General features: G+C 47.4%; 3 protein-coding genes across 3 annotated transcripts; all 3 read right to left on the bottom strand.

Moving 5' to 3' along the window:
* Positions 1-3082: 3082 nt before the first annotated feature.
* LOC306957842 (sodium- and chloride-dependent GABA transporter 1-like) lies at positions 3083-22985 on the bottom strand (the record flags this gene model as incomplete). The annotated part of the gene is made up of 14 exons (XM_079549180.1): positions 3083-3187; positions 5314-5481; positions 6237-6337; positions 6750-6852; positions 7560-7691; positions 12193-12305; positions 13411-13535; positions 13846-13949; positions 14396-14530; positions 15728-15860; positions 16215-16324; positions 17889-17989; positions 18487-18618; positions 22751-22985. The coding sequence occupies 14 exons, from the start codon at positions 22983-22985 to the stop codon at positions 3083-3085; spliced, it is 1797 nt and encodes a 598-aa protein (XP_079405306.1).
* A 22726-nt stretch (positions 22986-45711) lies between these two features.
* On the bottom strand, positions 45712-82024 carry LOC306945663 (sodium- and chloride-dependent betaine transporter-like; the record flags this gene model as incomplete). Its single annotated transcript, XM_079534432.1, has 15 exons — positions 45712-45855; positions 48066-48236; positions 49331-49431; positions 55420-55522; positions 56509-56646; positions 57251-57363; positions 57986-58110; positions 59110-59213; positions 60735-60869; positions 63385-63517; positions 64931-65018; positions 66862-67002; positions 70000-70134; positions 73408-73604; positions 81990-82024. 15 exons carry the CDS (start codon positions 82022-82024, stop codon positions 45712-45714), a joined length of 1863 nt encoding a protein of 620 aa, XP_079390558.1.
* Positions 82025-85654: 3630 nt separating this feature from the next.
* LOC306945674 (sodium- and chloride-dependent GABA transporter 2) lies at positions 85655-110577 on the bottom strand (the record flags this gene model as incomplete). The annotated part of the gene is made up of 14 exons (XM_079534443.1): positions 110352-110577; positions 107514-107648; positions 106292-106432; positions 105736-105820; positions 102985-103117; positions 99941-100075; positions 92057-92160; positions 89308-89432; positions 88670-88782; positions 88392-88529; positions 87377-87479; positions 86629-86729; positions 86264-86434; positions 85655-85774 (listed from the first exon to the last, which is right to left on the bottom strand). Exons 1-14 carry the CDS (start codon positions 110557-110559, stop codon positions 85655-85657), a joined length of 1812 nt encoding a protein of 603 aa, XP_079390569.1. The 5' UTR covers positions 110560-110577.
* Positions 110578-112935: the final 2358 nt, after the last annotated feature.

Below are 112935 nucleotides of genomic sequence, written 5' to 3'. Positions count from 1 at the left end.
AGGGCAGGCAGGGTGGAAGATGATGTGTCCACCTCCCACCAAGAGCACTCATCCCTCTCCTTCTTTTGTCCCATCCCTACTGAGATGCAGTCTCCAGGGGCATGGCAGGGACTGAAACCAGTGCCAGAGTTGCTCTGAGTGGGAGCCAGGGATGGTGATGCTTGTGCCACAGTGACAATGTGAATGTCACAGTCTGCCTGCACCTCTGACCACGAGCATCACTTGAATGTGCCATTAGAGATGCAGAAAGAGGAGGAAAGTTGTTAAAATGCGTATACTTCTCCCTGAAGGGAGAAGGTGAGACAGGAGATTGAGAGGATGCCAAACAGAGAAGAGGAAGGGGAAAAGAGGGCAGGAAGGAGTGGCAGGGACTGACCCAGGGGCTGCTGCACAAGCCAAGGAGGCAGAGGGGTGCTGGCAGCTAGCCCCCATGGGAGCCCTCATTTTTCAGCCATCAATCAAAGTCTCCCATCTTCCCTTTCCCAAAGGCCTGAAAGGTGTGTTAGGAGTGGAACAGACCTTGCATCACTTTCATGGCAGCGTCCAATGCATCATTTAATAGAAAAGTGAAGAGACTACGAGCAGCGATCACCTGGACAAAACGTGGCGGTGCCACTCAGTGTCTGTGTGGTATTGCACATCTTACACACACGTTCACACATTCATGACCAGCTGCTGGAGCACACTGGGGCGGCAGGAGGATGAACTCCCCTGTCCTGGGGAGGATCGACCCTGCATCTCCAGGGTTGTGGTGCTTGAGCAGCATCAAAGCCATCCTAAGGCCTTCTACATCACCCACAGCTCCTGCTGCTGCTGCACAGGGCATGGGGGTAAAGACATTCATTTTTTTGCAGCCCTCAGGAAAAAGAGGATTTTGAAGGGATTTGAGCACAGCTCCCTAAATAGCTCCTTAGAATTAAGAGGTTTCGGGTGGATTATGCCAAGCGCCAGCAGGTGTTGGGTGCCGTGGGGAAGCAGGAGGACAGGAGACCTGAGGCTATGGGAGTCACAAGCTCTTCAGCTGGTGTCCGAAATCTACAGCCAAGAAGTCACCAAGTGCATGTGGCTACTTCACCGTGTCTGCACATGCATAGCATTCTGGGACGTGGGTTGAGCTAACGGATCCAGCCCCATCCCTGCATTGCCATTGAGCAGGAAGGCTGACTGCAATGGAGGTGAGAGAGCTGAAGTGCTAGAGAAGGGAATTGGCTGCTAGGGCAGAGCTGGCAAAGGGCGAGATCCTCCCTGCACAGCCACAGACACCAGGCTTGGCAGATCCAAATATCTGGTGGTGGATGTGGGATAGTGCAAAATCAGGAAATGCTGCAAAGTCTTTCAGAGCAGGCACAACTCTGCAGAAACTGTAATATTGCTTGGCACAGCTCACTCTGATCTAAGGAGGGAAAAGACAGCTGGAACAGGTTATAATTGTGATATTGGGATGGGTGTAGGACTTTAGGGATTGGGCAGCCGGGGGTAGAGGGCTGAGTGAGCTCACAGCTGAGCCACAGACAGGCAGGGAAAAGTGACAAGGGTGGTAGGAGGAGATGTGAGAGGAGGAGAGAAATTAGGCTGGAAACACAGATAGAAATAGAAGGAAGAGAAGGGAGAGCTGCAATCTGTGGTAGTACCAGCAAAAAAGGAGGACAAAGCTCACTGAAGTAGTTCATTTCCACTGGGTGGATGGGAGTTGGGAAGAAACGTGGCAAGAGAATGAAAGGAAGCAAGACAAAAGAAAGAGACAAAGAGAAAATGATGGGGAGGAAGCTGAGTGGATGGCTATTTCTCACTGAATATTGTTACCCTGAGAACACTAGCGTAGGGTAACACTGTTGCTGCCCCAGGAGTGAAGCCCTGCATGTGCAAGGGAGCTCTTGGCCAAGAGTTTCCAAAAGGACTGCTGACTCCAGCTTCCTCTACCTGAGGCTGGGGTTGTCCCAATACCCTTAGAAAATCAAGATCTTTCACAGTTTTAGGGCCTCATTCAAGCACTGACTTTTTTGCCCATTACCCACTTCTGAAGTTCTTGGCCTTTAAGGGGAGGGAGGAGATGTGACTGGGAATCACAGGTGAAAGCAGGATTTGTAGTAAAGGTCATTCATGCAAAGACCAAAGATGAACAGCAATGATTCTATGATTCTATGAAGTGCCCTCAGCAGAGATGTCCTCTCAAAGGATATGAGAAGAGTGGGCTCCTTTATTGCCCAGTTTATAAACATGGGTGAAAGTGGAATACAAATTTTCAGATACACTATAGTGCATAAAATTACAGGATAAGGAAGAACGATACTTCTGTAACTAGCTGAGATTAATTGTGATGAACTGTGATTGCAGCTCTCAGTGTTTGGCTTTCAGCTTTACAAGATCCAGCCTGTACATTCAGATCTTCAGGTCAAGGTGTGGCTGCTGCACAGAGCTGCAAAGGGCAAGGCTCTCCAGAAGAGACGGGCTGTCTTCTGCACCTGACTGTGGCTCATGGGCCAACCTGCTGGGTGGGTGGTAATGGTTGGAGATGTGCAGGGCTGAAACATGGTACCTAAGAGTGTTGCATCCTCTCCTGATGCCTTTCTTCAGTTTGAGCTATGTTCTATTGCTACCAACATGCAGGGCTCCTCACTGGAATTGCTTGATCTGCCACATCCCTTCCAGAGTTGCATTTGCTAGCACTGTTTTATGCTACATCATTTGATCACCATCTGAGATTTGAACCTGGTGGCACGTGGCTCTCTGGGGTGAAGCAAGGCTGTGTACTATGGGGCATGCTGTGTAGGATCACATGGAAATGCAAGATGAAGAGAGAAACAGTGAACCGTCAGTATTAAGCTCTCTAGAAATACCACCTCTGGTCGAGAGGCTACAGGCTGCTCCTCTCTGAGAGCCTGGGCCAGAGTGTTGTACAATGGAGACAGTCAATGATGTGACACGGGGTCTGCTGAGGGAACAGAGGTGCTGGAGTTCCTCTGCTGGGTCCTCTCATGCAAAGCCATTGCAGAGCCGGGGACAGCGGGCTGTGCCAGAGGGACTGGAGGGATGGTATGGTGTGGGCAGCTATAGGGCAGGGCGAGGAGCTCCGGCTCTGCTCCTAGACGGCAGCGTCTGATCCCCTGCCATTCAGAGACGTCTTCGGCTGGAGGCCATTCTTCTGCGCCTGCACATCTGGCTGGGGCTGCGTCATCTGCTGGAAACGCTGCTCGGGAACAAGGGGAGAGAGGGTGTCAGCTGAAGACTGGGATCCCCAGCCCCCAACCTTGGGGTGGCCCTATTGCCAGCGCGAGGGGATAGTAACGCGGCAGGGGATGCCCTTGCAGCACCACTCTATCTATCTCTGTTGCCAGGCCATGTGAGCCCCCTGCTTTGGTTCTGTGCAGAGCACTTCTACTTGAAGTGCAGGGATCACCTTTATAACATGGGGAAACAGCCACCAGGCAGTGCCTGCTGCTAAGGGGAGCAAGGGAGAGCTGTAATGGCACAGACTTCAGAGCAAAGCCATTTTCCAAGCTTCCCCATTTTTGCAGCTAGGGTTTCCTGTGAAATGTCATTAACCAACTGCAGCATGCTGACAGGTCATGGTCTGTGACTCTAATGTGGATCAGACCAGTCCAGCTGCACAAACCTTTGCACCAGCAGTGATTCCCACCGCCATAAACTGATCAAATGAAAACTGTAAAGAGCAATAAAATGAAGCCAGAACCCAGGAAGATACAGAGGGGCAAGTCATTACTGGAAGCGTGCAGACTGAGCATCGGGAGTGATGAATGCTTATGAGTCACTTTGTCTGCCAGAGTGGGATTGGTGCTGCAAAAGAGAAGGCAGAGGAAAATAGAGCCCGACCTGAATAGGCATCACTAAGCCAGGAAGAAGCTCTTTGCAGCAAAGGGAAACAAGCTCCAACTCTCCAGCTCAGCTGAAGTGGCTGTTGCTGGGTGAATTCCCTGAAACGATCACTGAGCTGCTTCTGCCATTCATGGTCTTTTCTTTTCCCCTCACATTCATGCTCAGTAGGATCAAAATGACTTGTAATCTTCCCTGTCTGTCAAAACCACTTTATTCAGCATTGGCATCTAATTTCCCTCCAGCTTCAGCTCTATTACAAACTAATCCAGGATCTGTGCATATAAGAGGCCAAAAATTCTCTCCATCTCTCTGGAACACGCACACACACACAAAAAAACCTGCCTCCCTCCTGCTGCCATCTGCTGCTTCTCTTTGGATCTATGAGCACCAGGAGCAGAAGCCCTCAGCCAGCAGTGCAGCTACTCCAGGAGAGCCACAGGCTGGCTTGGCTCCCCCAGATGCCAAGATGTGTTGTCACATCCCTAATGGGAACAGGATTGAAAGCATATCTGTTTGTTTGCCAGAATTCCCTTTTCCCCCTTTTCCAGCTCCTATTATGAGGGGTTAAGAAGCCCTCTAGAAATCTGAGTAAGACTTTCCTAGTGGAACCGCAGCTGGCCCTCAACCCAGCATCATCCTATTGGCTTGGCATTACATAGGTCTGAGTGCTGCAGAACCTCAAAGCTGCTCCCAATACAAACAGTAAGAATCAGAAACTGAACTCAAATGAGAGACCAGAAACTGAAAGCTCATCTGAGACATGAGAACCAGGCAGATCCTGTAGCAGATCTCATCTAAATAGAGAGCTGGGAGGAAGGAAAGTCAAATCCACCTGCAACCTGACCTCAGAAGCAGAGGGCCTGAAGCTGATCTCAACCCAGCAGCTCTAGCCAAAGCATTTGGACTTAAACATTACTCAAAATATGACAGCAACGAACTAAACTGGCGGGGTTTAGATGGCGCCAGCTGGCTGTTGAAGGCAGGCTGGGAAAGTCATAAATCAGCAGCACCCCTGCAGTGACTGCTCGCACCTGTAGCTCACAGCAGACAGCATCGAGACGGGGACTTTGTGCACAGCACTCTCAAGATTGAACAACACTGTAAATAAGATCTCAACAGCAATTACCATGTATGAGATTCGTGATTCACTGCTGCATATAACCTTGCTCAAATCAAGAATTAAAAAAATATATTTTAAGCAAGATCAAAGAGTTGCAGGTATTTGGGGTTCTGCACAGATTTCCGCCTTGCTTCTTATCCCTCTCATACACTGACTGCTGTTTGCAAAGCTGTCTCCATCACTAGCAGGTCTTAGCCCTGAGTTATCTCAAGCTTCATGCTTGGAGGATGCTGATGTCTCTGCTGAAAAGTGCCAGGTAACTGCTCACAGCCAGGGACCGCTGGGAATGGGATTTCTCTGTGTTACAAAATCTTAAGGATTTCTTCTTCACAGAAGAGGAGTGGCAAAGTCATGCATACCTGCCGGAGAGTCCCTGTTGAGGTGAAGAAGCTGTACAGCATGTATCCTGGGATCAGTACCATGGAGGACAGCGCCATGAGCCAACCAATACCTTGTCCCCATGCAGGATAGATGTATTTGCCCAGCGTCAGAGGGGTCATTTCCACCACACTGAATAAGAACACACCCTGGGAAAAGAACACCAGCCATCGCAAGTGAGGGTGTGCAAGATCAGAGAAACATCCATTAATTTCTCCCTTCATCACTCTCTTAGTGCCAAACAGTCTTACGGCAATCCAACAGCTCCTTAAATTATTATAGAAGCTTTCAGCCCATCGTCTCTTAATTTTCTATCATTTCCCCCCTGACTACCCTATGCTGAAAGCTAGAACTAGAATAACCCTGATTTCCTTCTTCACCAGACTGCTCACATAAGCAGTGCCCTTGCAAGCAGTTCCTAACCAAGTTGACAGCATCTTTACAGCTGGCCTCAGAAGCCTTTAACTTCCTATCATTGGCCTTCTCACACCATTCTTTGTTCTACCACTGCTGGAAATGTGAGAACCAGCAAAAGCAAAATTGCTCCACCATCAGCTGTACTGTATTTGCTGGCGTCTTTTGCTCTGACAAGCCTATTAGGCACCAGTGCAGGAGCCGCAGTGGCTGAGAACCTTCTCTTCTACCAATAACAGCTTTTAAATACAGTAAATTATTTGCTTGTCTCTTGACGTCTCAGAAGAACTGAGAGCATCTTTTAGATTAAGTAATTAACTCTGAAGACTTTCTTACTCGCTATTTCCAGCTGTACTTTGCCTATCCCAGGTACGTTGCAGTTATGGACAGACTGTTAGTGGAATTAAAATGTAGTGTATCCCCTACAGCCCTTCCAAACTAAGAGGCCCTTCTGGATTCACTCCTGCAGATATGACCCTTCTGTTCTTACCAGGCAGACAAGAGGAGTGAAAAATGCCCAACAGATTTTCCACCAGATGCAAGGTTTGTAGCCGATCATTTCTTCGATGTTTCTGTAAAATCTGTTCACACCTAAAAGAAAAGGCTGTTGAGAAAAGCATCCCATCTCTGTGCCCCATAGGCTTCACTTCTTCTCATGAGAGAGCAAAGGTCAGCCACAGCAAGAAGGTGACAACACTGTGGTGTAAGAGCCATTATCTGAGGGGCCCAAGGATGGGGACACAAACACAGGGTCATCTTGCACACTGCAGGTGTCTTAGGAGGAGCTGAAGGCAGGACCATAGGCATCTGCCAGTTAGTGCACAAGTCTTTGTGGTGGTCTGTGGAAGAGAGATGATAGCCTCCTGCTCCTGATTTTCTGGAATTATCAGCCTCAGCTATTTTCAGTTGCAAATCTTTTATTGCCTTCACTGTTGGATGCTTTTGAAAAAAATCACCCTTTGCCCGTAGAGACAAGAAAGAAACAAGGTCTTTTTTTGCTTACCGTAACACCAAGAAATTGAGATGGTCTCAAAGAAGACAAGAAAGAGAAGACACATGCCACTGGCTGAGTAGTAATCAAACAGCTTGAAAACATAAATGCCACCCTGAGGAGACAAAGCCAGGGTCAAGGAGTTTAGTTATGGATTATGTTTGACAATATCAGCCAGCTGCTTCAATTGCTACTAACTACATCTGCTGGCTTTAATGTTAATTACTCCAGACAGGAGAGTAGGCGCTGAAATGTTTCCACTGGAATCAGGTTCCCAGCAGAAAAACGGGTGTGCTCTTGAAGGCAATTAGCCAGCTTGTTCAGGTATGGCCAACGGCAAGTAGAAAAAATGGGGATTCGTGAGGCTTTCTTACTTATCCCTGTTTTAGTTGGAGTCACCTAATTAGTTCACTCTGCCCCTCCCAGGAGTTTTGTTGCTTTGCACCTCGCAAATCTACAGACCACTCAGTTCTATATTCACACACATAAACCTTGGCTTCAGCCCCAGAGGTTTCAGGGCTCCAAGAGACGGGTCTTTATGTTATCTTAACCCTCTGCACCAAGTGTTCCTTCAGCATGGGCTTTGCTGGCCTGAGCCCTTATTGCAAATAGCAAGAGAACACACTAGGCTGACTACAGGATGGCCGCAGCAATTATGGAGGCATCACTTGAGATGTGACAGCAATGATAAGCCCATATGTCCAGAATTGGGATGGCTCCTACAGATGCTGTCACTTCTCCTAAAGCTTTTGGTGCTCCTGTGAAATCTGTGGGTGACTGGGCAGGTGCCAGGAATGGACGTACAAGTATGGCTGTCTGTACCTGGGTGATATTGGAGAATCCAACAAGATAAGAGATGAAACAGACTATTGCTATGAAGATCTTCTTCCTGGCTCTTAGGATATGAGGATATTCATCCATCAGGGCAGTAACGAACCCCTCCACAGTGCAGAACTGCAGCAAAAGACAACACCAAGGAAACATTCGTAAGTATCTTAGCCTGACATCACCCCCACCTACATTTAACCCCAGTGTTGACAGCCTCATTACTTTAAGTGTCATCTGCAGACAGTAGAAAAGAAGGCTCTGCACAGAGCTGCCCTGAATCATGTCCTGAAAGTACCTCTCTCTGTTCACTGATTATATAGGGAATTAAAAACACTGAGCTTAGATGTCTAAAATTAGCTGAGATGCATCTCCACCTTTGCCTCCCCTCAAACTCTCGAGGGCCACCCCACTGCTGTCCTGCTCCACAGCTCTGCCAGTCTCTCCATCACAGCAACAGCTCTGCTGCTGGCACATGTGCTCGTCCTTTCCCTGGTGTGCTCTTCTCAGCATATTGCAGCAGTGCTTGTGCTGTTTAGTGATCTAAAGCACTCATTATGTTGCTGGACTCACTGTCCAGTCCCACATGCAAGTATTAACAACAACATCTCTGACTACCTGTTCCTTGAGTTTATTTAGCTTTTTTCAAGCACAGCATTAAAATGCATTAATACATTCAAAGGCCATCCTCACAGCATGTGGTCTTTCTAGAGCTGTGCTGTACTAGACACAGTGAGTTAATGCTGTCTGTACAATGATCTGCCCTATAGCAAGTTGTGTATGTGTGAAGCACGTCCTTCTCTCCTATTTCCTCTTAAATTATGAGATTCACTTTCAGGTCTCGCTCCTAGGAACCACAGGTAACATACAGCTCTCAGAGAGCACATCTTGCCCATTGCAAAACCACTGGGAAGTTGATGAGGGCAGCAAGCTCCTGGTTTCCCCGGTCACCCTCAGTGAACATACAAACCAGTGCAGTGGCAGTGACAGATGGATATCAGAGACTTCTCTGTCCCCCAGGAGAGTGCTGTAGAAAGTGGGGGCATTTTTAGGTTCAGATTTGAGACAAGAAAGAAAACAATCAATAGAGATGGAGGTAGAAATACAGACAAAAAGAGCAGCAGAACACTGGAAAAATCTATGGAAGCAAAGCCAGACATCTGAGTAACTCCTACTGCTGTGCAGGGATGGTAGAGGAGCTGACATCCCATGGGCTTCTGGGACACAGAGAGAGGCAAAGAGCAATATTCCTGCCTGGGGTTTTATCTCCACATGCTGCAGTACGGAAAGCTGCATCCCAGAGAGCCCAAGCTCAATTGCTTTGTTTGGAATTTGTAATGAGCTCAGCCTTTTATGTTGGACTTCTGTCCAACATAAAGCATCCCTTTAAATGTCCATTAAAGCATCCCTTGCCATTAGAGCATGGGTTAATCTGTCTATATACTCATTGTCAGCGAGCTCTTCACCCTATCCCACCCGCTCACTGTCTACAAGAGTCAGGACAGAGCTGGCACCACAGTGTGAAGCCTCAGCATGACGAAACCAACCCTGTCGAAAGCTATTCCTTCCGCATGGATGCATGGCCAGAACCTGGCACTGGGCAAGGCAGGGAGGGGCGAGGGCTGGGAGGGACTGGGGGAGAGAGTGGGCATGAGGGGATTCCAGCATGTAATAGGTAAAATGGGGAACCAAGCAGTGCCATGCTGGTTTTTCTAGCCCTAAAACAGAACTTCTTACCGTTCATTGGAAATGACCTTCTGTCAGCCTCAGACTGCAGAGAGCTACAGGAGCTGGAGGGACTCTACTTACAGCCTTGAGACTGCAGGTCCATGTGTGGCCTAGGGTCTTACTTTCCCAGCCCACAAACCTAACCTTATCCCCAGGATAAGCAGGCAGCTGGGGGAAAGTGTGCTGCTTTCAAGAGTGAGGAGAGTCTGCTGATTTGGGGGCCACGATAACATTTTTCACCTAAAGGTTTTATTTCCAGTCACTTCTCTCTTTTTCCCATTTTGGTGCATGATCACCATCACGAGCCGCTGGGTTGAATGACCTGGACTTGGCAGTCTCTCCCCCATCCTCACAGTGCTGAGGATGTGCTATTCCTCTTCAGCAATAACCAGAAGGAGAATTGTGGCCTGAGCAGGACTGGGACTGGGACCAGGACCTGTGAGAAGGTTAACCACAGCTGCCAGATGTGCAGCATGGGTTTTACTATTCTCAGCCATAAATCCTCATGAATAACCTGCAAGAGGCAGGTCTCGCAAAGGGCAGATGCAGGCTTGCAGTCACAAGGCTTGTCAGCTCCCTTGGGGAGTAAAACGCCTGACCTGGAAACTGGTAGGTTAAAAGAAAGCATTAGCATGTTATGCAAGAGGGTCTAGACGCAAGAGAGCTAAAGCCGGAGTGGATCAGAGGCAGAGCAAACATTAAGGACCACAAGCAGCAAGTGGGGGCATAGGAGGGAGGTGCACACATCAATGTAGGTCACTGCTTGCATTCAAGGCACTGTGGAGGAGATGAGCATGATGGCAGAGAGGCAGATGGAGCTGCACTGCTGAGCTATTTGCTGAGCCTCAAGGACACAAGCAGACCACCTTGCAGCACTGCTGAGGGGATGGGTCTCATCGCTGCATCACACAGACCTCAGCCTGACCTTCCCTTGCTGGCCAGGCTCCCATACCTCTCTGGCCCCATGCCTGGAGGGTGGTGAGGGTCCCTGCTGTGCCCTAATGAAAGCAGCTGCTCCTCATCTGCAAGTACCACAAACACTATTTAAAACAAGCACATATCAAAACTGCCATTTTTGAAATGGATACTTCAAAATGCATGTGTAATTGCAGCCTGTGCTGTTTTATACGGCTAAGCTGCCGTTCTGTAAATCGTGTGATTGACTCAGAGTGCCACCATGCATGCAGAAAGCTCCTTCCCATCTATTTATCTGCCCTTCTTTAAAAACTTGTTTTCCATTTGGTGCCTCCTTTCCCCGCTCCTCCTCCAGGCACTGATAGCCTCCCACAGATCGCCTGCCCTCCAAGACCGGCTGACGGAGGGACCTGGAGAATTTCAAGTGGTATTTGAGAAGCAAATGCAGCAAATAAATTCCACACAGTACTTTGAGGGCTTATTGTCATGTCTGAAACTATTTACTGGAGCTGAGTGAATAATCCATGGAGAGCGGTGGTTTTTGTTTTTGTTTTTTTTTCTGTAAATGGAGCTTTTTTCGAAACGTTTAGTCATTATTTGAAATTATTTGCCAAATAATGTCTGTGGTAATGCAGCTGAGAGCTCCAGGATGTGTTTTTGTGGGAGCGTGCTGTAACTGAGAAGCAGGTATGGTTGATTGTATTTTTCGTGGAAACAAAGTATGACAGGTCAGGGAGTCTGATCAGGAATTAGATTTGGTTTTATGAAGGCTATGTGTAACCCAGGAGAGAGTCCATTTTGTTCTAAGGCTTTGCACAGCAAGGAAAGACCATGCTGTTACAGGGAAGGATGTGACAGACCCAGGCGGGCACATACTTTTGAAGGCTTCAGTTGCACCCTCTCCTCCAGAGGGACTGCCTCACCAGATAGCTACATTTATGCAAAATTATCAGATTAAAAATGTATCATTACTTGTTAAAAAAAAATACAGAGCCCATACTATTTTGTTTTGCAATATTTTCCCAAGGCATGGCTTCTTTCCACCTGCTCGTTACAAAGCCAGCCTGGGAGCTCAAGCAGCAGAGCACTTCACCTCTGCTCAGGACTATGCTAGTTATTAAAAACAGTGCCAAAACACTGCACCAAACCACTATTCCCACTGCTTCAGATGCTGCATCGCTGCTTTTCTCAGTGCAACCTGCCAATGCCATGGCAGAGAGATATGGTCTAGTGGGAGACTGGTATGTGCTGGGGACGTTCTACTCCACTCTGCAACAGTAAGCCAAAGTAATGGCATTCTCTTACTGTGCCTCACAGGAAATCCAGGTTGGTGAAGGTGCTCCATGACACCTTAGAAAATCCAAAGCATCCCAAATTAGCTTGTCACAAAATACCAAGGACTACAGTGGCCGCAAACTCTTATTATGTAGACACAAAATGTAACAGTTAATATTGATTTTCCTTATTTCACATTCCTATTTCAAGGAAAACAGATAATATCTTACTGGGAAAAAAAAAGAGAAAAAAAAAAAAAACAGCAATTGCTTGAAATGTATATATTTTTTCCTTTCTCTCATTTTCCCTGCCCCAAAGCATTTTGGCAGGGCTAGTTTCCCACTAGTTCCATTTAGAGCTTGTGAGCTACTGGGCAGCTCAATTGCCAGGGCCATCCAGCAAGACCAGGCCACACTGCGTCCATGAAGCAGCACCAACACTTCTCTGGGGCCCAAAACTGTCCTGAACGGAGAACAGCTTTCCAAAGATCCTCCTGCAGGGAAGTGGTGAACTTCTCATAAGGCTGACTGGTCAGATACCACCCCACTTGCAGCATATGAGAAGAGTGCAGGGGTGATGACCACAAAAGAGAGTTTTTTTCATGTGAAAGAATCTGTGAAAAAACACTGACTCAAGGTGCAGAAGGGAAAACCACCATGAGGTCCAAAAATATCTTTGTATTTTACCCCACTTTGTCTCTGGGCTGCCTCACCTGACTATCCAGGCCCAGCATCATCAGCATAGAGAAGAAGAGGATCGACCAGAGTGGGGACAGGGGCAGTTGGGTGACAACCTGCGGATAGGCGAGGAAAGCCAGTCCAGGGCCTGCAGAAGTGAAATGAGAGATGAGTTCACATTTATAAAGTGTTTGATGGAAAGTCATAGTGATGAGCAACAGTGAAGAGAAACAGTGATGACAGGCAGAAACTGCGGGAAGTTACTACAAGAGATGTTACCCATGACACACCAACCATGTTGGGTGCACAGGGGTGGGATGGGAGGCAGCAATGACTGGGGAGATGCTTTGCCTTTTCTTCTCCTGCCAGTGAGAGTCATCAAATCACTGCTACCAAATGGAGCTGGAGCACTTTGCTAGAAAAAAAAAAAATGAAATTTGGAGCTGGTGTCTTTTTTTTCCCCCCGTCACATAATGCTGTTACTTGAGATAAAAGCTTTTTCTGGAAAGACAGTAATTTCAAAATACATCTTTGGGCAAAAAGACACAGTCTCATCTACATTTTTAAAAAATTATTCAGAGATCACGATTTCAAAATCTTGCATGGAAAAAGGACACCAAGCTTTGATCACATCTACTGAGAACATAGGCAGTATGTGAGGAAGCAAATGTTCTCCAAGAAAGGTTTCAGAAAGCAAACAGACAAAATATTTCACTGCAGCCAAAGCTCACAAAACCTCACCACTGAAAGCAGGTGGACATTAAAAGGAGTCAGGAATGCTCCCTGCAGCAGGAATTGGTGTGCAGTGAATGTCTGGTGATTCAGACTGGTCTTGGGCAGAAAACATACAAAGATGGCTGTGTGCTTGGTCATGGAGAAGAAAGACCTGGGAGCATCCCACATGCATGGACAAATTTCTCTAAAAATGCTGCTGTTGCATTTGTACCTGGGTTTGCTATTTTGGGTGACTTGTGGAAACTTCCCATGGTGGATCTTCAAGTGTGTGAAGTGGTATTGGCTACACCAATACACAAACTATCATTATACCAGTGACAGAGAATCTGGCCCTTTACACATGCACAACATATAAAGGTTTCCCAGGAAAATACTAAGATCTGAGTCCTGCATTTTAACTAAAGGACAACTCCTGAATAACAATGCAGAGAGATACAAACCTTAAGAGGTGATGTTGGGGGGTCAGGGAAGGAAAAGATATTCCGGGTATTATTGGCACTGCTGCCACGTTTGCTCACCTGAGGAGGCCAGTTCTGAAATTGACTTCTTCGTGATGTGCGACATGAAGCCAACGATAGAGAAAATAACAAATCCAGCAAATACACTCGTGGTGGAGTTTATACAGCAAACAATAATGGAGTCTCTGGAAAAGAGAAAGGAAGAAAAGAAGCCATTTTCAGGTCCCTACCAAATAGGTGAGGAACAAAGGGTGGGCAAAGAGAAGACTAAGCCTTCCCCCACTAGGGAGAAGGCAGTGTGCCCCTTAGCTGCTTAGTGACAGAGGGGGACAGCAGAGGCCAGGCACCCAGACTTGCTGTGATGCCTCTATCCCTGCAAGCACTCAGAGCAGTAGCAGAGGGGGGCTCTGCTGGCCATGTGACGACGGTCACAATGCGTGATTCTCTGCTGCTTCCACCACCAAAACCCAGCAGAGCCAGGAAAACCCAACAGACCTGTAGACGTTGTTGTGAAAAGTGTTGTAGCTCCCCAGTGCAATCAGGGACCCCAGCCCCAGGCCATAGGAGAAGAAGATCTGTGTGGCTGCATCCATCCAGACCTGCAGAAAGGGAACAAGCTTTGTGTCTGTCCTCCACCATGCAGTCAACTTGGTGGACTCTGCTCGCCGTTACCCAGTCTCTGGTCCATCTCTCTCTCCCTGCAGAGACTGATGACCTGCTACACAGGGTTAGTGTGGGCTGCAGGCTATCCAGCACTGGGCCAGTCAGGAAATGAGGCATTCCCAACCCAGAGGGGAGGTTCCTTTGCTGGGGTAATTTCTCATCCCTCGTGGACAATATCACCTGATTACAACAGAGATGCTGCACGGCATTCCACCCATTAACAACCTGAATTTTGTCTCAAACTGTGAGGGTAATAACTACCCAAGTAGGGAGATATTCCTTTTCAGTTTTAGTTCTCTCTTAAAATATTGAAGGAAACACTGATATGAAGATAGCTGGGCATTAGAACTACCAGCAGGACAGTTACAGCCAGGCAACCAACCTCAGAGTCGGAGAGCTTCCTGAAGTCAGGTGTGAGGTAGAAGAGGATGCCCTCCTTGGCCCCGGGCAGAGTGACTCCCCGGAAGAAGAGGATGAACAGCATGAAGTAGGGGTAGGTGGCTGAGAAATACACCACCTACAGGAGATACCATGGGATAGATACTGTCAGTAATTCCTGTCCATGGTGGCACTGCAGTCACTGTGTACCCCCCACCACCTTTGAGGGGGATAAGGTCCCCAAGCACTGCTGTTCAAGGCTGAGCCTGTAATCACGGAGAGAGCAGCCTGCACAGCCCCCAGAGAGAAGAAATTGATTGATATCCTCCTTGTATTTTCCACCTCACACTCCTATGCAAGTAACATTTCTGGCTGTTTCTCTGTGCCAAAGACAAGCAAGGATGCACTAATCGCAAAAGTAGCAGGCAAAATTCTAGATGGATTGCCCAAAGACAAGAGGATTGCAGAAGGATAAATTTAGTCCACAGAAGTAATCCCTTTAAATCATCGCATCCTTATTTTGCAGAGCTGAAGCCAGCATTCCAGTAGTCCAATGCATCAAGAAACATTAGCTCTCTTGACTCCAACTCTTCCGAGAATTGCAAGCATATGCCATCACTCAACAGGTAATGGCAGTCACTGGGCTTTTGCTGTGACTGTGTAGCAAAACCCCATCTGAGAATCCCTAGGGGTGTCAGCGGTTGAGGTGACCTCCCTCTGAAGTGCTTCTTTCTGATCTTCACTGTAGATTATCCCTTTCATAATGCTGTCCCTCTAACATCATGCTGTGCTCTAAACAACACACCTCAGTATCTCAGCATTCCCATTTCAATAAACTAAGCAATTACCTCTCAACTGTCCTGGTCTGAAATGCTACACAGTGAATAATCATATACTTCTGATCCATAGGTATCTCACCAATACCTAAACGGCAGCAGAAAGATTTTCTAAAGAGATGGTGAGTGCTTTTCAGTCCACAGCATTTCAAGAGAAGCTATTATTGTAGGGTGGAACCCAGAATAGACCTCATCATCTTGGAGAACTGTCCTGATGCGGGTTAACAGTAGTCATCTCTGAAAATCTCTTTCCCAAATCTTCAAAGAGACTGAGAACGTTTACCTGCGACTTTGTGGGGAAGAATTATTCTCTACACTTAGATTGAAAGTTACCATGAACATAGCAATTTTTACAGCCGTGCAAGGTAAATGTCAAGAATTTAATAGCATCTACTGCAATTCAGCCTTGAAGCACCGTAACATTAGTTACAGACACTCAGACTAAATTGAGTCTGGAGGACATTTTGACAGCACCGAACCACCCATTCCTCACACCATACCTTGCCCGTCCACTCCACACCCTTCCAGATGGAGAAGTAAACCAGCAGCCAGGCTAGGGCCAGTGTGCCAGCCAGGGGCCAGCGGATGGATCCAGGCTCCCCCAAGCCGCCAGACATCTGGTGCATGTTTCTCCTAGGGTGGGAGAGGCTGTGTTAAGGGAAAGTCTGACCCCTGGGGGTGTGATGATTGGAGATCTCAGTGGTGCCTGGAGAGCGAAGGGCCAGATGCAGACATGCGTGAGAGCCCACAAGACCTAGAGGGACCTGCGGCACATGGTGAGGGGCTAAGAGAAGAAGGATAGATGCAGTGAGGCCATTACTCTCCATTCATCTGACATGCAACCGCACGGTGCTCCCCACCCTGTGCCTGCCCCAGTTAGCAGCCAGTTCTCCAAGGTCTGGAGTTGACAGGGAGGGCAGCAGCCCTGGCAGACAGGTAGGATGGTTGCAGTGGGGAGAAACCTGGTGTAGGCAGGCTGTGACGTACTCCCAGAACTCGGTGACGGCGCTGGTGAGGTTGGTGGTGTCATCCAGGGAGTAGTTGGAGAAGCAGCGGTCGGTGTTCCAGGCATTCCCGCAGCTCTGCCACGGCAGGTCCTGGGGGCACAGCTGTTGTTAGCATCTCCAGCAAGGAGTGAAACCTGTCTTTCTTTAAACTACAGACACAGGTTGTTTTTGCAAAGGGGGTGGGCAGCTCATCTGGATGGGCAGAAGCTTTGCAGCAAAAGGCATTAAACAGTTTTCCAAAATAATAGTTAAGTGTGAAGCAGACTTTTCCAGGAAATTATATCAAGAACATGATTAGGGCAATGTCATAGCTCTAATAAAATGTAGCAATTCCCCGGATAGTAAGCTATTTCCAATTAACTGATGGTAATTAATAGCTATAATTAAAATAGCTATCAAGGGATATTGTGTTTAGAATCAATATGGCTTTTGGCTAGTTTCACAAAACAAGTGGTTGGAGTTTTCTGCACAAAGAACAAACACTGATTCATTCCTTATCTCCCATTCATACCAAGCCCCAACATGTGAAAAGCAATGTAGCATTGCAAATTGGAGGCTAAAAGTCTATCTATATGAACAAATTATTGTAACATAAGCTTGGGAGTAAATATGAAGCACAGTAGCTATTTCACGTCATCTCCTCCCCCGATTTTAAGCATTACAGAGGAGTTCCTGGATATTTTGATGCAGTGGCTAACAGCATGGTAGTAGTGCCTTGCTGCAGATTGAACACGGTCAGCTCTGGAGCTGCAAGCAATGAAGCTGCAGCATCACGGGCTGTATGAGCACACAGGCAGCTCACCCGTGCCCTGTCGTGCCATGCATAAGCAGTTCAGATACATCCCTGCACGCAGCAGTCTTGTTTCCTGAGCACAGAGAAGGCATGACCAAGACGTGTAGATGGATGCAGAAGGGCTATTCTGGATGATTTCCCTTTGTAGATAAAGCCTTGGGCTCCAGCTTGACAAAGTCTTTGAGAATGTTTGCGTCCTTTCTTGACCATACAAGAATACAGCCTCTTTTTAAGATATTTTCTGTGTTTTAAGTGCTTTGTGGCATCAGAGCCTGCAAGGAGCACACTGGTTCTGCACAATGGCTGTGGAGGGACAGATAGGAAAACCCCAGTTCTCCCCCCCCCCCCCCCCCCCCCCCCCCAAGCTATTTGCATCCATCCTGTGATTTTGCTGTGAAGGAAATGCAGTGGCTCAAGCAGAGCTACAGAGCAGCCCTTCAACCAAGTACCCTGCACGTCAGAGATGCAGCACAGCTCTTCTAGGAGGGGAGGGCATGGGGACGTTTTGTTGCTGCTCTATTTCCTCTGGATCTCAGAGGACAGAAGCAGCAGCAGGCAAGCTGGGTTCCCTGTTCAGGTTCAAAATACCCCTATTCAGATTTAGGAGGGGCAAGCAACAGATGTCAGCCAAGCTCTGTGACTGGCACCTTCCAGGAGCTTTCTGGAGAAAGCAAAGGCTGTGAGCCAACACCTGAAGCTGCCTGTGGAGACACAAGCACTGTGACCAGCCAGGTCTGTGACATCTGAACAAACCAAAGCCACATCCTAAGATGCATCTTCATAGGGTGAGAAACTGTTCCCCAGGAAGCAGGGAGTAAGGACTGTACAGCTAATGCCATGCCATAGAAGTCTGTGACTCACTGAAGTGAAAGAGTTGAAGAGATAGTAGAGAGACCAGGCAATGATGACAATATAATAGATGTTCAGCCAGAAGGAGAGAACCACAGCTGCCAGCCCCACTCCTGCAAAAGAAGACAGAGAGCAGCATCAATCCAGGTCTCTGTGCTCAAGTGAGCTCCTGGGCATCACAGAAAGCTCTGTGGCAGAGCCAGAAAAAAACAAGGTGATTTACCCATGTGGCACACAGCACAGATACACTGTGCTCTCAAGAGAGCTTCTCATCCACCCATTTAATAGAATCATAGAATCATAAAATCACAGAATGGCCTGGGTTGAAAAGGACCACAATGATCATCTAGTTTCAACCCCCCTGCTATGTGCAGGGTTGCCAACCACCAGACCAGGCTGCCCAGAGCCACATCCACCAGGTGAAAATTTCAGTATGCTAGATTGCCCCTTATAAACAGGATTTGATTACTTCCCCAGATTTTAAGGGTCAAGGACAGGGAAAAAATGTCCCTGAGTTGCTCCCCACCACAGTCCCCAGGGCTTTGCTTCCCAAACCATTAGAAGATCTTTGTAGGCACATCACCACCTTTACCAACTTATAGCACAGTACCTTTAAACATGGGTGCTAATTTCCAGACTCCCAGTCCTCCCACAGAGGTGTACTGGCCAAGAGCAGTTTCCAGCAGGAAGAGTGGGATCCCAGCAAACACTAGCGTCAGGAAATAGGGAATGAGGAAGGCCCCTGAAAGAAGGAGCAGTGTTACCAGATGCCTCTCTGTTTCTCCATCAGCACCCATGTGACAACGAGCAGATTTGCTTGGAGGTGACAACTTGCAACTGGGCTTGATGTGTTCATAAAGTTTCCTACTGAGATCACCGCTGCCTTCCCCTTCTGTGCTCATACCACTGTGGATATTTATCCCTCATATAATGTAAATACATACACCATAGCTAGTGATACTGCTAAGCCTCACTTATTTGGTAGATACTTGGGTGCTGTTTAAACCAGTATGACAACAAAACCAAACACTCAGGTGCTGACCTTGGTAGCTTGCTCTCATTGAAGTTCTGTTCTGCTTGTAGCAGTGCTTTCACCTTGAGGAAATCGACACAAGAATATCTGGCATTGGCACTGCTTTTTCAGTTCACAGCTGTTTCAGTCCTTCAGGGAATCTGTGACAAAAACCCTATTTGCTCTTAGTGCACCTCCCCACTCTTCCCCTAGTTACCTTGAAGTTACCAGTGAAAACATTATTTCTATGGACCCTATTATTAGCATGGAACCTATGGAAGTCTTATTGTCACTAGAAGTATGGCTATCCAGCAGATGGATTATTTGTACCCCAGTATGAGAAGAAGCAACAAAATAGATGAGCCTCGCCATGTGATTTGAAGGCTGTACGAGTTCAGGTCACTCTGACTTCCAGGACTCATCACAAAGCTCATTTTCCAGCTGTCTGGTACATGTGCTGGAGCCTGTCATTATCCCCGAATAGGACTAAGTCTTGCAGAAGATCCTGGCAGGGGAAAGAGGAATTCTATTTGTGCAGCAACAGCTGGCCAGGTGCAGGGTAGCACTGATGTCTGCACCATCCGGAGGGCCCAGCTGTCAACCCAAGTCTTCTTCTCCGGGTATTAGAGGGAAAGCAAGCACTGAGGCAGCCAGCAGAGCTTCCCTGCAGAGCCCAGCCAAGCTCTCCGAGCTGCTCTCTGTGGGCAGGAAAGCATCAAGGCTGTGGCAGCTGCTGCCTTTGGGGCACCCAGCTGAGGATGCCTGCGTGTCAAGCAGGGAGTGATCCCAGCTGGGAGAGGCAGGTACCAGCACCCAGCATGGGACTCACTGAAAGCTGTTGTGCTGAGGAGCTGGCAGTGGATGGTGGGGAGAAAACATGCTGTGGGCCTGCAGCTCAGTGTCCGTAAGTCTGAATTGCAAGCTGGCATGCAACTCCAGGCTCTCGCCTCTGACAGCAGCTTGGCGAGGGAGAGCTTTGAGGATGGCAGCTGGAGAGACTCTGCCCATGCAGCATCCTGCCCATGGGCTAGGTTCAGCCCCAGGGCCTATGAGAAAGCCAGAGGCCATGGATGCTGCTTTGGTGTACAGCTATGGTAGGCTGAGCTTGGTGAGGACACAGTGGTCGGCTGGCTTCTGTGCTAGCAGCTAATGAAATTTGGCCACTCCCCTGATGGATTAGCATTTTTCATCTACAGCAGGCCAGAAAAGATTTGTGAAAGGTTTTATTAGACTATCAAGAAAAACAAAAAGACAACAAACCCAAAACATGTAAACCCAGGTAATTTATCCTGGCTTAACCAAAAGTCCTCTGGAATAGGAGCAAATCTACCAGCCAGGCTGCAGCCTTGAGCTGAGGGCTATTGGCAGGGGTGGTACTGCTCTGGAAGGCTAGGTCCCTCAGCACGCTCTAAGAACACACCCAAAGCTGCACTGCCAGCTGTGACATCAGTTCAGGAATTTGTACCTAAAATCTGTGTGCCTGGCCTCACACCCCTCTGCAGTTTTCAGCTCTTATGCCATATAGGGAGGTATAGCAGTCTTAAACCAGCAAACACTGCCCACGGATGAGGAGCTGAGCATTACAAGCTGCTATGTGCCTTTTCTTGGCATCTCAAAGTGCAAATGAGAAGTGTGTGATGCTTATTTAAAGAAACGTTTCTCTCAAGTTATTCAAGCTCAGGATCTGATAGACAATTTTTAGCACCTTCTGAGCCACATTTAGAGTCAGACTGGAGTCCAGCAAATTCCTGTTGACATCAGAAGGACAGCACAGGGCTGAGTGTTAGTCATTGCTGGGCACACGCATCCATCGGCACACAGAGCCAGTGGGGAGCCAGGCATCTCTTGGGGTGATGCCTGCTCTGTGCAGCGGATGGGGCTCATGGAAGGCCGCTGTACCCAGGGTGAATATCCCCTAACTACATGCCCGATTACAGCGCAGAGCAAGTGAGCCATGAGCTGATACAATGTGATGGCAGTAAGTAAGCCATGGTATTTCCATTCAGTCCAGTTGGCCTGTGCGTAATGGAAGCAGCCCACAGCCCACGCCCCATGCAGTTCACATGAAGGATGCTAAAATTAGCATCCCACCCTCTGCCTGCTCCGCTGGGGCCGTGCCAGGAGCTGCCATCAGATGCAGCACGACCCTTCCTCGCTGCTCCCCACTGGCAGCCAGTGACGCTTGTGTGCGTCACTTCTGTCCCTTACAGGCATCAGACGTTCACTGCTTCTCATTGCTGGCTGTGGGAACAGCCAGAGCAGGCCAGGGTAAGCAGAACAAGAGGTGCAGGCTGCCACTAGCTTCACAGCCCAGCATGTGAGGTAGGGATGAGAACACGGGTACCAGTTCCCCTATTACACCTGCACAGCACTTTTGCTGGCAGCCAGCTGGTCCCTCGGTGTGCCTGCAGCTGCCAGGTCAGAAATTACCCCCTGTGCCATTACTAATGCTAATTACAGCATTTTACACCTCCGCAGCTCAGTCCCTCTTAGGATCTCAGCTGGTTTTATAAATAGGATTGATTTTATCTCAAATAAATCTCTAATTATAGGTATTACCATCCCCACTTTTATATGTGAGGAGATGGGCAGCCATGTATGCAGTGTGTCTGAGATTGCAGAGCCAACACAGAGCAGAGGATGGGCTAAATCTGAGCAAACATGGGTACTGGTACCAGGTATGGGCGCTGGAAACCCGCATCATAGCCCTGAAAATGGTGGGACAAGGGAGGGACAGCGTGTGTAAGCTGAAGCGATGAGAAACAGTCATGATAGCCACAGAAGAAGTAGGTTTTGAAAACGAAACTTGAGGGAAGGGAAAAAGGCGTGGAGAAACTAAGTGAGAACAGGAGACCCTCAGAGCTGCATGAATGAATATGACCCTCGTGTTGCAAAATTGTTTTTTTTTCCAACATTGGGGAAACATTCATTCATGCTTAATGGTCTTTTCCAACCTTAATGATTCTATGACTCCATGACAGGAACTCTGGGAAGGGGAGAGCTAAGAGGAAAGTAATCACCAGCACAAGAAGGCTGACATGATAATAAAATTATACGTACCGCCTGAAAGGTGAGATGAAGGAATTTGGACTTGTGGGGAACTCTGAGGAATAGCTCAAGGAGGTAAGCAGCACATTAAGGAGGGAGCACATTAAGGAAGGTTAATTTACTAAAAAGCAAAAACACAGAGAGACAGATGTGGGGGAGAAGAGCTGTCTGCTCTGCTGATGTCAGAGTAGCACATATTCCCCTCTACAAAAGCATCTCTGTGATGACGCTGAAGAAACATTACCATTTTACAAAGAAAAGCACAATGGTATGTTTTATGATTTCATCCAATTCATGCAGCTAGTCTGAAACTGGGGAGGGAGCTGACCTTCTAGCTCTCTTGATTTCTGGCCCAGCACTATTTCCATCTGCCCACCAGCCACTTGCACAGACTCACATAACCCAGAGCCTGTTCAGGGAACAGGCTGCTCAAAAGTGAGCAAAGACGTTATATGTTTCTCTTACTGCAATGCTACAACATGATGGAAAACACAGTAATAATGGCGAGGGAGCAAAGTCATAGACTGCAGCAAATGAGGACAAGTCCAAATGCTGTAGCCATGGGCAGAGAAATGAAGGAAGAAAATTTGCTTGTCCTTTTAAGCCTCAAGCAGGCAGGGATCTCCAGCAAGTTACCCTTGTCTCCACTGCCAACCCTTAAATGAGGTCTGTGAAGGGCTTGATCCTCGCTCCACCCCCTTTCAGTCACTCTGGTACACCGCATGCACCTGAGCTCCCCTGGGTTGGCTGTGTCTTCCCACCAGCTGCTCAATCACTGTTTCAAGCCACGACTTAGCATTTCTGCTACACTCACCTCCTCCATTCTTGCCACAGAGATACGGAAAGCGCCAGACATTGCCCAGCCCAATGGCATAGCCCACACAGGACAGTAGGAAGTCAAACCTCCCCTTCCAAGAGCCCCTGTCTGGGATCTTCTTCTTCTTGGTGCTTGGGGCCTCTGGGGCAATGGGCTCTGGCTCTTCCAAGGCTGCTTGTTTCACCTCAGAGGGAGAGCTCAGCTCCACAGAGGTGTTGTCCATCTTGCCCATGGTGACTCAGGTGTATGGCTGCCCTTGCTCAGGGGCTGGAAGAGCTGAAATGGCAGCCTTGGCCCTGGTCAAACTTAGATGAAACTGGAAGTGCTGCGCAAACCTCCTGGCAAGAAAGCAGAGAAAGAAATTACCTTGTGTATGTGTCAGGTTCAGGGTAGAGCCTCACTTAGCTGAAGTAGACTTGCTAGGTAGACTCATGCACACTAAAGCAGCCTCCCTGCTTTCCCTAGAGGTGAAACAGGATAATTCTGCCCTTCAGAAGAGCTACAGTCACTCAGGCTGCTAACAATGGGCATAGAGCTGTTTGTTACCAGCATATAGCAAATGCTTCACCCCTCATCTCCCCCTCATCCCAACACTTGCTCTGTGAAAAGCTCTGGGACCAGTGTTCACGTGTGAGCACAGTAACAGTGAGTTACCCACCGAGCAGTTCAGCAGAGACATTTATCTGGCATGTTGAAGAGACAGTGGAGAAGCGCACATCAGAGGAGATACATCCACCAGATCCAGGCTTGAAACTGAGGGCACTGGCCACAGAGCCATCTGAGAGATGGTGTGGCCCAGCTGCCCATGCATGGCTGGTGTCTATGGCTTTTGCAACAGCACTCGCACTAAGGACATGAGTGGATATAGGCAGCCCGTGAGCCATTGAGATTCCAGTGAAGTCAGGATTCTGTATTTCTTCTGGCTGTATCCTCTCCCCTCAACACCTGCCCTTGGCCAGCACAGAAGATGGGCCCGTGGCCAGTAAAGTATTGTCTCTCTGTCATGTCTCAAGCCATTATCCAGAAATGTGAATTTAAGCCTCCACCAGGGGCCATCACTGTGACCAATGTTGCGGTCTGCCAGAGAAGTCTGTTGACAAATACGTTCCCAGATGCACAAATTAGAAATAAACATAAAGTGGATATATCAGGAAACAAAGCAATGCTATGAGGAGGTGGCATGCCCTAGCAGTTAAAACTGGCCCTACTTGAGCCTCTTATTCTTGCTAGCCTCATTGCCTAACCAAATGCCACCCATTTGCCCTGCAGGATGCTTGTGAGTTTCTAAAATTTTTTTTAACAGAGACATCCTCCCAAGCCCAGGCTAAATGACAGCATCATCTCCTGTTTACTCCATGACTACAGCAAATGGATTTCCTTCCTCTACAGAATTTGCTATGGAGGTAAGAAAAACTATGCCAATTACAAAGAAAATAACTGTAATTCATTCCGCTATAATTCATTCTCTACATCAAGAGAGTACTCCTAACTGTAGGATAAAAGCTGTAACCAAAGCCCTATGAGTTTCAAAGCCAGCCTAGAGATGCATGGCTCCTTTAGCCCAAGGGTGGTTGCAGGTAAGCCCAGCAGTAAGTGACTGCACACAGGCGCCTCATGAGGAGAAGAGACAGTTTCAAATAGCCCATGACGCAGATGCCAGAAGAAAGCATTTCTGGACACCCAGCATAGTGGCTAATGGATCTCCTTTTCCATCTTACACTTCGTAATAGCACTGTCACACCAACTCCCAGCTCCTCAGAAAGGCAAGGAGTAAAAAGATTATACGGAGCATGTAGGAGGAAAGTAAAATAAAGACAATTTATAAATCAAAACAGAAGAAATAGCACCAAAACCCCTGGGAAGAATTCAGAGCTGGGCTAAGTCAGGATAATTAGCTATGCCTGGAGACATAACAAATTAGGCTGAGCAGAAACCATTTTGACTTTTTTTTTTCCTGAGACAAAAACCAGTAGGTAAGCTGTTATCTTAATATATATATCCTGCTCTCTCTGTGCTCTTTTCATCTGTTCTTGCTGCCGCAGCTCAGTACCAATATTGTACATAGGTGATAACACTCTATATTTCATGTGCTAGAGGTTAGGATGATAAAGGAGCAGCAGACCATATTGGCAGTTTCTTCTACCCTGAGAAGTGAGTTCCATCATCTCCAGCTCAAGAAAAACAAATTCTGCCAGTCTTTAACTAGATTTATGTATGTTTTCCTATAGCCAAGGGACATCATGAAAACTGAACCCACTGAAGGTCCTTCCTACATACTGTCCTGTCTCTTACAGTGGTGGATGATTAGACAAAAAATAGAGGACCACAAGAAGTTTAGAGTGATGTCTCTCATAGTATATCCAGCTTCCTGAGCCAGGTTTTGCACCTGCGTTTTGAGGTTTAATCAAGTCTGATGGATTTTTCTTCCATCAGACATCTGTCAGAGATACATCTGTCAGAAAGACATTTAGCCCTGGGGCACATCCTTTTCCACTCTTCCCTCGCCATTGAACACATTACTCAGTGAGGGGTACGAGCAGTGGGACATGTCATCTCTCTTGAGAAAGTTCTGAGTAGCCTCCAGGCTGCAGATGACCATAGGATCATAGAATCATTAAGGTTGGAAAATACTAAGCCCACTAAATCATGTCCTTCAGTACCCCATCCACATATTTCTGGAACATCTCCAGGGTCGGTGGCACCACCACCTCATTGGGCAGCCTGTTCCAATGCCTCACCACTCTTTCTGAGACGAATTTTTTCCTAATACTGATTTGAATCTCCCTGGTGCAACTTAAAACCATTTCCTCTTGTCCTATCACTGTGACCTGGGAAAAGAGGCTGAGAAGAGACCATCTCTGCATTTCCCATGCATCTGCTCTCAAGTGTCTCATTTCAAATAAAGCACAGAAGTCTTAAAAAGCAATTTCAGTTGAGGTGCAGAGTGTGCTGACAAGAGCAGTCTGATGCCTGTAGAGCTGCATTGCCCCTGAGATCTGCCCTACAATCAAGGTGGCAAGGTCCACATGTCCTTTCCCAGGACATACAGATCTGGTCAGGAATAATCCTGGCATCATCTGCTCCCAGGTGCAGTGTTTGACTTCTCTGTTTGGGCACAAGTTCACATACTGGTCGAGCAGTCCTATCAGGACAAAATGTACCAGCTTCTCTGCTTGACCACATGGTCTCTTCCATTCCAAGCACAGGGCTGTGTTGACAGCCTGGAGAAATCAGTGTGGGCACAGCAGCTCTGTCATGTCACATTATTTGTTCTGAAAAGTGCATGGCACTTTGGGCACAGCAAAAAGCCTGAAGGACTGAGAATGATAATCAATAAGAGCAGAGTTACCAGCTGGAGGTGGGCTGTGCTTGGCAAGGCCTTGAAAACAAGGTCAAAGAGTTTAAACATGACACTGCAGCAGGTTTCTTGTTCAGCTTCTTCTAAATGCATCATGAACTGGAGTCAAGACTCTCAAAATAGCCACTAAAACCAGGGGTCACAAATCCCTAGCAGTGAAGCAGTAACTTGAGTTTCACAGTGCCATGCAGAAGGCCTGGTCTTCTGTTGTTCAGGTTGACAGAAACAATTGCATAGTCTCTCTTGGTTGCAAAGCCAGGCTGCAGAGCCTTCTGGAAAATAGTCCTCTGCCTCCTTTTTGAGGAGTTTCTCCGAAAATAAGAAAATAGCCCTGAAAATGTATTACCTCCACTTGAAATGCTGCAGCCTGAAACTGCTAACAATGGTGACCTTTTCACTTTCCCCTGCTTTAGTGTGAAATATTAACAGCCTCCTCAAATCTGACAGAAACAAAAATTTCAATGGCGTAAAATTGCCTGAAATGAAACAGCAAAATTACTTGTGGAAACGTGTGGGGAAAAAAATGCTATCGCACCTCCCCACCTCTTCTTTGTCAGAGCTGTAACAGCCACGCAAATCACTTTTGACCTGTGCAGGTAGAGCCACAATTAGTTTAATTACACGGTGCGGGCTGTTGTTCAGTCAATTAAACTTTTCCTTCTATCCACACCATTTTAATGACAGCCAAGTAGCCCCAAGGCTCTTGCTTCGTGTTTGAAGCCATGACCAGCTGATCAGGCCACAGAAGGCTCTGCGCTGATTTTTGGCTGGCTGCAGCAGCAGCATATGCTTGAGCTTCCTGCATCTCTAAAAGCTGTGGGTGACAGAGCTATTCTGGGGGCAAGAGACAGATCTATAGCTTGGATCTACTGGCCTCTGAGGTCAAATACCAGCTTATGGTTGGGTGAGCACCAAGAGGTAGCACAGCGGGGGCTTTGCAACTGGCCAAAATTCTCAGGGCCAGACTGTTGAGCAGTTTGTGTCATAAGATGCTTGCATGAAAAGTAAAACACTTTCAGCATGCCCCAGTGCCTCCTGCATATGTAATCTGCCCCCAGGGCAGATCACATCCCCTCCTTGCTCTAGGCACCAGTGAGGGACAGAGCAGTTTCTCCTGTTCCTCTTGCCACACAGAAAGTGGCAGGAGAGAGTGCAGGAGAGAAGCCTGAGATGCTGACGGGATGCTGACTATGTTCTCCCAGATTTGAGAAACAGAGATGCTCCAGCTCATCAGAAACCTTCCCCCAAAGAGTTGATTGCTGTTACAGAGAAGTCCGCACTGATGGAGGGCATGATAAGAGAATAAACTAGCTCTACAGGAAGACCAGCAGCTCCTCCACCCTTCTTTCCCACTCTCCTGCACAAAATTTGTGTTGTTGATGTCCAAATCAGACCCATGGCTCTTGCCCACTCTCCCTCCTCTGCCTGCAGCTGCCTGTGACCCAACAACATGGTTGGCAAGGTCTGGTTGTTACCACGCTGTGACCCCGTCCAGCTGAGAGGGGCGGTGGGATCTTGGATCATGTTTCTGAAGCCATGGAACAAGCGGAAGACATTGAGCAAGCAGGATGTCAGTGAAAGACAGAATACATGTCAGATCACTTGGCCCTGGTTCTAGGAGAGCAGTGGGAGCCCCTTACAGCCCTGAAAAGCATCTGAAGAACCACTGGGCTGCCGGCTTTGGCTCCTGCTTGCTGCCTGGTCACTTTGTCAAGCAACACCCACCTTAATTTTTGCATTATGTGAGCAGAAAGAACTGGGTCAGCTGTTCCAGCCTCCTCCCCCACTCTGGATGCCCACTTAAGTCTCCTTGGGCTCCTCTTCCTGCAGGGGAAGCGGGGTCAGATCCTGCTTCCCATCACAGCCCCTACTTCACTGCTCTCACCTCAGATGGCACTTCTAAGCAAAGCGTGGGGTTTTTTTTTGCCTTAGTTTATAAAAGCAGCTGAACAACACAGACAGCGCGCTTTCCCCTATCAGCACAGAGCAGTGTTAGCAATCCTACTTGAGGACCCTTTCACAGCCATGAAGAGAAAATGAGTGCATCTGCCTGAGGCCTGTGCCTTGTGGGGAATCCCACTCCTGCAGCCGTGCGGGCTCAGCCTGGGTCCCACAGTCAGGGCCAGGCCAAGCCATGCTCACTCCGGCAGCAGCCTCCCAGCAGGCAGCAAGCAGCTCTTCCAGCCCCCACAGGCTTCCAGATTGGAAAAGATGAACAGTTGGCTTAAGGGCGTCCCTACCTCCATCCTCCTCAGTGAAACTAGTGCGCTAAAAAGATTAAAGGCCTATTTCTGCCCATTTAAAATGTGCTGATCAAATTAAGCAGCATTTTCCTGTTCTTATACAGTGCAAACTGGCACTCTGGGATGCCACAATACTTCAGACACACAAAGCTTCACAGTACTGGAAGTTTATTCATTTTTGCAACATTTTTCTTTTGCCATGCCTAAAGCAACTCAGACATTCTTAGCTCAGCTTTCTTGCACAAAAGTTCTCAGCTGCCATCACTTTTTGAGCTCACTGTCAATATTCATGTGTACCTGATCATAGAATCATACAGTCATAGAATCCTTAAGGTTGGAAAAGACCACTGAGATCATTTAGGTCAACACCAGCCCATCCACACCCTGCTCACTGACCACATCCCTCAGTGCCACATCCACAAGGTTCTTGAACACCTCCAGGAATGGTGACTCCCCCACCTCCCTGGGCAGCCTGTGCCAATGCTGAACCACTCTTTCTGAAAGAAATGTTTCTCAGTACCTATCCTGAGCCTCCTGGTGCAACTCGAGGCCATTCCCTTTCATCTTATTGTTACCTGAGAGAAGAGGCTGACCCCCACCTCACCACAACCTCCTTTCAGGTCATTGTAGAGAGCAGTGAGGTCTCCCCAAGCTCCTCTTCTCCAGACTGAACAATCTCTGTTCCCTCAGCTGTTTCCCATAAGACCTGCTTTCCAGATCCCTCACAGCTCCATTGCCCTTTTCTGGATATGCTCCAGGGCCTCGGTGCCTTTTTTGTGGTGAGGGACCTCAACATGAACACAGCACTTGAGATGAGGCCCCGCCAGTGCTGAGTACAGAGAGACAATCACTCCCTGCTCCTGCTGGCTGCGCTATTTCTGAAACAAGCCAGGATGCCATGGGCCTTTTTGGCCACCTGGGCACACTGCTGGCTCATGTTCAACCAGCCGACCAATAACATTCCCAGATCCTTTTCCTCTGTAATGAAGGAGCATGATTCCCAAAGACATCAGGTTCCTTGACAATGAGAGACTGGAGGGAGAAAAGAGGCACAAATGAGTGTTTCTATGAGAAAGGGATGCGGATTGAGCCCAGGGGTGCCCAGCTGGGTATCAGGCACCAGCATGAGGACAGAGGGGCAGCTCCCAAGAGTGTGGAAGCAAGGTAGGAGCTCTGAAGAAGAGGCTGGGGAGTGGGGGAACTTGAAATGAAGCAACAGGGAGAGAAGAACCGCAGTGGGACCACAGCCTTCAGAGAAGTGTTTCCTCATCTCATCAGGAGTGTCAAGTATTGTGCAAAAGGCATGGCTATCTTGTGCAGGAGGGGGGAAATAACTTTGTACACATAGATCCGGATTTACTAAATCTCTAGAGACATTTCAAGTAATGCCAGTGGTTATTTGCTGCAGTGGAATTGATATTATTCTTGGTTTTCCTTTCTTTTTATTTTAATGAAGTCATTGAACAGAGATCTGGGTGAAATTGATCTTGCAGGAACTGCTGAGCTTCACTTGAGAAGGTCACCTTGGATTTAATTGTCATAACTTAATGAAAAAAATGAATTAAAAAAATGACAAGGAGTAGAAACATGTGAGGGTGACTAGATGCTGCCTCTCATTTCTAGTGTATCAAGAGAATGGTCTCCCCTCCTATTGTGTGGCCAAGGAATAAAGGTCTGGCCACTACACCTCTAGCTGGGAGGCACCTGCTTCTCCTGAACTAGGGCAAGCAGGTAGAAACCCTGCCCTGCCTCAAAAGCCTCCGCTAATACACTCAGCATATGGAGGGGAGATAGGTGAAGGCAGGAGGAAAACTATAACAGCAGCTGTCAGGAACAGCATCAAGTCTCCGAGAGAGCCATCCAGGCTGCCATTTACTGTACCATCATCTCCACAGCTAGAGACTGCAGGAGCAGGCATGGTGGTCACTTGTTGTTGGCACCATGGGGAGTCCCCATATAAGGTGTTTGTCATTTGTTCCTTACGACCATTAATTTTCTCAAGAAGAAAATAAAAGCCTTTGCTAGCTTGGATTTGATTGTTTTTCTCCTCTGCATTCCAAGCAGTGCCAGAGCTTCTCTTAGAGTGATGGGAACATAGGGAAGAAAACCAAGATAAAATGTACTGGAGATGTCCACCAGAAATTAGCAGAATCACAGCAAGGTCATCAGCCAACAGTGGAGCCCTTGGTGGCCAAGCTGCAGCTTTTTCCTGCCAGTGGAGACCCCACTAAGGAAACTTGCCCAGGATTCCACCTGGCTGCTGTTCCAGAAGCTCACTACATCTCCTCAGTGGGTCAGAGGCCCATTGGAACCGAGGGAGAACCAGTTGGCTCTGTGCGCTAGTGGCTGTGAGGAAGGATGCTGCCTTCCCAGTGACTGCTGCCTTTCCTGACCAGGAGAACATCACAACTGGAATGGCAATTGGCAGAAGAAATATAGGCATAGCAGTGGTGCAGCTGAGGCCATTATACTGGCAACTTCTGCTCCTGCTTTTGGCAGCCTGTCTGCTTCATGCTGCACCAGCAGAGTGCCAGGCGGATGGGACTACCCCTCTTTGTTCACCTTTATAGCCCCTATAGGGAGGCGCACTGCATCTTTCATCCTGCCACGTCCTCAGGGTGCTTTTGTTTCATTTGCCCCACATCCAACTAAGGGGGATGGAGGAGAGCTCAGTGCCTGCAGTCACCCTTTCCCAAGGATGCTCATGCACATTCAGACTCCTTTTTCTGACCCCCAAACTCCCATCCCCACATCCAGGCTCTGCTGTCCCACCTACCTCAGGCTGCCCGCTGGGTGTTCGTGGCTTGCAGAGCTTCTCCCAAAGATCCGATCCAGGGAGGCACGTTCTGACTTGCTCCCTTGCACAAAGGGGAGCTATGAGCTTCACCCCACACAGCTCCTCATCACCCGTATTGATGAGCCCTTAATGAGCTTTGCGCTCACGTCCAGTCAAATCAACACCCAGCATGTCGCGGGCGGGGGGGGGGATATCCAGAACCACTGGAAAAATACACGGTGGTGGGAGAGATGAGGCTCCAAGGGCATGGGCAGGAGTGCTGGCCAAGGGCCTGGTGCCGAAAATTTTTGGGGAGGATGGGCATCCATTTGTGAGCTTCCTCTGCTTTACCACAAGCCTTCCCCAGCACAGCCAAGTTTGCGACAGTGCAGCCCCATGAAGGGGACAGGGCAGGACAGGACTCACCATGCTGTCACCAGCCAGGTGTCTTGCTGATGGTGGGTCAGGATTTAGGTGTTGAAAGGGGGAGGCAGAGGGTGAGGGATATTTATCTATTGGAATATACTCATCACTGGGTGAAGGAAGGAGCCACATGTTTCAGACTAGTTGCATCTGGGAGGAGCTGCTTATCCTGCTAGTATGTCTGCAGCAAAATACGCTTAGTGGCTTTCAGCTGCTGGGAGTTCAGGGAGGCACCCCAGCACCCAGGTGTTTCACTTCTCATTAGCAAACCCCATTTTCTTCAAAGGAGCCCGTGTGCCCCCTTGAAGTAAGCAATCGCTTCATAACCTGTTGCAACTAAACCTACCCCAGTTCATCTGCCAAAGCCCTTAACCTTTACAGACGGGAAGGAAAAGATGCAGCTATGTCTTTACTGAGGCTGCTGCTCATGGTCCTGTCCTATGTCTGAAGGAGATTTCTTAAGTCCTACGCAGAACAACATTTGAATAATGTGTTCAGGTAAGTGGGCACGACAGGAGCATGGGGAAGGTGGTAAAACTCCCCGTGGGATGATGTGGCCCTATTGACCCAGGATGCTCAGCCTTGCAGAGGGCTTCTTCATGAGCCCTGTCTCCCCGTTCCTGGAGATGCTCAAGGTCAGGCTAGAGGTGACTTTGAGCAAACTGATCTACCTATAGGTGTCCCTGTGCATTGCAAGGGAGTTGGGCTAGATGGCCTTTATATGTTCCTTCCAACTCAAATGATTCTATGAATGTGAGGCTCACTGAGAGTAATGAAGATGCATGTCTGGCCAGAAAGCTAAGCTTATGTTTGAGTTTGCTTTACAGTGATCCCCAGTCTCAAGGCTGGAAAAAGGATATTTGAATGCGACACTGTGTTACCAAGTCAGATTTACTGTGACCAAGCAAACCAAATTAAAACATGTACATGTAAATGACAGTTTCAGTGGGAAGCCAGTAGCAAAGTCCCTGGTCTGCATTTGTCAAAAGAAATGGAAATGTGGCTGCAGTGATAGCACAACCTACTCCCATGCCTAGCATTAGCCTGCCCATTGCCATTCCCTCTTGGTCATCAACCTCTCCCCAAGCCCCATTATTGATGTGACACCTCCTTTAAAAAAAAAGAAAAAAAAAAAAAGAGAGAGAGAGAGAATTCATAGCAACTTGCTTGCAGGGTGGGTGCAGAGCTCAGGGAACCAGCCTTCAATATGTGTTTTCACAGTTTTCCATGCAGCCCTGACTGAAAACCACCTGAGCAGCTCAATTGCAAACATGAGGTACCGTAGGCAAAGACATGCAACACTTTCACTGGAAACACAAGAAACCATTTCCACACCTCATACACCACTGCTCAAAGCAGCCATTTCCACTGAAGGGAGAAAAAAATGCATTTGAAAGCAACGCATGTTTTCTGCAAAACATTAGCCATGTGAATTGGAGGCAGAAACAAGCAGTCAGTATCAAAGGCACAGGAGAGCAAGAGTTTCTCTCAGCCTGACACAAGCAAAGCTTTTCTTTCCAGGAGAAAGGGAAGTGGGACCAACAGAAGAGGCCAGGGATATTTTATACTTGATTAGAACTAGTCACGGGCAGGTGAGCTCAAATGAATTTGGGAATGTGCCTTAGAAGAGAAGTAGAATTTGTTTGGAAGGATGGGATTTGGAGTTGTTTTCTTGGTTGTTGTCCATAAACATTCATGAGACTAGATTTTAATTCACCAGCATGTTCACAGAAAATGAGAGCTTGGCAGGTACTCAGACAAATACTCGCTGGCTTGAGTATTTGTGTTTGAAGCATTTGGGCTGCCACCTCCAAAGCTTTTGGAGGCTTTGGGAATTATCCAGCAAAAGAGCCCAACCCCACTGTATAATCTGGGTGAGTAAACACAAGTGCAAAGAGTGTTTTCTGAATAACAGATATTGGATGCGATGACAGCAGGAAAAGCAGCCAAATAATCAGGCTAGCCATCTTTTAGTTTAAAATTCGTTTGCAAAAATCATTAGCACAATCATTGTAAAATAAGCAGAGGTATAATCACTCGAGGATAATTTGCAAAGAGGAAGAGAGCTGTACTCTCTGAAAAGAGCTGCTGCCATCTGTTAGGCTGCCTGGCTCTGACCAAGGCCCCCAGCCCACCAGCTCCAAGGGAAGGAAGGCTAGCAATCACGGCAGATCTGGCAGCCATTGTATTTGGGAGCCCACTTTAAAGCACAGCCTCCACATCTTCAGTGACTGACAGCCAGCACTGGGGCCAGGCTGGTCGGCTTCCTTCTTCCCACCCTGTGGCAGGCTGTGCTCAGTGTCACTCTGACACCTGGTACCCAAGCCATCCTTGCTCAATCAGTGGTCAGCAGGGTACAGATAGGGAAAATATCTAAGACCAGGCTGGATGAAGCTCAGAAATTCCTGCACTGTCTTCTCATCTTCCATTCACAAGTGCTATTGTATATATGAACTCTCAACACAGATGGACAGATTAGAACTCACCTGGTAGGGTCTAGAGCTGCTTCATCAGCTCATCTGTTCACATTTGGCTGTGTGACCTCCCAGTCTTGCTGCCCTCTTCTCTCCAGGAAAGCTATGAGGACTGGGGTTCCCTCTGATCTTGGGCACCCTCTGTGATCTCCCTGTCAAGCTGAGATTGATCAGTCCTATGGCCCAGAGGAAGGTCTTACTACATACATCCACAGTTCCTCACAGGCCATGCTCCTGGGACATATGACCTATTGGAAATGTCCTTCCCACAGAAACATGTCCAGTACTTCCCACTGTTAGTGCTGTTATTTGCAGCTGCTTTCACCCACTGATCTTAAAAGTACATTTATGCCACTTGTCTCTGCAGATGCTAGGAGGCCTTGGGAGTAATTTTGTCTGGAAATAGTTTGTTTCAAAACCAGGCATTTTTAAATCATTTTCATTGCCTGCAGCACAAACAAAGAAGAACATGGTGGAGGAACAACAACAACAAAAAAGCATAGAAGAAATATAGTAAGAACAAAACTGAAAATAAATACAACAAAAGAAGAGGAATTTACACCCAGTGGAGATTAAAAGTGACCCGCAAAATGAAAACATATTAGGTTGGAGCATATTTGTTCTGGACTCACCAATGTATTTTTTTTCCCCTGGAAAGCTATGGGGACGCAGGGAACCAGCAAGATAACGTCAACTGGAAATCTTGTCAGTAAGACTTAGCAGCTGTGAAACAGCCAGGTTCTTTTAAGCTCAGTGTTTTTTCACTTATTTGTCCTGTCCATATCATCTTAATTCATGTAGTCTAGAAAAACAAGGAAGAAAAACTTCCTCCACTAACGACTTGTTGCCACTGAGCTTTCAGATCTCAGGTGAGACCTGGAGGACCAAGTGGCCTCCAACACAAAATGAAGAAGAGCAGTTTAGCAGGTTATGGGAGGGAGGGGATATTAGGTTACTAAAAGAAAATCTATTTATTTGAAAAGGTCACAGTGGCATTTTCCCTGCTCATCCTTTGGATGAATAGTCTTCACCTCCAGTGGGATACGTAGGTATGTGACCAATTTTTCCACATGATAGGAATTAATATCTGTACACAGGGAAGTTCTTGAGAGAAGGTAAACATTGCTTCACAGGGGTCAGACACATTTGGCTTTGTCAACTGCTAAAGCACAGCACCAAGCTCAGACCTCAGCACTGCCATAACGTTTCCTTCCCTGACACAGCCAAGCTGGTGGTGACACATTGAGGATGGCCAGTACAGGAGGGCAGCTCAGCCTGATGGTGCTGATAGCCACACCATCGCACTGTGACACAAGTTTAACTTGCTGCTGGCTGAAGCTGGATCTGCATTGCCTTTCCTACGGCCCTTTGCGGCCACCTGCAGCAAAAGGTTTAATGAGATCCTGAGATGTTTGCTGGTTCATCTCTAAGCAGTGCCAAGGGTATGCCACCTGGCTGTGAGTTTTCAGCTCTCCCCAGAGATGTTCTAAAAGCAGGAGTTCCCAGAGCAGAGCTCCAATGTGCCTGGGGTTCAGGTGAAGATTTTATACCTGGGGAGATTCAGGTTTCTGATATATCTGTGCTGTGCTCTTCTTGGCAAGCAGTGACAAGGGGCACCAGGCTCCAAGAACCTGAAGAAAGCTAAAACAAACACCAGCCATGGGATTTCTGCAGGGAAAAAGGACTTCTGTCAGCACTACAGTACCTATCCATGGGCAGAAGGAGTTAGACTAAATTAAGCAAGAGTAGCCTACTTTGCGAGCAGGTTTATTACAGTTTAAAGACCATTTAGGTGATAGTTGGACACAGTCATGTTGATGCAAGCATGCCTATATATGTAGGCTGTTTTGCTAAATGTAGTTAAAGTACAAAAACATATTTCTACCAGTGAAATTGCTCCCAGAAGGGACAGCAATGATTTAGCTCTAGTCCTTCTAATCCATCCAAAAGTAGTGCGAAATGTAACCTGTGTTCAACTTAGCTTAGACATGATCCTGATGGACTTAATATAAATTAAAATCAGCATGAACAGGACATAAATAGAAGTGTCCACACAACGCTTTATAAGATTTAACTGAAATCACATACTGTGTTAAGCCACCTAACATTAAAGTAAATGCACCCTTAGGTCCAGTTACATCATTGGCATAGCTCTGCCAGGAGTGTGGATGGTTGTTTTTTTTCCCCCCTCTTTATTAAGAGGCTTATGCCGATAAAAGCTCTGAGGTGGATGTTTTAAATCAGCAGAAGTGCAGTTATACTGGTAGAGTTTCTGTCACTTCCTATTACAACCGTACAGCAACCCACTCTGACAGGGAAAAGAAGCTTGTTATGGAATACTTGAGCTGCTGTGGTCAGTGTAGAGAAGAAAGAGGGCAGATTTGGGTATGAGATGCAAGCCAAGGAAAAAGGACAACAAAGGCAGGATAATCAATGCCAACCACAGGTATCCCTGTTGTGATAAGCAGAGGATCCTCAGAAAGAAGAAGAGGAGGAGAGATGAGAGAAGATGAAAAACCATAGCCAGTGTTGGGACATGCACACATCTCCCCTGGAGATGGAGAATCCAGGTCTGTAATATGTGAAGGAGAAGAGGAAGAGCATTCAGGATATTTGGGGAGCATTGTATTCATGGCTCACAAATTGGTCACAAATTCTTTGGCCACAAAGAAGTTTAGTCATCAAAATGCCACAGTATTTTAAGAAAAATGTGTTGAAATGTCTATGGGAGAAGTTCCTGCTTTTCTTTATAGGGTGAGCCCTTCCGGGACTGGTTATCGGAGCAAACTGTCAGTGAATAAGGAGAAGAGAAAATACCAAGAGAGTCTCTAGCATGGGAAAAGCCAAGGCCAGTCTCCTCTGTGAAGTGCTCTGCAGATGTAACCTCATGTACACAGCAAGGGAAGGGTCAACGCACGCACCTATGTGCAAGGCAATGTTGATACGTGTAAGCGGGAGGGACAGAACAGTGCAGGCATGGGTGAGGGAGAGCACTTCCTGCCTTTCTGCTGTGATGCACACACACAAAGCGATCTTTTGTTTGCAGTAATCATATATTTAATCCCCTGGGGGACTTGCTGCTATCAATAGAATTGGATGGTGGGAAATTGCTTTGCCGTCGCTCGATGGGTTGTACATACGTCAGCCTGGCCAAGGGACTCTGGCCAGAACAACTCGAAGGTGCTGCTGACAGCTCTATTTGGGTCAATAAAATGGGATGAACAAGAGGAACTGGAGTGGTGTTTGGAGCAGGCAACCCCTGGCCATTATAAATAAAGCCTTGCCCCTACTGAACAAAGACCTGGGAAGCAGCGGAATGAGACTGAGCTCTCCCACCTCCAATTACAAGGGAAATGCCCCCCATCCCAACCTGGAGAAAAGTCTGGGGTGAGACTCTTTTGGTTCATACAGGAAATTATGTTATGTAAACCATGTAAAACTTCAGGCAGTAAATAACTTTTAAAACCTGTGTCTACTTGGCTGGAGCAGGTAATTCACCAAATGAAATAAATTAAAAATAAAATTCCTGGCATTGTCCTATTTCGTCACTGCATTATCAACATTTTCTCAAAGCATTGCTTAAGCACTCTGCACTCAGAGGCTCTGACAAAAGCTAGACAAGCCTGAAACTGGAGACATGCACTGTCGTGCTTTGGCTCCTGGGTGAGGAGGTTCGTGGGGCACAATGACTGAGGGCTGTCAATGGGCTGCAGTTCCACTTATCTAGTATCTTACACCATTGCTGGCAGCAGGTTTAAAGCTGAGTCCTAGGAGAGCAGCCAGCCCAGTTCTGGCAGCAGGACAGATGCCCATGGGGCAGGGCTGTATGATGAGGGAGAGAGGACTCTATTGCTGTTCCCCATAACAGGAGTGACATCTGCATTGCACCAGTGCCAATGGGAGCCACCATCCTACAGCCCATCTAGGGAACTCGTGCCTCATCCAAAAGTATAACACAGAAAACTAGGACAATATGAGTACATTTTCCCCAAAGTTATTGGCCTCAGCACTGGGCCAGTTCCCATTGCCAGGCTGCATTCTGCCATTGTGGAGAGGTTAACACACTGTCTGCTGTTAGTCAGCATGCCTGCACATTGCTTGTAATGTCCCAGCACAAATCCCTCTGGTCCCAGAGATTGTGGTAGAGAAATACCAAGCTCCAGCTCTCAGGGCATCCTTACTTCAAAGCTAGAGAACTTTGTGGAGAGATGCTTGCATAGGATGAGCTTGTTATGGCCCTTCTCAGGGTGTGGGAAAGTGACAGGTTGCTTTTTGTTTGGGAGAGTGGGTTTATTTCTCCATGTGAAAAGAACCTCGTTTCATCTACTGTTAAATACAAGCTTGAGAGAGGCAGAAGACTGCCTTTTGTTACTCCTCTGTTTCCAGAGATCATTACCCACATCATGGTACAACAACAGCCTCGTACTTGACAAAGCATGTGTTAGGAAAGTCTACCGGCTACTGGCAAATAAGGAATGAGAATGAGTCTATCTCTTATCCAGTACAACCATTCTAAACTGCTATGAGGAGACATTCCCTGCCCTGGCCATAAACCAGGCTGGGATGGAAATTGCTCCACAGAATTATTTCAAAAAAGAAGAAAAAATGAGGAGACTGCATTTCACAGTGTGATCTTGGCAAGTCACCAAAAGCAAGACGAGCTGAGTTGTCCACAGTTGGCTTTGCACAGACACTTAAAGCATTTCTCCCTGGGAATCCTTTCCCTTTCCATGTAGATTTTTATGTGCTGGCTTGACAAACCGGAACAGACAGCTCCAAAAATGTGTGTCCTCCTGTGCAGAGACAGTTGTGGGTCAGGCATGCAAAACAGACCAGGATGATGTCCCAGGAGCAGTCAAGAGGGCAGAGCTTATTCTGGGTTTAAAAGCAAATAGGAAGAAAATAAATTCACCTCCCACCAAGCACAGTTAGAAATATTTCTTTTCCCTTGTCCACACCAAGATGTTCAGTAATTAAGTCTTTTTTATTGTGCTGTGGAGGGAAGTGAATGGCAGCATGCACACATCTCCCCAGTCCCTCAGGCCTCATGTCTTAATCTTCACTTTCTGAAAGCTTATATTATCTTCTCATTTGATTAACATTAATCCCTCCTCATCCTGTTCAAACCCTTTTAGCTAATTAATACGAGGTAAACTATTCGTAAGTGCATGTAGCCTAATAAACCAAAGAACAACAGGCTAATCTGATGCTCCACATCCTTATCTCTAAGTTGCAGCGGTAAGGATTTGAAGATTGGACTATTTTGTGGATAAAGAATTGGTTAGATGGTCATAGCCAGAGGGTTGTTGTCAACAGCTCTGTGAACAAGTAGTCTGGTCATGTTCCCCAGCATTCTGTCTTGGGACTGGTGCTCTTCAACATCTTAATCAAGAACATAGACAGTGGAATTGAGTGTACCCTCAGCAAGTTTGCTGATGACACCAGGCTAAGTGGTGTAGTTGACACAATAGAAGGGAAGGACACCATCCAAAGGGATCTGAACACACTTGGAAAGTGGGCACATGAGAATCTGATGAGGTTTAACAAGGTCAAAAACAAGGTGTTGCACTGGGGTCAAGACAATCCCAGACATGAGTACAGACTGGGAGAAGAACTTACTGTGAGCAGCCCTGCTGAAAAGGACTTGGGGATCTTGATGGACAAGAAGCTGGACATGAGCCAGCAGTAGGTGCTTGTAGTCCAGGCCAACTATATCCTGGGCTGCAACAAAAGAGGAGTAGCCAGCAGGGTGAGGGAAGGGATTGTCCCCCCTATTCTGCTCTCGTGAGGGCCCAACTGGAATACTGTGTCCAAGCCAGGAGTCTCCAGTACCTCAGAAAGGATGTGGAGCTGCTAGAGTGGGTTCAGAGGAGAGCCATGAAGATGCTCAGAGAGCTGGAGCACCTCTCCTGCAAAGAAAGCCTGAGGGAATTGGGCTTGTTTAGCTTGGAGAAAAGAAGGCTCTGGGTAGACCTCATTGTGGCCTTCCAGTATTTCGAGGGAGATTACAAGCAGGAGGGGGACCTGATGGTGATAGGACAAGAGACAAGGCTTTAAACTAAAAGAAGGGATAAAAGAAGGACATATCACGTGCTGCATGATATGGTTTAGTAGCTTGTGGTAGCAATGGTGATGAGGAGATGGTTGGACTAGATGTTCTTGTAGGTCATTTCCAACCTTGTGATTCTATGATTCTATGATTTAGGCTAAATTTTAGGAAGATTTTTACTCATAGCGGTCATAGGGCACAGGCTGCCCACAGAGGTTGTGGATGCCCCATCCCTGGAGGGATGGGAAGTTGTGTCGATCTGCCTGAGGGCAGGGAGGCCCTGCAGAGGGATCTAGATAAGCTGGATCGCTGGGCTGAGATGAACGGGAGGTTTAACAAGGCCAGGTGTCGGGTTCTGCACTTCGGCCACAACAACCCCAGGCAGCGTTACAGGCTTGGGGATGAGTGGTTGGATGATTGTGAAGAGGAAAGGGACCTGGGGGTGTTGGTTGATGCTCAGCTGAACATGAGCCGACAGTGTGCCCAGGTGGCCAAGAGGGCCAACGGCATCCTGGCCTGCATTAGAAATAGTGTGGCCAGCAGGAGTAGGGAGGTGATCATCCCCCTGTACTCAGCACTGGTGAGGCCGCACCTCAAGTACTGTGTTCAGTTTTGGGCCCCTCACTACAAGAAAGACATTGAGGCCCTGGAACGTGTCCAGAGAAGGGCAACGAAACTGGTGAGGGGTCTGGAGCACAAGTCTTACGAGGAACGGCTGAGGGAGCTGGGATTGTTCAGTCTGGAGAAGAGGAGGCTCAGGGGAGACCTCATTGCACTCTACAACTTCCTGAAGGGAGGTTGTGGTGCAAAAGGGTCTGGCCTCTTCTCCCAGGCAAATAGTAGGACCCGAGGAAATGGCAAGAAGTTATACCAGAGGAGGTTTAGGTTGGATATTAGGAGAAACTTCTCCTCTCAAAGGGTGGTCAGGCACTGGAATGGCCTGCCCAGGGAGGTGGTGGAGTCACCGTCCCTGGTAGTGTTCAAGAGGTGCCTGGATGAGGAGCTACGAGAGATGGTTTAGTAGCTTGTGGCACTGATAGGAATGGGAGGGTGGTTGGACTGGATGATCTTGCAGGTCGTTTCCAACCTTGTGATTCTGTGATTCTGTGATTCTGTGGAGGCAGTCAAGGCCTGGTTGGATGGGGCACTGAGCACCTGATCCAACTGATTTAGTGGTTGGCGACCCTGCCCACAGCAGAGGGTTGGAACAAGATGATCTTTCAAGTTCCCTTCACCAAAGTCATTGTATAGTTCAATGGTTTTACAGTCCTCTGACCTCTCCTGGCCCTTAGCAAAGTGCAATACATTCATAGGATCAAGACAAAATCAACAACTTTGCTAAGGAGTGAGATGCAGCTCCAAGTCCTTGGTAGCTAATGAAACTAATCACTGCACTAGGTCTATGGTGGGCACAGCTTCTCTTGAGGGGTGCAGGGAGCAACAGCTGCATCTTCATCTCATCAGGAGCTACAGATCACTGTCCTTTGCCTGGGGGCTACAAAGGTTACCAAGGGCAGGGAGAGGCCTTAGATCCAAGCTTCTCCAGAATTATAGAATAGGCTGAGTTGGAAGGGAACCACAAGGATCATTGAATCCAGCTCCTGTTACTCCAGCAGCTCAGTGCTGCACCCACTGTCCTAGGGAGGCTGTTCCATGCACACTGCCCTCTGGTGAAGAACCTTTCCTTAACACACGAGTGCTTTATGTCCTTTTTGTACTGTGGCACTCCAAACTGTACCCAGTGTGGGAGGTGAGGCTGCACAGCACAGAGCAGAGCAGGACAACTCCTTCCCTTGCCTGGTGGCATAGTGGTGAGAAAGAAGCCTGTAAGAAAGTTGAAGAGATCCTGAAAATGAGAAAGTACGCATTTTACTTCATGCTAGACAAAGGTAAGAATGTGAGAGTTTCTCTCAGAAGCCCTAGAGAGCCTGGCTTGTAGCCTTCCGGGGCCAGGACATAAGGAGTTCCCGTCTGGCTCCTGCTGGCTGCAGTCCTAGGCCTTGTGAGAGGCACCATGGCTTCTCCTTCCTCTCCCAGGAGCTGGAGACTGCAGTCCTGCCAAACCAGGAACCACCTTTGGTTGCATGAGGATCTAAGGAAAGAGGTTCAAGAACAACACAATTTCTCTTTGAGGAAAAACACTTGCCAGATGGACTTGGGAAGGGGCTTGCTTGGAGAATACAAGAGTGGACGCAACCTTTCTGGCTCTTGGGGCTAGATGACAGTGCCCAGCAAATAACACTTAAAAACTCAATTACCCTTTATTTCACCTTTTTTGTTTGTTTTCTCCAGCAAAAATTTTCACCTGCCATGTCCCTTTTTTTTTTTTTTTCCATCTGCCGTTGTTGAAGAAAAGAAAGGCTGGAAAGGGTGGGAGGGAGGGAGGAAGGAGAACAGGAGAAAAAAAAAGAGGAGAAAGAAAGAAACAAAAAAAGACAAAAGGAAGAAGAAAATTTAAGACATTTTGTCTTCTTTTATTTAAAAAAAAATGTTTTTCCTGGTTTTCCTTGCTGGAGAGGGTTGGCAGGGGGAATGAACTTTTAATGAAAAGTAAAACAACTGCCCCCCCCAGAAAGGTAAAAAAAACTGGCAATTGGTGCTTTATAGATGTCTTTCTTCACTTCTGTACAGTATTCTTCCTCTGACTGGGAGGAGCAGCTGAGAATTACCATTTGGTAACTTCCCTTGGATTTCAGCTTCAAATACATTATGTTTTGATGTCTTATCAACAACTACATGAAAATAAAATCCTTCTTTCCATCCTACCCCTTCTGATGGTACATATGCACCATGGTGGCTTTTCTTCAGACAGACACCCAACTCTGACCACAGTGTGGGCATCTTCTAGAGGCTGATAAAGACTTCTCAGATGCTTAGTGTGTGTGCAGCAATGCCTGAGATGTTTGTGTGATCACACATCATTCATTAGTTGATCTCTAACTATGTCTGCATGCAGGGGGGATTATAGCAGCAAATAATCATTGGTGGTATTTTCCCTTTCTACCCCAGCTTGGGTCACAAGATGACAAGGATTTTTCCTTTAAGCTTCCTGCAATTCTCTCAGTCCCATCCAGAGTGTCTGGATGAGCTTCCTGATCCTGGAAAATCTGTAATTTCTTTCAGTGATGACAGCAATTCCTCCTCCGACTGTTAAAATATGCTGCTTCCTGACAGGTCTGGGACACTGCTATCAGATTATACATAAGCAACAGATAAACCAGTTCATATCGTGTTTATTTGCAGTAACACAGCTCCACACCTGTGTTCAAAAGTGCAAGGTGATTTGTTTCTATCTAGGATTACTGCAGTGCCTTCAGACTACCTCAGAAAAAGGAGTGGCCACACCTCCACCACTTCCCTGGCAGCAAGACGCTGTCTTACACCTTAGAGACACAGCAAAAGGAGCCAAGGGGTTGAACATCCTACCAAGGTTCACACAAGAAACCCTTGTGAACTGAATCTGGATGCCATGACACAGTCCTGCTACTGAACTTGTGTTGACTGGAGAAAGGAAATTCCCTCCTCAAAACCAATGCCACCATTCTGATGGTGGCTGCCACCAAAACAGTCTGCCTGTGTACAGCTCTCCTTTGGGGCTGATGGAAAGCAAGCACTCATGGACACCTGGGGCTGGTGGCTTTACCAGATGACCAGGCTGTGCCACCACTGCATTGTCACATGCCTTGGCCTTGCAGTGCTGCCCATCAGGAGCTGTTGTTCTAGCATGGATAAGGACCTGCTGTAGAGGATGGCTCACCCCAACAAATTGTGAGCAGTACTGCTAGTCAGGAAGGGAAAAATACCAAAATGTTTACTGTGTGGCAGGGCTGCAAGAGTCTGGATTTTAAGCTCTTCTAAAGACCATTGCAGCAACACAACGTTTAGCTCCTTAATAAATAAAATAAAATAAATGATGCCTTCTGTGGTGCTGCACTCCTTCATAGTGAAGAATAACAAGGCTTGCCAGCTGTCTCTACCTTCTACAGCAAATCATCTCCAATTAAATGAAAATATCCCAGAGAGGTACAAATTCTGATGTTTGACTTTCAGCATTCATTTCACCAACAATTTTTAGATGTTAGAGGAAAGGCAATTAAATGGGGAAAAAATTCCCCTATGCTAATTCACCAGTTAAACTCACATAAGACTGCAAAAGATAAGGTTCCCATAGCAATTGGAAAAGGTACTGCACTGCACAGATGAGACCTGATTTCCCCACTTTCTTTCAGCTCTGGCAGTTTATCTCCACACAGCACGGGGATGAGCAATTACTTGGAAGGAGGAACAAGGGAAAGGAGCCTGTGGCACCTGCGATTCTCTTTAATGGTAAGTCTCCTGCATGCTGCGATATGGCACTATTGCAAGGCAGACCCAAAGCCAGTGTGCGTTCCCTGGACCGTGGTAAATGGTCTGGGGAGATATTGATGCTGGCTTTTGTGAAATCTCAATAGGCATTCAGGTAGGCTTTGTCACTGAGTGCTCGGGCCACACGTGACATAACAGCCTCTGCAAGACAGAGCTGTGTGGCTCCAAACGTCACATCCCCATGACATCCCTCCCAGCCATTGCACTGCAGTCACGACCACCCTGGCACAGGGAATATTTAATTTGACACAGTCTGCTGCCAATGAAGTCATCTTAGCTATTAATTATCCCTTTATCACTTCTGAGCTTATGATTATTGTGCCTGATTGTGCCTGCCATGTCCCATGAGCAGTTACTGGTGGCAGAGCAGAGGCAGCACAATCCTTCTCCCACTCTTGCCCCAAAGCTACTCTGCAGCACAGAAACAGACCCATCAACTCCTTCATTAATTCCTCCATAAAATGCCCCAGCAGTGCAGTTAAATTTGTGGGCGTGCAGTCTCCAGGGTTCCATTTCTCTTTGCTGTGCTGCAGCTCATTTTAACCAACCTGCTCTGGGTCTTCGCCTTCACTCCATGACTTCTCTGAGAGAATCACCAAAGATTCAGCTGTTTCACTCTTGGATATATGTTCACTGGCCAGTTTGTGTCTGACTGGGAGCACACCTCTGGGATAGTTAGCCCTCACCCCCTTTCTACCAGAGCCTGCTGTGAGATCCAGCATCAATAACTGTGTTTGCACCCAGTGCTCTGTCACTCTTCCTGTTCTGAAGCCATCACCACTAACACTGCAGCCAGTGATACCTTATTCGCACCCTCTCCTTTGGATAGAGGTGATGTAGCAATACATTTCCCTTTGTCATCCTCATGCTTCTTATTTACTTCTGAACCAACTTGCTTATTTCCTGTGCTAACACCCCAAATTTGTGTTTTTGCATCCCTAACTTTTCTACTGCACACCTTTATTCTCTGCTCTCTCTTAACTCTGTGGTTTCCTTTCCTCCTCCCAGCACAACTGATGTTTTTTTTTATGTGAGTGTGTGTGAGGTGGGGGGGGGGAGGGGGAGGTTCAGCTCTTTTTTTGTTATTGTACTTCATTTTTTGCATTTCTTTCCCTCTCCATCAGTGTCAGTTCTGAGGACCCCTCTGACAGCCGGCAGGAGTCAGGGGTGTCTCATGTGAAGGAGAGAAGGGAAGAGTCCAGGAAAAGAAACCACTTCAGGAAGGAGAGAGCAAATCAACTCAGAGTACGAAAGTGATATCTTCAGTGCCTTAGAAATGAGTTTCCCTCTCTGTGATGCTGAGCATCTCCTGGACAGGAAGGGACTGCTCCTTGAGCTTCTGTTCAGACAGAGCCACTATGTGCTTCTTGGGCTGTGGCAGATCCTCTGCTGGGGAAATCAGCTGTGCGAGCCGCTGTGGAGAGGAAGTCTTTGTTAATTAAGCTGATAAACAAACCGGCACCCAATAGTGATCTACAACCATTGCTGGGGGCAAAGGCATCTGTAGAGCTGATGCTTACAGCTTCATGCTCCCCTCTTGCTGGATGGCTGTGGAAGGGGGTGAAGCAGGGCAGGCTCACTTCAGCTGCTCACAGTTACTGCATCCCTAGGCTCAGATTTCTGCTGTGGACTGACAACCTGACATACACGGCTCCCCACAGATATATTTCTGGGTGGAAAGATGCCACAGATTCACCCCATAGGCACTTTGTGTGGCCACAGAAAAAACAGGGTAAAGTCCAATTACTCTTTTCCTTATGCCAAGTAGCCATGCTTCCTGAAAAGTCTGATGGGGGCTGTGCAGCCTTCTGTATGTCGTGACTGTCAGGTACTGGGCACCTTCTGTCCTGGTAGGAGGCAGATGACACCTCCCTCGTCGACATTCTCAGTCCCTCACATGAGTGACACAGGATCAGGGGGTTCCTGCCACATCTGCCCTCTTCTGTGCCATCCCAGTTCAGTCACAGCTGTTGTTCTTTCATGGGCTGTTCGGGCCACGGCACGCTCCTCCCTTACACAGCATACCACAGCAGAACAGACAACTCATCCATGACTCGTTTGATTAATTTTAGTGCTTCTGCTCACTGTGAAATTCCTGCCAGGATGCAGGATTTCACTCATTTATTCAAAAGCATTTGCCCCGTGATTTGTGAAACCAGCCTTGGCCTGAAGCTTCTCTGTGAGCAACTCACTGCAGGTTTTCAATGCTTGGGACTTGAGCTGTCTTAATCAGACACATTAAGCAACAACATTTGTGTTTCTTGATCAGTCAAGTGGAGCAAGAGGAATCAGTTTGTTGCAGCAACTGATCATAATTGCCAATTAAAAGCTCACTTTCAGTGAATGGCTTGCAATATTCAGTTAAAAGGCACTGTACCTGGAAGCAGCTGTGTCATGAAACTAATTCATTACAATTATGGGGCGTGACTGGAAAAATGGAACAGGTATATTTTGAGAAAACTTGTTTACAAAACAGAAGCAAATATTCCAGGAGATTTCATGAGGTTGGCTTTGATTCTCCCCTGAATCAGCCCAGGCTTGGCAGCTGGCTCCTTCCTGCATGCCACAAGCATCCATTTGGAGATTTCTTCATAATAATATAACTGAGAGGTTCTTGAAAATTACAGATAATATAACCTAAACCAGGGCAAATAGAAAATGCTACAGTCTGAAACTGGCTGAAGCAATTTCTTGGATGTGCTGTAAAATAAGCATTAGCACCACTTACAGCAGCATTCTAGTCCGAGGACTCAAAGAACTTGGCAACAAGTGAGGCATCTTGCCTGTTCAGCAAGCAGGACATTTAGGCAATCGCTTCACAGAAAGCCCTGAGTCCTCATAAAGGCATATGAAGCCTCTGAGCTATCAGGAGTCAGATGCAGTGTCAGCCATCAAGACCATCTTCAAACTGGCTGTGGGATAGGAAAGGTGCAGGGCTGCCAAGTGGTCTGAAGCGCAAGATAGGGCTAGGAGAGTTAGGATTCCAGATCTGAACTTGGAGCAAACCATATCACGACAACTTGCCACAAGATTGACTTATATTGTCTTGCATTGGGAGGGATACATTTCCAAATTGAAATAACTAGGGAAGTTAAAAGATTGAAAGGTTGAGGTGCCTTTCCTTAAATCTGTGTTCAGTGGCGAAGAGAAATTACAATTTATCTTCCACTAAGCCATTTTATCAAGAGATATACCAGGCAGCTGCCTCCCGACCTCATCACCTCTTCATGGCCACCAATAGCAATCAAATCTTGTTTTTGTACTTGATTTGCACTGGCACGAGTCAGTAAAGGAAGAGAAGTAAAAGATGGTGTTATGCCATCTTTACTAACATCATCAGCATGTTAAAACCAGCCAGCATGTGGCCTCAGATAGCACACACTGGGAGGCCCTCTGTCATCCAGGGAAAACCCTGGAGAACTGATGATCAAACTGAAAGCTGTGCTCCCTCCAAGCCCTACATGTTGTCAATAATAGTTGTCAGGCATTCTGGGGAAAAGGCACTCACACTTCTCCTTGCCTTCTCAGAGGAAAAATGCGCAATGTGTATCCTCCCCGGGGCCCTTCCCATGAGCTGTCATAGGGAGGCAGCAGCAATTCACCCAGTGACCACGATCTCAGTACCTGTTTCAGGGATCCCTTGGTCCTCAGGAGGATGAAGATGATGTAGAGAGGAATGCAGACCATGGAGGAGAGTGCCATCAGCCAGCCCAGCACGTAGCCCCAGGGTGGGTACACGTAAGAATTGTTGTACTTCAAGGGTGTGTACTTAATTAGGGAGAACAAGAAGACAGCCTGGGGAACACAGAACACAAACATAGCCAGGGCATAGGGAGTAGAGGAAGTCAGGCAGTCCAGCCCTGCACATGCCAGCTAGGTGGCAGAGTGTGCTGTTGTGCATGAGCTAGCATGGCCATTGCTCACTGCAACAAGCCAGAGCCTGATGTATGCTGACTGCATGCACAGTTTTCTCAGCTAAGTCCAGGCTTCTCTGCAGGCTCCATGGGGGTTCAACCTAAGCAAAATTGGCAGCAGATTTGAGGGTCTGGGAACACAGAGACTGAAATTTAGTCATGTTGAGGTTAGAAACTGTTGCTGTCCTTTTCAGAAGCATTTCAGAAGTACCAGGCACAGATTCATCCATCTTAGGAGTCTCTAGCCACAGAACACTCAAATAATTTGGGCTGAATCAGATTTAGTTTGAAAATTCCCCCAATATTCAATTCCTAGTGGACTCCAAGGACAGAGGAACAGAATTCTTGCGTAAACTGTAGCTATATCCTGTCTCTGTTCCCACTGATGACAAAGAAAACAATCCACAAGATCAGACGTGGAATCAGAATTTGGCACAGAAAACTTGTAAATGTCAGCGAAGTAAAACTGGACATGAACTTGAAAGAGGCAGGAACTTATCTTTGAAGATTTTTTGTTGTTTTGTTTTGTTTTTTAATACAGTTGTCTGAAAAGTTTTCAAAGAGATTTAATAACACAGAAAGCAAATGGCCATAGAAAGATATTTATGAACAGAAAATGGGAGGTTGCAGGAACATGGACTGAAGCAAGTTTTTCACAACAGTGTAACACTCACCAGTCTTCTATTCAAAAATAATTTGACCAAAGCTCTTCAGACTTTTAGGATACATTTTCCTTTGCCTTGTCAGTAAACAAGGCCTGTAAACAATGGCTTTTCAGGCTAAATTAATTTTCCAGGCAAAAGATGAGGCTTTACAAAGGAAAAAAGTTGACACCTCAGCTATGGATAAACTTGTAGTTCTCCACAAGGAGCTTGATAAAATGACAGTAGCACCTTGAAGACAAATCAGCCTTTCCTACGAAGAATGTGGGGACCCAGAACAATCTGTTATGTTGTCATAACTGCACGCACTTACCAAGCACAGACCTGGGGTGAACACCAGCCAGCATATCTTGATCAAAGGCCATGGCCGATAACCAATCATGTCTTCAATGTTGTCGTAGAAGCGGTTGGCACCTTGGCCACCAGCCAGCACAGAGACAAAGTCAGAAGTGAGGACGTAAGATCATTGCCGTTTCCTTCAATCACAACTCATATCAGATCCCATATTTCTTTATCCTCAGTGTTTCCTCCTGGCAAAAAACATGGCTACCCTAATAAGAGCATGTGACAGACTTCCTGGTATCCAGAATGCTCACCTGTGGCTAAATACAGATGGAGGCTTTTAATTTCAGCCATAACTTTCCAGAAAGCTTGACATAAAATAAATAACCTGTCCCTCAGAGAGCAGCATCTGTAAGTTAGAGAATGCAGACCCTAGCTTGAGGGGTATTTGATTTACAGGTCAACAAGGGAAAGTTCTTGCAGATGGAGCACATGGGAATGTGTGAGCCCAGAGTGATGCAAGAAACAAAGAGAGCAGGGAACACCAAATAAAACCCTCTCTTTGTTACCAGCTCAACGCACCAAAGAGTTTATGTCAAGAATCCACACTGAACTGGGTGTTTCACCTGTCATGCAGAGCCTGCTTTCCACAGAATATTTATTTTTTTGGCATAAGACCAAAAGACCCGGAAATCCAAACTCTGCTAGAAAACAAGTCTTCCATCTGCAAGTATTGCTGTTCTGTTCAATATAAGTTAATCTGTGGATGCCTGATCTCTTCCTTCTCTCACTGTTCCCCTAAGTTGCATGACTGGCCCATTAAATTAAAGTCTATCTTCTGTACACACATCACAACACCATGGAAAGATCTGACCCTGTGTTCAAGAAATATTCAGAGGGTTCAAGTTAATGTCAGGGTTTAAAAATAAGTCAGCTTCTCTTACGTAGTCCATATTAGCCTGCACCCACCTGAACCCCATGATTCAACAGAGTGGGATATACCTCTAAAGAGCATCTAAAAATCATTCCACGGATCAGACCCTATCCACTGACTCTTCTCAAACCAAAGCATAAACTTGAAATGCATGCAGTGATATATAGAGAAGACAGCATAATGCAAGTGGAAATCAGCAGACCTTCTAGCTCTAGGATGTCTTCAAGGAATAAGATCCTCATAGATCATAGATCCTCATAAGAATGCACCCGTAAGAATGCACTAAGATCTTCCTAACTACTAGAGATACTAAATCAGACTTTCTCAGGTAAAATAGGGCAATATTAAACAAAAAGCTGGAGGTAACTTGCCCATAGAAATGGTTACTGTATTTGCCTTATTGAAGTTTTATCATAATGCTTAGCTGATAAAGAATTGCTTCTTCTTTTAGGGTTGTTCATCCAATTGTGAACTCATTGCCAGAGTTCCTATCTCCAAATGAGCTGAGACCTTGCCTCCTCGCATCTTCATACCAGAAGGGTGGGCAAAAATTTATCCTAGAGGACTTGCCACACTACCATGTGCTTAGTATTTAATGTGCTTTGTTGTGTTATGTTTTTCTGTCTTAGAACCAAGTCCCAAGATCTTTTTCCTTTGTGTGAATTCTACAAAAGCACACTAAGCATGTTTTTCTTTTCTGTAATTCTTTGTGTTATTTTCTGTATCCCATAACTAATATTTGCAGGAAAGCTCCCTTAAAACCAGCTTTTGAAGCATTTAGGAAAGAGGGATGGGGAGGAGCACGTTCTTTGAATACCTCATGGTTCCCATCTTGAGTTGGCAAGTTAACAAGTAGCTTCCAGCAAAAACAAGCTGTGCATATCAAGGGACATGCAGCCTTGTGTAGGAGCCCAGCCTACATCAGAAAACAGAACCCTAAAACTTCCAAGCTACAAATCCCATGAGGCTTCAGATAATGTTTCTGAAAATATGTTGGGGATGAAGGGGAGATAATATAAAAATATGTTCTGCCACAAAGCCAAAATCTTCCATGAGGTAGGAAAAAAAGGAGTGAGATAAATGATATGGCTGCGGCATAGCGCAGTCTCTTACACCGTACAGTGTTTCCACAGAAACACACCATGATGTCAGATATACGATGGATAAATTAATTCACACTGATGGCTGAAGTCAATTTCACTGCAAATTTTGGATCTAAGATCTAGTGAGGGACGTAGTGAGTAAAGAAACACAAAGATGCCAGGCCAAAAGAAAGACACAGCGCACGTCTATTCTCCAGGAAGGAAACAACACAAACCTTACAGTTAGTTACAGCGTGGGTCCACCTGTTCCCATCCCTGTTCTCTGTAGTATTCCCATCAGGTCCTGTGTTTCCAGGACCACTGTGGCAAACAGTAGGGTGTTGTGGTGAAACACGATGGACACTGACACGAACAGCCTCAGAAAGTACATTAATGGGAGCTTTTACGTGTTCTGCTTTTCACGGGATATGGAAAAGTAATCAAGCTAAAGAAATCATCAGTTCAGTCACTCAGCGTTGGCTTTTTGTGCAACTTAGAAGCTAGAGGATTTGTGCAGTCCCCATTCCTTCTCAGAATATTAGAAGTAGCTTATAACAACTGCAAGTAATGAAAGGAACAAAGATTTTTCTTTTCTTCCCCACCCAGAAACAGTGTGTTTCACAGATGAAGTACATAGTCCAGGAAATATTTCTCAATATGTCCTGGTTTCAGCTGAGATAATTTTCTTCCTAGTGGTAGGTATAGTGCTGTGTTTTGGATTCTGGACGAGAATAATGGTAACGTGCTGATGTTCTGATTGTCACTGTGAAGTGCTGCACAGAGCCCAGGACATGTGTTCTTCTGGTGCTGCCCTGCCAGTGAGGGGGGAGAAGCAGATGGGAGGGTGCAGAACCAGGACAGCTGATGCAGACTGGCCACCGCTGCACCATGTGGTGTCATGTTGAACAACAAAATGGAGAAGAGTTGGCTGGGAGGACAGCTGCTGCTCAGGGAATGGGTTGCACATCAGTCAGTTGGTGGTGAGAATTGAACTGTGCATCACTTTTTTTGTATATTATTATTGTTATTAATTTTCTCCTATTTTTCTGTCTGATTAAACTGCCTTTATCTCAACCTACAAGTTCTATATTTTTCCATTTCTGTCCCATATCCCCCAAGAGAAGGGAGAGGGTGATCAAACAGCTGAATGATGCTGGGTTGTCTGCCGATTTAAATCACAATACAGTACATCCTGTTTGAACTGTTAGTGTAGAGCCTATGACAAAACTCTCTCTTTTAAATCTTTTCTCCCAAGCTGCATTCATTTGCATTCATCTGTACTGAATTTCATCCACAGGAAGTCAGTACATGATGACCTTGGTGCCACGCCACAGCTCTGAGCTTGTGTCTGCTCTCTTGCTGTCCCAAACCTGCAGTGCCCACGCCTGTGCCAAAACCATGAAAATGCTGGCAGGACATTTGCTGGGGCACTGTAGGAACTGTGTGCCATTTGGGTACCAGCTGCTTTTAAAGAGCCTTTGCAATCCATAAATAACAATGTGAGGTTGCCTGTAGCAGGGGCATCCAAGAGGATAAAGCAAACTCAGCTAGGGCAGCCTGATGGGCAGGATCCAGCCAGGAGGAACCCGCTGCTGCTGCTGGTAGACACACTGCATGTGAGCAAGAGAGGAAGATTTATACCAGCTCAACACAGATTCACCCTGCAGCCACCCACAGGTGCCTGCTGGCATCAGTTTGCTTTAGCTTTGTAAACAGTTCCAAGGGCTTCAGCCCCAGCTCTCATGCAGCGATGGAGGCACGTTCTTTCTCCTGCAACAGCTTATCATAATATGCATGCTGTGACTGCCTGAAAAACGAAAACATCACTCCCATACCATGTTTCTGTGGCATCATGCTGCAACCCGAGTGCACAAGAAGAGTACCCACTTATACGAGGGCTGTGTCGCCAAAAATGGAAGGGACACAGGTGGGGGAAGAAACCAAATCACTTCTGTCCCTCCCTGCAGCAAACAGCATTGGTAGGTGGGATGCTGTGAGGTCCTTGTGCAGGCAGAGAGCGGTACGTGAGGAAAGCCTTAGATCTGAGCAAGAGCATCTGCCTGTCAGCAGAGGGAGTCTGCCAAGTGGTGGGCGGCTGGCGTATGTGCTGGGAGAGGGGAAACTCAGAGCGTGTATTTGTGTTAGCGAAAACGTTGTAATTCTTCACAGTGTAAGCAAGAGGCTTGGTCCTGCCAATTCTGAGGCTGGGAAAAAAACAGTAGTTGGCACTAGGCACATCTTTTCCGCTAAGATGGCCTGTTTCAGCCTACCGTCTGCATTTCAGCCCAGAATCAGACCCATGGAATGGCTACTTGCCACGAGGAGCAGGGCAGAAGGAGGGAAGAATGGGCAAACTGTAATGTAAATTTAATGTAGCTTAGGGTGGTGATAGCGAAGCCCTGTTATGCATGGATGGAAATCTCCTTCTCCTTAGAAATCTCACAGGGAACTTACTGAAGTTGATTAAATTCAAATCTGGCCAAGGTCTGGCACTGCAAGCTCTCAGTTGAGTTTCCCTCCCAGGATATCTCTCTAGAATAAATCTCTCCTACAGACACACTTTTCTTGCATCTCTGGAAGGTTAAACAGAAGCAGCAGAACCTGCTCCTATTTCAGTGAGAGAGAAGTCTTTCCAGACCAGAAATTGGTTCGATTTGTTTGAGTGTTTGGAGAATATGACATGAGAACATCTTTATCAGCAAGTGCACTACAGCCATGGCAAACTCCATAAAACCACACATACCAAAGAAAGCCAATGTGGAGTGACTGTTCTCCTATCTCTTCTGAAGTAAGATCTGTGGGGCAGAAAAAGGAACTGGCAGGTGGCAGGTTCAAAACAAGCAAAAGATTGTGATACCTCATACCACAACAGACCGAGCTGTGGAACTACTTGCTGTAGGGTTTTTTTGGATGATAAACGCTTACATGAGCCAACTACAAAAAAATACAGAAGATAAATAGGAAGATTTTACTTTCAGCTCTGGAAATCCTTGACTTACAAGTTTTTAGAAGTTGGAAGAATATTCCCAGGAAATATCATTGCCAACTTACTATACTCCCCCTGTACTCCTCCCTAAACAACCAATGTTAGCTATCAAAAAAAAAAAAAAAGATATGAATGATGCTCATGCCTGCAGTGTTTTCCTTAGGTTGATCAGGGCACAATACCTGATGCAGCAAGGAGCCAGCAGTTGCTGTTTTTAAGGATGCTGTCAGTTTGGTCTCATCTATATGACTTTATGCTATCCTTGAAGATGCTCGACTGCCATATCAAGAAGCATGTGGATATGGCACTGAGGAAGGTGGGTTAGAGAGCATGGTGATGATAGGCTGATGGTTGGACTAGATGACCTTGGAGGTCTTTTCCAACCTTAATGATTCTATGATTCTATTATGCCAAGGACAGGAAGCCTCTGCTCCATAACACACAAAACTAACCCCTCCTAAACCACCAGCCTCAGTATATACTTCAGTGAGGGGGACTGCAGCCTGTTGGGCTCATGCACTGCTAGCAGGGCAGAGACCTTCCTGGATACCACAGGATTTTCTGCTTACTGCACACCAACAAGTGACTGGTTTCCTTCTGGTAGTTCACTGAGCTTAGCCTAATTCTGCTCCTGCATGGTTTGGTTACTCACTGAGTGCCAAGGCGGTCCCATTCATTTCTTTTGGGACTGCCATCACAGCCCGTGAAAAATATAAATATGCATCATCACAGAAGTGGCACGCAGCAAGTCTGTATTCCAGCATTTTGTGTGAAACAAACTGGCAGGATTAAACCAGAGGTACAGGGTACAGACTGAAACAGAGTCTGACGAACAGCAGTCACTCTTCCGTAGCTGGTTTTCTAACCCATAGGATGAATGGAAAGAGCAGCAAGGTAACACAAGATAAGGAAGCTTCAGAGATGGAAAAGTCATTTCTACTCTAAATGTAGAGCAGTTAAAAAATGTTGTGAGGAAACACACTGGAAACCAGACAAGAAAGAGAGTAATTACAGCATTTCCTTGCTTCCTAAGGGAGTGGTGAATCTTCTCCATCCACCTCCATTTTCCCAGCCCCAGCCTTGAGAAGCAGCAGCACAGGTTTTTGTCCTCTACTTACCGTAAACCCATCCTACACAGATGACTTCAAAAATGGCTAGGAATAGCAGGCACGTGCCACTAGCAGCATAGTAATCAAAGAGCTGGAAGATGTACATCCCACCCTGTAACAGAGGTAGAGAAAAGGGAGTCATAGCAGGTTTCCATGTCCACAGGAGCACTTTATTATTGGTTTGGTTTTGTTTGTTAATCACCTAGCAAGTTTCCAGCATTACTTCAAAGCACTATGACAGTGAAAATCTCTGCATCTAAGAAATGGGGATCCTGATTGCCAGGATATTCAGATGATACCTTATTTTGCCTGCATCCATGTTTACATATTTCTCAAGGTCCATACCCCATGATGGCAGGCACATCACTTCCTGCTGCCCCTATCTCTTGGGTTGAGCCCTGTCTACTTGCCATCAGCTAGCTCTAGAATTCAGTCGCCTCATATTTCCATGTGTGTTTTCCAAAGAGAAAGCCATGCCAACAGAAGTCAAGCAGATGCTTTCCAAGGGTGCTGAAGGACTCTATCAACTGACAGAGTAGTGGAATCCCTTTATCCCAACATATATAAGGTGGTGTACTGCAACAATGGGTGTAGATGCCTCCACACGAGGGGCATACCATGGAATCCCTGAGTTCAGTTTCTCACAGTTGAAGCTCTCTTGATCACATGCATGGCATTGCATCAACACAACTCTGCTGCTTCTGGTCCAGAGACAACAGGCTCTCCCTTGGCTGAGGCAAGATGATGCTGCACCATTAGCCCAATCCTGCCCTCCTGCCACCCTGCTTCTCATGCAAAACAACCAGCAAGTGATCACTGCCCTCAGAACAGCTTCTGAATATGCAGCTCAGCTTGCTTGAGCAAGGTGATATTTGCATAAGGCAGCCTTATCGAGCTGCAGGGCTGTCTCTGTGGCTCCATAACAGGTGCAGGAGCATCACACCATCAGCAACAGTGGCTGAGAGACAGCTGCTAGTGCATTGAAAATAAAGGATAAACAAAAGCATCAAAGACAAGCCTGTTGCCTCTAAGTGCTCCTCCAGAGCAGTCATGCAGGATTTCTGGTGTCTGGTTGTAGCCCAGCTCCACCTCTCTTACCTCAGTGACCAGCAGTAAGCCCAGCAGGTAGCACATCACTGCAATGGCCAGGATCAGCAGCTCCCGACGTCCCTTCTTTCGAAACACTCCCGGGAACATGTCAATGAGAGCTGTCACCATGCTTTCCACACAGACAAACTGTAGGAGAATATAGGTTACAAAGCCTAATGTCTCCCCTTCCCCAAGAAAATGCTCACTGTCCTTTTCTCCTCAAGGCTTGGAGACTTCTCCCAAGACAGCTAGGCCAGCGTGAAGGAGAACAATCAACAAGGTAAGGAAAGAGGGGACTTTGATTCAGGGAACAAAGAGAAGTGGAGGTTCAAAGGTTTAGGTGCTATGAAATAGAGCCTGAACAGAATGCCCTGCTTGGCAGCCAGGCCAGGACACCCCCTCTCCCCTTGAGCCTGCATACCAGGGTTTCACACTGCTCTGCTGGGTTTTCCTCCTGGAGGGTAAGAGGTGGATGCAAGACCATTCCCCATATGGAGATGTGCTGGGACACCCTCGCATACATGTGAAGATAAAGATGCCAAACAGAGATGCCACCACATATACCCACTGGCCTCTCTTCAGCCCTGGCTGTGAGTATCTGTGGTGTGAAAGAGCTGTGGACAGTGTGGAGAATGTATTTGAGGTACCAGCAAAGCATATAACCACCTAACCCTTTCCCACAGGCATGAAGATGTGCGGAGAGTGGCAACAGACACTTAGGAGTTGGAGAAGGAGGGTTAGCTTGCTGTACCTGGCTGTCCAGTCCCAAGAAGATCAGCATGAGGAAAAAGAGGCAGGACCAAAGCTGAGACACGGGCATCATTGTTACTGCTGTTGGGTATGCTATGAAAGCCAGACCAGGACCTGCCAACAAACAGCAGCATAACCACATCTGAAAGCACTGGTCCTGCAGACCTCACTGCACACAGCACAGTGACAGAGGATGTAGATAACATCTATGTCCTTGGCCCTGCACGTGCCAGCTAGGTGGCAATGAGTGTGCTGTTGTGCATGAGCTAGCATGGCCATTGCTCACTGCAACAAGCCAGAGCCTGATGTATGCTGACTGCATGCACAGTTTTCTCAGCTAAGTCCAGGCTTCTCTGCAGGCTCCATGGGGGTTCAACCTAAGCAAAATTGGCAGCAGATTTGAGGGTCTGGGAACACAGAGACTGAAATTTAGTCATGTTGAGGTTAGAAACTGTTGCTGTCCTTTTCAGAAGCATTTCAGAAGTACCAGGATTCATCTGGTACTTCAGAAGTACCAAGATTCATCCCTCTTGGGAGTCTCTAGCCACAGAACACTCAAATAATTTGGGCTGAATCAGATTTAGTTTGAAAATTCCCCCAATATTCAATTCCTAGTGGACTCCAAGGACAGAGGAACAGAATTCTTATGTAAACTGTAGATAACATCTTGGGCTTCACCTCAGAAAAGCCCCCCTCCCCAGCCTCCTCGGGCTCAAAGTCTGCTGAAAAAACCTACCTGATTCAGCCACTTCCGCAATGGGTACACCCTGCTTTCGAGCCATGAAACCCAGCACAGAGAAAATGGCAAAGCCAGCAACAAAGCTGGTGGCACTGTTCAGGAAGCAGAGCATAATGCAGTCCCTGCAGGAGGAGATGAGAGAGCACACTGTTTCCCTTTGCGCAGCGGGCCCACTTAGGGTCACTTCCGTACTCAGCTTCCCCAAGCACTGAGGAGTGTCAATACTGCTCCTCAGCTCCCTCCAAAGTAACCATCAATTGCTATGGAGAAGTTGCAGGTATGCAGTGTATTTGGGCTGGAGAGCTATCTAGAGCCATGCCAACAGTGCAAGGCACATAAGACACTAGAGGAAAGCGTCAATACACTGCTCCATGAGTGACAGACACATTGTGGAGTGCCGTGGGAAAAGTATTAATTGCCTGGCCAGCAGCCACAGCAGCACCTCTTTGAGAAGGGCAGAAGAGATGACTGATGTCTCCAGAGCACTGTAAAATTTTCCCATCTGTGGTGGAGCAATACTGGAAGTAATAACAGAGCCCCATCTCCACAGGACTTTGAGGAATGTGCCAGAAATGTTCTTGATGTCTTTACTGAGCTTCATGTCAGGCCACGGAGAAAATAGAGCTGTAATTCAAGGGCAAGGAAGAGGCCAGATAGACTTGATTAATCTCCTTGATAGGATCAAAATGCCACTGGCAATGCATTACCCTGCTGTTAGTGAAGAACTAGAGACAGGGGGCCCAGCCATCATCATCTTTGTATCATTTCCCCTACCTAGCAAGTGACAGCAGAGATAGCTGTGCAGCCCCTTCTCACTCACCCCATCAAAACAGCCTGTGGTATCCCCATACTGGCTGGGCATACTCCATATCCACTCCTTTTCTTCCAGTCCCTCCAATTCCAAGCTGACTCATGCAGGAGAGGGCTGCTAACACACTTCTCTTGGAGCTCCTGCATTGCCCTAGCCAATCTCAGTCCCTATGCTGAGTCCATCCCAAACTATGAACCTGTCCTTATTCAAAATAGCGTTGCCCAAAGGTCTATCTTCATCAGGCACAGCCCTGTGCAATTTGTCTCTGAGCAAATTTCCAGGAAGATCAAGACACCTAGGCTTCTCTTACCTGTAGCAGTTGTTGGTGTATTTATTGTAGCTGCCCAGAGCTGTCAGGCATCCCTGGCATATGGCATATGAGAAGAGAATCTGTGTGCCTGCATCCATCCAGACCTGGAACAGAGAATGTCAGTGGTCTCCAGACCTGGTGACAAAATAAACAAGTGGTTGTGCCCTGCCTGGCAAACACCCCTCCATCAGAGCTGAACAAACTGTATGGGATAGGGGGACACAATGGATGCAGAAACTGGAATACATCTCTGGGAAACTGAACTATCAGATGAAAAGACCTCTAGGAAAATGTTCTTATGGGGTCTATGTTTGCACATCAGAGTGACACAAGGGCATTGGCCAGTGCTGAGTGGGCTCCTTCCCCTCTGCTCCATCCCTCTTCCCCAAGAAGGTTTTCAGGCCTTGGTCTCCCAAAGTGCTGCAGGGCGAAATCCAGCACTGCTCCCACTCCCTGTCATAGATTCAGGGTAACAGGCAGGAGGGAACACAGCCTTCTTTCTGTCTGTCTGTACACTCCTCCTCATTCTCTTTTTTCTCTAAGCAGCAGCAAAAAGCCAGGCAGCTACAATTTGACAGCCTGCAGACAACCCCAGCCTGGGCAGTGCTGTTGAGATCCACGGCAGTGTGTGGCATGGGTACACACACAGATCCAGCTTTGCACCCAAGCTTTGCATTCTCTAAAATCAATAGCAGAATTCCTCCCTCCTGCTATGCTGCCTTGCTGCAGCCTGGAAAGACCACGTTGGCTTTGTTTAGGCTTTTAAAGGTCAGGAGGCTTTCGGTGAATAAGCTCTTGCCATGAATAAAACGTACTCAGCCTCCATCGCCCCCCTGTTATTTATTTCAATATTAAAATGCCATTTATGTTTGGCTGACTCTTGTGTTTAGCGCTCCACAGATTTTGTATTGACAACACGTAATTGCATCTGAAAGCCATTTGGGGGAAGATAGTGTGTTTGGCAGCTGGTTTGGGAGCAGTTGGGGCTGCAGCCATCTGGGAAGATGCGGGAGGTAAGCTGAGGCTGTGGGCTAAGCATATTGCTTGGCTGCCTCCACAGAAAGATTTAGCAGCAGAATAATTAGCAGCAATGTCATTTAAATACCCTCCTTGGGGCTGGGGAGCTGCATTAACACCCTGGAGAAATGGTGCATGCAGCCTGCGTGCACTGCTGAACCCTCCTGGAAAGGAAAGCGACCTGCTGTGATGGAGAGGTGTTGGGGTCTTTGGGTTGGGGTCCCAAGTTCTGCCCACATGGATGGGGGAAGAAACCTGGCTGCATGCTGGGACATTCACTGATGCCATGTGGTTGGTCCCAGGCAAACAAAGCTCTAAGCAGGCCTGAAGAAATGGAAAGTCGTAGATTGCTTCCCCCCCCACCTTTCCTTAATTATTTGTATTTAAGACCCAGAAAAACCATCTGCTGCATGCTGAATATTTCATGCACTCCTCTGATTTTGCTGAGCCCATGAGTAGCAGTGACCTAATATGCCCATATGCTGCAGATGTGAGCAGAGAATCTGCGCAATGTGGGGGCCAGGCCCTGCTCAACCTGTAATGAGCTTCTCCCAGTCTGAAAGCCTCCCCTGAGAAAAGGAAGCCAGAACCTCATCTGCCCCATTCACCTGCGGGTCTGCTAGCCTGGAGACATCTGGCTTCAGGTAGAAGACAATCCCCTCAGCGGCACCCGGCAGTGTGACTCCTCGCACCAGCAGGATGACCAGCATCACGTATGGGAAGGTGGCAGTGAAGTACACGACCTGCAGGGAAACCAGACAGGGTCAGCAGGGAGTGTGGGTGTTATTTTGTCCCTCCTGCAGCCCCCACGCAGCAGATGTCCCTGGACCTTCTCTATGGCCACAGCAGCTACTGCTGACGTGGATGGGGGGGGTATGTGTGGGATGGGGAAGGGATTAATCAAGGCTACATCTCAGCAGTGGTTTTGTTAATCTAGGCTCTGCTCCTCACACAAGGTTTTGTCACTGGTTGCTCTTGCTATTTTCTCTTTCCAGTCATCTTCATTTCCCTGCTCTCAAGCTGTTCTCTTCATCTTTCCAGAGCTGCAAAAGAAACCTACGTCTCTTCCTGTCACTGAGTTTTAATGAGGAGTTATTAAAATTGTCCCATTCCCAGCAAGGGGTTTCCAAATTAAACAGCAACTTTTGCTGCCCAATTTGACACTGCATTTCCAGGGGTGCTCGTGTGACTCCCTCATCCCTCCAATGCCTCTGCGCACATGGGTAAAAAATGGGGACACCTGGAGCCTAGAAGTCTGTCAAGAAAACATACGCCATTGTTTCCGTAAAGCTTTCTTTTCACATCTCCCTGCGTGCTATGCAAACAAATATTACAGTACAATTAATCATCCCTGATCTGCTGCCCAAAATAAATTTCTAGTTACTGTTGTTTGCAAAATATCCATGAGCAATCTGCAACTTCTTAACATTTATTCACTACTACAATTCATCCAAGTAAAATTAAAGCTTGTTTACTGTATGGATTCAAAGTGAGGGGTCAAAAATGAAGATGTTGCTGCCTAGTGATAATTGGTCAAATCAGTCACGGTACGTAAGCACAAGAGTCTGGAAGGGCTATCTGATTGGTGCAGCCCTTCAGTCAAGCATAGCATTTGTTTACTCTGCAATGGGTAAACAAAATTATGCACATACCCAGAGTTTCTGGGACCTCCCTACTGCTTCTCCTAACGTGTATTCAGGGTTGAAAAAGAAAGGAACTGAGTTTTGTGATGGTGTTCCTGTAAATCTCAATGTAACTACCTGCAGAGCGGACTACTGGTCTGTCTGGCTTGTGGACTGGGACAAGAAAACTCACCGTGTTGCTCACCTGGACCATACACTTGACTAGGAAAAAGTAGGTCCTATATCCTAAGCCTTGCAATGGGAAAATCTTCTGTGGTTCCAGGAAAACCATGACAGCTATTGCCTGCACTTGCTGAACTCTTACTTTCTGGGTTGATGTTGCCAAACCTGACTTGATCCCAGATTAAGTGAACTTCTTCAGCCTTCTCTCACAAGGCAAATTCCCTGCATCTGAGCAGCACTGGGCAAAGAAAAGGCTTGGTGGGAAGAGGGCTGAGAATTGATGGGAACCTGCAACAACTCGATTGCACTTCCATGTAGACACAGAGTCATAAGATCAGAATGATAACTCTCGTGAAGGTGGCACTGTGTTAACAAAACAGCTTACATGGAGCATTAGAGATTGACAATTTAAAAGCCCCTCTCCCACAGATGTGGAATCATGCTCTCCCTCCTTGAGAAGTGGTGAAAGACAGGTCAGCACCAGCAAGAGGCTCTGGAGAGCAGAGCAAGCTCTTGTCCTGTTAAAACAGCGGCCCATTAAAATGTAGTTTTAAGATCAGAAGTGGGATTTGACACTGAAACAAAGATCTGCAGTTCTACAGGAACATTTGCCAACATTAGGGATACTTATTTGGAAGAAGGCTGTTGCGAAAAATTGGCTCCTTTCTTTGTTGCTGGGACATCTGCTGAATGCCCTTATGTTGATAACCTACCCATCTCATCACAGCCCCAGGGAGGAAGGATGTCCTGACCAAGTCAATGCTATAGCAGAGTCCCTGACACCCACCCCGAGGCACACCACATTCATCCATCCCAGAAGGATATCCAGTCTACCTGACCTATGGGAACTGGAGCAATGGCTTCAGCCTCAAGAGCAGAATGCACAAAGTGACCTGCTGAGCCAAAGAGCCAGAGAGAGTACAAAAGGGAGCCCAAAGGAAAGCACGAAGACATCTCTCCCACTCCAACTATTTTGCAGGATAAAAAAGCAGGAGAAATTAGTGATCTGTTTGCTGAGACAGTTGCAGGCAGAAGCTTCTCTATTTTGCTTAACTGTTTAATTATTGCCAGGGATAGAAAGCTTGGTATTGAAGAGGATCTAGCTAAAAACATAAAGAAGTCACACTGAGACAACACACTGATGATTGGTTGGTTCCCATCGACATTTGTGGAGTATTCATCAGCCATTGTGGGTCATCTGCAAGGACAAAGGTGACCTATGATTTCCATCAGTTCCCAGCTCTTCCACTGCTTTTCCCTCCCCGTTTTTCATCCTTCCTTTTATGGGCCAAATACAACCAATGTAAATCAATATGAACCCACCAGATTTTAGGTTTGACTTTGGTGCTGTGTGTCTCCAGTCTCTACTTCATGAAAAAGTAAGAGATTGGGAAAGAAATGTAAGATGGGTACAAGGAGGATTATGGATGAGGAGGACCATCTCTGTTCCTACTTTTCCTGTGGACTTGACACCTTTCCAGATGCAGAAGTAGCAGACGATCCACGCCAGCAGGAGACACAGAGCCAGCTCCCAGCGCACAGTGCCCAGTTTGTGAATACCATCCGTTAGTCCCAGGACTCTCTTCCTGTCGGTATCCAGGGACAGGGAGATAAGCATTAACACCTCAGAACCAATTAATTCAAATACACCTTTGACATTTTACCCCATGAAAAGACTAAACAGATCTGTCTGGGCTCCCAGATGAGTGAATTACCACAGCATTGCCAAGGGCTTGCTTCTCTGTTATTCCTGTGGATGCTGCTCCACTGTGCCCCGCAGCTAGCTCAAGCCCTCCAACCCTCCCAGCCCACTGCAGTGTGCTCACCAGAGCCACACAGAATGAAATCATCACGTACACCTCACTGATCCATCACCCTGACAGCTGCTAGGTAGACTCTTCTCCGTCCAAAGCAAGCTACTAATGTCATCGTCAACCCATGGCCACTTCTTTCCTCTCACCTCCCCATACACTATGGACACCCTGCACATAAGTTAAAATGATCTCTGTGTTTCCCATCTCCTTTCTTCAGCCTCGTTCTCCGGATACTCACCATCACCAAGATGGACAACAGGAGAGCTCAGCCCTGCAGCTCATGCAGTCCTAGCAGCCCAGACCCACACTTCGGATTCCTATGCACTCCTTCCTCCAAATCAAACCCCTTGTGGCTCCCTTTGCATTGCAGCTTGTGCAAAAACCCCAAACAACTATTTCTGAGAGGTAGCCACCCACAGATGTAGAGAACAGGGCAGGAAAGAGAGTCTGGCAACATGCAGACTTTTTCTGCATCCATACCTCATACTCTCTTTGCACTTTGGTTGTTGCAAGGGACAACCTCACTCTCCTCTCAGGGGCACTTGAATAGCTATAGAAACAGCATGGTTCTTGCAGCCATTTCAAACTCCTTGCGCTGCAGTGAGAAGCCTCTCCAAGATGCTGGCCTGATGAAAAACCCCTCTTTCATAGGTGATTCATTGCCTCCAGACCCATGGCCAAACCTTCCTCAGTGCCTGTCTGCTGCCTCACCTATCTGCCTCAGATGTCTGCTCACGTACAAAGACAGGGCAGCCAGATAGACCTCTTCCTTTGGCAAGATGTGTTCAGAAGAAGTGAAATGGCAGTTTTACCCTTTCTATTTCACTGTAGAGGACTGACCAGTCTGCCCCCTGGCCTCTTCTTACAGAGAACACCCGGCTTACAGAAAGTCCTCATTTCTTTTGGTACTTCTTTTTTGCCCTGACATCTCAGTGCCAGAACATGTGCATGTGTGCACACGAGCTCTCTAGGCTGGCATGCTACTGCAAGCAGCCTTCAGGGTGCATTTAGTTCTCCTGGAATCCACGATGATCTCCTTGGCAGCTCTGTGCACTGTGCTCCCCAAGTCTGACATGCCCCTGTTTCTGACACGTGGCACCTTACTTGGTCTTATGGAATCCCTCCCACTCCAGCATATCTCCTGGATGAGAGAGGAGCCTGAACGGAAGAAAGGTGATCACGTACTCCCAAAACTCAACCACTGGAGAGGTGGTGTTTGCAGGCACAGTTCTGTTGTCCCAGTTGGAGGTATTCAGAAAGTCCACACAGAGATCTAGCAAAAGAAAAGGAAGTCAATGAGCCAGAGAAATTTTCCAAGACTACTCCATGAGGGATGCTCCTTCCCCACTGTTCCCTAGCCTTCATGCTGACTGTACACAGACTCTTCACCCTGTGCTATAAAACATCTCATTAAACTTTTGTATCTCATTAAGCATCTCACTGAAGCCTGGCTCTCCCCAGCTATGAATTCCAGTCCAAGAGTAGGCAGAGAGCTTGGGTAAGGAGCAGGGGAAGGGGGGAGCTTCTCTGCCAAATAGAAACCACATGACTGCAAAATGTAGATTACTGTGAAGAAGCCACCATAGGTAGCCAAAAATAAAAAAGAAAAATTTAAAAGATGGAAAATCCCATTCTCCTCACACTCCACACATCATCTGCTATCCACACATATATGCCTATATTCTCAAACAGTGCAACTGCTTTCATGTTCCACTATACCATCCCCAACTCTGTCACACAGTGTAGAACTGCTAAAAATGGAGGAGATGCCATGCATCCAAGAAATGCACTTCATCACACATTTGGCAAGCAAAAGATAGTCCACAGGAAAACAGAGGAATGCCAGCTCTGGCTGGGAAGCTTCAGCACATGAAGAGAACATCTGTGGTTTTCCCAACAAAACAAACAAACAAACACCCCCCCTCCCCTCCAAAAAAAAAAAAAAAAAAAAAAAAAAAGCATGTTGGGGGAGCTAAAGGAATCAGATCCACTCTTTACAAAGATGCTTACCTCTGCTGGGATGTAGGGGCAGAGGAAGCTGCGAGTAAATAGCCCATAGGGCAGGGAAATTTAACACATCAAAGGAATGATTCACCACAAAATAAATAAATAAATAAAGGGCTTTAGCTGCTGCTGAAGCCCTTTCCAGCCTGGCTTTGAACTGAAAGCAAAACAACCTGTTCAATATGGTAAAAAAAAATAAAAATTAAAATTAAAAAAAAAAAAAAAGCAAAAGCATGCCAAGCCTCATCAGATTCATGAAAGTTACCTCATATCTAATTCCACTTCCAAGGAACAGCCCAAGTGCCTTAAATAAAATGAAAGCCTAGTCTTTACTGCTGGGCATGGTGTTGTGATCTGCAGGCATGAGGAATTGAGATCCCTGGCCAAGACAATGAAATTAGACCAGAAGAAGAAGGCTTTAAGAGTTTTGTGTTCCTGGTTCCTGCACTGGGAGACTCATACTGGCAAATCCTCCTATGCAGGTTTGGGCTGATTTAGCCAAAAGTTGAGTGTGCAAAAGAAAACAGCTGAGCAGCTACCGCTCCAGAAGCTCAGAAGGAGCCAAGTAGCAAAAGGGAATTGTAAAATAAATCATTGTGCCAGAGCTAATGAAAATCTCTTGCCTTGTGAGGGACACTCCAAATTGGCTTGAAATCTCTTCTCAACCCATATATCCCATTTTCCAGAAAACGTGGATTGTTCAGTGAAATCTCAACAATGAAGGTATCTCCATGCAGAAATAGTCTTACTGTCCCCTACTGCTAAGTATAAAGCCAGACCACTCACTCACTCTTCCTGGCCTTTTGTCCATGGTGAATGAAGACCACTGCCTTCACAGGAATCCCACAGACCACAGAGCACCTCACGGGAGCAACCCCTCTGGACAGTACTCTGTGAAACCCACAGTACAACTACAAAATAATGTCAGAAGCCAAGACATTCATCTACAGTAAAAATATTTTTAGACAAGTGAAAAAGCATTTTCTACAAAACCCAAATAATTTCTGGGAATTGGGAAGGGGGAAAAGAAATCTATGAATCTGTGACTGCATGAATCTATCTGAAAACTGAGACTCCATCTCCAACCAGAAGCCAACCAGAGGAAGGTGTACCTGAGTTCCAAGGGTTATTGCAGCTGGCCCATGGTAGTACAGTGGTGAATGAGCTGAACAGGTAGAAGAGTGCCCAGGACAGTATAATGATATAGTAGATGTTTAAATAGGTCTCAATGACTTGCGAGGAATATCCAATTCCTGTGAAGAAAAACAAAGCCTCTGAGAAGGCCATCAGATGTCAAATGTCTAAATTCATCCACCACCCCCTCCCCAAAAACAAAAAATGGCATAGTGCATGCTATAGTAAGCAGAGTGTAATGCCAAGCATAGGTCACTAGAGAATAGAGTAAGAGCTACCTCTAGGAAAGAGAAGGGATTTTATGAAGACAAGAAATGTTGCTGGTATCTCTAGACAGCTATATGGTGGAACAGAGGGAGAAAACTTTTCACTGATGAGAAAATATTTTTCTGATACTAGCGCTGTTATATTACACTGCCTCGCCTTCAGGAAAACAAGACGTATAGCCTTGAAAGAAAAGAAATATAGGTAAGTTTATTTCTTCTGGAAAGACTTGGGCAAGAAGAATTCTCACTGGTGATGTACACCAATCATAAAATATGGTGATGGGGCAAAAGACCATATATAGGAGACGAGCTCTACCTTTGGGTCTTTGGGCTCATCACTCACTGAGACACCAGAAAAGTCATTGGGTCAGAAAGCCTAAATTCATCTGCTGAAAACTGGCTGTCAGCACCCTTAGAGGTACCATTGCTGTCTGCTTCCAGGCCATGTGCTGGTATTTAATTTGCCTGAATATAGGCTTCTCTTTCCTTGGGCACTGGTAAGGTTGCACTATAAGTACTGTGCTCAGTTTTGGGCCACTCACTACAAGAAAGACATTGAGGCCCTGGAATGTGTCCAGAGAAAGGCAACAAAGATGTGAAGGGTTTGGAGCACAGGTCTTGTGGGGAGTGGCTGAGGGAACTGAGATTGTTCAGTCTGGAGAAGAGGAGGCTCAGAGAATCACAGAATCACAGAATCACAGAACTGTAGGGGTTGGAAGGGACCTCCAGAGATCATCGAGTCCAACCCCCCTGCCAAAGCAGGTTCCCTACACCAGGTCGCACAGGTCGGCATCCAGGCAGGTCTTGAACATCCCCAGAGAAGGAGACTCCACCACCTCCCTGGGCAGCCTGTTCCAGTGCTCCGTCACCCTCACTGTAAAGAAGTTCTTGCGCATGTTTGTGCGGAACTTCCTATGCTCCAGTTTCTGGCCATTTCCCCTTGTCCTGTCTCCACTCACCACTGAAAAGAGTCCGGCCTCGCCATTCTGCCCCCCACACCTTAGATATTTATAGACCTGGATCAGGTCCCCTCTCAGTCTCCTTTTCTCAAGGCTGAACAGACCCAGTTCACTCAGCCTTTCCTCATAGGGGAGATGCTCCAGGCCCTTCACCATCTTCGTGGCCCTCCGCTGGACTCTTTCCAAGAGATCCCTGTCTTTTTTGTACTGGGGAGCCCAGAACTGGACGCAGTACTCCAGATGAGGTCTTACCAGGGCAGAGTAGAGGGGGAGGATCACCTCCTTTGACCTGCTGGCCACGCTCTTTTTAATGCACCCCAGTAAGCCATTGGCCTTTTTGGCCACAAGGGCACACTGGTGGCTCATGGCCAACCTGTCGTCCACCAGGACACCCAGGTCCCTTTCCGCAGAGCTCCCCTCCAGCAGCTCATCCCCCAACCTGTACTGGTGCATGGAATTATTCCTCCCCAGATGCAAGACTCTACACTTGCTTTTGTTAAACCTCATCTGGTTTTTTTCTGCCCAGCTCTCCAGCCTATCCAGGTCTTGCTGAATGGCAACACAGCCTTCAGGCGTGTCAGCCAATCCTCCCAACTTCGTATCATCGGCAAACTTGCTGAGGGTGGCCATTATCCCCTCATCAAGGTCATTGATGAAGATGTTGAACAAGACCGGACCCAGCACAGACCCCTGAGGAACACCGCTAGTTACAGGCCTCCAACCGGACTCTGCACCACCAACAACGACCCTCTGTGCTCTGCCAGTCAGCCAGTTCTCAACCCACCTCACTGTCCACTCATCTATCCCACGCTTCCTCAGCTTTGTTATAAGGACGTCATGGGGGACAGTATCAAATGCCTTGCTGAAATCAAGGTAGACTACATCCACTGCTCTCCCCCTATCCACCCAGCCAGAGACAACATCATAGAAGGCTACCAGGTTGGTCAAGCACGACCTCCCCCTTGTGAACCCGTGCTGACTACTCCTGATAACCTCCTCTTCTTCCAGTTGTCTGGAGATGACATCCAGTACAAGCTGTTCATCCAAAGAGAAGACTTTATCATACACTGAAAGGAGGTTGCAGAGATGTGAGGGTCAACTTCTTTTCACAAGTAACAGTGATAGAATCAGAAGGAATGGCCTCAAGTTGCACCAGCAGAGTTGGATGTTAGGAAACATTCCTTCTCAGAAAGAGCGATGACACATTGGCACAGGCTGCTCAGGGTGGGGGTGGAGTCACTGCCCCTGGAGGCATTCAAGAACCATGTGGATGTGGCACTGTGGGACACATTTAGTGGTATGGTGCTGTTGGGCTGGCATTTGGACTTAACAATCTTAGTAGTCTTTTTCAAACATTATGATTCTATGAGTCTCTACCCATAAAATGAGTGTAATAGACTCTCCTCTGGGCAGAAGAATTGTGGAAGTTAAATTCATTAACATCTTAAAGCCATTTAGCAATCTTCTTCCATGAGCTCAGGAGTCCTGGTTCTTATACCTGTACCTTAGTCCCAGCCCAGCTCCAGGCTGTCAGTGTGGTGGCTGCAGCACAAGATCCCCAGTATGCAGGACATCAGCCTCATTCTCTCTTCAGCATTTGTCCCAGCTTCCATGGAGGCTTTTGTCTGTCAACACACACCCTTTTTCCCAGCACCACTCACTTTTAGTCACCTACAGGAATCACCCGTACACACAGCAGGCACCAGGAGAGAAAACAGGGCTGTGAGAGAAAGGAAGGGAGGGGGAATAGGAAAAGGAGAGAAGAGGAGAGGAAATGTGGAAGAGAGAGAAAGAAAGAGAGGGAAAGAGAAGCAGAATAATGCTTCCAAAAGAGGCTCTGAGTCACTAATTTTTAGAAAGTGCTGCCAGCAGTTCCTGTAAATTGACTCACCTTCAAAGATGGGACAGATCTTCCTCCAGGCAGTGACCCCTCCTTGGCTGGTGTACTGCCCCAGCGCTGTCTCCAGAAGGAACAGTGGGATCCCACAGGTGAAGAGAAAGATGAGGTAGGGGATGAGGAATGCTCCTGCAAAGAGAGATCAGATACTGCCTCAGGAACCTCTTTAAAACCTTACCCTACACACCCCTTACAGATACCTTGGGCCACAGCTAGAATCCTCTAGATGTAAACAGAAATATTTCCCTGAATTAACTGTGTGGCCTCTGCAAAAGAAAAAGTTCTCTTACTTCATCAGTTCTTGGAAAAATACAAGTCTGGTCTGCCTCATGCTTCTGCAGTACTGCTGCATTTGTGTTGGCCACTGGCTAGAGGTAAGGTAGAGCTGTTTAACGGGAAAAGACCACACTTAGAAAAGTGTCCCTGTTGTCATTCCCCAACTTCGTGCTCACTTTCAGCAGGAGACAGGCAAAGCACGAGGAGCCCTTGCTTCACATAATTGCATTTGTTCTGCCTGTCCTGGGAGTCACAGAAAACTTGCTTGGAGGATACAAACCTGGAGACTGTGGCATTTCTTGATTAATAATAAATCTATTGGGGTATAAATTCGCTTGAGACAGATTTCACATCAAATTAGACAAGTAGTTTGCACTGAAAGAATGGAAGCAGAGGGACGGCAAAAGAGTATCTTTCTAGTATTTTCAAAATGAAAAAGTTTAACTTCTCTCTTTGGTTTTTCATTAAAATAAAGAGTGTGAGGCTTCCACATTTTCACTCCCCTCAAAAGACAGGCAGTAAAAGCAAAGCAAGTCAGGGTAGATGTCTTTTTGTCAGGGTCCTTCCATCACACAGCAAAATTTAGTCATGAGCATCTCCCACTGCCAGTGCCTGGGGGAGCAGCAGCGGTGTGGACAGCAGAGATGAGGGCCTCAACAGGAACAGGCTTTGTCCCCAGGTCCCAATTCTCCCCTGCCAGCACTGCCACTCATGCTGAAATTCCTTCTCATGAAGGATAATTAGCAATTAGGAGCATTTCCTCTTGTTTTTAAGCCAGCAACGTTACAATAACAAGCTGATCCAGATTTTCTCTAAACACAGCTGTGCTGTAGCTACAGGGGACCTGAGGGTGGAGGCAGGGAACTCAGTTCACAGCCTCCTTACAGGTTTGCAGAGCAGGCAGTGGGAACTGCTTAAGCTAAACCAGAGGCAGCTGCTCCTTTGCTGTTACAAGACCCCTTTGCAACAAATCTGCAGGACAATTTTATTATCCTGTGCATGCGGGAGCCTTCCAGCAGGCCAGACCCTCTCCTTTGGTATTATGTCTCAAAGGCTGACCTGTTTTATTCTGAGCAATGATGGCTTTCTTCTACCTTTCCTGCCTTGCCTCCCTTAACCTTCCCCGGCTGTTACCAGCTGATACTCCAACTGCCATCTCCTCCCCTCTTTGCTTCTCCACTAAAGGAGGCTCAGCAAGAAAGCTCTCCTTTCCTTATGAAAGAAACAGACCTCTTTTCCTTATGATTCTATAGCAACTACAGGATGCTGAGCAATTAGATCAAACTTGAAGTGAAACCATACACAAGCTTACAATCAGTTGATTTACAAAAAATTAACATGATTGTTTTTATGTCATCGGTCTTCACAACTTTATAACTGTTTCACTGCATTGGAAGGTAGAGAAAGGTAACAGGACACCATTCCCAGGCTGGCAGCAGTGGAGAACTAACAAAAGGCAAAAATACCTTTTTTTTGCAACAATGTGAAGGGCTTTTGCAATGGTAAGGATATATTTTAGCGTCATGGGAAAGAGAGCAGGTTATCCCATTCTAGTTTGTTGTCCATTTGTTTCCCTGGAGCATTTGAGAAAGAAATGTTTCCCCTACAGTCATAACATATTTTCTGCAATGGCAGTGTGTGAGTTGGGAGAAAAGGACTTTCCTGTCCTAATCTTTCCTAAGCTTAGCCTTGTTGGCCTCTGAATTACAGCATCAGATATTCCAAAGTAGTTCAATTTAAAACAAACAAAAACAAAAAAAGACCTTTAAAATAAAAATTAGCCTTTCCACACTAATCAGCATACAAATTGCAAGGACTACTGGACTGGATAATATAGACATACACTATGTAAAGGTATCATCCAAGCCCAGGAAAGAACTTCCATGCAAAAGACATGACCTTTCTCTCAAATCATCACTGCAGAATGGGCTGTTCAATAATGTGCAGCACTTGTGTTAAGTATCCTGTGCTTTTCTGACTTACTTACTGCCATCGCAATCTCAAAGAAGGTAACTAAAGAATCTACTTAAAAAACTACCCCAGGTTCAAGTAAAGACTCTTTCTATTTTCTTAAACCATCTTCTTATCCAACCCCCATCTGGCTCAGAGGTGACATTGTACTGACTCCAGCTTGATTTGGAAGAACTCCAGAAACAACACACGGGATGAGAATTTGGTAATCTTGGGATGAAGAACAGCTGAATCAGTAATCTGTTGGTGACAGCTTACAGCACGTGGGGGAAGAATGGCCTTTGAGATATAGTCTGCAGGGGAAAAATACTTAAGGCAAGGGAAACATGCTAACAAAAGCTAGTGGCAGTCAATTATTCTCTTTTTCCTCCCCAGCTATGTTTTATTGTTATGAGAAAGCTTATTTTTTAACCACTTAATGATTTTATTGCATTGTTATTGTGAAAGGGGCAGCCACATAAGAAACAAAAGGGAAGGGAATAGATTATTCCTGGGGACAGATTTCCCTAGCAGTGTGTTGACCACTGGCAGAACTGCTCCTGGGAAAGTGGTAGCTGCATCCTTCTTTCCATCCTCAGAAAACCCTTCTCATATATTCTCGAAGATGTCTCTTCTGTCTTATATTTCCCCAATACAACAAGATAAGATGCTTCAGCTTCCATCACTTCTGGAGCTGAGTTATGCTGGCTTAATAGAACACTGTGTTGCCCTCATAACCACAGGGCAGCCAGCCCTGTGAGAGTTGCAGGTGGGAGTTCAAGTTTTCTGAAGAAGGAAGAGGGCACCCAGGTGCCAGGAAGGACATACTAGGCTTTAGCAAGGATACTGGCACCATCAAAGCCTTTCCTCCTCTATAACAAGGTCCTGAGAGAGGTGGGGGTAATAGATAGAGTGGGAAAGGTAATGATGCAGAAGGAGGTTGATGCTGGCTTTCTGACCCCTTACAGCTCATTTTGGAAGACCATATGTGTCTCTGAATACCCAAGAGCCTCAAACAGTTCCTGAGAGGTAGAGCTCCCCTCCTAAAAGATTCATTTGTAACTAAAACTCAGCAGAGCTGCTTTGAGAAGCAGCACCCACTGGGAGAAATAGGCCCAGAAATGAGTGTATTTTGTAGTGTCTGCAGACCAAGAACAACTCTTACTAACAACTTACCACCGCCATTCTTGTAGCAGAGGTATGGGAACCTCCACACATTACCCAGACCAATGATCTCTCCAGCCACAGACAGCACAAACTCCACTTTGCTGCTCCACTGGCCTCGCTCTTCCATTTCCTCCTCTTCTGTCTCTTCAGGAACTGTAAGTGCCCCATTGGGCTCTGCCTTCTTGACTGTGGCTCTGGTCATGGCTCTGTGGGACAGAGGAGAAACAGAATGCAGGTGCAGGGAGCCACTGGTGGGAAAAGGAGTGAGGGGACCAGCCGCAACAACAGACCCATTCCTACTGTCACCTTGAGTGCAAAAGTGAAAGAAAAATTTGCAGGAGAAAGCAGAGCTATGGAATCACAGAGAAAATTCACTCACTGCTTGAGAAGCCACACTGAATGTGGCTGGGCCTAAGGGGTGGAACAAGGAAGACATTTTCTAATCTATACAGAATAATGAGCTATCCGTAGCGTCATCTTAATTAAACAAGATTAGTCATTGCTTATTGCAAAATGCAGTTTTCTACTGTACACAGAGTCAGTCTAAATCTAGCCAAAATTCACTCAAGTCAGAATAAATCTTCTTGTTGACAACATCTTCACATTGATTCCCAGTATTTGATTATAAAGAGAAGATTAAGTGTAAAGACAGGAATCTTCTTTTACCCATCTGAAATAATCCTCCTCAAAAGCATGCCCTAATGGGTTACCTGGTGTAAGGATGCACAGGGAAAGCACAGCCTTAACATGAACAGGGTAGATGATGAACTGTGCCAGGGAAGTCCTAGCTGTAGCTACATCTTGCTGGTGGCTTTGCTCAGAAGTTGGCCTTAGAAGGGCCAGTTGGTATCAGCAACATGCATCAGGGATACATGTTCCCTTGCTTGACTTAGGAAGCTGCACTGGAAGCAAATCTCTCCAAAGTAACAACGTCTCTGAAAGGCTTCCATCCCCACTATCTTAAGTGCAAAGAAACCAGGGCTTTCTCTCTTCACATTAGCTTGCTGGTGGTTTGGTAGATATCTTAACATCACTTCTACTTCTTCCCCCCTCCATCCTAAGGGGCCATCCCCATTACCAAGGATCAGCAGAGATAGGAATCTGTGCTGCCCACACTGTTCATCTCTTCCTTTGTCCCTGGATCTCCCCTGGACCACTGAGTGCCCAGGTGAAATCCAGGCATGGTTCTGGAAGTGGCTCAGTCCAGGGACCTCTCCAAGCCAATAGAACGAGCAATACCTTGCCACATTTGACTCCACCTTACAGGACCTCCAAACCCATCTAACATTTTGCAGTCTCATATGGAACCAGGACACCATCCTTTCTCTCTTTGTACGTTCTCTCCAGTTTTCTCACTTAAGGCTAGCTAGTGTGTAAGGACAATCAGAAAGCCTGAGGCAACTGGGAATAACAATACGTATGGTCTTACTAACAAATTGGCCTGGTAGCATAAAAACACCATGGCGTTTCTTTTGGTGCAGGTTCAACAGGGTGAAAGGGAAGCAGGATCAGGTTGATCCTTGATGCTTGAGCTTGCTTCACACAAGACAGCATCATTATCACTGGGTCTCATTTGCTTCTGCAAGTTGCCTAATGCAGATGAAATCATTTCCTAAATGCTAACCCTCTGGATATATCAGGTCCTCAGGCAGAGAAAGACACTTGCATATGAAAAGGCAATTTTTAGTGAATGTGCATAGCAAAGCAAGCAGGTTTTGGCAGAAGGCATATTTTCTGTCATTCAAGTACAGAAAAGAAACCAGACCACAGTGTAAAACATCAGGCCTTTGCGTCCGCATCTGCCTTCATGCCAAGGGACCGCTACACTTCCCTTTGACATCAGCAGCACATTTTATAGAGTCACTGAATCTCTCAAGTTGGAAAGGACTCATAAGGATCATTGGGCACAACCCCTGGCTCCACACAGCACCAAACCCTGTGTCTGAGAGCGGTGACCCAATGCCCCTTGACCTCCAGCACTTGGGGCCGTGCCCGCTGCCCTGGGGAGCCCGTTCCATGCCCGCCACCCTGTGCTGCAGACCCTGTCCTGACCCCCAGCTGCCCTCCCCTGACACAGCTCCATGCCGTTCCCTCGGGCCCTGTCGCTGTCACACGGAGCAGAGCTCAGCGCTGCCCCTCTGCTTCCTGTGAGGAGCTGCAGCCGCCATCAGGCCTCCCCTCAGCTCCTCTACTCTGCGCTGAGCAAACTCAGGGCCCTCACTTTCACACTTTGCCCTCCAGAACCTCCTTCATCTCTTTAGCCCTCCTTTGGACGCTCTCATAGTTTTATGCCCTTTTTGTACTGTGGCACTTCAAACTGCACACAGAACTCAAGGTGAGGCTCCACTGGTGCAGTGTGGAGTGGGACAATCGCTTCCCTCAACTGGCTGGCAATGCTGTGCACGATGCACCCCAGCATAGGGCTGGCCTTTCCACAGACTCTGAAAGCAGAAGACTGAATCACATACAAAGCTCTAACACTGCCTTTAGTAAGATGAGCTGCAGCAAGAGCAGTGGGGCATATAGCACGGAGAAGGGCAGTTAGGGGCCATTGGAGGCCATTTTCAAGGCTACGTGTCTGCCTGCTGAAAAACGCTGCACAAAGATTCTGGTTCCCCATTAAACCTGAAAGCTTTTCAGCTCTACCTTTGCCCCTTCCACTTTGCTTCCCTGCTGGGATGGATGTGAAGGGGAAGGGCCAGGCCCTGCCGCCAGCCTTTTCCTGGCTTCTGAAGGACCCTCTCCCTGCTGCCTGCCTGCTGCAGGGCTGCCAGCTGGCTCATCACTTCATTCAGATGCTGCAGCACAGCCTCCTCGGCTCTGAGAGTAACAGAGCTCCTCGCACTGTCAAATGGGAGAGAAAAAAATAGCACGTACTTAATGAAACATGTTTGATCTGTCACAGTCCTTGGCATGTCCCAGTTTGCTGCAGTCCAGGGCACATTATCAAGTACAATGATGCTTAAGTCTGGGCTTATTGAGGATGTCATGAAAAGCTGACAGGAAAGGACTTGGCTAATTCTTTGCTTTTGTTCTTTTAATGCAAGGAGATCCAAGAAGCAGTCTATTTCTACTAATGTTTGTGTTTTCCCTGGTTGTGTGTTAGCCCTGTCTCTGAAAGGGGCAGGGAAGCTCACTGATGGGCAGCCACCTCCTCTGCCCAGCCCAGGAGGCAGTGCTGAGTGCTAGCCCAGAGCCCCAGTGCTGCTATCAGGGATATCGGGAGCAGGACATGGGTTCTGACCTGCTTTGACCCCATCCCATGGCCCCAGAACAGGCCAACATGAAGAGTAGAATCTGGAATGCCACCCTGGGAAAGCATGGATCAGCAGGGGAGATGCTGCGCTTGTGGCTTTATTTTCCTATTGCAAAAAAGGGAGAAGCACCCAAGTTATGGAAATAAACCTTTTCAACTAGATATGGTTGGTAGATTAAACCAGTGCCCAAAGTTTGGGCCCTTTGTGTCTCAAGCTCCCATTTCTCCCTTCCCAAGCGAAGTGATACACAGCATTACACATCAGATTTTCCTCCTCTGCGTTGCCTGCTGTTTCTACGAAGAAGCCTATTCACACAACTCCTGCTTCTTTTCTGAAACATCTACTCCCACTGTGCTCCTGCCCTATATGTTCCCAGGCCAGATGGGGACTCAAATAGCTTCTTGTTTCCAGCTAGGAATAATATGAGTCTCCCACAGCAGCCCAGACACCCACTGTGTTACATCTTTCCTGACGTGCATTTTCTTCTTCCTTTAGATATTTCTGTCCTTAATACACAAGCTTGGAAAAAATACTTTGCTTCTCACTGCCTGCCTGCAATTCTTCTGCTCTCTCGTTACCAAAGTTTGAAGAAAACTGGCTCCTTCCCTCTGTCTCTTTTGTTCCTTTGCCATGAGGTCTTTCCCATGACTGAGATGCCCCTGGCATAGCCCACAGTTCTGCCACTCATCCACCACCTCCATCCTCTGACCCAATCTCCTTCCAACCTCACCAGCCACTTTCAGAGATGCCCTACTGTATTTTCAACCCCCAGTCCATCAGTAAGGTGCCTGGAGCAAGTTGCCCAGAGAGGTGGTGGATGCCCCATCCCTGGAGACAATCAAGGTCAGGCTGGATGGGGCTCTAAGCAACCTGATCTACCTGTAGATGACTGTTCATTGCATGGAGGTTGGACCAGATGACCTCTAAAAGTTCCTTCCAATTCAAACAATTCTACGATTTTCCAGGCCAGGCCTTGCAGACATGACCTGTCCTCTCCCCACAGAGGGAACAGGGCAGGTTTGGAACAGGGCATGGTGTGTGCCAGCAGCCAAGTTTTTTCTCCACAAGGTGTAAATGCTGCAACAATCAGAATCCTCCTGGATTCTGCCTGTCACTGAAAAGAGAGCAGACAGCATGCAGGCAGCCTCAAGCAAGTCCCTTCCTCAGAAGCTGGCTGAGGTAACCACGTCTCTCAGTGTTCAGAATTTTAGGGTTTTGTTGGCCTGCAGCCATGGGATCTTTCCCATATGGCCACTCAAGGCAAGCAAGGCCCAGGACACAGCTGAAGTGCTGTGAGCCAGTTCAGTCCCACATGCCAAAAGCACTATGCAGAAAAGCAATATTTATTCATTGTGTTTGGTAGCAAACTGTCATTAAAGAGAGAGGCAAGAATCAGAAAGAGGAGAATGAAAGCATCATTTGAAAGCAAATCCTAGTTGTACCTCAGTCCCTCCTAAGGCAAAAGGGACTGACTGAGGACTGCTCATATGAGATGAGGAACAAGAGTAAAAAGAGAAGGAAGCCACCAGGAGTTCTGGCATAGGAGAGAGAAGGTTGCCTTCCCACAAGCCCAGTGTCACCACTCAAGAGCCCTGCCTCTGGGCAGCTGACCTCCTCTGTTTGACCCTCTTCTGCTGTTTTATCTCGAGGCAAACGAGAAGAGGGCAGTCTCAGGAGCAAACAGTGAATCAGCAATTGATACCATATCAAAAAGCAGAAGATAACGCTCACCAGAGGAAGCGCAATGTAAAGCACCTTTGGACACTGGTAGGTGCTGTTTGAGCTGCAGGAGGCAGAGCCACAGTTGATGGCTGAAGACAGCACTGCATTTATGTGTCCTGGCTTTATTGTGGAAGAAGTAGCAGTCAAGCACATGAACTGCAATTTGAGGTGGGGAGGGAGGAATCAGAAAGGCAGGCTGTGCTGGGTTATGCAAGGAGGAGCAGGACGATGCAGGAAATTTGTTGGCTGCATGATATGAACTGGCAGCTGGAATCCTGTACCACATGCCAATGGTAAGGAGGGAACAAGGACAGAGAACAAGGGTACAGTGCCAGGGTGCAGCTGAAAGAGCAGTCCAGAGGAGCAGTGCTGCTGCTGGAGCAGGGCAAAGACGCAAGATGTACAGGGAAATGGGAGCAGTACCTCTTCCCAGCAACATGAATAGTGATTGCTGCTCCCAAACCTGAACTTGTCTGGAGCATGGCTCACTCCAGCTGCAAGAAGAAGGGCAAGGAAAAGTATAGCAAGAGAAAAGTGATCAGTTCCCGGACACCAGTTCAAATTAAAATGCCTTTCTTTTCTAGATGTTGAAAGCTACCTGTCTTCTTTACAATTCTTGATTAACTTTTGAGTGATGTGGGTGATACAGGGTATCTCAAGGCATCTGTCCATCAAGGTTCTTGGGGCACAGTGGACCCATGCTATGAGGATCCATGCCATCCTGCCATGAGGATCCATGCCATCCTGCCATGAGGATCAGACCCTGCTTGCATTTTCTCCAACATGAAAAAAGGGCAATACTCCTGCATTCAGCATTTTTGCTGCTTACTGACACCAGCAAGAATGAGAGTAGGAGCATCTGTAAAGATGCTAATGACATGTATATCTATGATGCAAGCTCAAGGTGTGCAGAGTGCAGTCCTTTGCAGGAAAGGACCAAGCCTTTCCTCATTGTCCTCTACTAGCAGAGAAACACAACCCATGCTTAGAGCAGTGCAGGCTTGTTTCTTCCTCACACTGGCTCTTTGGTGCCTGCAGCTCATCGTTCCTGCTGCAGAGGGCAAAGCCACAGAAGACCATGAAGACCCGAGCCCCGCAGCAGCCTGGGCCTGGTTGGAGTCTCCAAATGCTGGTTGGAGCCTGGGCCTAGCTGGACGCCTGGCAGCCAGCCAAGGCGCACGGGCAGCAGAGAGGTTCTACTGGGGCAGGACAGTGACCTGTCGTGCAGACCCACATGGACAGGACAGAGTCCAAGGCAGGGGACACGGTGGCTGCAGGGCTGCTCCTTCACAGAGCTTCAAGCTCAGGAAGCACACGGATGTGCACTGAAGCCTTGGGGCCCTGCCCGGAGCACCGGCAGGCAGCAGTAAGGCACAGGGCCTGCTGGGCAGCCCTCATCAGGGACCACATCTTCAGCCCCACGCTCAGCACTGATGGGCTTCTGCAGAGCTGTGAAGGCCAGGTCCAAGGTTCGGACCCTTATATTTCGAGTTCTCAGTGAAGAAAACTAAGGCAATAGCATTTCCAATGACATTGGATGAAAGCCCCCATTCACCACAGTGATTGCTTTAAAAGCACTGTTGTTGATTTAAGGAGATGTGGATCAGATGTTATGAAACCCCCACGTGATCTGCTTGGGTTTGTTCACAAACACACCCTCAGATCAGGGCTTCTGCACATGCACAGATCTTGCCTCCTCCCTGCCCTCCCCCAGGCTGGTTCTTCACCCCTAACTGGGAACAGATCCAAGGACACCCTGAGCAGGAAGGATAAGGAGCAGAAAGCACCTCTTGGAGCTGCACCGCCAAGCCACGCACTAGCACAGGGTCAGCAATCTGCAGGGTAGCATGGTAGGAGTCACTGCCTCCTGCTTGCCTTGAAGCTTTTCCCCTACATATCACTACCTAGCTATTGCTGCTCTTCATTCCCATCCCTCTCTGGCCCCCTCTTATGTCTTTCTCCACCTTTCTTCTGCATGAGGCCTTCTCTCGCTCTACTGCAGCCTTCAGTGCCAATTGCCCATCCTTCAGGTACCCACCGCTTCTTGGCAGCACAACTGCCTGCTCTGTCCGACAGGAACCATTAGGAGCAAGCTGTTCCCTGTGCTGATCCAAACCGATAATTGCTCCCCACCCTCCAGCCCTCTATCCTTTTGCTGGGAATTGTTTTCCCCCACAAATTCACTGGCCCACTCCCAGCCAGACCTGCAGGCGAGCAGATGCCCAGCTCACCTGCACCCATGTGGGATCTGCCAGGCAAGCCAGTCCCGTCTCACCAGTGTCCAGATGGGGAATCCACTGCACTGCACGCCAGGGAGATCCAGCAAGAGTTAAGGGAAAGGCTCCCCTCTCTCCTCCTCCAGTCCCTCCCCTTCCACCAACTCCCCCCATCAAATTGCCACCCTGCTCTCAGGTGGGTGGTGGGATGGCACAGGGAGGTGTGCCGGGGAGGGAGAACTCTCTCTGCAGCTCCATTTCCGCATGTGCCTCTCCAGACCTTGAACTGTGGCCCTGATAGGAAAGCAAGAATAGCAAGCAGCTGTGGGTGGACAGGGCAAAGGCCCCACATTTGCAAAGATCAACCATCGGCAGTGAGCCCACCGACCCCAAAGCATGGCCCCAGCCACCTGCCTGCTCTGCACCCATCTCAGCACCAACGTGCTTTTCCAGAGCTGATTGAGCGCTATGCCAGCAGCAGGCATTCCAGTTCTGCTACTTTTCTCAAAACAGTTCAGCTCCATAAATTTTTTTTTTTAATGATTGTTACTTTTTCATCTATCACTTTGCCCATAAACATGTCTGCCAAATTTCTACTGACCTTTTCTTGTATCTATGCCGTCAAACCAGAGTCGCATGCAGGATTTAAACTGGGACGTGTCCACCATACACCAGGGTTAGAGCTTCCTCTGGTCATCAGAGAGCTGACAGCAGCCCTCTGGGTCATGAGAGACCACAGCATGAGCACCACAATCTCTGCTGATGGGGGACCGTACTGCCGCCTGTCCTGCTGCAGCGCTCCAGCGTCACCCTGGGCAGCTGGGAAGAGGGACAGAAGAGGTTATCCAGATATGGAGGGGGATTGAGATAAGCCTAGGTAAGCAGAACTGACCTAAAAACCTCATTTATCCACACTGAAGTATTTCACAAGAACATCACAGCCTTTTTGCAGAACTGTAGATGGGAAAAGACCTGTGACATTCAGGCAAAAGAAGAAGAAAGCCAACCTAAATGAAAACTTTATCTAGAAATGAGTGAAAATCACTCTCCGTCAGGGAAAAAAGGGCTGTTATTTCTACTCTTCAAACCAGAAAATACCAGAAGTTACACTCAGTTTTCGGAGTTTCTCCCCGGCTAATAATTCATCGTAGTTTTCACGGGGCAACCTGATCCTGCTGTGGCAGCATCCACTTAAGGACTCACCATTGTCACAGCCCAGATCCCAACAACCTGATCTTCATCCTCTGCCAGTCTGGTGGCACAGACCCCAGGGACCACTAAAGACCAGGACTCTTGGTCCATGCTGCACTCCCAGTAGTGGCTGTCCCTGCCTTTGGGCACACCCTGCACCCCAGCAAAGTTCTCCTGCTCCCTGCTGGCTGGCAGCACTCCTCACCTCCTTTCTTCTCTCACTCTTCCAGGCCAGAGCATGGTGCAGTCTGGCTCCCATCCCACTGGGCTTCAGCCGGAGGAGCCACCACAGCCCATGCCCATCCATCTTTTGACACCTTTGCTAATGAAACCAAAATAACGCTGTAATAACAGCTGCTTGTTTGATCAGGAATTTGCCTTGTCAGCTGAACACTGTATTTTTAGAGGAGCTTCCCCTATGCATTCTTATAATTTATGCTTTATGTTTATGGTTAATTTCTTCTTAAGCAAGCCTGTCCTACAACAATTCCACCGTAACTAATCGCAAGTGAACATAACTAAAGTAACGAGTGCTAACGAGGCCCTGCTGTACCGTAATGGGCTCCGGCAGCTGCAGTGCTGCTCCAACGCGGGGCCTCACTTGTGCCCCTCTCAGCACTGCCCATCACTGACAGCCTCTTCCAAGGGCTCTAGAGAAGAGGAGGCTGTCAGGAGTCTCCTGCTTCAGTAGCACATTCAGGGCGAAATGTCCCTCTATCCTACGGCTCCCATGGTAAAGGAGAGGACAAGGCAAGGGGAGATTGTGCAGGAGCTCAGTGTTGGCAACAACAGTGGGCTGTGGAGAGGATTAGAGATATAAGGGTGACGTCCTTGGTCTAACAGACTCTTTGAGTCTAACAGCAGTGCTTGCTGGTGATCAGAGACCAAGGAGGACTATGGAAAAACATCAGGCAGAGGGCACAGGGCAGCGAATCCTATTGCCATGGGGTGCACAAGGTGACAGCAAACATCTACAGTGCATAGGTCACAAAGATGCAAAGGACACTATGTGGCTGTTGGGACAGAGTAGCACATGTTGGTGCCCAAAACAACTGGATGCACCAGTGAGCCCAGGCAAAATCTCCGGGACTCCCTTATTTCTATGTAAAACTGGAAGAAAAAAAAAAAAAAAAAGTAAAAGAATATACATGAAAAAAAATAAAATAAGTCTTCAATCCCATCCCCATGCTCCTGAAGCTTAAGAATTGACTTCTTAGACCGAATTACAGATTTTAGATTCTGAATGTGAAAGGGGAATTTCAAAGAATTGTCTCTCTTGTCTGATGGGACATCGTGTCTTCCCCATGTGGGAAGGGTCTGAGTTGGGGTATGTGCCACATACCCCAAAGTCTTGGGGTACCCCAGACTTCATCCCAAAGTCCTATTGAAAATAAGAATATCCAACAAACCTTTGGTGGTTTTTTTGCTGGTTTTCTTTTTTGCTTATCTGACCTGCAGAGCTCATCCAAAGCTTTACAGCAATTAGGTCATTTAGGAACACAGGCTTGGGAGGTTTCCTGGCTCATATGTAACCAGATCAATAAACCACATGCCCAATTCAATGGACACCAAGCTATTTGGAAACAAAGCAAGTCACAAGCCTTTCGGCAGGCACCCATTTTGCCTATCTGCAGCTGAGCAGACTTTCTACCTCAGCCATTTTCTGGAGGTAGCTGTGGACAATTTTCTATTAGCTTTAATGTACCTCACCAGTGGATCAAATCTCTTACTGGAAAATGAAAGTATAATTTTGTTTGAAATTAGTAAGACATGGAAGAGAATGTGTTTCTGGAGCTTCAAGTATGATTCATATAAAAAGCCAACTGAATATTATCCTCCGTATTAAACTCCATTTGTTATTTCTGGAAATAATTTCTACCAGCCAGCACTGCATGAAGTGGAATGGCTCCATCCACCCTCACACACTGGAGGTCTCTTCCCAAAGGGGATTTTCCTTTTCTTTTTTCTGAGCTCTTTCCTACCTTCAGCTCACAGGCGAGCATCAACATGCACGTCCTCAGGAGGCTAAAACAGCACATGCCAAAGCTGGGAATGAATACGATCCCTGTGGGAGAGAGCTGACTGCAGCTTGGAAAACACCAATAGGCAGCAGGAGCCAAAGTGCCTCCTTCACCCCAAGCCAGGGAAAGTCCCTCTCTGGCTCTACAGCCGGTGGGCTGCCCGTCATCCAGCATGCAAGTGGGGCCAAAGAGTCTCACAACTCGGAGGGTCTGCTGATCCACTTCAAAGACCTGTCTGAGGTACAGTCAGCTGAGGTCTACCATCATCTGTTCAGAAGGGGAAAGAAGAAATCCCCTGGAGCACAGCCAGACTGTTCACTCATCAGCATCGCTTCCCATAGACAACTATATGCTGTTTTTGTGTGGAAAGCAAGAGCTGGCACTGTACCAGAGGAAAGGGTCTTCTCTCAGTCTCCTTCTCTAACCTTTTCCTGCAGAAGCCCCTACCACGTACTGCTCACACCTATCCAAGTGCCCCACAGCCCCAGAAGGAAGCAGACAGCAGGAAGCTCTCCTCTTCCACATCCCCTTGCCCCAGGGAGTGGTGCTGGGGACCTGTCCCCTTGCCCCACAGGAGCACCCGGTGCCACCAGCCTGCCCGTGGAGGTAACCTTGCACCTCGCCTTTCTGCTGCCGGCAGTCGGTGAGGTCCTGGGGCCACCTGGTGGTTCATTACGTGGATTGTTTGAATTCTCTCTGTGCTGGGTGCTCCAGCAGCACCATACCAGGCCGTATAGCACAATGCCTGCCAGTCCTTGGAAAAGCCAAGCTTCATTCACTCACTCAGCCCTTCCTATGCTCCGGCTTTCTCAGGGTTACCTGAGAGCTATCCAGATTCCCAGGGCTACATGTCCTCTGGCTGCCCTCTTCAGATGCTGAGACTTCAACACTTAAAACAACTGTTCTTTGATTGTTATTGTTTGTTTTTTTTTTCACCCAAACAGCCTGAAAATGAGAGGCTCTATTTGTGGCTGAGTTGACATAACATACAGATCCCACCTCAGCCATGAAGCCTTTCCTCCATATGCAGGGAAACAAAAATAGCAGGTTCTAGAGAACCTGGAATCCAGTCAGAACAAAAATGGCTTGGACCTGCAGAGATGAGGGACAATTTCCCACGATCCTTCTCTTGCATGAAGAAACACCAGCCCACACACTTCTCCCAGGCCCTGGGAATAGCCCAGTGATTCATCAGCCAGATGACTCTTTTGGCTGGGAGCAGGTGATGGCTTCTAGCAGAAGGTGGCATTGCACCAAGAACCCCAAGCCTACTGCATGCAGAGGTCTCCCAGTCAGTGTTCCCCACTTTCCCTCCCACTTAAACCAAACTTCTTCTCTTGCCACCCTCCTGTGCCAGAGCAACAGAGATGCAGACCCAGATACCCAGCACAGCTCCACTGGTACACACCCCACTAAACACAGTGTAAGCAAAGGATGCTGGTTACAAAAAATGAGACAGTCTGTAACTAGAGAGGAAAGACAAGAATTTAATGGAATGAATGGAGAGCTCCCAAAGTCCACACCAGAGCCACAACTTTGAGACTCCGGCACTCTCCACTCCACGATCAGTCCTTCTTCTCTGCCCACCAGAAGGCTGGGGGTGCTCTGAAACACCGGTGTTTGATCTGCCCCTTCAGAGCCCTCTTAGGGAGAGGATTAAGGTGCATTGCTAACTCCACACAGACCATCTCCACAGCAGCTTCTCCCTCAGCCCTTCAGATCTTCCAGGGAAGGGAATTCAACCCAGAAATCCCTGTCTCCTAGGTGAGTGAATCCTTGTGTTGTCCAACACATGGTAAAAGCTGCATATGAAACCATCTTGGGGGAGGGAGGGAGAGCCCCACTGGTCCTAGCAGTGAGATTCCAGCTCTGTCAGCATCAGGAGACCAGATCTGGTGGAAGGAAGAGGCTGTCCCGTGCCTGGCCTCGAAGGCAAATCCTCTAGTGGACAGGTGAGTTGATGAAACCTCTGGAAGGCAAAAGAAGGTACTGAACATGGTCTCAAGGATGAAAGGTAACTTGGCCCCTCCCCTTCCAGTCATGGGTATCATTCAGTCATTCAGACCACCCCTTCCTGAGCATTTGCAGGAGCTAGAGAACAGGTGGGATCTGGAGTTTTCTTGGAGCAAGACCCCAAGCTGCTGTCAAGGGCAGCCTCCATGCTGAGCTGAAGTACGGGATATCATCTTTTTCCTCATCATCTAATGAGTTTATTCCTAATGGCATTTGAAAAGAGACAGAAGCAATAAACAAAGGGCACCAAGAGGCAACCATCAGCTTGGGGCAGCCCTCTAGCCAGGCAGAACTCAACAAAACCAACAGTTCAGTTATAGCAATGAATTCATTCAATTGATTCATTCTAGGATCCCTACTAATCACCCTGCAACACACAAACAACTCTCTTGAAAGTCTGGACAGCAGTACAGCCCTTGCCCTGATCCCAGAGCTTCTGTCTCACCTCTCTGAGAGAACCTTTGATGGTGGAGAGCTTGTAGACGATCCAGAGAGGGATGCACACCATGGAGGAGAGGGCCAGCAGCCAGCCCAGCGTATCCCCCCACCACGGATATACATATTTCTTGTTGTAAGTCAGTGGGGTGTATTTGATCAGAGAAAACAAGAAGGTTGCCTGACAGGGTGAAAGAAGCCAAGAGAAAAAGTGCAAGAAAATCAACATTGTTAGTCAAAGTAGGTCTGGTTACTCCACACCTGCACAGAATTATGTGGTAAAAGAGAGGCTACATAGCCTCAACACATGTGCAGATCCCTCCTTAAATATGTGTCTATGTATCTCAGAGGCACCCAGCTCTGCCCATCTCTCACCAAGCAAACTGCCGGAGTGATGAAAAGCCAGCAGTATTTGATGATGGGCCACGGCCGGTAGCCAATCATATCTTCAATGTTGTCGTAGAAACGCTCAGCACCTGCAGGAGAGGGGAATGATGTCTCGTTGCTGAGGGAACAAGGGCAGCAGGGTCTGTGTGTCTTGAGGAGATGGCAGGTGAGGGCCCTGCTTCCCCACCATCTGGGAGCTCCCCCGAAAATGAGACAGTAACCTCTTCATAGCCAAGAACCCTGCTAGGAACTTCGGTCCTGGATTAATGTCTGCTCACCCCAGAACAGCTCAGAGGGTCGCCACAGCCCTTCAGCTGGTATATCCTGTGCCCTGTGCTAGTACGTGAACTGAGGCTGTGACCTGAACCATATTTTATCCATCTCTTGTGAATGTCAGGGCTGAAAGAGGGCACACAAAAGCATCATGAGGATCTCAGTCTCCTCTATGCAAAGACTGGGAAACTATTCCCCCAGGGAGCTTCATATCCCCACAGAAGGAGGGCCTCAACTTCAGGGGAACTTAGGAACCTACTGAGGATGTCTGCCAAGCAGCTCCCCTATGGCACTGCTGTGAGGAATGTCCCATCAGTTGAATCCACTGGCAACAAAGCAAGGGTTTAGAAGGTTGCCTTGCACTATGAAGTGATTTCCAAGAGGAAATATTGACAGGTGCATTGAGGGTGGGGAAAGTGAAAGCTTGAGGGTACAGAATTGAGCCTTCCTGGTTCATACTCACCATAGACCCAGGCAACGCAGAGTGTCTCGAAGATGGCCACAAAGAGCAGGCACATGCCACTGGCAGCATAGTAATCAAAGAGCTGGAAGACATACATCCCACCCTAGGGAGGGTCAAGTGGGCAGTGAGGAGAAGTGGAGAAAGAGAGAGGAGAAAGGAGTCAGGCACAAGCCAAGAGCTCCAGCCAGAGAAGAGCAGGAATTCAGCATCTTCTCCATGACTAGGAGACCACCCTCTCTCTCAGGCACACTTTTAGCCAACAACAAAGGCCATCTCCCTTGTGCTCAAGGCCTGATGAAGCTGTGTGGCAGATCTAGGAGACTTCTTGCTCTCAGGAGCCTCAGCAACCCTTCCGTCCTGAGCAGGGCAGGAGATGGGAAGTGACCATCGGAGATGGTGGGGATATTTTAGGAGAAGACAAAAACAAAGCAACTCTTTTAGCTGGAAACAAGGGTGGAAATCCCCTTTGAAGGCAGATTTGGCAGCATCAACACCACAACACACAGACTTCACTAAGTTTTAATTCCATACACAAGGGAAATATATAGAAAATGAGTGTAATAGATACGGGGCACACTCTGGCTCACTAAATTTTCCATCCATTTTCCACCCAAGTTTTCAACCATTTTTATAGCTCCATACAGGAGCAAAGAAAAGGATAAAGGCTCACTCTAAACCATGCAACCACCTACAGCAGTAAACGTTTAACTCATGCAGATAAATTTATAACCAGAGATAAATTTATAACCAAAATATTGGCTGTTCAGAGCTCCAATTATCAGTCCTGGCAGGAAAGCTGACAGAACTGTAACTGGCACAAACGATTAGGACTGGAAGGCAAACACCACAGGGAAGGGCAGGACAGGGCAGAGCAGGGCAGGGCAGCCTCCTTCAGGCACTTAGCAGCAGGATGAAGCTCACCCATCTCCAGTATAAATCCCACCACCTGACAGGTCCCTGCCAGAAGGCACTTAGACCCGGCAAACACCATGCAGGTGATCTGAGCCCAAAATACCTCAGTGAGCATCACCAGCCCCACCAGATAGGAGAGGATGGAGACTAGCAGGATGAGGGTCTCCCGGCGGTTCTTCTTGCGGAAGATGGTGGGGTACATGTCCACAAGAGCTGTGACGAGGCTCTCCACACAGACAAACTGCAAAGAGCAGAGATCCCACCTCTGTCAGCCCAACCAGAGCAGTTTGCCAGCAGCCCCACACCTCTATCTGTCAAGTTCAAGCCTGTCTTGAAGGGGTAGTGACTTTAGTCCAGCAGAAAAGCATCCAGCACCTTTACCTGGCTGTCCAGTCCCAGTAAAACAACCATCAAGAAGAAGAAGCACGCCCAGAGTGGGGAGAAGGGCAGCATGACCACAGCCCGAGGGTAGGCGATGAATGCCAGGCCAGGTCCTGCGGGGAGAAGGGCTTCAGAGCAGGCAGCAGCATGGCACAGCATGGCACATCCCTGTGGACCCATATGAGGCAGACACCTGGCCAAGCGCCATGTGGGAAACTAAGGCAGAGTGGAGGAGCTCTGAAGGAGCAAGGAGGGAGGAAAATGGGGCACAGCAAGCTATGGCTGCATCACTGCTACAAGGACTGGGGTCCAGATGAGCCTCTGAGCCCAGCACAAGCCTAGGTATATGCCATGCAGTTACTGCATCCCTTCTGGAGAGCCATTACCTGCCTAACATAGCCCCAGTAGGCAGTTTACGCTGACCTCAAGACATGGCCATAGCATCATAACATTTCATGAGTGGGCATTTGTTTCTCCCTGGGTTTTGGAGGCAAAGAGCAGAGCTTCCCAACAGGACAGCAGCCTGCTTCTGCAACACTGTTTTCTCTGGGGCAGATACCCCATGGGCATGCCTCCTGGCCCAGGGGAAAAACAGAAACCTCCCATGACACCATCATCCCACCACAGCCCTCACTCACCTGACTCGGCCACCTCAGCGATAGGCACTCCCTGCTCCTCGGCCATGAAGCCCAGGATGGAGAAGATGGCAAAGCCAGCCACAAAGCTGGTGCCACTGTTGAGGAAGCAGAGGGCCACACAGTCCCTGGGAGGAGGAAGCACAGCATCAACTGGAGGGTTCAGGTGTGACCCATACCCCATGGCAGCCCCTGCTCTCCTCACCCTTGAGATAGATTTGCTACATATCTGAACACCTTATGTTTTTCCTCTCCTTGTTCCTCAATTATGGGACAGTAGCAGAGACTATTTCTGCTTGAGAGGGGGGCAGTTATTTTTCCTTAATAGATTTCTCAGACCAGTTACAATGTTCTCAGCTCTCAGATCTGCAAGGTATCTCCTGGCCCTCACATTAGGAGAAAAAGATGAACAGAGCCATCCAATTTATTTTCTCTGATCTATTCCCTTTTGTCTCTGTTTCATCTCATTCTCATCCATCTACTCGTTAAACTAAGCATTTCTTATCTATCCAATTCTTTTTTATTCTTCAGTCTCCCCAGGCCTCCTGTGACTGCAGCCCTGGGGACAACTCTAACCTTTTCCAGAATCTTCCCAAAATACTCTGAACAAAACTGAACACACCCTTCCAGCATTTCATGGCCTACTCTGACTTTATTAAACGCTTTATTAAATGCTACTCTGCAAATCCAGTGTGATTTCCTCTACCAGTCTTTAGGTCTCTAACATTCTGCTCCTCCCTGCACATTAACTGAATCTACTCACAGTCTGCAACCATTTCTAGAGATAAATCTTAGCTCACGCAGAGCCCCGATGCCCTACAAGTGGCTCAGATTATTCCTCCCCATATCACAGCACTTCGAGTGATGAAGGACTACCCAACACCAAAAACCTTTGCTCCACCTCTTCATTTCCTTATTAAGGCAGGAGAGACTTTATGAAACTTTCAGGGTGCATTCCAAAGAATCACCCAGAAGGTTCATGCTCTGCCAAGCTCAACTAGCCCCAAGGGATGCTCGTGCCAGAACATCCTTTCTCCACCTGCTGTAAGCCATTTGATTTCCACTTATGTTCTCAGTTATTTTATACAAACTCACATTTATTTCCAATAGCTCCTCTTCCTTCCCAGTGTTTCTTCCCTCCTTCCCCCAGATGTATGTATGAGGTTAGAACCTCCTTGGAAAGGCATGGGCTGAGAGATGCTCTCCAGTCACCTGGCAGGTGGGAAGGGGTGTCATGGTGGGGGTAATATGCAAGAAATGGCCAGAGAAAAAGGAGTCCCCAGATTTTCACCTAGAAGGAAGCCATGGAGCCTCCCTTGCAATCCCAGAAAGTGAGAAATATCCCATACGGTGCTGTCTTGGACTGTTGTCATATGAACGGTGGTCCATCCTCCCCACATTCTTTCCTTTACCCAGGTCTCCAAAGGTTACATCTGACCTGAGAGAATTGTGCGGGACATCAAGCTTGTGTCCCTCTGTGTCATTACAGCCTGGCCCTGTCTTTCTGCACAAACCAAAGCTGCAGAGTATAGTATCAACTTGTTAAAATTGGGTAAATGTCTAAAAACAGTCTTGATACTGTTTCAAAGTCTTGATACCAGAACTCAGCACAGTTTCCCTAGCAAAGCCAAAGGCATGAAGGGCTTGTGCACGAATGGACCTGTCTCCTTTTCTTCTGCCTCTCCCAGCTGAAGCTACAGAAGCTTTTCACAACCTTGCTGCTCAGCAGTCCCTGTCATCACCTCCATGTCACACTTCCAGATTGGAGATGCACAGGGACAATGCTCAAGGATGTGCAACAGGCCAGAGCCAATCCATTTTGTCTTCTCTTCCCACAGCCTTTTCTCTCAGAACTGCATCTGACAGAAGGGACAATGTGAAAAGAAAAAGAAGTCCCAGCCCAGCTGCTGCAGAGGCATCCCTACAGCAGGTGTGAAGTTTTAAGGTGAAGAGAAAGATGCCAAGCTAGGTCCACACGGTGGTCTGCTTGGATCTTCCACAGTAATGACAACAAATTTGAATTTAAAAGGTGTGGGGAGCAACATGGTCAGCAGAGAAAGGTGAGAAAGGAAGCAGGTAGCTTTTCTGGTCTCTCCCCTCATACTAACCTTTTGCCTCTGGATATACAGCCTCAGATGCTGCATACATCTGCAGCAAACTGAGTGTGTTTTCACCTGAACACTTCAACTTGACAGCCTGATGCAATTTGGCAGCTGGGCTGACCTCTGCCTGAGGGCAGCCCAGCATGGGGAGAGAATGCAAGAGGCAGGAGTCACACCTGTAGGTTTATGTACAGACTGTACATAGCACGTAGGCACCCAGAGCACTGAAAAGTGTGCAAGACACTAGGTCTAAAAGAACTTACAGAGGATAAATCACAAGGTGAAAAGACTCCAATCTAGAGCCATTTGATCTCACAGCTCTGCTTCCCCTACCTACGTAAACAGGGGAGGTTGTGGTGTGGATTGGGATCCCAAGGCTAGTGAAGAGGATCTGGCTTTGATGGGTCTCATATGGTCTGGAAAAGGGAATTTGTCATCCATGACATGGACAGAAAGTTCCTGACGTTTCCCTTGGGTACAAAGCACAGAGAGATGGATTGGAGAAGAAAACACCTGCAAAGTGTTTTCTTACATCTTGAGTAGAAATGGAAAGCATGATACTTCAAAAGGCCCTCAGCGGTTCACCAGCCTAATTGCACTGATGTCGAGGGAAGGGAAGGCTCAAGGCAGCAGAGCCGTGCTCTAGTTACCTGTAGCAGTTGTTATGGTATTTGTTATAGCTGCCCAGAGCTGTCAGGCATCCCAGACAAATTGCATACGAAAAGAAGATTTGAGTGCCTGCATCCATCCAGACCTGCAAGGGAGATGCAAACAGAGGTAAGAAGACAAGGCTAGCACAGAGCACAGATGGTGCACCAGTGGGAAGAGGCAGAGACCCAGGGTCACCATAATCAGCAGAAAAAATCAGTGCTCAGGCTGTCAGCAATACCCTGCATTTAGACAAACCTTCGGTAGGAACAGGTTATGCAGTACAGGGAATTGCAGTGCTCTCTAAAGCACCCTGGGGTAGCAAGAGCCAAAGGGAAAGGAGGTGGTGCAAGATTTGCAAACCCACAGCACGTAGGGACCTTCATCATCATCTCTATCCTTCCCAGGCAAGTGTGCAGAAAACTGTGACTCTCGATAGTCTCTTGGTAGCAAGAGACTGAGTGAGCATTATCCAGGAGAGCTGAAGGAGCCCAGAAGAGGAGGGGGATATGATTTGGGCAAGCCTGGTGTCCCACTGAGTGGCACAGGTATCTATGGCTGGTGGCCTTTTCTCCAAGACCTAACTTCAAAAGTTCCAAAATGTAAAAGCAAATCAACTGGGGAGTAATATTAGAAATAAACAGAGTTGCTCACACAGGACATCTCTTAAAAGAAAATACTAGAATGATGTTAGTCCCACAAAGCCTGAACTCCACTTCGATCTCTCTGTCAAGAATACATCCCGGTGCTCAGAGCCTGACATTTGTCAATGACAAATTAGATTTGAAAGACTATTTGAAAGTCACTGATGCAATCATAGCCACCATCTTCTGCAGAGAACAGCAAAAGCAGGGACCAGCAGTGAGGAATGAAGCAATGACAAAGATTGCTATCTAACATCTTTCTTCCTAAAGGGTTTATGAAATAGAGATAAGGCAAGCATTCAATCAATTGTGCTTCTACAGACAAAAGAGAAAGCAGCGAGGAAAGAAAAGTGGAAAAAAGTGATTATTGGGGTAAATTTAATAAGAAGAGTCTCCAAGTAGCTATGCCGTGGAGCAGCAGTGCTGGTGAGTCCTCAGATAAACACTCACCTTGCTCAGGGCCCTGCCTGGGGATGTATCCCAGGAACAGAAGCACCAGAGGGGAACACAGCGGTTTTGGTGATTCCAAATTATACCCGTACACGCTCAACCAAGGCCTCACGTCTTGAGGGGCAACCAGCTAGCACTCACTGGTGTCACTGCTTTCCCCAGCCATCCTGCAAATAGCTCAGTCAACATTCAGCCCCATCTTCTTCTCATCAGTCAAAACTGACAAGAAGAAACCCTTCTACGGGAAGTCAGATCAAATCTTTGATTTGCAGAATGGGAAGAGACAGATGATGGGGTTGGACTGGAACAGCTAGTTCTGGGCACAAGGATATTGAAAAAGTAGTTGGCTTTAGTCTTCTGTACTTTTTTTTTTCAGAGGAGTGGGGTAGGGAAGCAGGTTTAGAAACCAAAATATTAGCTCACTATTGCATTTGAAAAAGACTGGAAAAAACAAAGTCTTTTATTTATCTATTTATTTTCTTCACAATTAATTCCTAAAGATTCTTCACCATATATTCTTCGCAATAAATTCCTAATCACTGTGTTTGCAAGCAGTCAGGGCACGGGCTTCACTTCTCCATTGCTTTTTGGGCACAGCAAGGCACTGAGACAGGCTGATCCAGCTGACATCCATGCATCAATAATTTAAGCATCTTCTTACAGGTCAGGATGGAAAGTTCCATTAGGCTTGATTTGTTGTTCTGCTGTTCATTGCTTGTGCTGTGTTTTGCCTTTTTTTCAATAAAATTCCAGCTTGAATTTCACTCTCTTGAGGTTTTTGAAGCACTTTCATATCAGTTTGTTCAGGTAAAAAGACTTTTGCCATCAAACAGCATTCCCCACCCTTGCCATAACATTGGCTCCATTTCTGCAGCTCAAACTGGTTTAACAGTGGTGAGAAATCTCAAAGATACCAACTACTTAAGAATTTCACAACAACCAGGGAACAGGAAAGACTCAGCATCCCCACTGAGAGGAAAGCTACAGGGAGAAGCAGTCAACCAGTGTTAAATATCAGATAAATCACACGAGCAGGAGACATGAGAAACATCCCAAGGGCAGGAAAAGAACTGGTGCTTTACCAGATGATGGTAGAAGTCAAATATCAAGACACCAAGCTTCATTAGCTCTGTGACTCATGAAGTGGCTTTGTTCCTACAGCCAGCAATACCCTTGATGTGCAGCAGAGATTAAGAATGGGGTCTGCAGGTTCCTGCTGCACTGCCTGGGGTGCACATCCAGAAGGATGTCTGTAGGGAATACGGGTCCTGCCGCAGCATGTGTTCCCATCTGAAGCAAGGCAGCCTGTGGCTGAACCAGTGCAAACAAAGCTAAGTATGATACGTGGAGATTCTGATCCTACTCAGTCATCCTGACTGTGAGCACCAGCTCAGACTGTACACACTTCTATTTCTCATTTTCAAAGGCTACTGAAGCTCTGGGTGAAAGGCCACCCACTTCTACTCCCTTCCCAGACCCCTAGCATCTCCCACATTCTTTGAGTGCTGGACTCCAACAAGATTGATGCCATGGGTGTTATGGAGATGAGCAACAGTAGCATGACTCAGGACCTGGGGTGGAAAGGGTATTCAGCTCACCCCATCTCAGCCCCACAGTTTCATGGGTCCTACAAAAAGCACCTTCTCCTGAAAACAGTAGCCACATCTACTCTCCCAGAGCTGCCTCCTGTGCTCACTCCTCTCCCTCTTATGACTCAGAGAAATGTTCCTTCCAGCCCTTTCAATATCCTCCCCTCCCCACACGCTGCTGAACAACAGCCTCTCATTATTTTAATATTTCCACTCCAACTAAAGGGGCTTGATGGGGTCACAGAGGGCTCTCTTTTCCCTGCAGAAAAGCATGCTGCTCTTCTCTGGCTGCAGCTCCGCTGCTGAAGTTTATCCTCTTGTTCAGATTTTGCTGGCACGTTGGCAGACTGGGTATTTTGCTGCAATTGCTGTCTGCAGTTTTTCAAGCCATCCAAGTTTATTTAATTCATAATTCAATCTCCTTGAACATGTTGTTTACTCCAGTTTGTAATAACCTCCTACTCTATGTTTTTAACCAAAGCCTTCACACCTGAGATGCAGTTATTTGAGATGGTTATGGCCTAGCAGAGAACATTTTCCTTCCTCCCTTAATTTTCTTAGCAATATTTGCTTTATTACATGTACTAGAATTTAATAGGCCCCTGAACTGAAACAGATCCTTCCTTAGGAAAACCTCAGAGCACTTATAAATAACAGTAAAGAGCATTTTAGAGCAAAATGCTATTGAACATTGACAGTGGGACAGAGCGAACGCTCAGCAAGTTCAAGGATGACATCAAGCTGTGTGGTGCAGTCAACACGCTCAAGGAACGAGTAGCCATCCTGAGGCACCTGGTGAACCTCATGAGGTTCAATAAATTCAACTGCAAGGTATGCATGTGAGTCGTGGCAAACCCCTCTGTCAGTACAGGCTGGGGGATGTCAAGGTGGAACAAAGCCCTGCTGAAAACGACCTGGGGGTACTGGTAGATGGTGAACTGGGCATGAGTCAGCAGTGTGCCCTCACAGCCCAGAGTACCAACTGTATCCTGGACTGCATGAAAAGAAACACAGCCAGCAGGTCAGGGATGTGATTCTGCCCCTCTGTTCTGCACTGGTGAGATCTCACCTGGAGCACTGTGTCCCAGTCCTTAGTACAGGAGAGATGTAGACCAGTTGGAGTGCACCCAGCCCCCTGTGAGGACAGGCTGAGAGAGCTGGGACTGTTCAGCCTGGAGAAGGGAAGGCTCTGGGGGACTTGAGAGTAGCCTTTCAGTATCTAAAGGTGTTCTGTAAGAAAGAAGGAGACAGACTCTTCCACAGGGTCTGCTATGTTAGAACAAGGGGAAATGGTTTCAAACCAAAAGATGGGAGATTAGATTGGAGATAAGGAAGAGGTTTTGTGCAATCAGGCAATCAGTGCAATCAGGTTTTGTGGTGAGGCACTGGCACCAGTTGCCCAGAGAGGTGGTGGATGCCCCGTCCCTGGAGACACTCAAAGCCAGGTTGGATGGGGCTCTGAGCAACCTGATCAACCTGTGGGTGTCCCTGTTCACTGCATGGGAGTTGAACTAGGTGACATTTAATGGTCCCTTCCAACTCAAATGATTGTATTCTAAGAAGCCTAGTGCATGCATCACACATCACACACAGGGGCCATGCTGGCAAGTGCTGAGATGCCCCCAGCAGTAAGCAGAAGACTCAGCAGAGTAAGTCTCTGCTGCACAAGGCATCATTCTTGGGGTAGTGCAAAGCAAAGAGCAAAATTCAGGCAAGACTTCAGCTGCTGTTCAATGAGTACCTTTTTAGAGAGCTATGCCGAGTTACCTGGCCACCTCCTTCAGTTCTCCCATCTCTGGAGGTGTTCAAGAAACATGTAGCAGTGGCACTGAAGGATGTGGTTAGTGGGCATGGTGGTGACGGGTTAGAGTTGGTCCAGATAATCTTAGTGGTCTTTTCCAACCTTAATGATGCTATGATTTTATGGTTTTGCATCCAGGAGAGCCCCCCACCTCTACACTTTCTGTAAACACTATAAGTAAAAAAAAAAAAAAACAAGCTCTGGCTCATCCCAAAAACACAGCTGTTCTGCCCTCCTCCCCAAGGTGATAGGGGGGGAAGAAGGATGCTCCTGGACTCCAGGCTGTATGATTCTGCCTAAAAACAAACATGCTGCCTTCAGAAAGGGGAAACGGGGCCAGCAACAGCATGACGAGCACGTAGGGTCAAGCTGAAGGCTTGCTGGGGGAAAATAAACAAATAAGGGGAACAAATAATATTTAGCATGCCCATGGTTGCCTTCACCTCTTGCTGGGAAGCAGCAGCTCTCATTGGCGGCAGAGCAAGCAGCAGGAGGGACCCAAATTTGAAGGCTCTGACCCCATCCCCAGCATGGCTGCAGGGGCCCATCGCCAAGAAGTTCTCAGAGGCCACAGGGGAAGCAGCTCCTTATGGCAAGCTCTTCTTTGTACAAAGACTTTCTGAGGCTCGAGGGGTAAAGCACAAGCAGACACCACAAGACAGTTGTGTTTTGGGGAAATCTGGGGGAAAACAAAAGCGAGAGGTCTTGGGCATGTTCTGAGAAGCACTTTCTTGTGCAGAGAGGGACATTCTCCAAGGCTTCTAAATTTTACTCTCCTTTTCTCAGTCAATAAACCTAAAAATATTTAACTAGAAATATTTGAGACTGATACCAGAGTGAAAGGAAACCACTGCATTTTTTCTCTTTCAAGCAAGACCAAATACATCGCTAGCACTTTCTGCATCAACCCCATCAGCTATCTCTTCAACTCTGTCCGTTACAATGGTGCCTGATCATGGTTTGCATTGAGTGATAGAGAAACTGCCAGTGCCAGAAAAAAAAGTTGCTCCACCAACAAACTGCCCACACTTCACCCCTATTTTTAGTGTGAATTATTTCATTTCAGCTTCCTGCAAGTGGACCACTCCGCATCTCTCTCCATAATCACATCAGGAAATCCCAGAGTTATCTACTGAAATAAACAAGTCATAAAATTACCACAGAAAACATTGGGAAGGGTGGAGTGAGCAGGAGAGGAAGTGGTGAGCAACCCTGAGTTCCCCTATCTGTTAAAACCCAGTCTGTACTGCGGAAAATATAGGAACCTTCTGGAGTTCAAAAAAATGCAGTCAAGGGGGGACAAAAAGAAACGAGCTCAGCAATTGGCTGGTATTGTGTATTAAAAATACACAATGTTAAACAAGAAACAAACAATAGAGTTGGTTTGGGGGGAATTTTTAGATTTGTGGCCTACAGTTCAAAATAAAGTCTCTCAGATGATTTTGCTGTTACCTGCTTCTACTTGAGCAGAACTGGATTTTATTATGTAAAACTTGCTCAGCAGTTTCACTGTATGTCTGATCTATCTTTATATCAAATATTTTGCATTTAACCTTTTCATTGTAAACATTTTATAGAATGGGAAGAGGAAGGTGCAGGAAGATTTAGGGAATTGAAGACTTTATGGCTGGAAGAGAACATCATGCAGAACTTGGACTGAATGATCCTTGTGGGTCTCTTCCAACTCAGGATACTCTATGATTAATCATCAGTCAGCTCTCCTGCACAGGATTTCATGGTTCTGTCCAAGGTCATTGAGCAGGTGAAAAGCAGTGATTTCCACACAGACACTTAATCACATCTTGGCTGCTTCTCCCCTGGTAGAATCTGCTAAATAATTCATCCCTTCTTTTCACATATGTTTTCATATACTTTTAAGCAGTTATCCTTTTGTCCCCTTGTATATTGTTTTCCCTTTATCTAAACCTCCCCTTGAGACTCCTTATTACAAGGCTCAGATCGAAGAGGTTATTATATTTTTTTTCTAATTTCCAGCATCCCTTCCTAGGCACTGCAGAACTTTGCATTTTTCCAGGCAGCGCTGGACAGCAGTAAGCAGTCACAGCCTTGTCCTGTGAGCACAAGTCGATTGTCATCAGCTTGGCTGGCAGGATATTTGCTGTCCCTGCATGGCAGCAGGGGCAAACTGTGTGCATGCAGGGCTTGGGGCACTAACCCTTACCTTTCCTATCCAATAGGAGAAAAATGAAGAAAATGCAAGACTTGCTGCCCGGTTTGGTGAGAGCCCTGTAAGCACAAGGCTTTGCAGAAGCAAGGAAGCACACTTGGAAAGTGGCAGAAGGATCTCACATCACATCAGCTCACACAGACCTGTCCTCACTCTCTTGAGAGTTTTAGAAAACCCCCTTCAACCTCTCTTCACCTCACAGGGAGGCAGGGCTGTCCTGCCCACCTCCTCCCTGCAGCTGAGAGAGAATGAGAGAAACTGGTAATGCAAAACAAAGCCTTTCAGCCACTGCTTGGGCACACAAATGAGAGCAACTTCCAGAATGCTGGACAGGATCTCTGTGCACTTCACACGATGAAAACCAGATCTCCTTCAGCTGCAGACTGGAAGCCCTAAGTTAAACCTGCTCAACCAGAGTCACACCGTGCTGGAGGCACTGGCAAATTCAGAGCCCCCAGCAGCCTTAGCACATTGTCACCACACTCCACTGACCCTTGCTCCTTGCATCAGGCAGAGATGCCCACACTTGCAAAATTAACAGCAGAGTCAACACTAGGGCTAGAGCAGAAAGAGTTAATGGGGTTACAAAGGGTTTTGCTGGCCTATTTTCCAAGCAGGCACCCTTTAATCTCCTTTGGAAACACCTTCACACAAAGGCTGGTACAGCAGCTCAGCTGGAGCCAGGATTTAATGTGGAAGAACTTGTCCCAAAGAGATTAACAGCAGCAGTCAGGCACAGACTGTCCAGCCAGGCAGGCAGGAATTTCTCAATAAGGACTTGGGGGGGGGGAGAAGGACAGCCAGGTCCTAGCGTGCATCAAGTCATCCTCATTCTCTCCTACCTCCTCCTCCTCCTCACCCCTGCAACCCCAGACATTACAGAGCCCCCAAGCACAGTGGTATCCCCAAGAAATGACAGGTTCAGTTGACATTGCCCTCTCTGAGGGGGTTAAACCCACCGATGGCTTCTGCCACCTGTGTTCTTGCTCCCAGGCAGTTCAGACCCACCTCAGATGAGAAAATACAGGAAGGGTACAGGGGAAGGCCAAGGGCCATCCGTATCATAGTCCTGCCTTATATCCAGTGTAGGTAAAGAGGAGACAGATGGAAAGAATTGGGAGAAAGACAGTATGGAAAGAAAAAAGAAGGAAAGAAGATAGCCACAGGCATCCAGGCAAGCACAACTCAGCCATTCATTTTTTCACCGGTCTTACCTGAGGATCCCCGAGTCGACTGAGGTCTGGGTAAAGGTAGAAGAGGATTCCCTGGGATGCCCCAGGCAGGGAGACTCCCCGGATCAGCAGGACTACCAGCATGAGGTACGGGAATGTGGCTGTGAAGTACACCACCTAGAAATGGAACGTGGGAACAGGCATGAGCACTCCAAGCACCTTGCTTTAGCCTACACTGAGAAGAAATGCATTTTTTTATATGTGCCCAGGAACTGCGTGGTGTGGCACAGCATGTTTGGAGCCAGAGAAAATCTTGCTAGTCCTAGGAGTGAACCAGAGTGAGAGTCGGGCTGTCACGAGAGCAACTCCACCAAAGACAGCAGTAATACTTGTCTGCATCAGCAGAGGGGCTATGCATCCCCAGCTCAGTTGCTAATTGCTGTAGTGTGCCACAATACCACATTGTGCTCTGTGTTTCCAAATTGTCAAACTAGTCGAGGTCTGATGCAGCCTCCCCAGCAGTTCAAGTAGCGTCATTAATGCCTTTGCATTGCTCCTGCACATTCGAGACTTATTGATCACCTTTAAAACAGTTGCTCAATTTGTTGTATCACACTGGGCCAGCAAAGAAATGTTGCTCCTTCAGGTTTTTCCTGTGTGGACGTGCTGATCAGCACACTTCAACTTAATGCTACCTTACAGCTCTTTTCTCAGCTTCAGCAGTTACGCACTGAAGAACCGAAGAACTTCTCTAGAGGAACCACAATATGTGATGCTGTGAAATCATCTGTTTCTCCCACCTGCCCATCCATCCAGAACGAGCTGTTTCAAAATCCCCTTAAAGCACACCATTCCCTGATGGCAGGGACAGGCTTCTGCAGCTGAGGAAGTACTGCCAGCAGCAAGAGGATGATTTCCCTGAGCAACACAACCACCTTCTCTCTTCCCTGGATAATTCTCGTGAGACAAGCAGTGCTTCAAAAAGATTTTTTTCTGGATCCATCCTGTTGATATACTTTATTTGAATAAAACAACATCCAAAGAACCTGACACTGCCATGGGAGCCCTGCTCTAAGTTGAGATACACGTTTTGGTAATTCAGTCTTGTTATGTAGAAGGACAGAAGGATTTGAGTGATGTCCTACCCTTGAAAAACAAACTCTTTGATTATCACCTCTGCCTGCAGCCCCAAGTTCTCTATGCATTTAATACACCTTGCTCTATATATCACAGCGGTCTGGGGTAATGTCACAGAGATCAGTGAAAAACATCTCCCTGCTGGGGCTCATGATTGCCTGAGATGTCTGCGCAAGCAGCTCCATCCCTGTCTGTCTGAATCTGCATCCTAGGTGTTGAAGGAACCCGGGGACAGCATTCTTCAACACTGGCAAATGCCATCATTCATTTCAATCTCAAGGTTTCAAGAAGGCTCTGATTTAGAGCTTCTCAGTGACAGTTAATCAAATCTATGGGTCCTGCGAGTTTAACAGTCATCTCTGTACTTACCACAGAACCAAATTATTGCTTCAGGATATGACAGGATGAAAGTCTAATATTTCTCAGCTCACGAAATCAAAATATTTGAAACAGAAATCTTAAAAATAACCCACTGCCTTTCAACCTTGGTGCATTTTCTTCCAGGGTGGCAAGTTGCATACTTTCAGATGGATCTCAAAAAAACATCAATTTTAGCAGCTCAGAACACAATCTGCTTGTTCTCTTGTGTATGGTTCAGATTCTGGTCTTGGTAATGTCCTGTGTGCCTGTGAGTGCTCACATGTTGAACTTTTCACTCAACAGTCACTTACATCTGCACTGAGACCAGCGGCATGGATTTGGAGAATGTTTTCTTGAATGGAGCGTTCCAAACTTCTATCTGACAACATGAACATCTGGATCCAATAAGATATTACTCAATGCTTGGCTCAAAACCAACCTTTTTATTTCTTGGGCATTGTTAGCTCTAGCTCCATCACCAGGAACCTTGCCGGGACCAGTGTGATCGTTCTGTCACATGCTGGTCAACAACATCCAGGGTTTATTTGAACCTGATCCACATGCCTCGGCAAAGTGATTCCATCTGTGACAACCTCCTGCATCTGCGAGAGCTCCCTGGGGACAGGCAATCTCTGCATCTGAGGATGCAAACTGCTGTGTAAAACTGTTCTGTGTAGGACAAATTCAGTTCAAGGGCTGATAAACCAATGGGCCATGTATCTCTACTGGAAGGTTTCTGTTTTCATCTCACTATTGCTAGTCCTTTTTGCTAAGAGTCACTTGCATTTAGCACTGAACTCAGATCTGAAATAGATTGGATTTGTTCTCAGCACTTCCCACACTATGTTTGCTGTACTTTCATATCATTTTTGCTGTTATTATACTGCCTCTGCTTTCTTTTACCAGGCCACTACAGCAAGCAGTTGCTCTTTTCTTCTAATTTTACTCCATGGAAACCAGGAAATATTGTCTCTGCAAGCTGCTTGACTTTGCCTTCATGTTTCACAATTCCGGACTATCCTGGAAGCAGGAGGAACTGATAACATCCATGCCATCAACATGATGAAAATGGATGCAGCTACAATTTACAACCCACCACATTGAAGAGATGCTGTCTAGATAACATACTAAACAATTTCACTTCCATCTGTTTTTGCTGCCTCCAGACTGGGAATGGGTCAGGAGGCAGAAGTAGAAACAAATTGTGTCAGTGCTGCAAAAGAGAGAGGAGGCAGGGGTGAGGCAGCTCAGGATGGAGCTGGATAGTCTCACCAACCTGCCTCGGAGAAATACCTCTGTGATAACCAGCGTGGCTAAAAAAGGAAATCTTATACATGGGGAATGCAAGCATCTATAGGAAGAGCTAGGACCAACAGGAAAGACAAAAAGAAGATCCCCATGATGCTGAGGCAGAGAAAGCTTTAAGTACATGGGCGTTTACTATCTAATAAATGAGAAAATATCCAGCAGGGGCACAAACTGTTCATGCTGTGACAGAAGGGAAGGGAACTTGAACCACCTCTTACACACAAAGATAGCAATGTCTCCTGGGCCAGCACTTGGAGGCTCACTGTGAGCCTAGAACTCACCTTTCCTGTGGACTTGACCCCTTTCCAGATGCAAAAGTAGCACATGATCCATGCCAGTAGCAAACACAGGGCCAGCTCCCAACGCAGGCTGCCCAGGTGCTGGATGCCATCAGAAATCTTCAGCACTCTCCTTCTGTAGAGGGAGAAGAAAACAGCACCCAAGTGTCTCCAGTGTCGGCCACCAGTGTTCCCAACACACCTCTCACCACATCTCCAGAGCACCTAACAACTTTGAGGAGAAAGGATGTTCTACAAACAAGACCCAGCTCTGAGCTGCAAGCTGCAGAGGTGTCAAACTGTAGCCCACTACTGGAATTAGACTACTGGACCAGTACTACCAGCCTGGAGGTTCACACATAGATTCTACACTTGCTCTCAAGCTGGGCTGTTGGGCCATGACATTTCTTTTCCTTTCCCCCTCCAACCTTTAGTGTTTCTGCTCCCTCTTGCACTTACCAGCTTACAAGGCCAAGGACTTACAATCTCACCCTTGCCTTAAAGCAGCTTTCTGAGCTATGGGTATGGCAGGTCTTCCTCACCATTTACAGAAGCAAGAACTCATTCTCCTCCTTCTGTCTTCTATGCTGCACTGATGGATCTGAGTGTGAAACTGTCCCAAACCCCAGTCCTGAGATGAGCAGAGAAGGACATGTGCTACCTTAGAGCCCCAGCAGCAGTGTGTACAGCACGCTCACAAACCCACCCTGTTGCAATTATCCCCAAATCAAGTTTGCATTCCTGGAGAACCATGGTCTGAGATGGATTGAGAGGACAAGAGGGGTTCACAGGAAATCAGGCTATTCCTCTGAATATTTTATTTTCATCTTGCTTTCTTTCCTGCTTCTAGGGGCATGGACTCTGTAACCAGTGAGGGAAGAGTAACCAGTTAGTGTGTAACTAACAGGACACTGTACCACAGCCAGGAACGGCCACAGCAGTGTGCCTTCACCCCAGTGGCAGGTCAGTGCTTCCCTAGGAAACTCCTGCCTCCTGCACCCTTTCCCCAGCACTACACTGGAAATTTCCAGTCCTGTGTGCTGGCACTTCAGTAACACAGGGATGCTCACAGTGGTGAAGTGAGCATCAGCTTTTCCAGCAGCCAGCCTCAGGAAGAGCAGTCTAAGTTCATAACAGCATCTAACTGCCTGCAAGCAGTTTAAAGGAAAAAAGTAAAAGGGAACTGTAGGAGAAGAGGAAAATACCAGCTATGGAAGGAATAAATGCCATAAGCTTATTAGCAGCAATGTATGCATTCAGTGTCTTCCAGCCTGTAATGATCTCTCTGCTCACAGGCAAATGCAAGTGAAGTGCTTCGCCCTGTGCTGCCCCAGGGATGCTCTAGGGACATGATGTACTCTGTGCTGGTGGTACACAGCAGTGAGGGCACAGCCCTCTACCAGCCACTGTTCACCAGGTAATCTGTGGTGGCAGCAGGGCTTGCCTTCTCAGTCTTTCAGCAAGGACTTGGTACTGGTCTGTGTCCATCATCAGAGAGCCAGCAGGTCTAAGCCTTCATGCCAGAAATAAAGGAACTCTGTACTTTGGAGTAAACTAGTGCATGGGCACGAGGGAAGGAGACCATGAAAATGAGGGCACAGATTTTACCAGGCTGTGAGCTGAACTCGGTACTTTGTTCTCATTTTGGTAAGCTTCTCCCCTCAGAATGGCTTGCATATTAGCCACTCTGAAATAAAAATGTCTAATATCTAATATTCATTATCTACTATCTAATAAAAACATCACTAGTATGGATCCCTTTAGTAATTCAAAAGGCTTTAAGGTTTCCTCCTCAACAGCTTACCATGCTAAAGCTCGCAAACCATGCAGACAAAGACCCACCACAGTGATGCTGCAGAGTGGATCACCACAGATCTCACCCTGCTTCCAGCTGCAGTCTTAGGACCCATATCCTGAGCATGGACACAGCCACCAGGCAGGTCAAGGGCTGCAACCTATATATAAATCCTGATCGAAGCACATGGTTATGGCTCTCATTTCCTGAGGCAGTAATGAGGTTTAATGAGGTTTGTACCCTTGGTAAGTCTGATCCATGGTTTGAAGATAGGGAACATACAGCCAATTCACCTGCATTGCAGGAGAAAACAACTGTGTAAGGGAGTTCATGGGTGGCAGTGAAGAGAAGCAGCACAAATAGGGAAAGGGGAGAGCAACAGCAGAGGAGTAAAGGAGAAGAAAAAAGATCGAGAATCAGAGGAAGCAATGCAACAGTGAGGCAAGGTCTTGCACAGAGTCAGCTGGCCTTCATTGAAGTCAGTGAGAGAAAGAAGCTGAAACAGTCCCGGGGTATGTGAATACAGTGTAAGTCTTACATGTCCATTTCACTGGCTTTATTGCCCTCTTTATAAGTTTTAATGAAAAATATATTTTTTTAATATTATTATATTTTCTTAATTTTATATATCAGCAGGATTCTATTTTTTATATGCAGCCCAAGACAATTCCTCTTCACTCAGTGCATCCCAGGCAAATCAAAAGGCTGGACACCTCTGGACAAGTCCACTGGCACTGAGACACACCAGCACAGCTCTGGACAAACACCACAGGCTCAGTGATGCCATCCTTGACTGACTGTGCTGTCCCCAAGAGCCTTTGCCCTGATCTGACCAGCTTGCTCACTGTGACCTCTTCTGACCAGTGTGCTTTAATAGGAAGTACCTCCGCAGGTTGGTTCATTGCCCAGGGATTGCTTGTCTTGGAAGAAAGAGGGATACCAGCCCGTCCTTTACTTACTCCCAGAACTCGATGACTGGGGAGGTGGCATTTTCACTGGTCACATTTAGGGTTGAATTCGCCCTCTGAAACTCCATGCAGTTCCCTGTAGGAGAAGCCCAGGGAGGGAAGGAGTGTGAGTAGTAGTGGCTGGAGTACTGAAGGATCAGAAAAAATGCTCCCTTTCCATCCACAGTGACAGCACTCATTAGTATTGACTCAGAGACAAACTTTGAGTAGTCCCAAAGACGCACCAAAGGAGATCCCTCCAGGTTAAGTCTAGCAAGAAACCTGGGACAATCAAGAAGATGGCATTTAATTTTTCCTTCCAGCAGGCACAGTGAGCAGTCCCAACCAGCACTGGCTCTGTGGCTAACACACAACAGGATGATGGGATTTTTCATCACTGCCAAAGAGGAAGATACCCTCAGTGGCTGCAGCTTCTTCCCCAAAGCACCAGCAGCACAATCACTGGGGGCTCCCCACACCTACAAGCCCCACTGTGACTCGGTTTTGGGTTTCATGGATTCAGCATGGGCATACCTTTTCCTGGAGCCAAAGGGTCCTCCACACCTACCTGTGTTCCATTCATGATCACAGCTGCCCCAGGGAAGGTCGATGGTGAATGAACTGAAGAGATAGAACAAGGCCCAGGCCAAGACAATGATGTAGTAGAAGTTCAGGAGCACAACGATGACCTGTGAGGCATAACCAATTCCTGCAGAAAGGAGGCCCCAGGTGAACCACATGTTGAAAGATGGAAGCAGGCTTCACCAAAGGCTCAGTGCCTTTCCATCTGACAGCCCCCACGGTGCTGCATCCCTGCCCCACATCTTGACTGTACTGCTGGATCTACACCAACAAGCTAGCCACTCATGCCATCATCTCCTTTCCACATCCCACCATCTGTGCAGGTACTTTAACACAACCCTCACCAGCAGATGGACTTGGAGGGCAGTCACTTTGGGATGAATGTGCTCTTTGGGCCTCAGACCTACTAGAAATGCAGCCTTACAGGGAGCTAAGGTTCTAAGCATCAGGTGTTGCCTGGCCAGCCATGCAGACAGCTGAATCTGCCCAGCATCTCCAGGCCTTGGGCAGTCCACATGAAGCACTCTGTGGAGTCCAGACCCAAGGCAGAAGGAAGGGCTGGGAGTCTGGACAGGGGATAGACAGTGTGTGGCTGGAAAACCACCCAGAGAGACAGAAACACATGACAGTGCTCCAGCTGCTAAATAATACCTATTCTACCAAAATTCAGTTTCCCTTCATTTTTTCATCCTTCTTCCTTTTACACTGTTTGGGAAGTTTTTGTGTTAACATGCAACTTCCCTGATAGATGCCAGAGGAGTATCTAAAAGATTCAGTATGTAGGATAGAAGCTACTGTTAAGACCTGAGAGATCACAGAAAGTGACTTGAAACTGGATAATCATGCTGAAATTAGTGCAAGAAGTGGATCTGACAGCTAATGATTTATTAAGACAGCTGACACCTTTCACCACGAAGATTTTAAGCCTTCCACAAACTCGGGAAAATGACTTAGCACCGATTTACAGGGACAGTAGTATATTTTAAGTAAGTTCCTGATAACTGCCAGGAGCATTTTCATCATTAGATCTTGAAGATCATTTTTATTGGGTGCAAAGCTTCTGTCCAGAGATCTGGACATGAAGAAGGAATCCGGGATGCAATGTTTGGTGAGAAGGCATAATTTTGGGAAGGTTTGGGATATACAGTTGTGGTCAGAGGATGAGTGCAGTGTCCCCCCATAGGTCCCCGGACCTCAAACCCACTCACCTTCAAAGAGGGGACAGATCTTCCGCCAGGCTGTCACACCTCCTTGGCTGGTGTACTGTCCCAGTGCCGTCTCCAGGAAGAAGACAGGGATGCCACAGGTGAAGAGGAAGATGAGGTAAGGGATGAAAAAGGCACCTGGCAGATTCAAGCAGCACAGAGGAGAAATAAGCTCCATCATGTGGCTGGATTCAGCTCATCAGTTAGCATCAATACAGGTTAGGGTTTGACCTACTGCAGAGGTTCTTTGCAAGAAAAGGACCTGGGTGTTCTGGTGGACAACAGGCTGGCCACAAGCCAGCAGTGAGCTCTTGTGGCCAAAAAGGCCAATGGCATCCTGGGATGCATTAAAAACAGTGTAGCCAGCAGGTCAAGGGAGATTGTCCTCCTCTCTTTTCTGCCCTGATGAGGCTACATTTTAGACTACAGTGTCCAGTTCTAGGCTCCCAGTTCAAAAAAGACAGGGATCTCCTCAAAAGAGTCCAGTGGAAGACTACAAAGATAATAAATGGCCTGGAGTATCTCCCATATGAGGAAAGGCTGAGTAACCTGCATCTGTTCAGCCTGGGGAAGACTGAGTGGGGAATCTCATTAATGTTTATAATTATCTAAGGGGAGGCAGGAGGCAAATTAATGAGGCCAGGCTCCTCTCAGTGATGGATAGGACAAGGAGCAATGGCCTAAAACTTGAACATAGGAAGTTCCACACAAACATGGAGAAGAAATTCTTTATGGTAAGGGTGATGGTGCACTGGAATAGGTTGCCCTGAGAGGCCGTGGAGTCTCCTTCTATGGAGATATTCAAGACCCATCTGGATGCCTACTTGTGCAATCAAATGTAGGGAACCTGCTTCAGCAAGAGATTTGGACTCAATAATCTCTTGAGGTCAATTCCAACCCCTGCAATTCTGTGATTCTGTGATCTTCAGCCTGGCCCTGAGAAAGTCCCTCTGAGATACCACATGGGGACAGCATGAGAAGGATGTATGCTGAGGAGGGTAGGAAGGGCATGGAAAAAGGGATTTTCCTCAAGTACAATTGCTCAGAGCGATGTGATTGCCTGAGAAACTTAGTACATGGGAAAGAAGATAAGGAAGGAAAGTCTCTAAGGCTTTGTGTGTGTGTGTGTGTGTGCGCGCAGAAAACAGGTCTCAGTACTTGCGTATAAATGAAAGAGAACATCCTGCCACAAAGTCATTACGGTTTTGGAACAAGTTGTCGGTTCCTTTTATGCTGATTATTCTGACGATAAAAGCACCAAAAAACTGAGGATACATGTAGAGTAATACCTCCACCCAGCCTGGGTTTGCTGATCAAAACAACATGCAAAGGGAAATGCATTACATGCAATTACAGAAATGTATATCGCTCGCACCAGCAGCCAGGGCTGCCCTACAGTCAAGACCTGCCATGAAACCAGGCAGAGAAGGACAAAACCCATCAGGTGTTTGTTACCCCAGGTTGGCATTAATTGCAGTAACAGCTTTCATCCTGCAGAGCCTGAAGGACGGTCCTACAAGCTGCTCAAGAGCCCAGCTTCGTTAATGAGACTCAAGCCCTACCTTCCCCCTACGTAGTCCTCTTCCACGCCAGACAGATGCTAACTGGCTCTCAGGTCAAGCTGACAGGAGTTCAGAAGGAATAACAATCCTCAGACACAAGCAAACTAAAAACTTAAGAGATTTCATTAAGAAGCTTAGCCAGCATGTATGGAGAGAGGGAAGGGGCTTGGGGTTCAGCCACAAATCCCACTTCACATTCAGTCCAGTGGGTTACAGGGCCACAGTGGGATGAGGTGACGCACTGCAGCACAGACCCACTGCCTGGCAGATGTAGGACACTGCGTCCCGCTCCCTTCCCCACAGCACCAGGGCTGCACACCAGACAGGCTACCCCAGTATTTCCCAATCGGCCAGACTTGCCTGCCATGGGAGGGCCTGACGATAGGGAAATAACTTTTTTTTTTTCCTGTTTATATTTTTTTTCTGCCATTGCACAGAACTTATATATGGCATTGCTAAATACTCTCCCAAGCCCTCTCTGAACTGTCCCCAGCCACCAGCACTATAGGGCTCAGCAGGCAGTGATGCCAGGCAGGCTTCAGGCCCTGCTGCCTGACAGGATCCATGCAGGGAGGGGAGCAGGCACTGCTCTCACACAGCCCCACGGGAAGGGGAGCAAGAACAGCCCTCCCTTTCAACAGAGAATAACATTCCCAAGCTCATGGTGAAAAGGAACAAGCACCAAGCAAAGCACAGCGTGAAAGTAGCTAAACAGCAGCTAATCCTCTTTTGTGCCCTTGGGAGGAAAGCAGTTTAGCGGGGCCCATGAGACTGCCCCCAGCAAACGGCAGGGGATTTCAGCCCTGGCTCCCCAGTGCCCACCAACTCCACACCAAGTGCTGCATCCCCTCACCTCTGCCCTTCCAGAGAGCCCAATTAACAACTAATCACCAAACTGAGAGAGAAGCTCCCTCCCTGCATACCACCAAATCCAACCTCAGAATTGCTTTGGGCTTTCATGTTTTAAATAAAGTTTTCTCTCCTAAAAGGCTGCCTTAATTTAAAAGCAGGCACGAGATTCTGAACAAGTGCAGCCCGAGGGAGGCCAGGGGTCATTGCTGAGCTGAGAGACTGTGTAGCATTCATGTACCAGGTGACAGCCATGTTCCTTCTGACCCTTACGCACACTGCTCTGTGCCTCATCACCCTGCAATGGAGCCCCTGGGTTGAGTCTTATGGATCAGGCACTGCACGGCTGCTGCCAGTGGTGAGCAAGGCTCAGCACAGGTATCATGGTGGGAATGTGGTGACCAGTGAAGCTGGCTGGGGCTGCACTCACCTCCACCATTCTTGTAGCAGAGGTAGGGGAAGCGCCAGACATTTCCCAGGCCGATGATCTCCCCAGCCACCGACAGGACGTATTCCAGCTTGTTGTTCCAATGCCCTCGCTCCAGAGTCTCATCCTTCTCTTCCTTCTCCTTCTCCATGCTGGGTTGTGCAGGCACCGTTTCGCCATTACTAACAGCACCAGGGACACTGTAATCCATCCCACCTTCAGAAAGAGTTTCCTTTGTTATGTTCAAAACAAGCTGTGCAATAAGGCCAAAATTTGGGCTACGGAGGGCAAGAGACCGGAGAGATGCACAAACACCTGCGTGCCAAACCCTTACTTGTTCCTTATAATGATTCCTGCTAGAAGAAAGGTGCCAAGAGCATATGTGAACTTTGCCTGTGCAAGCCATTATTAGTTTCATCATTTTTAATCGACCCATCTGAAAACATCCCTGCTTCTGGAAGCTCATCTGTCTGCAGGATCTCCCACAGCAGCAGAGACTGAGGAACAGAGCTGGAGCTGGAATGGGGTGAGAGTAGGATTAGAAACTTAATGAGAGGTCTTGTACGGGTTTCTTGTCACCTCTTTTGCCATTTACTAAGGTCTGGCTTCACAGACCATATAGTGAAAGCCAGAAAGCACAGAAAATTTTTTAGATGTAGAAAGAGGACAAAATGAAATTAGAGTTTTTCTTTCAGTGGTGGCAGCTGTTAAGAGTGATTTACTAGATGTGACATAAGAGTAATTTGATTTTGAGGATGGTGCTATCCTTCCGTGTGCTGAAAAACTACAAATGCCACAGCCTTCCCAAGGTTCTGCCTATTTTGAGGAGGCTTTGGCAGTGACTCTGCAGCCACCAATTTTTTTTTACTCAGAGGGCAGTGAGGTGGTTGCACAGCTGCCCAGAGAAGCAGTGGTGCCCCATCCCTCGAGGCACTGAGGGCAAGGTTAGATGGGGCCCTGGGCAGCCTGATCTGCTGGGTGGCAGCCCTGCTCAAAGCAGGAGGGTTGGAGGCCGGTGGACTTTGAGGTCCATTCCAAACCAAAACATTCTAGGATTCTATAATTTAGGAGGCTGGAGGTTTGAGCCTGTTCCTCGTGGGCATGATGCCCTCCTGGCTACAGAGCCCTGCAGGGCAAAGGCTGAGGGCAGTTGTTCGCACCAAATCCTGGTACTGAAGTTGGGATTGCTGAAGACCCTTGCACCACAGAGGACACCTTCTCCCACTAGTTTGCCGCAGGCTCTCAGCAGCCCTTCCAGCCTCAGCGTAATGCAGGAAATTTTGGCCATCCATTCACACTGTCACCAAGAGAGCAGGAAAAGGCACTGGCAGCAAATGACACTCTTCACCCGGGGAGGGAAAAAAAAAAAAAACAACAGGCAAAGCAGCACTTTGACCCTCTCCCTCCCTCCCTGCCCTGCCCTGCACGGCCCCCTATAAAGCACTCGGGGAGGCAAAGAGGAGTGAGGAGCCCTCACAGGAGTTTGACAGCAGCTGCTTAGAAGGATCGGAGGAACCATCAGTAGAACAGTCAGAGTTAGAAAATGATTAAACGAGCAGAACGCGAGGTGACCTCTCATCCACATGAGACACAGGTGGGCATGGGGGGCAGGAACGGGTTTACCTGGAGGATGGCACCGTCGGAGCACTAGCAGGCAGGAGAGGTGAAGGCAGGACTGAAAGGTGCTGGCGATTTAAAGTGTGGAAAGAAAAAATTCAGCCGTGGTGTAATCCTAGACTTCGCCCAACCCACATTCCTTCCCCCACCCCCCAGGGCCGGACAAAAACCTACACATGACTGATTTCATGGCCAGTGCAAAGGGGCTCTTTCCCCCTGCCTGCCTGTGAGAAGCTCTTGCTGGTGCCGTTAGTCTCTTGCAGCACTCCTGGCCAAGGACTTCTTGGCTCCAGTGCAGCTGCACTTGGTGGTGCCGCTGCCTATCACTGGCTGTGGAATTGCAGGAAAAAGCATGACCCAAAATGACAAGCCTAGCCGAGGTAAGAGCTGAATCTTGGCTGAATGGGAATTTCATACCATGGGGTCTGCAGGGAATGTGGACATGGGGCAGCTCCCATGCCACACGTCACCACATGAGCTGCAATCAAGCATAACTATGAAAACCAGCCCTGGATCTGCACAGGGCTGCAACACCAGCAGTCAAGGCACTGGAAGGAGGTCCTCATCCTGCTGCAGGTCATTATCTGAAGGCATCAGGTCCGTGCTTGGAGGCCACAAATAAGGTACACAGAACTGGATATTATTATTCACAGTAGGCATGTTACAGCTGTGATGGTGCACGGATGTAAATGAGGCAAGGCTTTAAAAAATACTTACTGCATCTGCTGGTGAATTTCTGGGGCAAGAGAAAAAATCATGATTTTAGGTATAGAGCTAGGCCTGCAAAGCAGTGGCAAAGTTTAAACTGTAGGCAGGCAGGCAGATCATAGAATTACTAAAGAAAGAAGAGAAAGAAAACACTGGAGCAACACCATGTTAATCAATCAACAGTGTGCATCCACACTGTCGACTTCCAACAAGAGAAACAGGGAAAGAGAATAATAGAATCATAGAATAGTTTGAGTTGGAA

This window comes from Tetrao urogallus (assembly GCF_951394365.1).
Source record: "Tetrao urogallus genome assembly, chromosome: 1".
Taxonomy (NCBI): Eukaryota; Metazoa; Chordata; class Aves; order Galliformes; family Phasianidae; genus Tetrao; species Tetrao urogallus.
This window is presented reverse-complemented; position numbering and strand designations above follow the sequence as displayed.